This window comes from Sorex fumeus, unplaced genomic scaffold, assembly GCF_029834395.1.
Source record: "Sorex fumeus unplaced genomic scaffold, SorFum_2.1 ptg000109l, whole genome shotgun sequence".
Classification (NCBI taxonomy): domain Eukaryota; kingdom Metazoa; phylum Chordata; class Mammalia; order Eulipotyphla; family Soricidae; genus Sorex; species Sorex fumeus.
In genome coordinates, this window is record NW_026606166.1 from 1,548,639 (window position 1) to 1,689,421 (window position 140,783).

At 57.4% G+C, this 140,783-nt stretch overlaps 1 protein-coding gene across 2 annotated transcripts; it reads left to right on the forward strand.

Moving 5' to 3' along the window:
* The first annotated feature begins 26,906 nt into the window (after nucleotides 1-26,906).
* LOC130042766 (LIM homeobox transcription factor 1-beta) lies at nucleotides 26,907-98,704 on the forward strand. Of its 2 annotated transcripts, none has more exons than XM_056134958.1 (8): nucleotides 26,907-27,130; nucleotides 27,729-27,915; nucleotides 92,812-93,044; nucleotides 95,922-96,103; nucleotides 96,252-96,329; nucleotides 96,637-96,703; nucleotides 98,110-98,274; nucleotides 98,547-98,704. In XM_056134958.1, the coding sequence occupies exons 1-8, from the start codon at nucleotides 26,992-26,994 to the stop codon at nucleotides 98,702-98,704; spliced, it is 1,209 nt and encodes a 402-aa protein (XP_055990933.1). In that variant the 5' UTR covers nucleotides 26,907-26,991. The 2 variants fall into 2 exon arrangements, with proteins under 2 accessions (XP_055990933.1, XP_055990934.1); XM_056134959.1 differs by having other exon boundaries at nucleotides 98,110-98,253.
* The last annotated feature ends 42,079 nt before the right edge of the window (nucleotides 98,705-140,783 follow it).

A 140,783-nucleotide genomic window follows, 5' to 3' on the forward strand; every position in this document is an offset into this window, starting at 1 on the left:
AGAGCCCAGGCAGTAGCTGAGAGAGCAGGAGAAGGAGTTCTGGCTCCGAATGCAGCATCCCAGCACCACTCAGTCGCCAGGCACTGCTGGGAGTGACCCCCAAGCACCCAGCCGGGAGCAGCCCCCACACCAAAAAATAAATACAGGACAACACAACACAGTAGAACAAGCCAACGCTTGCAATCAACAAAAGTTCCCTAAAGGGAGGAAGGAGAAGAGGCAGCAAGAGAAGGCGAAATATTCAACCCCCTTCCATGATTTGGAGAAGATGAACTATGGCACATGCTCCATGTGCTCATAAGACAGTGTTGAACGTGTGGAAAAAGGAATCCTGGCCAGAGAGAGAGAGAGAAAGAGAGAGAGAGAGAGAGAGAGAAAGAGAGAGAGAGAGTACAGCAGTGGGTAAGGCACTTGACTTGCATGTGCCAACCCCAGTTCAATCCCCAGCACCACATGTTCCCCTGAGCACCATCAGGAATGATCCCTAAGCACAGAGGAGGAAGAAGTTCCTGAGTACTCCAGTGTGCACCCCCCCCCCCGTCCCCTGCCAAAAACGAAAAGGAAATAGGGATCAGAGAGCTAGTACAGTGGGTAAGGTGCTTGCCTAGCAGGCAGCTGACCTGGGTTCGATCCCCAGCATCCCATATGACCCCCTGAACACCACCAGGAGTGATTCCTGAGTAAGTCCTGAGCATAGCCAGATATGGCCCAACATCCAAAAAAGAAAAAAAAAACCCAACTATTAAAGGCAAAAATCAACCAACACCAACGGGTATATAGCAAGCTAATGACAAGCATATGAGCTCACTCCTAGTGACTTGTCAGCAGACTGCTCCTGTAAGAAAAAAGTCTGGGGATGATGTTGGTTGTGGTTCGTTTGGTGTTCTCCCAGGGATGGCAGCTAGAGCCTGCCTAGAACGGGAATGGAGCTGGGGCTGGGGCTAGGGAAGGACAGAGAGCCCGAGAGCAAGGACACACCCCTGTATATTCATGAGGCCACATAAAAATTTTCATCCCTTGTTTGGAGGATCCTCCCAGGAGGGGAGATGCATGTCGAAAGTAGACTATGGACTGAACATGTTTGCCACTCAATGCCTCTTTTGAAGACCACAACACCCAAAAGGAGAGAGAGAACACAGGGGATTGCCCTGCCACAGAGACAGGGGGGATGGGGGGATGGGGGTGGGAGGGATATTATCCATGGTGGTGGAAAATGGGCACTGGTGGAGGGATGATCATTGTATAATTGAAACCAAAACACAAAAAATTGTAAATCCACAACTGTAAAAAAAAAATAAAATAAAATAAAGGGAAAAAAAATTTTCATCCTGAACTTGAATCCAAAGGGTCCAACCCCAGGCCTTTGTCTGCTGATCTGAGACTGGCAGGCAGCAGGCAGAAGTGGTAGATGGAGCAGTAACTTTGGTTCTTCAAGACGACAAAAGCTAACACCATTGCAATCATGCGACCCAAACTGCAAAATATAATGGAAGCCAGAGTGATAGGACAGCAAGGAGGGCATTAACCTTGAACTCGGCCGAGCCAGGTTCAATCCCCGGCATCCCATATAGTCCCCTGAGCGCCTCAGAAGTAATTCCTGAGTACAGAGTCAGGAGTAATGCCTGAGCATCGCTGGGAATGGCTCAAAAACCAAAAACAAAAATTAAATAATTTAAAAAAATAAACAAAAAAAAAACAATAAGCACAATACATTCGGGGGAAAATTAGGAATATCACTATGAGCCCTTTAAGACTTTATTTTTGCAATAAAATTTATTTTGTGTGCATTTTTAGGGTTACAGAGAAAACTGAGCAAAAGTCTGGAGTTCCCACCTCCTCCCTGCTTCCCCTGTGAGTCACATGCAGCATTCTGCAGGGGTCCATTGTGACTACGGATGAGGCAGCGTTGCTACACGATGATGGAGTCGTTCACATTCTGTCAGTCTGCACGAGAGAAACATGACATGCACCTTCATTAGAGCATCGTACATCACACTTGGCCCATAGTCCTTCTGCTCTGGTCAACAGAGGAAATCTACTCACTGCTGGAGAACGGCTGAACTTCCATGAGCTAAATGAAAGAGGAGCTTCCCTTGGATTCTGGAAGTCCAGCTCATTCAGGCCCAGCTCAGGTTTGGGAGGTTGCTTCCAGACAGCCACAGGCAGGACAACCACGAGAACAGGTTGGTTTCTGGGTGATTATAAAAGTTATGGGTCTGGAGCGATAGCACAGCGGGCAGGGCATTTGTCTTGCACGTGGCCAACCTGGGTTTGATTCCCAGCATCCCATATGGTCCCCTGAGCACTGCCAGGAGTAATTCCTGAATGCATGAGCCAGGAGTAACCTCTGTGTATCGCCGGGTGTGACCCAAAATAAATAAACAAACAAAAAACTAAATAAATAAAAATAAAAGTTATGTTGAGGAGCTGGAGCAATAGCACGGAGGGTAGAGCGGCACGCGGCTGACCCGGGTTTGATTCCCAGTATCCCATATGGTCCCATATGGTCCCCTGAGCACCGCCAGGAGTAATTCCTGAGTGCAGAGCCAGGAGTAACCCCTGTGCATCACCAGGTGTGAGCAAAAAAGCAAATAATAAATAAATAAATAAATAAATAAAAGTCATATTGAGCCTAGTGTGGGTGTCTTGGGCATGTGGTAGCATTATATACAAAAAAAAAAAAAAACCCAACAATTCCCACACCTTAATTTCACAGTATTTTGTTTTTGCTTTGTGTTGGAGTGCTCAGGGCTTACTTCTGGCTCTATGCTCAGGCGTTAGTCCTGGTGGGGCTCAGGGAACCACAAGGGGTGCTGGGAACAAATTCTGGGTCAAATGCCTTACCCACTGTCCTCTCTCCACCCCCCCCCCATAAGGATTTATTACTGAAAACAGCTAAACTCCATCTGAGCCATGATCTTTATGGTGGCAGAGGTCAGTGAACGGGGCTGAAGGGTGGGGTGACTGGAAATGAGACCCTAGAGCAGTAGTCCAGTGGGGAGGGCGCTCGCTTGCCTTATACATGGCTGACCTGGATTTAATCCCCAGCATCCTACATGGTGCCCTAAGCCTGCCAGGAGTGATTCCTGAGCACAGAGCCAAGAGTAATTCCTGAGCACAGCCAGGTTTGACCCCTGTACAGAGACCATGGAGAAAGCTGCCTCTCCCAGGTACAGTTCCTCTCAGGAAAGATTTCTCTGTAGCACTTGCAACGAACCCACAGTAAAACTGGTTTGGTTTGGTTTGGGCATGCGCCCAGCTTTGCTCAGGGCTTCCTCCTGGCTCTGCACTCAGAGATCACTCTTGGCGATGCTCAGGGAATCATATGGGATGCCAGGGATTTAAATTAAGTCAGCCACCTACAAGGCAAGCACCTTCCCTGCTGTACTGTTGCTCCAGCCCCCACAGGACTGTCCAAATTGAGGTGCCCACTGGGTCTGGAGCGATAGCACAGCAGGTAGAGTGTTTGCCTAGCATGCGGCCAACCAGGCTCATTTCCTGGCACCCCCTCTGGTTCCCTGAGACTTCCAGGAGTGACTGCTGGGTGTGGCCCCCAAACAAAGCAAAACAAATTGTGGCGTCTGCCCTCTCAAGCCTGCCATGGGGTTATCGATGACGCCATACTCCAAATCCTTTGTTATTTCAACTGATTTCATGGCAGCTTCCCCAGGACCAGACTACATTTGCTCACCTGTAGAAACAAACCATCCATCCTGGAAAGCTTTTGCCTGAGAAGGCTACAACTGGGCCACATCAAGCTCCACTTCTACTCCTCCTTTCCCTGCTATTTCCACATCTGTGCTGGCTTCCTTCACGGAGGTCTGAACCCCTCTAAGTCATCCAAAAAAATTGGAGCCAACTTCTTCCAAAATCTTGCTAATACTGTTCTCTTGACTTCCACCCATGAATTGGAAGCTTTCTCCCCTAGCATCCATAGCCCCGGGATTCTCCCTTAATGTAGGCTATAGAGATAGTCCAGCAAGTAGGGAGCTTGTCTTGTATGCAACTGACCAGGGTTCGATACCTGGCATCCCATATGGTCCTTTGACCACCACCAGGAATGATTTCTAAGTGCAGAGCCAAGAGGAAGCCCCGAGTATCACCAGTGTGGCCCCCAAACAATACAAATAACAATAATAATAATAATGAAGCACTGGAAGCACTGTCCTCCCGTTCATGTATTTGCTCGAGCGGGCACCAGTAACGTCTCCATTGTGAGACTTGTTTTACTGTTTTTGGCATATCAAATACGTCACGGGTAGCTTGTCAGGCTCTGCTGTGTGGGTGGGATACTCTCGGTAGCTTGCCAGGCTCTCCAAGAGGGGCGGAGTAATTGAACCCAGGTCAGCTGCGTGCAAGGCAAATGCCCTACTCATTGTGCTATCACTCCAGCTCATAATAATAATAATAATAATAATAATAATAATAATAACAATAATAATAATAAAAGAATTGTGAATCCCATTTCTGTGTTCATTTGCAGCACTATTCATAATAGCCAGAATCTGGAAACAACCTGAGTGCCTGAGAACAGATGATGACTGGATAAAGAAACTATGGTACATCTACACAATGGAATACTACACAGCTGTTATGAAAAATGAGGTAAAGAAATTTACCTATACATTGATGACCTTGGAGAGTATCATGCTGAGTGAAATGAGTCAGAAGGAGGACAAATATAGAAGGACTGCATATTTTTTATGAAACACTAAAAAAACAGTATGAAACTAATATTGAAGACCAGGGAAAACAGTCCAGGAGGACTGGTCAATGGTTGGAAATTGCTATAAGGGTGTGGGTGGTGGAGGGTGGTTAAGATAGAGGAGGGTCCATTATGACAACATTAGTTAGAAATGATCACTCTGGACAAGAACTGAGTGTTGAAAGTAAGTAAAGGGATATACATGATAACCTTTCAGCATCTGTATTGCACACCATGATGTGTAAATGAGACAGAGAGAGAGAGAGAGAGAGAGAGAGAGAGAGAGAGAGAGAGAGAAGAGAGGTGCCTGCCATAGATGCAGGCAGGGTTGGGGGGGGGTTGGAGGGATGGGAGGGAAACTTGGGACACTGGTGCTGGGAAATTACACTGGTGGAGGGATGGGCATTGGAACATTATATGACTGAAACCCAATCATGAACAGCTTTGTAATGCTCTATCTCACAGTGATTTGATAAAATTAAAAATTAGGGGGTGGGGGGAAAGAGAATGGTGAATCCTTTCTAGAAGGTTCGTAATGGACTTTTCCCAGGTTCACTGGTGACTGACTATCTATGACAATGATCGCCTACAAAATGAATTTCTCTAATAGCAAGCAGCTTAATACAACTCCTTTATCCAAGGGTTGCAGAATAGAGCTTGGGTTAGCAGGTATGAAAATCCTGTTAGGGCTGGAGTGATAATACAGTGGGTAGGGCATTTGCCTGCTCGTGGCCAACCCAAGTTTGACCTCTAGCACCCTATACGGTTCCCTGAGCCCTCCTGGAGTGATCCCTGCATACAGAGACAGGACTAAACCCTGAGCACAGCCAGGTGTGCCCCTGTCCACCCCAAAATAGACCTAAAAATAAGAAACCGTGCTAATCTCTCTGTATACCCCCATCAGAACTCCTTGTGACCTCATGTTCTATCAATGAGCAATAATAGTTTGAAATATAAAAACTAAAGGGAAGTTTTTTCTGAGTAGCAGTTCTCAAATACAATCTGGTTGACCTCTTGCAAACCCTCAGTTCCCTGCAGGGCTGTCACCATGTTTCCAGAGCACAGGCCCAGTCAGTCAGCCCCGCCCTCAGAGCCCTGGAATTTCCAGAATGGTCAGTGAGCAACAGTCATAGACACGATGGACCTCAGAGCACCATCGGCATGGGCCCTGGCAGGAGTCCGCCTGTGCTCTGCCCATTCTGGGGTCTCCCTGGCATTTGCCCCCAGCAGGCGGCTGTCCCGTGGGGCTGGAGCCCTGTTTGTAGAACCGTCCTCCTCAGTGCCCTAGAGAACCCGCTGTGCACAGTCAGGGAGACGCTCCTCTCCTCTGCCCTCCTGGCCACCTCAGTCTGCTCCGTCTTCTCTCGGGATGCTTACTCTCTCAGCCTGCAGAGAACTGAGGAGAGGCAGAGCCTCACCCTGGCCCAGGCTTTGGCCTCAGGGCCAGCTGCGGCAGGTCTGGGCTTCCATCCATATCAGCCGTGAGGATGCCTCACCTCCTCTAGGTGCGCTCCCTCGAGAAGCCCTTTCTGTTGCCTTCTAGAATGTTCCCTTCGCAGTCACCACTTGGCTGGCCATTTTTTCAGATTTGCGACCTGCCTTCCTCACTCAGTTTCTCCATTCCTAGCTTTGGGTGAGCGGGACATGAAGGAGAGATGAGGGGCTCTTCACGGGGGTCAGTCATTGGCCCAGTTTCCCGCTGCTGCATGTCAGGAGAGACGGGGACAGACACGGGCCAGGGGGTCAGGGAGCCCGACACAGCTGAGGGCAGGAACGCAGTGCTGTGTGATTATGGGGCCCACGATGGCCAGAGTGACACCAGAGGAGGTGCCTGACCACAGACAGGGATGGGAAATACTACACCAGTTGCCAAAGATGAAAAAAACGGCTACTGCCAGGGACAGGGCGCCACAGACATGCTCACACTCGGCATCCCCATGCCTTCAACTTGCCAAGACACTTGTTGAGAAGGCCTTTGGAAACACTGTGCGCCTATAAATGAAGGACGGTAGAATTAGAACATCACTCTGCAGTCCCCGCAGGAAGGCTGACTCTAGGTGATGACCTTGGTGACGACCAACCTGAGGACAAGCATGCCCAGAGGACAGCGTGTGCCCCTGGCCAGCAGGACGCCTGCCCTGGGGAGTACGGTGACCCAGATCAAACCTGAATCTGATTGAGCCTCCAGTCAGATCCCAGAGCTGCAGATGGGCACAAGTTGCACGATGCCGACCTGGGGAGAGACCAAGCGTCAAGTCCTCCCCCAGGTGACAGGTAAGCAGGGAGTACCTGTAAGAGAAACATGCAGTCATTTTGCTAAGGGACAAAACATAGCAGGAGGACTGGAGACCCCAATTTGAGCCCAGCACCTCATGTGGTCCCCCAAGCACTACCAGGGGTCACTTCTGGGCACAGAGCCAGGAGTAGGCCTAAGAGCCCCAGGTGTGAAGCCAGAGCAATAATACAATGGGGAGGGCACTTGCCTGGCATGCAGCTGACCTGGATTGGATCCCCAGCACCCCATATGGTCCCCCAAACCCCACCAGGAGTGATCCCTGAGTGGAGAACCAGGAGTAAGTCCTGAGCACTGCTGGGTGTGACCCAAAACCAAACCAAACAAAACAGCACCCCAGGTGTAGTCCAAAAATTAAAGAAAAATAGAAGTACCAGGAGGATGGTTAGGAAAACAGCAACTTGCCCAGCTGTGCCGTGTGCATGGCTAGTTTGGCCCTTTCCCTTCTCTTTGCTGTTACTGCAATGACCCGGGTTAGACACACACATTCTGCACACACACTGGCTGGGTCTCACTTGTCTGCAGGGCTCATGCACGTACAGTATAAGGTGCTTGCCAGCTAACTCGCGTGCTAGCTCTAAGCCACAGTGCTCACACACTGAGCTGAGGGCTCACGCACTTTATTTTTTCTTTTTGGGTCACACCTGGCGATGCACAGGGGTTACTCCTGGCTCTGAACTCAGGAATTACTCCTGGCAGTGCTTAGGGGACTGTATGGGATGCTGGGGATTGAACTCGGGTTGGCCACATGCAAGGCAAATGCCCTACCTGCTGTGCTATCACTCCAGCCCCTCACACACTTCCATGACAGTGCTCGCCCACACCTGCCTGTGGCACTTCTGACACCGCACGCTCTTATGGGGGGGGGTCCCAGATAATGGAGTCCCAGGGACCCCACTTGGCATATAAGGGTGGTGAAGGGATGAACCCTGGGCCTTGTGCATGCAAGGCAGGTGCCTCTGGCCTCTGAGACCAATCTGGCCAGATGTCTGATTTCCATACAGGACTAGGTCAGCTACAGAGAGATTGGTAGTTCTGGCGGATGGAGGAAGCAGCCACAGATGCCCTCTGTGACCAGGGTACCAAGGTCACACTCATAAGATTTGCTAATCTGGGGATGGAGAGAGAACTCAAGGGCCCAGAGCACAGGCTTTGCAGGTTCGGTCCCCAATATCACACGGTTCCCCAAGTACCAAATCAACTGTGAGTAGCTTTTGAGCACTGCTAGGTTTGGGCCAAAAAATAAAACTAAAACAAAAACAAAACAAAACAAAACAAAGGGGTTGGAGAAGATTTCCTGACTTTTTAGAAATATATAACAAAATGAGGGTTGGGGAGATAGTTCAGAGGGCAAGGTGCTCACCGGGCATGCAGCTCACCTGGGTATCACTTGGTCCCCCGGACATCACTAGGTGCAGCACTGGAGGTTTCCAAACACCACCAGGGTGGTCTGGGAAATCCTCAGAACCCCCAAGCACCCTCCCCCACATCCACGGTCCCACTGCCAGCCCAGTTGCTGGGAGAAGCACCTGCGCGGCCCTTCCCTTTTGGCAACCGGCCTCCCCAGCCTCCCCCCAAGAAGGAAGAGAAACCCAAATAATTATGGATAAAATATGAGTGTCTGGGATTTGCTTCCAGATAACCAACTGGAACAGAAGAAGTGGGGCAGGTCGTAGATACCTCAAGGTTGGACAGGAAGCTGGATGGCGGCCACCGTCTGTGACATCTGTGAAAGTTTCCATAAAAATAAATAAATAAATAAATAAATCACAAAAAAAAAGTCAAAGCCCCCTTTACCAAATGCGGCAAGAACCCGGGGTCTCTTAGGCTTCTGCTCTGTCCAAGTGGCCTGAGTAGGACTCTTCTTCCCAATATTCCTTCTTTCCTCCAGCTACTTCTCGTGGCCCTGACCAAACCACACACCACCCCCCCCACGCCCGACCTCCCTGCCTGACACACCAGCCTGCATCTGATGAAGGACCGTCAGGCCCCAGGCAGGGGGAACCCCGTTTGGGGCTACACCCTGGCACCACAGCCAGCTTTGGGGGCTTGAGGTGAGAGCACTCCACACCCTCCCTGCGGCAGTGTGAGAGAGTGGGGAGGGGGCTCCTATCTGGCTCACTCTCGTGGCTGGCACAAGCCAGACGGGACATAAGCAGAACCTGGCTCTGAGAGACGCAGGTTCGAGCCTCAGTTCTCCTAGTATATGTGTTCGTTTCCCTGAGCTTCAGTCTTCCCACCTGTGGATCGGGGGCACAAGCCCCTTCCTCTTTGTTGTGTGTGAAGCACAGTGCCAGGCTGCAGTGGGGTCTCCCCACGTGGTTATTTCTGGGGCTGCTTCCTCCATCCTCCAGAATGCAGAGAGGACTTCTTCCTGCAGAGCACTTCCAAGAGAGGCTCTGGTGATGGTATATCATCTCCTGGGGCACGTTCTCCAGGATTTTTTTTTTGCTTTTGTTTGTTTGTTTGCCTGCTTGCTTGCTTTTTTGGATCACACCCCGCGATGCACAGGGGTTACTCCTGGCTCTGCACTCAGGAAATACTCCTGGTGGTGCTCAGGGGACCATATGGGATGCTGGGAATTGAACCCAGGTTGGCCGTGTGCATGGCAAATGCCCTACCCGCTGTGCTATCTCTTCAGCCCCCAGGATTTCATTTTGACCCACAGAACACTGGTGGGGAAGATGCATTCGCCTGTGATGACCTCAAGAGGTGATTCTCTGGCAGCCTGACAAATTGAAAGGCAGGGGAAGCCTTAGAATTTCTTCTGGGAGGGGCTGGAGTGATAGCACAGTGGGTAGGGTGTTTGCCTTGCACAGGCCAACCTGGGTTCGATCCCCTACATCCTATATGGTCCCCCAAGCACTGCCAGGAGTAATTCCTGAACAAAGAGCCAGGAGTAACCCCTGAGCATCGCTGGGTATGGCCCAAAAAGCAAAAAAAAAAAAAAAAAAGAAAAAGAAATTCTTCTGGAAGTATGGTCTCACATAGGCGGGAACTGGTCCCAAACAAGTCTTTACTCTAAAGAAGCAGCTGTGGGCCTGGAGTGATGGTTCAGTGGGGAGGTGTTTACCTTGTGTGGCTGACCTGGGTTCCATCCCTGGTATCCCAGAGGGTCCCTCCAAGCACTTCCAGGAGTAATTCCTGAGTAAAGAGCCACAAATACTCCCTTGGCATCACCCAATGTAACCCAAATACAAAAAAAAAAAAGAAAGAGAGAGAGAGAGAAATAGAGATGTGCAGACCATCTATGAAAAGAGATTTAAGTAACTTTTGGTTAAATTTGGTTAAATTTGGTTAAATTTGGTTAAATTTGGTTAAATTGGGCTGGAGCGATAGCACAGCGGGTAGGGCGTTCGCCTTACACGCGGCCAACATGGCCGACCCGAGTTCGATTCCTCCGCCCCTCTCGGAGAGCCCGGCAAGCTACCGAGAGTATTCGATATGCCAAACAAGTAACAACAAAGTCTCCAATGGAGACGTTACTGGGCCCGCTCGAGCAAATCGACGATCAACGGGAGGGCCTTTACCTTTACCTTTTACCTTGGTAAAAAAGGCTGGAACGATAGCACAGCGGTAGGGCGTTTGCCTTGCACGCAGCCGACCTGGCCGAGCCAGGTTTGATTCCTCCGCCCGTCTCAGAGAGCCCAGCAAGCTACCGAGAGTATCTCACCTGCACGGCAAAGCCTGGCAAGCTACCTGTGACATATTCGATATGCCAAACACAGTAACAACAAGTCTCACAATGGAGACATTACTGGGCCTGCTCGAGCAAATCGATGAACAATGGGAGGACAGTGCTAGACAGTGCTTGGTAAAAAATGTATTCCGCGCCAGGCTGTTTCCCCTTGGGGTGCCCCAGAGGACACATCATGGGACACTTCCTACCCGTTGTCCATAATTACCACACCCTGTTTGGTGGAGTTCAGACAGTAGGCAACAGATCATAGAGTGCCTGGCAAGCTACCAAGAGTATCCCGCCCACAGGGGCAGAGCCTGGCAAGCTACCTATGCGTATTCGATATGCCAAAACCAGTAACTATAACAGGTCTCATTCCCCTGACCCTGAAAAAGCCTCTAATTGTTGGGAAAGACGAGTAAGGAGAGACGGCTAAAATCTCAGGGCTGGGATGAATAGAGACATTACTAGCACCCGCTCGAGTAAATTGATGAACAATGGGATGACAGTGATACAGTGATTGGTAAAGTAAAAAGTAAAGTAAAGGCCCTCCCGTTGATCGTCGATTTGCTCGAGCGGGCCCAGTAACATCTCCATTGGAGACTTTGTTGTTACTGTGTCTGGCATATCGAATACTCTCGGTAGCTTGCCGGGCTCTCCGAGAGGGGCGGAGGAATCGAACTCGGGTCGGCCATGTTGGCTGCGTGCAAGGCAGATGCCCTACCCGCTGTGCTATCGCTCCAGCCCTAAGTTGGGATTGGAGTGATAGCACAGGACACAATTATCACAGGAAACTGGAAAGTAGGGTGTTTGCCTTGTACGCAGCTGACCCGGGTTTGATTCCCAGCGTCCCATATGGTCCCCCGAGCACCGCCAGGAGTAATTCCTGAGTGCATGAGCCAGGAATAACCCCTGTGCATCACCGTGTATGACCCAAAAAGCAAAAAATAAATAAATAAATAAGTTGGTGGAGATCTTGCCAGCACCATCCCCGACTCTGTGTGAGATGCAGCAGAACGGGACACAGGACCGGGGCGAGAGCACAGAGCACTGCAGCACCGGGTTAAGCCCCAGTGGTGCCACACGGTCGCCAGAGCACAGAGTCAGGAGCAGTCTCCAACACCGCCAGGTGTGACCCAGAAACAAAGGGAAAAAAGGAAGCAAAACAAAATGAAACGGAGCTGACTCTCGGTGGGGGGGGCCGGGGGGGAGCGGCTGGACCCTTGCAAAGGGGGTAATGTCAAGTGACACAGATTCAAAGCCGCAGGTGAAATGGGCAACAAAAGACAAACCAGATACACAGGGCTGCAAAATCAGAAACTTCTGGGCACCGAGGGACACAAAGAACGGGATGAAAAGGCACCCTGCCGAGTGGGAGAAAATATTTGCGAATCAGATATGTGATAAGGGATGAATGCCCAGAAAACAGAAAGAGCTCCACGACTCCACAACCCAAAGCAAACACGGGGACTTGAATGGCTGCTTCTCCCAAGCACACGCACAGATGGCCAATAAGCACATGAAAAGATGTTCAGCTCATCATCGGGAATGCAAATGAAAGCCACAAGGAGATGCCACCCCAGCCACAGTAGACCATGGCTGTCAAAAGCCCAGGGGCTGGGGCTGCAAAGACAGTGCAGAGGGTTAGGCGCTTGCCTCACACACCCCTGACCTGGGTTCGATCCCTGGCACGGCAAATGAGCAGTGCCAGGAGTGAGTCCTAGGTGCAGAGTTGGAGTGAGTCCTGAGCGCAGAGCCAGAAGTGAGCCTGAGTCCAGAGTCAGGAGTAAGCCCCGAGCACAGGACCAGGAGTGAGCCCTGAGCCTAAAGCTGAGGATGAGTCCTGAGCGCAGAGTCAGGAGCGAGAGCCCTGAGCACAGAGCCAGGGGTAAGCCCTGAGCACAGCCAGGTATGACCTCCCCCATCCCACCCCAAGAAGCAACAAGAAACCCAAGGGCTGGTGAGTGAGCTTGTAGGACTAGACTAGCACAGGACTTGCCTGCTGGGAGCCTGGGTTAGAGCTCCAAGCATGGGAGCGGTCCCTCAAGCACCATCAGGAGTGACCCCTGAGCACAGTGGCAGAAGTGGCCCTTGGGCACTGCTGTGCATGTGTGGCCCCCCAAAAAACAAACAACCCTGAGAACTAGGAGGAATTGGAATCCTGGTACCCTGCCTGTGGGAATCAGAAAGGACACTATTATCATATAGAAAACTGGAAAGTGAGGCCTTAAAAATTAGAAATAGACTAGCCCTAAGATCCAGCCAGTCTACCTGCAGGTGTATTTCTGGGAGAATAAAGGCAGGGATGATGGGCAGCATCAGTGTGCCCATGCCAGCAGCAGTATTCACCAGTGCCCCAAACAAAACAAACAGAAAAGATAATACAAATAAAGCTAAATAAAGGAATTTCTTTCCATTCTTTTTATGGGTGCTCAAGCGGGCCCAGTAACGTCTCCATTGGAGACTTTGTTGTTACTGTGTCTGGCATATGGAGCGATAGCACAGCGGTAGGGCGTTCGCCTTACAAGTGGCCAACATGGCCGACCTGAGTTCGATTCCTCCGCCCCTCTTGGAGAGCCCGGCAAGCTACCGAGAGTATTTGATATGCCAGACACAGTAACAACAAAGTCTCCAATGGAGACGTTACTGGGCCCGCTCGAGCAAATCGACGATCAACGGGAGGGCCTTTACCTTTTACCTTTACCTTTTTAGGGGTATAGAGGGATTTGGGCCACACCCACGAGTGCTCAGAGCTTACTCCTGGCTCTGCGCTCAGGGATCACTCCTGGAAGGCTCGGGGAACCATATGGGGTTCTGGGGACTGAACCAGGGTTGGCTGTGTGCAAGCGCTTTGCCTGCTGTGTTCTTTCTCTGAACCCTCTTTTGAGTTTTGTTTAAATGCTGTAGATGTGTATGATGGCACCAGTTAACCCTAAGGATGCTAAGGGAAATAATCCTGTCACAAATGGACTACTGAGGGGCCAGTGGGGTAGAGCCTTGAGCATTGCTGGCGTGGCCCTAAAAAACAAACAGAACCAAAAATCCCAAATGAACCAATGAGATCTGTCCCATGGAAGGTTCCTAAAGACAGAGTAAGCATTCACGGGGGTTCACAATTTCAGTTTTACAAGGTGAAATGTTTGGGGGTCAGAGATGGAGTGACAGTCAAACCACCACATGAATGGACTTGAGACCACAGAACTGCATCCTCAGGAAAGGGAGTTATGGCAAAGCAGATGTATTTCACCATCATTAGGAGAACCATCTGAGAGCCACGAAGAGTGCAGAGAAGGAACTTGCCGCTGCTGACAGTGGTACAAATCCTGGCACTACATAAGGTCTGGGCTCAATGGGGTAGCTCTCCAAAATAAAAGACAATGGTATAAAGAGAGGAACATGGCTGAACATTTTCAGAGGAGAACGCTCGGCAGTGCTCGGAGCTTACTCCCAGCTCTGCACTCGGGAATCACTCGTGGTGGTATTTGGGGGAACCCTATGGGATGCCAGGGATCGAACCCTGGTCCGCTGCATGCCAGGTAAATGCCCTCCCCTCTCCACTGTACTTCGCTCATGGCTGAATGCTTTGATTGAAATGGTCGCAGAAGCTGCAAAAAATAAAAATATTTAGGGGCTGGAGCAATAGCAAAATCGGTAAGGTGTTTGCCTTGCATGCGGCTGACTCGGGTTTGATTCCCAGCATCTCGTATGGTTCACCCAGCACCAACGGGAGTAATTCCTGAGTGCAGAGCCAGGAGTAACCCCTGAGCATCACTGGGTGCGACCCCCCCAAAAAAATTAGATTTATGAATTCTTTTTCCCCAACATGTTATGGCTGTCCATCTGAAATGATGACTGAGACAGTGGTTGTAGTGTGGCAGGTGACGCCCAGCTCAGACACTCCTGGTCTGAGGTCAGTATGGGTCTGTGTCCTCGCCTTGAGCTGACACCCTCAGGGTGGCCGGAACCACTCTCGGGGGATAGTATCAGGAGGAAGTTCCACCCCGCCCTGCATGTTGAGGCCCCCACAGAGCATCTCCCTCCCGCCCCTCATCCACCGGGGGCTCCCCATGAACCCGACCCCTCAGACAACCCCGCACTGTCCCAGGCTCCAGGACAGTCCAGAGCCCAGAGCCCCTGTCCCACTGCGCCTGCCCCCTCCCTGTGAATGTTCCATCGCCAGTGAGAAATGGGCTGGCCCAGACCAGGATGCACACATCTGCGTCAGCACCACAAAACTCTTTCTACGGAGGGTCCCTCAGGCAACCACTGGCTCATGAATGTGAGTTTCCCGCCCCCAAGGGACGCTGGTCTCCAACCCAGTGGCCATCAGGGGCTTCAGGCAGAAGGGTGGACTCGTGCCGGCCCCACCAGCTTGATACTGATGACGACCGAGACACCGTCACAGCAGCCTCAGCAGTCACCTCTAGCACAGCGCCTGGAGGTCCCGGGGAACCGCCTCTCAGGCCCTTGGCCACTCCCTGGCCACTGCATCTCCACCCCCAAAATCCAGGTGCCCACCCCTGGCCACTTCACTAGCCAGGCTGAATGGCCCCAGAATCTTCCTCCCCCTCCTGGGGGGGAAGTAAGGAAGAAAAGGGAGGGATGAAGAAGAAGAGAGGGACTGATGATTCAGAAATGGGCAATCAGGAGCCTGGAGAGAGAGAGAGAGAGAGAGAGAGAGAGAGAGAGAGAGAGAGAGAGAGAGTACAGCGGGTGAAGTGTTTGTTCTGCATGTGGCTGACCTGGTTCTGTCCCCAGCACCCAGATGGTCCCTGACACCACCAGCCGTATATTCCTGAATGCAGAGCTGGAAGAAAGCCCTGAGCACTGCCAGTATGACACCCATTTGGAAAGGAAAGAAAGAAAGAAAGAAAGAAAGAAAGAAAGAAAGAAAGAAAGGAGGGAGGGAGGGAGGGAGGGAGGGAGGGAGGGAGGGAGGGAGGAAGGAAGGAAGGAAGGAAGGAAGGAAGGAAGGAAGGAAGGGGGAGGGAGGCAGAAAGAGAAGAAACAAAGGAAAGAAAGAGAGAGAGAAAGAAAGAAAGAAAGAAAGAGAGAGAGAGAAGGAGGGAGGGAGGGAGGGAGGGAAGGAAGGAAGGAAGGAAGGAAGGAAGGAAGGAAGGAAGGAAGGAAGGAGCAGTCATTGGGTCAGAGAGAGAGAACAGCAGACAGGGTGCTTGCCTTTGCATGCCACTGACCCGGGTTCAATGCCCAGTCTCCTGACTGGTCCCCCCTGGCCCCCAGGAGTGATCCCAGGAGTAAGCCCTGAGCACCATTGGGTGTGACCAAAAAAAAAAAAACCCAAAACAAAAACTAGCAATCAGACTCGTCTCAGACAGGGAGCAGTCACTTGGAGCCACGCCCACCGGCTGGAGCAGTGAGGCCCAGCTTAGATTCCAAGGGTACAGAAGCCCCCCTGACTTGGAGACCCCCTGCCCTCCCTATGACCCTGAAGGGTCCCTCCCCACTACTCCTTCCTGCTCCTGCTCCCTGATGGCTGGGATTCTCGCTGCAACTGCAAGGGACAGGGGTGGCCGAAGACAGGAACTCCTGGTTGCCACAAGCAGGGAAAGCCCAGGTGTCTGAAGAGGAAGGAGGCAGAGCTAAGCTCTCTTAGGAGGTGAAGGCGGGCTTCCTGGAGGCGGTGACATATACACGGAGTGAGAAAGAATGGCCAGGAGTGAGCTGGGAAGAGTTCAGAGGGATCCTTCCCGGCAAGTGGGAGAGAGGGCAGGATTGCTCCAAGGCTGCTGGAGAGGCTGAACGCGGGCCAGTGTGCTTGGCAGGGTGTGCAGCGACGGGGAAGGCGGCCCCGGGCCAGGAGGCCTTCCAACCCTCCAACCGCGCGGAGGCTTCTAGACTCCGAGGCTTTTTCTGGCTCTGGAAAAGTCTGAATTCCCGAACTCTTCCAGGGAGAAGCACCCTGCCGGGCAGATCCTGTGGCCTGAGGCCTGGGGGAGAGGCAGAGGTGGGGACGGAATATTCTGGCTTTTCTGTGCACGTGGAACAATGGCCAAGCTGTCCATGGAGGACCACAGCACCCCGCTTCCCGACCCCCCTCCCCACTGCAGCTGCCCCCCACCACCCACAGGTACAGCTGACCAGCCATACACGCTGGCCCGGCTCTGCTGCCGTCACCCTGGGCCACGCACTTCCCCGCTCAGAGCCTCAGTTTCCTCATCTTTGCAGTGGGTATGTGAGATCTGGGCATTGCAGGGCCGGGAGGGGGAATGGCGGCAGGAGGGGTCATGAGGCCAGGCTCAAGGGTGCCCCCTGCCTGGTCTACGCTGCGGCTGGCCTGCAGCCCATCTGGCTCCCCGGCTCCAACCCGAGGCCAGACTGTTCCGGGACAGACGCTAGTCAGCCCCTCAGCCCGGCGCTGACCGCCCTCCTTTCCACAGCAATGTGCATCTCGCCTTCGGAAGAGCCCCTCCTTCCAGCGAGGGTCCGGCAGGGTTGCTCGGGGGACACATTCCAGAAAGAATAACTCTGTGTAACATGAAACCCTGGATCTGGAAACACAACCTCGATGGGAAATGAGGGGATAAGGGGCTGCTCTGCAGACGGCCCAACCTCACAGCACACAAAAGGGATATTGAGACCCCCCCTGGCCTCCCACCTCGGGTCTTGGCCCTCTCTCCCCTCGGCCAGGGATCTTCAATAGCTCACAATGCACCCGGGGCATTATCCCAGATCAGCCCTCCCCTGGCCCCCCCACCCCCCGCCCTTGGGTTCAAGTCCAGATGCCTCAGCAGGACCACCCTCCAGCCCCTGCTTACACTTGCGTGTCATCCTAGTGCAGCCCCAACTGATTAAGTGCTTTCCTGCCTCAGGACCTTTGCATGTCCGGCAGCCCTCTTGCCCCTCTAGCAGGCCACTGTCCACCCTTCCCAATCCAAAAGCCCACAGAGCTGGCTGAAACTCCAAGCATAAAGCAGAGTTGAGAGATCATGCCCACTTTGCAGGGAAGGAAACTGAGGCCTGTTGAACCATGTGGTGGGGTCCCAAGCCAGGCCAGACAGCCTGCAGCATCTCTGAGCCCCCAGAGAAAGGGACTAGCTGCACCCCCACCTGAACGGGGGCAGGACCTGCTCAGACACGAGGGCTGAGAAAAAGTGGGGATACTTTCTCTGAATGTCCGAGACTCTGGGTTCTACCCCGAAGTCAAGAAGAGTGGGGGGCTGGAGCAATAGCACAGCAGGGAGGGTGTTTGCCTTGCACAAGGCTGACCTGGATTCGAGCCCTGGCAACCCACAGGGTCCCCCAAGCATCTCCAGGAGTGATTCCCGAGTGCAGGGCCAAGAGTAACCCTTGAGCATCACTGTGTGTGCCATGCCCACCCCCCAAAAAAAGGAAGAGGAAGAAGGAGGAGGGGGAGGAGGAGGAGGAGCAGGAGGAGGAAGAGGAGAGGAGAAGGAAAAAGAGGAGAAAAGAGGAAAGGAGGCAATGAGGGGTACAGCAGATTCGCTGAAGCCACAGCCATATGACCCCCCATGCCTTGCGTGGCCCCTCCTGCAGATCCAAGCAAGACCACAGGCCTCTGTTTTCTCCTCCAGAAAGTGGACTGAACAATTCTCCTTCATAGGCACATTGTAGCAATACAGGTGAGGCCCAGCCTGGGGGTGGCATGGTGCCCCCTCCTGTCCTTGCTCTGTGTCTGGGGAGCCTACACCACCCCCCTCCATCCTAGCGGGCTTGCATCCCAAGAGGTTAGGCTGCTGGGGCCTGGGAACCCTCTACGCCTGTTTTTTAAGTGAGGCTTCTGTCTCCCAGCATCCCCTCTGGGCAAAGGCCGGCCTCCGCTCTGCTGGGAAGGGGCAGGAGGCCAGGGACTCAGGTCCGGCGAGCCCAGAGGCCCAGGCTTACAAAGCTGGAGACTGAGGAAGGGATTCCGGAAGATAACTGTGCCTCGCCACTCTCGAAGGGGCCGCTTCTTTCCCTGCTTGGGGGCCTGAAGGTTTCCCCTCTAGGGGGCTGTGAGACAGGAGGGGTGAAGATGGAGGGGGGGGGCAGAGGGGAAAGCTACAGATTTGTGGCGGGCGTGGCCGACACTAGTACTCCCTGGCCCCGTGAGTGGGGTTAGCAGGCAGGGGGCCGGGCAAAGGGCAGCTTCGGGTGACCAATATCCCGTGGGAACGAGGGGACAAGGTGTCCCGCGCCCCTTCCATGCCGAGTCTCATGATGGAGTTGTAATGAGGACGGTCTAATCTCTGGTACCGTTTATATCAAGTTGGGGAGGAGAGAATACAGTGGGTAGGACCCTTTCCTTGTGTGCGGCTGACCCAGGTTCCATCTCCAATACCATGTATGCCCCCCTGAGCTGCTCCAGGAGTAATCCCTGAGCACAGAGCCAGGAATAACCTCTGTGCCACACCCCAGCAAAAAAAAAAAAGCCAAAAATAACCCAAAAGTCAAGCTGGGGCTGGAGAGATAGTTAAGACATTTGCCCTGTGGGGGCTGGAGCAATAGCACAGTGGGTAGGGCGTCTGCCTTGCACGCGGCCAACCCAGGTTCGATTCCCAGCATCTCATATGGTCCCCTGAGCACTGCCAGCGGTGATTCCTGAGTGCAGAGACAGGAGTAACCCCTGTGTGTCGCCAGGTGTGACCCAAAAAGCCGCCCCCCCCCCCAAAAAAGACATTTGCCCTGCATGCTACAACCCACGATCTATTCCAGGCACCACATACGGTGCCCTGAGTCCCCCAGGAGTGACCCCTGAGCACAGAATCAGCAATTATCCCTCAGCAGGGCCAAGTTGGCCCAAGCACCCCCACCCCAAATTTTAAAAAATTAAATTAGAAAATATAAAGAGCAGGGGCTGGAGTGATAGCACAGCGGGTAGGGCATTTGCCTTGCACATAGCCAACCCAGGTTCGATTCCCAGCATCCCATATGGTCCCTCGAGCACCGCCAGGAGTAATTCCTGAGTGCAGAGCCAAGAGGAATCCCTGTGCATCACCGGGTGTAACCCAAAAAGCAATATATACGTGTGTGTATATATATATATATATATATATATATATATATATATTTGGAGAGCCCGGCAAGCTACCGAGAGTATTTGATATGCCAAACACAGTAACAACAAAGTCTCCAATGGAGACGTTACTGGGCCCGCTCGAGCAAATATATATATATATGAGAGAGAGAGAGAGAGAGAGAGAGAGAGAGAGAGAGAGAGAGAGAAAGTTAGTGCAAGGGATAAAGTATCACCAAGAACCGTCACTGACACCCCATGGTCCCCTGGACCTCGTTGGGGTGGCCATGTGATGCCTAGCACTGTGTCCTTGGACAATCACGTCGAGCCATTGGTCTGGGCAACTGAGAAGCATGTGGGGCCCCGTGTCTCCAGAGCACCACTCAGGAGAGGCTGAAGGTAATGCTAAGACTCAGGCCGGCTATACACACCTGCCGACGACCTTCTAGAGGAGCTGGGGAGCAGTTGGGAGGGAAGATTCTTCCTTGATCTGGACACACGGATGTCCCCTTTGTCACTGCACCTCGTGCCTTCCCTATAGGCAGCGCACTTCAAGAAAAATGCTAGGAGGGATGCAGACACTGGTGGTAGGGTTGATATTGAAATATTATACACGGGGGCTGAAGCGATAGATAGCACAGCAGGGAGGGCATTGCCTGAGGCTGACCCGCGTTCTAGTCCCAGCATCCCATATGGTCCCCCTGAGCATTGCCAGGTGTGACCCAAAAAGCCAAAAACAAATAAATAAATAAAAGAAAAAGAAATATTACATGCCTAGAACTTATCAAGAACTTTGCAAATCACAATTCTTTCATTAAACTTTGAAAATTATAAAAAAAAATGCTAACATAACTGAAGGACAAACAAACCTAGCATGCAATGCTGGGGGAGAAATTCCAGGCAGGGGCCACGTCACCTGCATTGCCTGGTGGCATCCTGGGTGCCAGCAAGACGGCAAGTGCTCTGGGTCCTGAGTGCTCCTCATTCGAGATGGGGGTTCACCCCTGCTCCCCAAGGGCAGGGGAAAGGCCCAGTCAGCCTCTTCCTGGCAGCTGTGCACCCCTACAAATACCCCCCCCCCACACACACAGGCGAATCACATATTTTTGTTGTTCAGCTGCAGAATGTGGATCATTTCATTTATTTATTTATTGCTTTTTGGGTTACACCCAGTGATACTCCAGGGTTACTCCTGGCTCTGTGCTCAGGAATTACTCCTGGCAGTGTTCGGGGGACCATAAGGGATGCCGGGGATCAAACCCAGGCTGGCTGTGTGCAAGGCAAATGCCCTCCCTGCTGTACTATGGCTCTGGTTCCACATTTTTTTCTTTTTAATTTTTTTAGTTTTGGGGTGATACCTGGCAAGACTCAGGGGTTTCTCCTGGCTCTCCACTCAGGAATCATTCCTGGAGATATGCAGAGGATCCTATGGGATGTCCGGGATCGAACCTGCATCAGCTACATGCAAGGCAAGTGCCCTCCTTGCTGTGCTGTCTCTGGCCCTGGGAATTCCATTTCTGATCAAACTGTTCCTCACCAGATTTTCTGCAGAGTTCAGACACCAGAGAATCAGGCAGACCTGGCAGTCCCCAAAGCACCCTTATTGATGATTCATTTCATTTCCCCGAGAATACCCTGAAGATGACCGTCCAAGGGCAGGCAGAAGCTGTCACTAGAAACTGCTTTCCACCAGGCCTGCAACCACGGTCAGTAAGATGGTGGTGAGTGGGGCAGCGGTCTGCTCTGGGACCGGCCCCACTCTGCCCCTCGGGCTGCCCCCAACCTCCCGCTTTTCTTTTCCTTTTCCCTTTTACTCTCCTCTCTCCAAGCACCAGCAGAAGCACCCGCCTTCTATATCGAGGGAAACGCTCCCAACAAATGCACACCGAATGCATTTATGTGCACAGACACTCATAAAAACTTTACTAGACACCAAATCATTGCAGGAAGGGGCGAGCCTCCAACGCCACGGGTCCCCGGGGTTTGGAAGTAGATTGAAGATAAAGATCAAATAGGGTTGGCGCTGGCCCCCACATCACACCTGGCCCCATGGCCCCCCAAGGACTTTCGGGGTGGAGGCCCATGAGTGCTCCTGCATTCGTGGATGTGTCTAGTTCCGGTTCATTCTGCCCGTTGCTCGGGCGTCGCCATGGGGCTGCTCTGGCCGCACACATGGTCCTTGGCCTTCTCCTTCTGGCTCGGTTCAGTTGATCGGGGAAGCCGCTGACTCCAGACGGGCTGCTGACATAGCCCAGCGCAGCCGTTTGGCAAGAAGTGCAAGGATGCTTGAGGAAAAACTATTTTTCAAAAACAAACATACCAGGGGCCCAGGAGAACAAAGTGCTTGCTTGGACTCCCCTTACCAAGGCAAGGGTCGGGCGCTTGCCTTGAATGCAGATGACTCAGGTTTGATCCCCAGAACCCCTTGTGGTTCCCAGTGCATTGCTGGACTTGCCACCCCCCCAAACCCACCCCCCCCCCCGCCCCATATACACACACAAAGTCTTAATGCTCCTCATTCTGCTGCCAGAGCCAGGGTAAGGGGAGGAGGGGCTGCCCAGGGGGCCGGGGCTGGGGGGTTGGACTGGGGGGTCCTGGACTCAGCCCGAAGCAGCCTGAAGCAGTCATGGAGGAAGAGAGGGAGGGAGAGTCTCGGAGTGTGTCTGACTCCAGCTCCGCTGGGGCTGAGGATCTCAGGGTATCCCAGCCGTCCTTCCAGCCTTCCCGGTATTTACAGAGTCCTGTCTGTGCAGGAACTGGGGTGGGGGCCATCTGGTGCCCCCCACGCCCCAAGTGGGGTAATGCCACTGTACAGACGAGGAAGCTGAGGCCAGGCTTCCCTGAGGCCTGGCACGCCCTGTTACCTTGTCACCATCCCTAGGGCAGTGAAACACTGCAGCCTCTGGGTCTGAGTGAGTGAGTGAGCTACGGCATCTCTGGCCCCACCCTGCAGGGCCCCAGGGCGGGCGGGGGGGGGGGGGGGGGTGGAGTGGTACTCCAGTGACCAATGACGGAGACCCTTTGCCTGGGTCTGTGTCCAGAGATCCTAGTCTAGGGTGGAGGACGGAGGGACTTGGCAGGGGCTCCCCCCAGACTCAACCCTGCCTCCAAGCCACACAGCAACCACCTCTGCAAACACAGTGCAAACCAGGACCTAGAGATGAGAATCTGCTCAACCCACCCCACCCCACCCCCAGTGGGAGGGGAGGCACCAGTCTGGACTTCTGCCCCCACCCCCGGCAGCTCTGGGGTGAGGGTCTCCATGAGGCCCTGCAGATACTGTAGCACTCAGTTGAGGAGGGGCTTGAGCCTTGGGGGAGGTCAAGTCTAAGGGGAGTGAGTGTCAAGCCCACAGGAGGGCCATGTGGTCCTGGCTGGCTCTGCCCTCTGCCTTCCGCTGGGGCTTGCGGATGGAGCATCACCTGCCCAGTGGCCAGCCCAGCGCCCCCCCCCCCCAACCCCGCACCTGGGAACTGTTTGATGCGGCCCTCAGGGTTCCCAGGGAAGCACTGGCTTTCCCCCCTGCCCGCCTGGATCTGAAGGTGGCTATGGCCCTGCCCAGGGACAGGCAGGGCTGGGGGTGGAGGGATGCAGAGTGAGGATCTCCCAGCTGGGGAAGAAGCACAGGAAGTAGAACAGGAGAGGTGGAGGGTAGGAGCTCAGGGGCCAGGGAGATGGTAGCTTTCCTTCTTGGGTAGGGTCCCTGTTCCTGAGTGCAGAACCAGGAATAATTCCTGATCATCACAGGCTGGCCCAAAAGCAAATGAACCAAATAAATAAATACACAAATAAATTTTAAAAATTGGATAAATGTATGTTTGGGAGAGGAGAGTCGCCTAGAGCCTAGAGAGGGGAGGAAGCTGGGAGGGAGCTCCTGGGATGTGGGGAATCAGAGGGTGAGGGGCGTCCAGACGCCCCACCCCTGCTCCGGAGTCCGGCCCAGCTCCCCAGCTCCCTCACAAACGTTTGAGCCCAAGTCCAGATCCCGGATCAGCCGGAGTGCTGCGACAGGGCACCGGGCAACACAGGGACCCACCACACCACCTCGGGGCGCCGCTGCAGCAGAGTCCGGGTTCGTCCCCACCCTCTCCACCCGCTCTGCGGTCCAGTGTCCAGCTGGGCTCTTCTCCCGAGCAGGGGCGGCAGGAGCATAGCGTCTAGTGCGGGACCACGCTCTCTGCCTAGGTGTATGAGGCCCGCAGTGGTGGGGACAAAGGCCGAGGAGCAGAAGATGGATGGGGATGGAAATGGGGGGCTGGGGCGTGGAGAGGGGAGGGGCGGGGGGTCTCCGGTTTGGGTTTGTGTCCTGGCTAGTCCTTGAGCGAGTGGGGCCCTCCTGGCCTCCTCCGAATCCGGGGTGGGGTGTCCTGGCAGGAAAGTGCAGGGGCGCAGGGTGACTCCCCGCCACACATGGAGGCGCCTAGGTCTTGCCGGTGCACCCGCAAAACGGCCCACATGTCCTCCTGCCCCAGACACAGCCTGGGCAGGCAGCCTTGGGCTCTGGCGCCTGGAGACCGGGACTTAGGCAGCCCCAGCTACTGGGGACCCCGTTCCCCAGGAAAGTGCGTGGAGAGGTGGGGAGCCAGAGACCGGGAAAGGGGGTGGAGAGCGGCTTGGGGGCGGTGGGGCAGGGCCTGTGACCCGTAGGATTCCAAAGCAAGTACTGCAGGGGAGGGCGAGGGTCGGGGCAGGCACCCTGGAGCCTACAGGCTGTCCCCGACCACGGGTGCAAACATGTCCCGCTGCCAGCAGAGGGCAGGATGCGCCCGGCCCGTCTGCCCGCCTGTCCGGCTCTGCACCTCGGGGCTGTGCGCGCTGATGCCCACGGCCCAGTTTCCAGCCTCAGCGCCCGCGCCCAGATGCCCGAGGAGACACCTGGGTGAACCTCGGGAGCTCAAGGCCTGAGTTTCCAGGCTCGTCTGGGGCAAGGGCACCAGGGGCACATGAGGGCAACTCTATTGCCACTCGTACACCCTTCTGGCTTACACACAAAGACGCCCAGAAATACAAGCAGACACAAAAGCCACTCACAGCCTCCCTCTCCAAGGCCCCCAAACTCTGAGCGACCCGCCAGCACACAGAACCCTTCAGAAACTTGGAGAGACTCCTATAGAAAGGTGACACACAGACAGAAAAAGGAGCCCAGACACAATACAGAGGCCGAGAGACACACAAAGACGGACGCACCGGCCGGGAGTGACAGACACAGGGACACACAAAGACCGACAAAAGCTGAAGCCACCGAGGCGTGGGAGGACGACGCGCCTGGTGACTATTGGACGCACGCCGGCAGGATGCGGGGATGGAGACCCAGGCTCCCTGGGAGCCCAGAAAGTCGCAGAGACGCGGGAATGTCGTGTGTGCCCAGGGACACGGGGACACACGCCCGCAAAAGCCCAGGAGGTGGGCTCGTGGTCACGCACGGACACGCACGGGTGCCCCCGCCACGCACACAGGTACTCGGCCGGGGCGGGAGCCGCTAATCCCCCCTCGAAGCCGGGCCCCTCCGCGGGGCCCCGCGGCACAGGGGGCCACTTCTGACCGAGCCCCCTGCCGCCTCCAAATCCGATCCGCCCTTTCGCCTCCAGCGGGGTCAGGGGACCCGCCTCCCGTGCCCTCCACCCCCGCCCGGCTCCGCGCCACTGCCCAGCGCCGGGAGGGGCTGCGGCCGCCCCGCCGCGCCTGCCCCGCGGCCGCAGCGACCCCCGCCCCCCGCTCTCGGGCCTCCGTGGGGACCCGGGGACCCCGCCCCAGAGCCTGCCGGGACCGAGCTCCTCGCGCCCCGACGCAGCGGCTTGCGCAACACCGCGCGCCAGTGCCAGGCCAGGTGGGCGCCAGGCCCGGCGGGGTCTGAAAAGTGGCCGATCCGCATCGCGAAGCCGGGGAGCGCCCCCGCCCCGGACCAAGGCCCACTTCGCCTCGGGGGTGCTGCCCCTGCCCGGCGCGGCCTCCCGACCCCGAGCCTTCGATGGCCAAAATCGACTTCGATGACCGAAAAAAGTCTCCCGTCCTAGAGGGCGATCGGGTCTCCTCGGAGCTGTCGGACGCAGCCCGTCCCGGGGCTCGGCGGCCTCCGACCGACCGGGGGGCCTCCACGCCCTGCGCGCGCTCCTCACCACCCCGAGCCCCGTGGAGTCAGATCGCCCCCGGCACCCCGAGCCCCGCCCGGGGACCCCTTTCCTTACACTCCCCGTGGCCTGTCCTTCCTCGCCGCGGCCGCGCGGCTCCCATCCTCGCCCGGCACCGCTCCGGGATCCTCGCTCCCCGCCTCCAGCCGAGCTCAGCCAGGCCTGACGTGGTCCCGGGTCCCTCCCTTCCAGGCCGGGGCCCACACCCCCTCTCCTGGGGCCGCGGCCGGTGGCGGTGGGAGGGCGCACGGAGAGTGCGGGGCCAGCAGCCCGCCCCTCCGGCCGCCCCGTCTCCATCCCTCCATCCCCGCGGACCACCGAGCCGGGGAGCGGGGCGTCGGGGCGGGAGGCTTGGCAGCGCCGCCGGGCGGGGGGGCGCCCCGCGGCTGGCCCGCGCGACCTACCTCGGCCGCCAGTCGGGGGTCCCCGGGGCCGCCGTCCGCGCCGCGCGGCGGCTGGACACGATACTGATCCACGAGCGGGCACGGAAGGGGATCGCCAGCTCGGTGCCCCGCGCCCCGGCGCGGGCTGCGCGGGCTGCGCGGGGCCGGGCGGCGGGCTGCCGCTCGCGGGCCGCCCCCGAACTTGGGCGGCTGGCCGGCGGGGGCTGCCGGGCCGGGGGCGCGGGGAGCGCTCCCGCGGGGGGCGGGGGGGCGGCCGCCGCACTATTTGACGCGGCGCCGCCGGCTCATCCCGGCGCAGGGATACGAGGCGCGCCAATGAGTTCAAATGTCAGGAAGTTTGAGGAGGGGTGAGGCGGCTCCCGGCCGGAGTATCCCTCCGCCGCCCGCCCCGGCTCTAAACCCGGCGGCTCCCGGGGCGCACCATGGCACTGGAGTAGCGCGGGGAGCGCGCCCGGAGCCCCGCGGCCCGCTGCGCCCCGCCCGGGACCCCGCCGCGCCGCCCGCGCGCGCCCTGCCCCCCCACCCGCCGCCCGCGGGGCCGCCCCTGCACCCCCGCCCCCTCCCCGCGCCGCCGCCGCCGCCGCCGCCGCCGCCGCCGCCGCCCCGCGGCTCCGCCGGCCGCGCCGCCCGGGCTCGGGGCTGACAAGCAGGTGACAGAGGCGCGAGCGGCCGGCCGAGCGCCGCGCCGGGGCCCGGGGTCCGCGCGCCGCCGCTCCCCGCGCGCCCCGGCCGCACCGCATCCCCGGCGGGCGGGCGGGCGGCGGCCGAGCACCCTGGCCGGCGGGGCCCGCGGCGCGCCCCGCGCCCCATGGATATAGCAACAGGTCCCGAGGCGCTGGAGAGGTGCTTCCCCCGCGCCCAGACGGACTGCGCCAAGATGCTGGACGGCATCAAGATGGAGGAGCACGCCCTGCGCCCCGGGCCCGCCACGCTCGGGGTGCTGCTGGGTGAGCGCGGGCCCGGGCCGGGGGTGCGGGGCGCGGGGGCGCGGCGGGGAGGAGGACGCACGCCGGCCCCCCGGGGTGGTCAGCGGCGGGCGCGGGCACCCCCGACACCCGAGCCCTCGGAGGGGACCAGGGGCTCCCGCTGGGAGGACGGGGCCAGGACGGATCCCGGTCAAGCTCACCGTCCTCCTCGGACCTCGGGCAGACCGAGGGAGGCGGCGGCGCGCGGACCCAGGGCCCCAGCGGTCACCTTGTCAGGCTCCTTAGCCAGGTCACTGGGGGCTGTGGGGGGGAAGGAAGCTTCCAAGAGAAAAAAATTTGTCCCCGGGCTCCCCCGAACCCCAGATTTGGGGGAGACTGGGCTAGAAGACCTCGGAGGCCTCCGCGGGGCGTGACAGCGAGCCCGCGCCCCAGCCGCCCCGCGCGCCCCGGGCATCCGCGCCGAGCGCCCCGGCGCCGGGTCGCCCCCAGCCCCGCCGGGGAGAGCGCCGCGCAGGCCCGCCGCCGCTCCGCGGGCCGGCTGGGGCGGGGGCGCGCGGCCGTCGGACCCCCGGGCCGGCCGCACGGGCGCTGACAGCGGGTCTCGCCCCGTGCGCCGCAGGCTCCGACTGCCCGCATCCCGCGGTGTGCGAGGGCTGCCAGCGACCCATCTCCGACCGCTTCCTGATGCGAGTCAACGAGTCCTCCTGGCACGAGGAGTGTTTGCAGTGCGCGGCGTGTCAGCAAGCCCTCACCACCAGCTGCTACTTCCGGGATCGGAAACTCTACTGCAAACAAGACTACCAACAGTAAGCCCCGCGCCCGGCCCCGCGCCCGGCCCCGCGCCCCGCTGCCAGCGCCGCCGCCGCCGCTGCCGCCGCCGTAGCCGCCGCCGCCGCCGCCGCGCGTCCGCTCCGCGCGCTCCGACGCCCGCCGGCTGCGCGCCAGCCGCTCCCGGCCGGGGCGAACCGACCCTGGTGGGGTGCCCCGACCTGCCGCGCTCAACCGGGCGCGGGGTCGCCGATTGAGGGGGCGGGGGCGGGAGGAGGTGTGTGCGTCTAAGGCCGGCCAGGCACTGGGGTCGCAGAGGCAGGGCCTGACCCCAGGGGAGGAGGCCTGCAATGGAACCAGAGATTTGATTTTGAAGGGCAGGCAGGGCTTTCCGTGGGCCCAGGCCCTGCTTGGCGTGTGCTTTTCCAGGTGGGTTTGGGGGGACAGCTTGGGGTCCTCCTGGGAGCCAGGAGGCAGAGTGTGACACCCCTTCCTGCCAGGATCGCGGTGTCACTCCAGTTCCCGTGCAGAGACAAGGGAGCCCACCGGGGGTACAACATGCTATGGGAGAATGTGGCCCTTCCAGCTTTTGTGGCTGGAGATGCTGTTCATTCAGGAAGAGGACCCCGAGAGATGGCAGACCAGTGTGGGACCCCCCTGGGCTGGGAGCCAAGCCAGCCTTCTCCAGGCCTCTCTCTCTCTGTGTTAGTTAGGATGGGGGTGGCCTGCTGAGCCCCACGGCTCTTCTTTTTTCGGGCCTAGTTCAGAGCTCCTGGGTCCTGGCTGGCAAGGGCCTGGGACAGAGGAAAGTCGATAGAGGCTTTTTCCTTTCACCCTCTGCGTTCAGGGCTTGTCCGGGAGGTGCCTGGCGGGACTTGTGGTGGAGGGTCTTGAGAGTGGCATTTCCGAGACAAGCGGTGCCTGTGAGAACTTTCTGGCTAGGCTCTTGGATGGGGGTGGAGGGACTGGGGTCTGCTTAGAGAACTCGGGGAAGCTGGCATGGCCAGACGCCTTGGTGGTGGTGCCTGTGGCTCTGCTCTGCTCAGGACCCTCAACCCAGGTCCACCGCCCTGGCAGGATGCAGAGCCGCCGTGGGGGTGTCCTGTGGCCACCCTTCCACTTGGCTGAGGCCTGGAAGTGGTGGGCTGTAGAGCAGAGCCCCAGAGAGGGTCTGGGCTGAGCCCCTCACTAGCACCGAGCCTGGCAGGGCAGGCGCTGCTCTTTGCTGGCCCCATGGCGCGTCCACCTCTGTCTGGAGCCTCCCTGAGGCCTGTTGCCAGGAGCCGGGTTGGTGGGGTGCCCTGGACTAAAGTGACTCCTGTGGGCGGAGAAGGTGAGGCCCAGTCCCCTTCCCCGAAGGCTGGGGCAGAGTTGCACAAAGCAAGCGGGGAAGGAAGTTTGGGGTACGTGGGGCTGCGGATTGGGGGCAAGCCTGCCAGCAAACCGCAGGCAGGGCTCCTACATCTCAGAAGAGTCGTACCCCTCACCTTGCTTACCTCCGGGACAGAGCTCAGTGCTCACAGCACCCACCTGCACTCAACTCATCCCCTGGCCCGTCCCACTCATCCTTTGGGGACAGGAGGCCCTGAATGCGGGAAGAGGGGCCTCCATGTCTGCGCACAAGGGTGAGGGAATTTTTTTCTTCTTTTAAACGTATCGGGATGACTTTTTTCCAGCCTCTCACCAGTGCTGGTTCTCCCCCTCCACCCGGCAATGGTTTTGGGGCATCTCCGTAAACCGTGGAGAATGCCCTGGGTCCTTCAAAGCCCGGAGACTGGGAAGGAACCTCCAAACGTGAACAGGAGGTTCCTTCAGAGCAGAGAGGCCAACCCCCTCATTTTACAGAGAACAATGAAACGTTAGGGGTGGTTTTGTGGAAAGTGGATTTGCCTTACAAAGAAGTCTCTCTTGGAGAGCCGGCTTCTTCACACCACCGGGGGGCCGTTTGCAGTCGATTTTGGAGCTGGCGAGGGCCAAATCTCTGGGTGCTCTTCCCCGAATCTGGGGCGGCTGCTGCCGGCGGCATTATTCAGGCCACTCCCGCGCCCTCCTCCTCTGACACCCCTTTTTTCCCCCTACCACACCAATTAACTGTCCTCGCTCCCCTCGTTGGGGCATGGGGGCGGCTGGGGGCTGAGGCGGGGTTGTGGAGACAATCCTGGAAGCAAATACCCCGCTGGCTGGACGGCACCGTTTCTAAGGAAGCGCCCTCCGGCACAGCCAGGCTGGCGGGGGGCTCCGGGGGGGAAAGCGATGATCTTTTGCACAATAAAAAATATATTCCACGATTTATTTTTTTTCTTTGAAGATCGCAAATGCATATTTATTGCATCTGTGCCTAAATGCTTTTCAGACGAGAATCCAGGCGAGAGGGCGCGGAAACGTGCCTTCTAGATTTTGCGGAGTCTGCATCCGCGGTTTTGGGGAAAGAACAGTCTCCCCCCCGCCCCTTTCGCAGCCCTCCAGCCCCCCGCCCCTCCACACACTCCCTTTAACTTTTGAAAAACGTGCTCTTTCGCACCGGGAATGGACTCGGGCCTTGGAAAGCGGTCCCTCTTTAAATTCAGGGTCTCTTCCTCCTTCCCACTGGGTCTCTAAGATCACCCAGACACCCAGAAGCTCGAGGTTGCTCTACGCACCACAGGGGTGATTCATGGCCATCTGGGGTGGGTGTGGGGAATCGTGTTGGATCAAGTCAGTCCGCACTTCCCGGAAGGGCCAAGACAGGGGCCGGGGCCACCGGGTATTTTCACGTGTCTTTTGAAAAAACGAAAAGCCTTTGCCCTTCCCCGCCCTCGGGTGGGAGGGGGGGACGACTTCTTATTCAAAAAACAAATAAAAACAAAGGCCCTCGTCACTCTCCCTGCCGAGCCCCGCGGCAGCCGAGCGCCTTCTACGGGGTTAGACTCCCACGGGGCAGACTGGAGCCCCCAAGGCCCGGATCTCTTCCCCTCTTCCCCAGGAACCAAGGGGGGAGTTTGATGGCATCACGCAATCTTCGTTTTCTGCCGTCCCCACCGGCGAATCGGGACCGTGGAATTATGTAACTCTTGCCTGCCGTCCGTCTCTCTCGCTCGCTTGTCTGGAAGGGGTTTCTCTCCTGGAGGGGGCTCCCGAAGGTGTTGAGGGCTGGTGGGGGCGCCCCCAAATGTCGCAAAATGGTGTCCTGTAGCCTGTGAGACCGCTCCGGGCTGCCCATCGACTGTCCTCAGGGTGCAGGGAGGCTGCCGCCCGCCCGAGACCGGCTGGCGCCCCCCTCCCCCCTCGCCAGTCGGCCTGGCCTGTAGAACTAGGAGCTGCCCAGGGTCCCCTTGGGCTGCCAGCCCCCGTCAGTGCCCTCACCTCCAGGAGCCACGGGAAGCCAAGTTCTGCATTTCTGGCTGTCTTTGGCGTGGATTTTTTAAAAAAATAATTGTTGTTGTTTGTTTCGAATTTACTCCATCTGGCAAAAGCTTCTGGGAGACCCAAGGCCGCTTCCCGACATGTTCTCTTCCTGGGGCATGGTCCCTCAGAGGTCTTCCTGGGAGCTTCCTCTCTGGGGTCCGGGCCACCCCCAGGAGCAAGGGTGGGTGGGAGGCCTGGAACCTCCTGTCCCGGGTTTTCTCCCTTCTCCGGGGGATCTGTGGCAGCAGCACCCCTCCACCCAGGGGCACCCCAGCCTTCCAGCTAATGCAGAGCTGCTCATGCCCCGGCCAGTGGCCTGCCTAGGAAGGAAGGGCACTGCCCGGGCGGTGGACACTCAGCCCGTGACTAGGCCGCAGGCAGCCTCTCCCCAGGGACGAGGGTGAAGGGCTCACTCTGCCAGCCCAGGGTTGGGGACCACGTGCCCCCCAGGAGGGCACTCCTCCATTTAACCCCAGCACCTCGGCTGCGGCGGAAGGGTAAGCCGGGGCCTTCCTGAAGCCGCGTCCGTCCGCCTCTGAACGGAGCCATTATTCACAGCTGACTCCTGGCTCACCCTCTATTCCCCAGGCTCCAGGCTGCTGGAGCCTAATTTGTTTGCTGGGTTTTTCTCCAGTGGGGGAAGCCGCGCGCGGATCTGCACCGGGGCGAGGTGAATGGCTACTCTCAGCTCCCGCCCGCCGACCGCCGGGGAGCCGGGCAAGGAGGACGCAGTAGCCGGGTGCCTCCCTCCCGGCATCTCCCCTGCGAGAAAGGAGGGCACCCCACCTGGGGGAAGGTATCCGTACAGAGCTGTGGATAATGGGCCCTGAGCACCTGGCACTCTGCCTGGCGAGCTGTTAATAATCTGGAGATGATGGTTGACACTGCTCCCCACATCAGCGTGGCAAGGAATGCCTTGTTCCCGAGCACACGCCAGGCCCAGGGGTTCCATGCTGGCATGCTGGGCTGGCTCCGAGCCCCCCGCCCGCCTCCCCCACCGCCAGTGCAGGGATGGTGAGAGGCACCCCCGTTCTCTCTGCTAGAGGGGGACTCCTGCCCTGCCCTGCTTGGAGAAGGAAAGAGCTTTAGGCTCAAAGCGGGTCTATCTTTGCCCCCTCCCCGCTGCCCCAAAGGCCCCCCTCCCCCAGTTCTAGAGGCTGCTTCTCTCTGCACCCAGGTTCTTTGTCAGCAAACAGGGGGATGGAGTGGGCTCTGTAAGGATTCCACGGGCACCTGGTGGGTTTCCTATACGTGTCCCCTTCTCCACGGGGTCCACCAGCCTCTCCCCCACCCTGAGACACTCAGACCCTCATGATTATTTCAGTGGAAACAGATGCCCACTTTGGGTCATCAGGAAAGCAGCCCTGCAGGTGGGTCCAGGGTAGCTAGTGCCCTGTGTCCCCTTGGGGGGCGCTGGGGCATGGAGGGGGTTCAGAGCAAAGAGCATCCCACTGGAGAACCGTTGACATCCTGGCAGGGCAGAGTTTAATAAAGTGGCCACCATAATCCTCATGTCCTGTCTGCAAGCCATGGGTGCGGATTGTTTTGGGGATTTGGACAGGCAGTGGGGATGAGGGGGTGGGTGGAGGAGAAAGCTGAGATTCGGAGGTGGAGCAGTTAGCATGGCCAGCTCCCCTCTGAGAGGGGCTGGTGCTCATGGCCAGGCGACTGAGGGGGTTTTAAAGGAGAAAAAAATCAGTCCAGTGCGACTTTGACTTTGGTGTCAAAGGGCTGAGGAGCTGGGCAGCGGAGGACCTGCCCAGGGACTTGAGTGACGACTGCGCCCATGGCCAGCCCGACCCCAGCATTGAGGCAGGGCCAGTCTTCCTCTCCAGGGAGCCCCCAAGCGCTGTCAGTCGGGGGGGGGGGGGGGGAGGGGGAGGTGACCCTGTCCTCTCCATCCTGCGGCCCCAGAGTCCAGGGAAGCCGAGAACAAAACCAGAGTTCTCTGCGCTAAGGGAGGCTAAGGGAGCCGGAGAGAGGAGGTGGCAGTGTCGAGGGGAGGGAGAGGCTGAAGCCGCGTTTGAGAAAGTCCATTCACAGAGGCCAAGGAAGCCAAGTGGCGGGCAGGCGACGGGTCCTGCCATCAGCGGGGTGATCTCCATTCATGTCCTAACTGTCTCCTGTCATTTGAAGCCAAGAGCAACACGATTGGGCTCCCTGGTGGCCTATAGGGTTTTTCTCCCTTTCTCTGCCTTTTCCCCCCTTCGCAGTAAATGTTTATTTGTTAATGATATACTTTAAATAGCCTAGCCTTGACCTCGAGCCTCCTGAAGCATCCATCTTCTCTCAGAAAAGCCCTTCAGAGTTTGTGTAATTTGGGGGGGAAGGTGTAAGTGACGGGCACTGAAGGTTCTGTGTTTGCTTTAACTACTGCGGAGTTGGGAGTGGTGGGTTGGAGAGGGCCACTGCGCCCCACGGCAACTTTCTGGGGTTTCCGGCCCGGCTGACAGCACTTCCTCGGGGCCTTTTACCTTTGCTTCCCTTGATCAGTACAAATAAATGTCTGCGCAGGCCCTTCCTTTGTTTTTCCCGGGGCAGTATCGTATCCATTTCTGTCTGTTGGCTTGAGTGGCAGCTGCAGGGGCCCAGGGCCCTGGCGGGGGTCCCGGGGGTCTAGGGCCCTGAGGATGTGTATGCACTTTTTTTCTTGGGTGGGGTGCGGGAGGGGGGGCGAGCATGTTCCTAACAGAACACCTGGCAGGTCTGCCATCAGTGAACAGAGGAAAACCCCGGTCCTGGAGGCTGGTTCCAGAAGAAACAAAGATCTCTGCCTGCTGGCCAGCGGCACAGGGGGAGGTTTTCTCCGGGAAGCTGGGCAGTGGTTTGTGGGCAGTGGGAGGGGTGGGGAGGGCGTTCAGAGATGCTCAGAGCAGCATGGTGCCCCCCCCTCCACCCACTCTAAGGGCTGATACAAGAAGATGGGGGAGCAGGGGAGCAGATGGAGGGGCACAGGGGGCCATGGGGGGTCCTGAGTGCTGCAGCATCCAGAACATGAGGTGGTGGGGCTCCTGGCAGGAGGGGGGGGACAGGCTGGGTGACAGAATCTCGTAACTCCCTCCCGCCCTGTCACAGGCAAGAAGCCTTCACCCCTCTCAGTGGGGCTTCCTGGGTGGGGCATGCATGCCCAAGGAGAAGTGTCCTCCTGTCTGTCCCTCTCCGGACCCTTCCCGAGCCCCTCTCTGGGAAGACTTGCTGGGTTGTGAGGAGGATGGAGAGACGCAACAACCCCACAGTTAAGGGGCTACACACTTAGGCACGTGCCTCCAGCCAGCCCCTCTCCCTCCTTCCCCCCTTCCCTCCTTCCCTCCTTCCCTGCTCCCCCAGCCCCTCCCCTGCACCCCCATGGGCAGGAATACATTGTCTGCCCAACCTGGGCATCCCCCGAGAGAGAGAGCCCCTGCCAAACAGGTCACCCTCTGCACCTCACCCAGGGGGACCCTGGGCTTTGAGTGCCCCCCAGAGAGAAGGGGGCAGGGATCTGGCCAGCAGGAACTGGGAGCCATCCAGGCCAGGGACAGTTTTTTCCCAGCAACCTCTTGAATCTGGTCAGTGAGGAAATGAACACCCCAGCCCCCCACCCCCCTCCCGCTGTCCCCCTCCCCCCCACGGGGAGAGCCTGGGGTGGGGGGGCCGAGCAGTGCTGTTGCTGGCGTCGTTCAGTCATTCAGCTCTGGGGCCAGTGAGGCCAGGCAGTCACTTCACCCCTCCAGGTGCAGAGGTATTCCGTAGCGGAGATTGGGGATTGGGGGGGGATGTGTTTCCAGCTTTCCAGAGCGGATAGAGGAGATGCCTCTATCCAGAGTGGATAGAGGAGAGTCCTCAGGCCCCAATCTTCTCAGGGTCTCAGATTAGGGTTCTCCCCAGACCCCCCCCTCCCCCCCGCCTGGAAGAGTGCAGGGACTGGCAGAGGTGTAGAGTGACAGTCACTGCCCAACACAGCCCACCTCTGCAGGCGGCCCTTGATGAGGAAGGACAGGCTGGAATCACTGCATCCCGGGGCGGGAAGGCGCGTGGGTGCCCCGGGCTCTGGGTGAGCTCTACCCAAGCCCCTGCCTGCCGCTGCAACCCAGAGTGGGGCAGCGTGGTGGTGAGGCTCTGCCTGGCCTGTGGGGGTTGATGAATTTCAGTGTCACCAGGGGTTTAGCCGGGATTTGGGAACCCCAAACGCTAATGCTCACAGGCGGCCCTGCCCTTGCTGAAGCGCAGCCTTTTCACCTAGCTGCTGATTTATGGAGGAATCCGATCCCAGGGCACAGAACTGGGGCCCCACCGAGCCGGGCTGTGGCCGCAGCCGTTACAACTTGGCGCTCCCTCGGCGGCGGCCCTCCTGGCTGCGAGTGGAGCCACTTAAACCTGCGGGAGGAGAGAGACGCAGGCAGGGAGCTCCCATTTTTGTTTGGAATTCACTCAATCTCCCGGTGCCGGTGCCGAGAAGAGTCCTTCTCTGCCGGGCCCCTTGGGCAGGCCCCGAAGAAGTGAGTCCGGGAGAGTTGCTGATGGGAGGAGAAAAAAAAATAGAAAAGTGAGTCTAAGATCCTTTTTCTGGTGGAGAACTGTGCAGAAGCCCCTCACTCCTGGAGATGGCCAGCCCCCCCTCCCCACCCCTCCCAAAAAAAAAACAACACTGAGTTCCTGGCAGGGAAGCTGGGGCAGACCCCAGCCCCGCCTTCCCTGCACCCCCGCAGCCCGGCGGGAGGGCGGAATTTTTTCAGATTTGGTTTGCAGGGGGGAAATGTGGTTGTATCAATCCACAAATATTTACTCTTAACAGACTTGTATCTGTGGAGATTTCGAACAAAGACAGTTTAGGGGGATTACAAAAACCCTAAACCCCGTTTTTCTCCCGGACTTGGTGCTTTAAATGCCAATTACAGGCCAGCCATATCCAACAGCAACGGGGGGAGGTGGCCAGGGTCCACGGGGTGGAGGGGGGGGGTGGCTGTCCAGCCATTAAATGTAACTTTTCATTATGAAAAGGATCTTGCTGGTTTTATCTTCTAATAAGATTATGTCACGAACACAAGTACCTAGGACAGTGCTGAGTGACAGGGCTCGGTGGTTTAATCACAGCCCGGGCTCCCCAGACTCCAGGCCCTTTGTCCCCTGAGCCAGGGACGGAAACTTGGCATCCTAATCCCCTTATTCATGTCCAGCAGAGAAAAGAAGCGGGGCACCTTACAACCCTGTCCCCTCCACCCCTTCCGAGGGCCCGGGGGTGTGGGAGGGGAGGGCTTAAGCACTGCCCCCCACCCACCCGCCTGCCTTTAGTTTCCCAGCGGCCTGGGGTCTCTGAGCCGACCATGCGTGGTGGCAGGGTGGGGGGCGGCTTTTTGAGAGCCTCAATAGTGAGCTTCGGGGAAATGGGGGCAACGGATGCAGGTCGGGAAGAGGGATCTGGGGACCCTCTGCTAGCCGGGAACCACGGCCACGGCCTCCTCAAGGAAAGGTGGCACCGAGGGCTACTGCCACGCAGCACACCCCCACGAAAGGGATTGATTGAGGTGCAGCCCGGGGCCCCGGGGCTGTGCCAGGCGGGGAAGCCTCTGCGGGGTGGATTTCGTTGGCTCCCAGACTGGCCCGTTCTTCATCTCCTCATCTCTGCGGTTGCCCGCCTCTAGCTGTGTGCTCTCAGCCCCTTCTTCCGAGGGCGAATTCCTTTGTCCGACCCCCACGGAAACCGGCTTCTCATTCTGCTCCTCCTCGGGCCGTGATGCCTTTATCCTTGCCGCCACCGACGCCACCCCATGCCAGCTTGGAGCTCTTCCCTGGGGCGCCCCCGGCCATGCAGTCCCCAGCCGGGGCGCACACGCTGGGCCAGAGCCCTCGATGTGGCCGCTCACCGGCAGAGCCCCAAGCCACCAGCCCGGTCACCACAACTCCCGGGCGCTATGGACGCCGCCGCCGCCGCCACCACCACCACCGTCGCCAACCCAACACCGAGGAGCAGGAGCGATGGAGGATTTCAGCCGCCAGAGCTCCCGGGGGCACAGTGGGAAGTGGCGGGTGCAGAGTGTGGCCGGCTGTTCCTAGCCCCTGGGTCACCACGCTGCCGAAAACGAAAAGCAAAGCCAGCACCCTGCAGAGAAGATGGGCGTGCAACGGGAGGGGTGTCCCATGCACCCCGGCTGCCTGCCGCAGGGCTTTGGGGGGATGGACTGTGGAGGAATTTGCCTCCGGTACCCCAGGCTCCTAGACTGCTCCTGGCCACCTCCCGGGCCCCGTGGAAGCCCTGAGTGAGCCCGCTCTCCTTCCTTCACAGTCGGGGCACCGGGAGGATGGCCCGAGAGAGAGCCGAGAGCCGGTGTCACCTCATAAAAGCGACAGGCAGGGGCTGTTTTATGGGGAGGGAGAAGGAGCAGGAAGTGATGCTTCCCTCCTGGAAAGAGAGACGGAGCTGGTAGGAGGGCGCGGGTACGAGGAGTGGAGGGACGGAGGGACGGTGGCCGCGGGACGGGGCGCTGGTGCTTCCCTGGCCGTCAGCTCTGCAGTGCGGGCGCCGCCGGCAGCCCCAGCCCGTCCACCCAGACCCTGCCAGCGGGCCGGCGGGCGGGCGGGGGAGACTTTCTCCCTCCAAACACTTGATACCAACTTTGTTTTTTTGGCAAGAAAAATAAGCCTTGTTTGGAAAGGGGCTGGTGGCGGGGCGGGCAAGCAGGGAAGGAGTGCGGCGGCAGAGCAAACTTTGCGGATTGGGTTTCAGCGCCTGCGCCCCACCCCCAGCCCTGCCGCGGTGATTTGTGTGCGGGGGTCTGTGACCCGGCGAGGCATCAAACGGCCCGCGGGAACCGGCGAGTTCACAGGGACAGTGGGCAGAGGGGCGCCCTAAGACAACGCAGATGGTTCCTATCAGCCGGGCCGGGCAGAGCCCTGGGCGCACAGCGGCTGCCCGCCGACCGGCCCGGCCTCCCCGCCAGGGACGAAGCCTGGGTCTCCGGAGGAGGCCAGCGGCCAAGGGGCCTTGGGAGGGGGCAGGGGCAGATCACAGCCGGGGATGCCCGGTGGGCCAGGTGACCAGTGACACGGTGGCCGCCAGGTGGTCTGGGCCCCATGGGGGCTGCAAAGGAAGCTGCCCGCCCTGGGCCCCTGGCCCGGGGCAGCTTCTGAGCTGGGATGCACCAGTAAGGTTGAGCACCCCCCCCCAGCCCTGCCCCCAGGCAGCTGAGGCTTCTCCAGGTCAGAGAGCCCCTCCCCCAGGAACCTGGAGGGGGCTTTCTCCTGTGGGACAGAGACACCTGACCAGGTGCTATCAAGAACACCGTCCCCCCACACCCACCAGTCGGCCTGCTCCCCCTGAGGTAGAATGCCTTCCCTCCAGTTTCCCCATCTGAGTCTCTCTGTCTGTCTGTCTGTCTGTCTGTCTGTCTGGCCTGGGCCCATTGGGGAGGAGGGAGGGGAGACTTTTCTCCCTTATAGTCCCCAGGAGACTCAGAGCCTTGCTTTGGGGTGCAGGGGGGTGGGGAAGCTCTTTCCCCACTGCTCCTCTGAGCCTGCTGCCCTCTGCCCCCACCCCCAGGTGCTCCTCACAGCCTGACCTGGTTCTCTTGCCCGCTGGGGGTCTCCTGCAGGCAAGCAAGGGGCCAGGAGGGAACCTCTGGCTGTTCCAGAGTGTCCTAGCCCGGAGCTCACCCCCAATCCCAGAAGAGAAGGGGACACTGGGGCCGGCAGTGGGAACTGGCCGCAGAGGCCCCCAGTGAAGGTGGGCATCCCACAGTGACCAGCACCAGGTGAGGGGGCTCTGGGGCCGCACCATACTTCTGTTCCAGAATCTTCTTCAAGTGTCTGGCTTTCTGGCTTGCCCACCCGCCCTCCTGCCTGCCCTGAGCTGAGGTCACTGGGAGGGGAAGACCCTTCAGTGCCACTTGCCAGGAGTGCCCCCTTGGAGGGAAAGATTTTGGGAGGGGATCTGAATAACCACGTGGGTTGGGGGCTTTTGCTTTCCACACGACTTGGGGTGGGGAAGAGGCAGGTGAGTCCTGAGCCTGTCCCTTCATCCTCCATCTCCTGATGGTTTGCACACAGACACTCCTGGAGCATAGCGGGTCACAGGGAGGCCAGGAGCCTGAGTAGGGCCACCGAGGGCCAGCGGGCTGCCTGGATCCCTCCGGGCCCTGGCTCCCAGGGTGCTTTCCTCAAGGGAGCGGCCGGCTGGGTCATCTGCGCTCAGAAGACACATCTGCCCTCCACATGTTAGAGGCTCAGCAGAGGACATGTGGCTGGGGACGTGTTATCTTAATCATATTTATCGGCCAATCCCAAAATTAAAAAAAAAAAAAGAATCTGAAATCCTCATGACCCGGGAAAAGATCTCCCAAGCCCACAGCAGCATTCAAGAGAGGCCCGTGCCTGCGGGAGCGGTGTCTCCCGGCCCGCCTGGGGCAAGGCTTCAAGGTTCTCGGGGCCCTGCTAGCGAGCGAGCCAGCGGACTCGGGCTGTGAAACACTTGCTGCTTTCATTTTCCCAAGCAGAGATCTGAAGCAAAATTAATTACCCCGCCTTGACTGATAGTTGCTCTGTCGGAGTATGGTTCTAATCCTTATTAACATTCTCTAAAGTCAGCCATGAAATATGACTTTTACACCACACTCCTTGGCATATGTTTTTCTTTTCCAGGATATTTTTCAGGCTATCTCCGAGCCTCACTGCTGTTCATTATCCCCCCCCCCCCCCCCCACGATAGGTCTAAACTTGCCAGCCCCAAAGCCAGTCCCAGCCCGAGCAGGAGAGCCACGGGGCCGGGGAGGCAGTGACAACAGTTCTGCTCGCCACACAAATTGCTGGCGATGATGGAGCTTTGAATGTTTCCCTCCATCGTGTTTTTATTACAAGCTCCAGCATAGTTGTGCTCGATGGTGTCTTCAATTAGGTTAAAAAAAAAAAAGGCGAGGGTTCCCCTTTCTAGAGCAGCATGTAAAGAAAATGCTTGTTATGACCGCAGAATTATCGTCCAAACCTGGTTCTAGTAAAGCCGGCCCTGCTTTGACGAGCCCAGCAGGCTGGGAGCTTGCTCTGACTTTTCAGCCGCTGGGGAAACAGGGAGGAAGCACCTGGAGGCCTCCCTCCTGTGGGTACTGGGTGCTGCGTGCTGGGTGCTACCCCACTCCAGACCTCGGGCTGCGGAGGGCCCGGGTGGCACAGAAAGCACGGGAGGAGGGGAGGGGGGGCGCTCGGGGCTTGTCGAGCACTGCCTCCGGCTCCGCTTGGTGTTGGTCTAAGCACGTGGTCTTTATTAATGACAAGGCGGTACAGGTGCTGTTGTGATTGTTTTCTGCAGCGGGTAAAACCACCCTGCTGGAACAGAGAGGTGTAGTCACTTGCCCGAAGTCACACAGAGAATGACTGGAGCTGAGACTGAAGCCCAATAATTCTGGTGTGGGGAACTTTCCAGAAATTCTCGAGGAGGGTCGATTTCCACCCTTCCCTGGAGGCTGGACGCGGTGGGGAGGAGGGGGCTCCCCGGACTCCCAGCCCCATCCTCCCCAGGTCCAGAACTCCGCTCCCGATTGAATGAATGTCTCAAGTGAAGGCTCATGAAGAATTGTGCTGCTTGCCTTTGGTCACCGAATCTTCACCACCAGGGGTGGGGGGACATGAGGGATTACTAATATCAGTTCCCACTTTGCAGCATTGCAGCCGGACCAGAGAGATGCAGTGGCTCCCCCAGGTCACACAGCACTGGAAGTCCCAGGCTGCCGTCTGCCAGCACTCGTTTTGTCTAGGTTCACAGCTGGGTCCCCCAGATCCTGATGAGTTTCCCCCCACATTTACTCAGATTCCTGGGGATAGACTGGGGTTCAGAGAGGGATAGATACACACTTCGGATCACACAGCTTGGAGCCGGCACCCTCAGCTGCCAGGACTGGTTCTCTTGACCTCTCCTTGGCCTTGGGGGGGTCCCGAGGCTGGGGGAGCCCCCGGGAGCCTTCTTGGTGGGTCTCCTTGGGCTGAACAGTCCTGCCCGTAGGAGGCAGCACAGATGTTGTGCCAGAAATGGTGGCGGGCACCCAGGAGTGGGTGGGGCTGGTGTGTCCGTGCCCTGCACCATGCCAGCCGGGCATGGCATCATCCTGGCCCAGCCCCGCTTCACAGAGGGAAAATCAAGGCTCCGGGAAATGGCAGGCGTGTGCCTCGAGGCCCACAGCTATGGAGCAAGCTGGTGACACTCATGCTCAGGTTCTCTGGCTTTGGGGCCGATCAAGCCCCAGCTTTCCTGGGCAGCTTTTAACATGAAAAAAATCTATCAATTATTATTTATTCATTTGGTTTTTGGACCCGACCTGGAAATTCCTTTTTAAATATTTGCAATCTCTTTTTTAAACATTTGTAAATTATTATTACTATTATTATTACTATTATTGGGCTGGAGCAATAGCACAGCGGGTAGGGTGTTTGCCTTGCATGTGGCCGACCCGGGTTCAATTCCTCCACCCCTCTTGGAGAGCCCGGCAAGCTCCCAAGAGTATCCCACCCGCACGGCAGAGCCCGGCAAGCTCCCTGTGGCGTATTTGATATGCCAAAAACAGTAACGGCAAGTCTCACAATGGAGACATTGCTGGTGCCCGCTCGAGCAAATCGATGAACAACGGGATGACAGTGCTACAGTGCTATTATTATTATTTTAGTTTGAGGACCACAGCCAGTGATGCTCAGGGCTTACTCCTGGCCCTGCTCTCAGGAATCACTCCTGGCAGGGCTTTGGAGTGTGAGGGATTAAACCCAGGTTGACCACATTTATAAGGCAAGTGCCCTCCCCTTTGTACCATTGCTCTGCCACCATCCTTTTTCATTTGTTGGTCTCTTCATTTGGGGTTCGGTGTTGCCCTGGGGCCCCTCCTAGCTCTGTGCTCAGGGAACACACACAGTGCTAGGGACTGAGCTGTCACCAGCTGTGTGCAGGTGACAGGCCCTGACGGCCAAGCCAGCTCTCCTGCTCCTCTCCTTGGCAGCTTCCTGCTTATGGTTCCCTGACAAGGGGTCCAGAGAGGACAAATGCTTTGTTCAGGGCTGCACAGCAATCTGGGGCCAGCAGGACATGCCTTCCTGGTCAGGGTGGGGGACAGGGGAGCTGTCCCCGTGGACGGGATTCAGCTAATCCTAGCAGGGCCCTTTCACCCCGCCTGCCCGGCTCGGGCCGCCCCACTCGTTTGCCGTCTGCCCTTTGAAGGGGACAGCCACCAAGCGTGCCACTGTGAACTGTCAGGGCCTGGGGTTCAGCCCCCTCGGCAGGGCCCTGGAGAGGCAGAGCTGTGTCCCCAGCGCCCCCTCAGTCTGATGAGCAAGTGGCACAGAGCCTGGAGAAGTGGGTGGCCGCTCCCGGCCAGCTGTAAGCAGGAGATCAGGCCAGACACAGGTCCTGCTGCAGAGGTGCGGCTGGGGGCTGGGGGTGGGGAACCGGTCAGGGAGGGAACCACCCGGGGATGCCTAGGTCCTAAATCAAGAGTCCTGATTCTTGGTCATCCAACAGCTCGGAAGAGGCCTCCTGCTGTGGGGCTCTTAAAGTGAGGGGTGCCCTAGCTAGAGGGATCCCACCCCCTCGAGGGCAGGGACCCCCTGCTAAGCCAGGCCTGGGCAGGGCCGGTGGGGCCCAGCGGAGTGAGACGGAGACCCTCACATTCCTACCCTCATCTGAAAGTGTCAGCTGCTTCTCTGCTCTCCTAATTCCAATTTAGCCAGATTCTTCGCCAGAGACGCAGGGAAGATCCCAGGCTGCAGGCCCTGCCAGCAACTGACTGTGACCTTGGCTTCGCCCTGCTGTCCCTCAGTCCCCTCAGAGCCTTCTGAGGCCCAGGCATGTGGCTGGTGAGGGCTGGCCGGCTCTCCGGCACATTTCCTCGCGCGGGACCTGAGCTGCTGGGGTTCCTGAGCCAGGAATCTCGGTGCTGGGGGTCCCTGAGTGGCCTCTGCGGGCCCAGACAATCTCCATCCACGGTAGGTCCTGACTTAGTACCAGAAGAACATCTGGAGGGGCTCAGGGGCCAGCCTGCTGGGCTCCAGCCTGTGACCAGTTGCTGTCCTCAGCCTCTGGGGCTCACAGGGACAGTGGGGAGGAGCAGAGAAGCTGATTTCTAGGGTCGGGCGAGGAGGCAACGCCTGCCAGTGGGGGTAAGGGCCGTGTCCGGGAAGGGCCCGTGGACAGCCTGACCCGGCCAGAGGTGAGAGGGCCGTGTCGGGGAAGGGCCCACTGAGTTCTGGTGACCCTGGGCACATGCCCAGAGCTGGGAGGCTGGAGCCATGGGTTCTTGCAGGGGGCGGGACGGGAGGGTAACCTGTCATTCCAGGTATGGGCGCTGGTGACTGGGGTGTGCTGAGGGGACAGGGAAGGGCCGAGAAAGCTTGGCCTGATGGGACTGTGGAGAGAAGGGCAGGGGTGTGACAGGCTTGGCCGGCACTTTATGGACATGGCATATGTGTGTGTGTGTGTGTGTGTGTGTGTGTGTGTGTGTGTGTGTGTGATGGGGGCTGGAGGCTATGATGGGTATGGGGGGCAGTGGAGGGCAGGAGATCACGACTATGGTGAATGTACGTGGGTTGGGGGCCTGGAGGCTGGCAGGAGGCAGCGAATGCCACTTGGAGGCCTGGGAAGGGGAGGGTGGGAGGGTCAGACCAGCTGGAGGAGTTGATGTGGGAAGGGGAGACCCAGAGGGACAGCTAGAGAGGTTGGTCGGCCTGGCTGAGGCCTGGGGTTCCGGGCACCTGAGCAGGTCCCCTGAGCGTGGGGGCACCCTTGACTGGGGCCTTGATGGGCCCAGGGTCCTGGCCACATGGTCCAAGCGGACTTCCCCCCAACCACCACCACCCCCCGTCCTGAGGGGCTTCTCTCACTTGCAGGCCAGCGTATGTGCTTTCAGTTTGCTGCCGGGCCTCGGCCTGGCCTCTGGCTCGGACGCTGGGAGGTGGGAGGTAGCTTGAGCAGGACCCAATCTCTGGTATCGAGGTGCCCCCACCCCCTACCTGAGACTCATTCCCTCTTGACTTCTCCCCTGTCTGGGCCAGGCCCCCTTCCTCTGGCTTAGCTTCTGCTCTTCTTACAGAACTTTGGTCGTTTGGTTTGGGGGGCGGGGCATAGCCGGTGGTACACAGGGCTTTCTCCTGGGTCTGCACTCCAGGATCACTCCTGGTGGAGTTCAATCCTTAGGGGGCAGGGATCGAACCCTGGTCAGCTGCGTGCAAGGCAGGTTGGCACCATCTTATTGGCCCTCCAGCTCTTGCTGAGGCTGTAGCTTAGGTTGTCAGGATGTGTCACCTTTCTTCTGGACTGGTCCTTTCCTCTGGGAAGCCAGGCAACAGTGTCACCATCCCACGCCCTGACCCTGGACGCTCCTGTCCCTCACCTCAGGCCTGTCCTGCCCTGCTTGTTAATTCTCGGTCCAGGGCAGGACCCGAGCCCCTGGGGCAGCCCCCGGGGGCCTGAATTCCTCCCCCATCCCCCAATAGCCGAGGCCTGAGAACCTCTGTCCCAGGCCACCAGCAGGCACAGAACCTCAGACTTGCAGATGTGTCGTGCCCACGTGCTGAGTGAAAGAGGGCGCATGCGGCCGCCCGGTAGGCATGAGGCTGTGGGATGTTGCAGGGGCTGCTATGAGCCAAGTGGGAGTGCATGTGTGTGTGCATGTGCATGTGTGTGCATGTGTGCATTCATGTGTGTGTACATGCACGCATGTGTGTGCATGCGTATGTGTACACTGTGTGTGCATGTGTGTGTGAAAGTGTGTGTGTGTGTGTGTGAAAGTGTGGCGCTGTGCGGTTCTGAGTCACTCTTGTCTAGTTAAATTACAAGACCATGAGGTGGGCTGCTGTCCCCTACCTGAGCCCCCACAGCCAAGGCCCTGCGGGGAATCGACTCTCCAAGGTCCCAGCTTACTTGGCTGCTGCACCTCGGGGGCTAAAGTGTCTCTTGTGGGGTTCTAGGAAGCACCTAGCCCAGGGAGGTGCTCAGGCTGTTCTGGAGGAGGAGGATGCAGGGAGAAGGAGCCTAACCCACCAGTCCAGGGGCGCCCATATGCCTAGGGGTGGGGTCTGCTGGGGCTGGGGGCTCCTTGGGGGGAGGGGTGCAGCCATGCTCCAGCAGAGCGCCAGCTTCACCCACCCCCCAGTGGTCAGGGCCAGGATCCGGTGGGGCTGACCCGGGGGCCAGCCTGTCCCTGTCCTCAGCCACCCACCTGCCCCCCCACCCCAGTCCCTGTCGAGTGCTGGACTGTGTCCTCACCTGCACATCGGGGGAGCACAAAGCTCAGCACTCAGACACAAGCACTCAAGAGATCGCTCAGGGCCAAGGCGCTTGCCTGTATCCTATGGTCCTGGGTTCGAATCTCCAGTACCACATAGGGTCCCCCTGACCTTGCCAGGAATAGCCCCGGAGTACAGGGGGTGGGTGGGTGGGTGGTAGCAGGGGTGCTGCCCAACACCCCCTTCCCTAAGTAGGGAAAGAAATATGTCATCCCCCCCCCCCCAAGCACATATACACTCACCACTGGCTTGTCATGACCGTGAGAATCAGTAACAACTGGGACCACCTGCCCCTTGGAGGCACTGATGCTGGGGGCGCCCACCCAGACAGGAACCGGACAGGTGGGGAGCCAGCCTTGGGAGGAGACAGACGGGAGAGACTCTGGAAGCTGTGCTGGGGGTGGATGGGGAGAGGGAGGTGGGGGTCACGGCAGCTGGGGGGGTCACGGCAGCTGGGGGGGGTCACGGCAGCTGGGGGGGTCACGGCAGCTGGGGAGGGCTCCCACAAAGGCGTTGCTCACTCTGTCCACTGGCCTCTGCAGCCCCAGTGCGGCCCTGGTGCCCAGTGAAAGAACGTGCGTCTCAAAGCCGGAGATGGGCACCTCCTGCCCTCCAGCTGCGGCCTGACCCGAGCGCTCAGATTAGGGGCCTCATCCTAAAGGGCTGAGGAGACTCGGCCCCCAGCACTCAGCCGGGAGTGACCCTTAGTGTGTGGCCAGGACTATAACCCCCTGAGTACCACTGGGTGCAGCCTCCCCCAGACCAGTAATGATGACGATGGTGCTGATAAGAACAACTGTTGTCTTTAAAGTCTCAGAATTGGGCCTGAGTGTCAGCACAGCAGGTGGCACTTGCCCTGCACAAGGCTGACCCAGGTTGGATCCCCGAGCCTGCAGAGCCAGGAGTGACCCCCGAGCACTGGGGAGGGAGGGAAGGAAGGCAGGAAGGGAAGGGAGGAAGGATTAAGGCAGGCACCACCTGTAGATCCAGCCTGACCGCCTGGCCCCGCAGTGGCCCAGGAGGGGGCACAGTGAACAGTGACCGCCTCTTCCCACAGAGGGAATCCGGAGGCCCGCACAGCCCACCCAGCCCTCCTGTCTGCTTCCGCCTCCGCTCGGAGGGGGACTCTCCCCCTGGCATTTGCTGAGAGGCTACTCTGTGCCCTGTCCCAGGGGCTGAGGACACAGGACACACACAGCTCTGGTCCCCTGTAGCCCACTGTTGACAGGGAAGGATAGCATCCTTCCCTGTGTACGGAGGGCTTCCTGGAGGAGGACTTGCTGGAGCAGGGGGTAGTCAGGACTGAGGTGGATGTGTACCCAGCCAAAGAAGGTGTGCCCGGGGGCACCTGAAAATGGGGGTTGGCTGGGGGAGGTCTTTGGGGGAGTTGGGCTTGGGGTGTGTCTGCGGGGTGGAGGAGTGAGGGTCCGAGGCCCGAGCAGTGCAGGGGCAGGTGCGGCCTGGCCGTGCGGGGGCTGTCAGGATCAGTGTTGCTCGTAGGGTCGGCTGTGTGCGGGCACAGTTGGCGCTGCGGGGTGTTGTGCCCTGAGCGCCGCTCTCCTATCTGCAGGCCTGCCAGGGCTCCTGGGGGACCCAGCTCGGTGCTGTCCTTGGGGAGGCCCTCTGAGCAGCAGAGGGTCAAGGGCAGCCCGCCCGGGTGTCTGCAGGCGTCTCTGCTCATGGGGAGGGTGTGTGGGGAGTGGGGCGATAAGGATGGTGGTCCCCCACATCCCTCCCTCTTCCTCTCTCCCCACCTGCCCTCCCGCTTTCTCCCCTGCCCTCTCCCCTCATCTCCCAGCCCTTCCCTCCTCCCATTCCCTCTCTCCCCCTCTCCCCTTCCCTTTTTTCTCCTCTCCCCTTCCTTCTCTCCTCTCCTGTTCCCTCTTTCCTCCTCTCTCCTCTCCCCTTCCTTCTCTCCTCTCCCCTTCCTTCTCTCCTCCTCTCTCCTCTCCCCTTCCTTCTCTCCTCTCCCCTTCCTTCTCTCCTCCTTTCCCCTCTCTCCTCTCCCCTTCCTTCTCTCCTCCTCTCCCCTTCCCTCTCTCCTCCTTTTCCCTTCCCTCTCTCCTCCTCTCCCCTCTCTCCTCCTCTCCCCTTCCCTCTCTCCTCCTCTCCCCCTTCCCTCTCTCCTCCTCTCCCCCTTCCCTCCTCCCCTGCACTCCCCCCTTCCCTCCTCACCTCCCTTTCCCTCCTCTCTTTCTCTAGGGGCCTGTAGGGGACAGGGAATCTAGGTTCGGTTCTAGGGCCAGACTTGCGTGACCACCCAGGCTACCCTCCCCTAGGTGGGGCCCAGGAGGGAGGGGCAGGGCCGTGGGCGCGCAGGTTGGCTGGGGTCTGGGCAGCAGGTGGATGGGGACAGGGGACGGGGGACGGACAGGTGTGCCCCGGCGGGCGCGCCCTCCCTGCACGTGCGCCCCAGCCCCCAACAGGTGTGCGGGCACCGTGGTGGGCGGAGCCAGCGGCGGGCGGGGACCAGCCCGGAGGGCGGGCACGGGGCCTCCCGCCCGCGCCCTCCCGCCACCTCCGCGGCCCTGCCCGGGGGGCGCCGACCCCGACCCGCGGGCCCCCACGCCCCGGCTCAGGGCCTCACAAAGGGAGCGGAGGGAAGAGAAAAATCGCAGAGATTTGTCTTGTCTCGGGCTGACAGCGGCGCGAGTGATTGCCAGGCCCGCCTGGCAGTTTTTAATCATTTTATCTCGGCCGCGGGCTCTCGGGGGAGCCGGCGGTGCTTAGCAGTCTGCTCGGGAAGACCTCGGGGCGCGCGGCGGCGGCGGCGCCGGCTCCGTTATTAGCTGTGCGCTTCGGAGCGCGCGCGGCTCCCGGGGGAGCCGGTGAAAAATTAACAGGGGCCGGCGGCGCGGGCGCCCGTGTAACTGTAATTACTCCATTGATATTCCTCGCACAATGGCGCTGTCATCAGTCATTTACATAAACTTGCTCTCGGAAGGCGGGCGGAGGGCCCTAATCCTATTGGGTGCTTCCAGCGCATGCATTATACATGGGGGGCGGGAGGGGACCGGGGTGTCCGCGGGAGTCGGGGGAAGGCGGAGAGCGGCCGCGGCGGGCAGGGCCGGGAGAGCAGAGTAATTGGAAGAGAAATGGGGAGAAGGAGCAGCCGGCGAGGGGGCGAGGGAAGGGTCAGCCCGGGCGGTTGCGCAGCCGGCGGTCACCCGCCCGGCCCCGGCCCCGGGGTGGCCAGCCCGAGCCCCCTCCGCGCGCGGCGCCCGGCTGCCAGGGGCAGGTGAGCCCGGCCTTGGGGACTTGGGGACCGCCCCCTCCCCCCGCGCCCCACCCCCAGGCCCCTCTGGGATCTGGCTGGAGGCTCTTCAGCTGCTAAGGAGTTAAACCCTCCCTGGAAATTACCCTGTAATGACCTAATTAAAGACTTCAGGGTGAAAGCTAATAACACCCGCCCAACAATAATAATCCGGGGGCTCCCCCCCCCCCCCCGCACTGCTGCGGCCAGCACCCCCTGACGGCCTCCTGCCAGCTTGGGGGGCGCGGGGGAGGGCAGGGCAGGGCGCAGGAGGGGAGCGAGGGGAGGGCCCGTAGTCAAATTCCCGTTGTTGAATATTTAATGAGGCCGGTCCTTGGGCGGACCTGTCGATTTTTATTCTTCTGTCAATAGCTTCTCATACGCGGGCGCTGATCTTTAGCGGCGTCTCCAGGGACTGCTGCCACTAAATGCAATTACGGATTTTATTCCTCAATGTGTTTGATATTTCCACTGATCTAATTTGCAGCCTGGTAGTTTATTGTTTGGCATTTTAATGGCGTTCAAATGCTATGGGAAATTTGATTTCTTTTTATAATTCCTTCTTAACGCGGTTAATGCGGGTGGCGGGGTGGCCCAGATTTTAGAGCCCAATGTATAGGAGGAGAAGGGGGGTGGGGCTGGGCACACCCCCTCTTCCTGGGGTTGAGGATGTGTCTGTTGAAAGGGGGGCGTCCACTTGGGAGCCGGGACCCAGGTGTCTGCCAGCCTCCAGGTTGGGGGTATCTGGGCGACTGAGGTGAGGGGAAGTGGACAGTGAGGCCCAGGGTCCAGGTTGAGGGGCCAGGACAGGCCTCTCCCACGAGCGCCTAGCCTGGCCCTGTGTCCAGCAGTCCCAGAATCTCCCCCTGCCCTCTCCCACTCCCTGACCCAGGGACCTGCCTGCTGGGAGAGGGTCATACCAGCCTGGCCGGCAGATGAGTGTCTGTATGACACGCCTGTCACCTGTGACAAGTCCTGGGGGGCTGGGGGTCAGCCACATTCCCCAGGTGTGTTCACCCCTGTCTTGTGCGGGGCTGTTCCCCACTCCTGCCCAGGGCCTGGGGCACCCACACTGACTTCTTGGGGTCCCACCAGGCCGGACCAGTGCCAAGAGAGGCACCCCTACCCCACCCCCGACTCTGGCCCAGCTCCCCATCTGAGCTGACCTCCCTCCTCAGACTGGAGCCAGCTGGCACCCTCCTGCCACCCCACCAGCCACAACGATGGCTGCGGGTCCCAGATGCCCAAGGATTGGGGACTGAGGTCACAGGGGCAGGGAGAGAGGCCTGAGGGGTGAAGGGACGCCAGCCACGTCCTCCTGGTCCCACCTGCAGTTCCGGGACAGCTCAGCCTTGGGTGTGTGTGGGGAGGGTCGGGGATCCAGGCTCCCATGCCAGGATCCTGCAGGCTGTGCGCCCCTGCTCCGCTGCCAGTCCACGAAGTGGGCGCACCGGTCTGCTGGGCCCTACATGCTGCAAGACACCTGCCCATGGGGTGGCTGATGGCGACCAGGAAGGGGCTGAGGCCTCTCAGCTGCTGACAGGAGAGCTCAGGCCGGGCAGACACATCTCCTGGCTCTCTCTCCCTCCTCCCTTCCCCTCCTCTCAGCCTCATCCCTGTTCTGTTCCTCCTCCTTCCTCCTCCCTTCTCTAGACCTATCCATGCTCTTCCTTCCTCACCCCGTTCCTCTTCCCCTCTTCCTCCTTCCCCCTTCCCCTCCCCCTCCCCTTCTCTTCCTCTCCTCCTCATCCCTATTCCTCTTTCTCCCCCCCATTCCTCCTCCCTCTCCCTTTCCCTCCTTCCCTCCCCTCCTCCCTCTCTCTCCCCCTCAGCTTCAGCAGTGACCAGGTTTCTATGCCAGTGGACAGGGGCTCAGCCATCCTTCCCACCCTGCAGGGGAATCTGGTCTGGCCCTGCCAGTTCAGGCCCAGCCCCTGCATCCCCTTCTTGCCTAGTGGGAGACAGGCAAGGGTGACACTTGCCCCATGCAGCCTTACCCAGGCCAGCATCCGCGTCTCCCTTAACTCCGGGGATGGCCATGGACACCCCCGGCAGAGGCACAGAGAGGCCACTCCCTGCCAGGGACTTTGGAAGCCTGAAGATGTCCCCTGTCATCCCTTACCTGAGCGGGCCGGCCCAGCATTTCTCAGCCCTGCACACTCTGGGTCCCTCTTGTACCTTGTCCCCAGGGGTCCCTGGCTGGCCAGAGCCTGGGCAGGGCAGGCTGGCTCTGTCCTGCTTACATGGACACAGCCCGTGGCCAGGGAGCCCAGGAGCCAGTGGAAGAACTCCCAGTCCCTTCAGCCTCCAGAGTGCTCCCGGCCTGCAGGGTGGGGCTCCCTTTCCCCTAAACCCAGCCCCAGCCCCCCTCATGCCCACCACCCAGCTCTTCCTCTCATTCTCCCTTTCACAGTCATGCCCCTCTCTTTCCTAGTTCCTCTTACCCACAACACCTCTGTCCCTCACACCATCCCTTGTCCCTACCACCACACGAACACTGTCCCCTCACCATCCCTCGCCATCCCCTCACCGTAACCTCACCACCCCTCACCACCCCTCACCATCCTTCACCAACCCCTCAACACCCATCTCCATCCTCTCCCACCTCCTCACCATCCCCCACCACCCCCTCACCACCCCACTCTGTCCACTCACCACCCCTCACCATCCCCCATTACCCTCAGCACCCCCTCAGCACCCCTCACCATCCCTCACCACCCTTCATCATCCCCTCACCATCCCTCATCACCTTGTCACTGTCCCCACAACCCCTCAGTACCCCTCAGCATCTCTTACAGTTCACCCCTCAGCACCCCCTCCCCATTTCTCCCCACCCCAGCACACCTGTCCCACTGAGAGCCCTTCCTCCCCTGCCCAGGCAGACCCTGCGCTGCTGCCCTGCAGGCTGCTCCTGCCTCCTCGAGGTGTTGCCTGGCCCTGGGCCGTGACTTAGCTCCCCACCCCTGCCCTGGCACCACTTGGCTGTCCCCCACTTTCCCCCTTACCGCCTGGTCCTGGGCAGCAGGTGAGGCATCTCTTGGGTGTGGGAGGGGGGAACGCAGCTCTCAGGGAGCAGGTCTGGGTGTTCGTGGGTGCCCCGGCCACGCGCTCGCCCCAAGCAGCCATGAAGCCAGACCCATGCCCTGTGTCCACTCGGGAAGGGGTGTGGGAGCCTCGGGGTCCTCGGCTGGGAGCAGCCTGGCATCAGCCCGTTGTGCTCCTGCCGCCACGCCTGTTCGGCCATCCTGACGCCACGGCAGCCCGGGCCCTCCAGCTCCAGGGCAAGGGCGGCTGGGCCTCTGCGGATCTCAGGCCCCCGTCAGCCGGACCCTCACTTTTGGGGGGTGTGGGAGGGCCACACCGGCTGTGCTCAGTGCTTCCTCCTGGGCACTTGGTGAGCCCCTCGGAAAGTCACACGCTCTCTCTGAAGCAAGTTTCTGCCACTCACAGGGCATGTACACACACCACACATACACACCTCACATACACACCACACACACCACACACACACTACATACACCACACACAGTACACACACCATACCCCACACACCACACACAGACACCACACACACTACACATACACAGTACACACACCGTACCATATACCATACCACACACAGAACACTATATAGCACACACACACACACACACACACACACTACACACCATTGCACACATAGACACTTGCACACACACACACACACACACATACCCTCCCTGCACATGCTCTGGGGGATGAGGTCCTCTTGGCCCCTGAGCATCCTGGCCAACCAGCCGTGGTACTCACTGTCCCCATGGGGGCATGTCAGAGCGAAAGGGGGCCATGCTGCCCTCCGGGGGCTTTCTCACTGTGAAGAACAAATGTGTGCCGTGCTGTGACTTTCCCTGAAAGGCTGCAGAGTCATCACACAGCAGAGACTGGGGGGTCTGGGCCACACGATGCTGGGTGCCCACTGGCCATGCTCCCCCCAGGGTCCCAGAAAGAGAGCAGCTGCAGTTGCTGGGGAGCAACGGGGAGGCGCGATGGGGTTCCTTACAGAGAGGCCTATGAAGTAGACCCCATTTTTGTGTTTGGTTTTCTAGGGGACACCTGGCGTTGCTCAGGGCTTCCTTCTTGCTTTGTGCTCGGGATCACTCCTGGTGGTGCTCAGGGTGCCATATGGGATGCTGGAGACCAAACTCGGGATCAAACTCAAGGCAAGCGCCCGGCCCGCTGTACTCTGGCCCCTAGAATCCACTTTAGTTCCCACTTTACAGACAGGGAAACTGAGGCTCAGCGGGATCGAGTGACTTGCCAAGTACGTGTGGCTAGGAGGCAGCAGAGCAGGCCCCTGGTTTGGGGGCCTTCCCACCGTCCCCCGGCCGGGGCACCCGCTTCTCCACGGGGCGGGCAGGCAGGCCAGGCTGGCGCCGAGCAGAGGAAGCCGGGTTGATAAGGGGCCATCTGGAGGCCAGGTGGGTCTCCTCACTCCCTGCCAGGTAACCAGCCCACCGGGCTGGGGCCTGCCTGTGCCCCCCACCCTCAGGTCCTGCGCACCCCAGCGAGGCACCTGCGGAAGTGTCCTCCCTGCCTGCCAGCCCCCACCCCGCCCCACCAGGCTCAGCAGCTGTCAGGAGTAGAGAATGAGATGCGCAGAAATCCATAACCTCGGGGCTGGAAACCCTGTTTGGTGGGGGAGCTATTGATCGGCAGCGAGGCTCCTCCCTAGCCACCACTTACACTGAAGGGCCAGTGGAGGCTGGGGGTCAGGTGCAGAGAAGGGGCCGGAGAAGGCTTCTCGCCCTGGGTGCTAGCTCGGGGCGCTTGGTGGGGCCCCAGGCGGGAGCAGCTGGACGGCTGTCCTGGCCGTCCCTGAAGGGTACCTCTCTGTGCCGCCCCTCCTTCCCTGCCCGGACCTCCTGGGCGGTGAGTGCCCCTCCCTGCCCCTCAGCTTGCTCGCCCACCCTGAACTGTGAGGCCACTTGCAGGGTGAAGCAGGCGGGGCTGGGTGGGGGCCGTTCCCACGTCCGTGCCGCTGAGGGAGACGGCACGTCCGCGCACACGTCTCTGGGGTGGGGGGAGGCTCTGCCGCAGCCAGACGGGCCCCTCAGCGAGGATGTGGAGTTCCTCTGAATCCCTGCCAAGAGCTGACAGGGACGGGGCTCCCCCGGGGCGCTGCCTGCCCCCCCAGCCCACCTGCTGTCAATCTCCCCCCTCCCACCTGGCCCAGTGGCAGCCCGCGCCCCGCATCTGCCCCATGGGTGCTTGGCGGGCGGCAGCCCCCAGCCAGGCCCCCAAGAACGAGGATGGGGAGCCCCACCCAGTCAGAGCAGGAGGATGCCTGGTCCAGGGCTCAGCTCTCGGGCCCTGGAGGGGAGCGGGGGGAGGCAGGGGGCTGGCATGGGCTGTGCTTGGGGAGCCCCCAGTCTGTCAAGGAGCCAGGTGAGTGTTCCCGGGGCCCAGGGTTCCCGCCAGGGAGCGGAAGGTCCCCAGGTCCCTCCTGGAGTAAGGCCGAGCCTGGTCTCAGGCCAGCCCCCTCAGCCCTCTGGAGAGCTTATGTTCAACAGGGCATCCTGGGCAAGGGATGGGCCAGGGAAATGACCAGTAGCCCCATGCGTTAGAGGGGCGGGGCACAGGGCCTGGACAGAGCACACACGGCCGGTGTCAGCTGGGGAACGTCCCGAGTGGGTGGGGAGAGGCGCGAGAGAGGACGCGGGCATGTTCTGCGTTCGCTCAGGATTTGTGTTTGAGCACTTGAGCCAACCCAAGCCTCAGAGGGAGCCGCACTGGCTTCCCACGCAGGCCCCCAGCTGTGTGTGTGCGGGCGTGGGTGAGGAGAAGCTGTGAGGAAGGAGGCTGGTGACCGCCCCTGGTGCCCATGGTGGAGGGACAGTGAGGGACAGTGAGGGCAGGCCTGCCCGCCGTGGTCAGCCTGGCACCAGGGGCCACTTGGTAACTGAGTTGTGAGTGGGTTATATGCCCGGGGGTAAGAGTTAGAATCTTTCTTTGGAGGGGATGGGGGGTGGGGGGGCGCAGCCGATGGTGCTCGGGGGCTCTGTGCTCAGGTGACTCCTGCCACAGGAGTCTGGCTGCCCTCAGGTACGGTGAACGTGCCATGGTGCCGGGCGTGAAGAGACAGATGGGCCCTCGGGTGACTGGAGGCCAGGCTGGCAGCACGTGTGTGAGATTCCCCCTTGGCTTCTGGGTCTGGTTCGAGGGAGAGTGTGTTCCTGGGACAGGTGCTGGGCGCAGTCCCCATCCTTCTGGAGGTCCTTCCCTCACGCCAAAGCCTGCTGCCCCTGGGAGCACGTACTCTGGACCTCATGCTGCCTCTGTGTTGCCAAGGTGGGTGGAGCCCAGTCAAGGAGGGGGAGACGCAGTGTGGCAGGTGCCCTGGTGGCTCCCTGCTCCAGGTGCCAGGCATTGCTGCAGGGGGGATATCCACATTTTGCCTGGGCAGGTAGGAAAGGTCGTCGGGAAGAGAAAACCAATTCTCCCCTCTGGACCAGTATCGTTCATTAATTACTATTGCCAGAGCATTACTGACCTGGAGAAGGTGCAGGATGTGTAGACTCTGACGGGGCCGAGGGCGTTGGGGGGGTGGGCGCCAGAGGGGACCTCTGGAAGGTGGCTTCCTCCAGGTGCTGCTAGCAGACTCATGCTACTGGGGGCAGGATGTGCCGTGAGACCCTCACGGGATGCGCCATGAAACCCACGTGGGATGCACTGTGAGACCCTCGCGGGATGCACCGTGAAACCCTCGTGGGGTGTGCAGTGAGACCCTTGCAGGATGTGCCGTGAGACCCTCACGGGATGCGCCGTGAGACCCTTGCAGGGTGTGCTCTGACGACACATGCTTTTGGCAGCTCATGTTTTCTCAAAGGGCCGTTTCCTGTGCTCTGGCCCTCAGCTCCTGCCCACTGGCCCCGTGTCCATCCGCCCACCCTGTTGGAGGACAGAGACGGTGCCTCTGAAGAGCCGTGCTGCGGTGGGGCGGGGTTGGGATATGGTGCGTACCCAGGGTGCCCAAGGTCTGGGGAACGCCCAGTAGGCGGGCGCACGTGGTGTGAGTCCAGAATGTTCTATACTTGAGGGGATTCCAGGCCCTGGCTGGTGCTTTTGGAGGGCGTAGCAGGAGGAGACCTGGAGCTCAGGGGCACTGAGGCACCTGAGGAGTCCCGCAGCCAGGAGCGGGGCAGCCAGCCCACATGTGGCCCGCCTCTAAAACAGGAGTGACTTTTGTTTTCCCAGCATGTTGTGAATTCATAACAGCCGATAATGACTTCCTCAAGGACTGGGTAGAGAGACAGAAAGGGGGGAAGGGAGAGAGAGAGAGAGAGAGAGAGAGAGAGAGAGAGAGAGAGAGGGAACAGGAAAAAGTGAAAGAGAGAGAGCTCAAGAGAGAGAGAAAGAGAAGGCCCTTGAAGAAAAATGAACAGCGCTGGGCGTGGACTCCATTTGTAACAATATGGAAATTGATTGTTGAGTCGGAGGAATATTTTGTAGTTTGCTTAGCTGTGCTCGGCTAATAGCCAGGAACATTAGCCACCCCAGGAATGAGTTATGTGCACATTAGGCGCCTCCAGGTTCCCGAGCCCCCTGGAAGGCAAGGCCCAGCCCCGGGAGCCCGCCCGCCCCTGCCATGGGCTCTGCAGACCCTTGGAAAGTCGGGGGGGGGGGGGGGGGGGCTCTGTAGCTCTATAGCTGGAGGAACCGAGGTGCCCTAGGGGGTGTGGGGGCAGGGGCAGGCCGGCTCTGTTCAAGCCTCAACCCCTCCCTTTTGTTGGCCCGGCCACTGGCAGGCACCTTCTCTGCCTCTTGGCCTTGTTCTCTAAGGGAGATGCATGCCAGATGCAACCCGCCCCCCGCTGGAGGAAAGTGGGCACACGTGTGGGTGGGAGACCGTCCAGGCGAGGAGCTTGGCTGCAATCAGGGCCACCCGCTAGAGGCAGTGGGCGGGCGTGAGGGTCCACGCAGCGGAGGCCACGAGGCCCACTGGCACCTCAAGGCTCTGACTGTGGGGCCCCACGGGGGTCACGTGACCGGGTGGAGGGTGGCAGTGACTTCCGGGCCCACCGCTGCACCTGACGAGGAAGCCGGTACTGAGACCCCACTGAGCCGGAACCCCGCCTGGAAGGCCCTCCCGTGGATGGGACACCTCATTCCCTCTGCCCCCGCTGCTGCTGCTTCCTGCTGGCCAGACCCCTCTTCAGCCTCCCTGACCTTCCCCTGCACCAGTCCCCGCCACTGCCTGCGGCTGCAGGTCAGACTCAAATTTTCTTTCCAGCATGGCGATCTGGGAGCCGGGGTGATAGCACAGCGGGGAGGGCGTTTGCCTTGCACACAGCCAGTCTGGGTTTGATCCTCACCATCCCATATGGTCTCCTGAGCACCATCAGGAATAAACCCTGAGTGCAGAGCCAGGAGTAACCCCTGAGCATCACCGCATGTGGCACACCCAGCCCCACCCCAGAAAGTCATTCTGAGGGCCAGAGAGATAGGCCGGGGCTAAGGCGCTTGCCTCGCATGCAGCTGACTGGGGTTCCATCTGCAGCGCCACATACCGACCCCCAGGCATTCCCAGGAGTGATCCCTGAGCACTGCTGAGCGTGCCCTCCCCCCCTCCGAGAAGCCCTGCGGAAACCGGGACTGAGGCCTGAGAATTCGCACGTCTGTGGGAATCACATCCACTGAGGGGTGGCAGCCCGGGAGAAGCCGTGTTCTGGAGGCAGCAAGGATCCCAGAGCGGCCCAGAGCCTGCATTCTCCGTCACGTGGTTTGGATGTCATGGTTGCGGCTGGCCTGGCCCTCAGCTGTGTTGTAGGGAATGTTAGAATGGCGGTGGGGGTGCCCGTGCTCCCCGGGGACCCAGTTGAGGGTTATTGGAGAACCTCGATGTGGGCATGGGGTTGGTGCCCACATCTCAGCCACGCACCCTGCCTCTAGAGCATCTCCCCCCCCCCCCCGCTGCCCCATGCAGGGGTATCCCTGCCCTTCCCCCTCTCAGCCCGGGGAGCCCCTGACCTAGCAGAGGCCCACCAGGACACCGCCCCCCCACCTTCCCCACCTGCTGCCACCCCACTGGGAGCTCACACCCATCACCAGAACCTCCACACCCAGCGCTGCTCCCTGTATCCTCCCCCACCCGCCACCCCCTGGCAGCCCCGGGTCCTACCGGCCACTTGTGGGGACCCAGGCCCAGGTCAGCCCTCGCGGAGGCCTCTGGGAAGGACGGGGCAGAGGCGGTCAGCTGAAAGCAGGTGGGGCAGCCCAGTGTTTTGTTTTAATCACCAGCGAGATGCTGACACGGGCCTCCCTGGGGACTGTGAGGGGGAGCTCGGGACCCGGGCGGGCGCTTCTGCAAACAGCGCGGAAAGCCCCGGTCAGCACAGCCGCGCTCCTGGGAAGAGTCTTCATTAGCCAGCACCACCCGGCCACCTCCTTCTCCTGCTGCTGGCCCTGGGCCCGCCCCTGCTCGGCCTGGCCCCCGCGCCCTTGGGGGACCGCAGGGACCTCAGGGCCTGCACACGGATCCGGAGCTGCGCCGGGCAAGTTGTCGGCCGCAGCAAAACTTGCCAGGCCTCCCTGCCGTGGGTGCCCTGGGCGGCCCTGGGCGGCCAGGAAACTGCTCACCATACCTATTTTAAACACCAGTGTAATGGTTTATGGCCCATCGAGGGATAATTACGGAGTGCAGAACCCGGCTTTTATGGCCCCTCCTCCCCGGGGCACACTTAGAGAACAGTATGTGTCATGTAGCCAATTTAGATAATGATTCTGATAAAGATAAACGGAATTGTTTATTATAAGTAATTGGGTCTGCTCAGGCCCAGATGAGGCAGTGATGGGGAAGGATGCAGTGGCAAGTGGGGAGTAGGGACAGGGGCCGGATGGGGCTGGGGGTAGACAGGCTGACTCTCCCGCTCTCCTCTCCCCGGCTTCTCTCTCCCTCCCTCCCTGTCTTCCCATCTCCTTCCCTCTCCCTTTCCTTCCCTTCCTCTCTCTTGCTCCCCCTTCCTATCTCCCCTTCATTCTGCCCTCTCTCCCTCCCCCTTCCTCCTTACCTCCCTCCCACCTCCTTCTCTCACCTCTTCCCTTTCTTCCTCTCCTTCCCTTCTCTGGCTCTTCCCTCCTTCCCTCTCCCCCTCTCTCCCTTTTCCTCCTTCCCTCTCTCCCTCACCCCTTCTTTTCTTTTCCCCGCCCCCTCTCCTCTCCCCCTCTTTCTCTAGTCCTCTCCCTGTCTTCCTCCCTCTCTCCCTCTTTTCTCTCCTTCTCTCCCTTCCTCTCCCCTCTCCCCTGCCTCTTCTCCCCCCTCACCCCTCCCTTCCTCTCCCCTCTCCTGTCCCCCTCTCCCCTCCCCGCCCCCCCCCTCCCTGGGGAGATGGACTCCTCCTCCATCTGCATCCTGGGCAGAGGCAGCTCCTGAGTATAAATAAATCATGGGGTTTTCTGTCGAGTCAGCTGAGCGGGGGAGGCACCTGGAAACCGCTGGGAGGGGCGAGAGGGGGGTTCCCACTGGCCCCAGCCCCGCCTCCTCTGGGGAAAGCCAGCCTATAAGGCCACAGGCCGCTCAGCCCCGGGGCTGATCCTGGGGTGCAGCTGGCAGGTGCCAGAGCTGGGGGCAGCCGTGTCTGGGGGGGGGTGGCCCCCAATAGGGGGTCTTTGTGAAGGACAAACAAAGCCCACCCCACTGCACACACACCTGAGACCGCTAATTAGGCCCGAGCCTGAGGCGGTCCTGGAGGTCTGGGCCGTGGGAACTGGCCCTTTCACCTGCCTGGCGACCCTGCACCCAGTGGGCCTAGCACCCCACAGCTCTGGGACAAGAGCCCAGAAGGATCCCCAGGAAACTAGAGCTCAGTAACAGGGGGCGGGGGTCCTGCAAATGCATCAGCAGGGGGCTCAGGGCAGGGGGTGTGGGGACGCCACATCCGACAGCCAGGGTCTCAAGGATGAACGGGGGACCCCAATGCTAAGACAAAAAGGCAACTTCCAGTCAGGGTGCAGGGCGCCCGCACCTCCAAGGTGGGGTCCTGACAGCAGAGGCCCCCACTGGCCCAGCAGGTCCAGGTGTAGCGGGGCCCCCCCCCTCCACTGCCGGAGGCGGCAGCGCCCCCGCTTGAAACCTAAACCGGAGGAACGGGGCTGTCAGCGTGCCTGTGATCCCAGGCGTGATTGAGAGGGGCTTCGGGCCCCCAGGCAGCCCCAGCTCAGAGCGGCCCAGCGGGAGGTTGAGGAGGAGAAAGAACCCGGATTTTCTCTTTCTTCCCTGGGCTGCTTATCTGATCACCCGGCCGGCCCCCTTCAAAGACGGCCTTATCAGCTGGAGTTTGTTTGGGGCTGCTCACTGCACCTGGCGGAGAAGGGCTAAGCGGGCCTGCAGGTGGTGGTGGTGGGGGTCTCTGCGCTGGGAATGCACAGGCTTTCCTGCACTGGCCCCACATGTGTGTGCAGGGGGGGGGGGTCTGTGGGCTCCAAGTGTCCAAGTGGCCACAGATCATCCCTAGGACTGGGGCGAGAGACGTTTGAGTCATCCCAGGTTGCTCGGCAGTGGGGAGGTGGTGGGACCCCTTCGGGACTCAGTCCTGGTCTGGGGTTGTTGATGGGGAAGAAGCAGCAAAATTAGGGGAGCGTGAGCTGGGGCAGGCAGGCCTTGCTGGGGTGGGGCTGGCGCAGGACCTTTGTGCGCAGAGTGGACTTAGCGAGAGCCATCCTCCTTCAGCTCCTCCAGCCTCCACCACGAGCACTTCTGCAGCTGCCAAACAGCAGCCAGCCCTGATTCTAGTGAATTGGAGGCATTGCATTTTCAGTAGATCCTGAAACCCACCTGATTAGATGGATCCACTTAAATGGGACTCATCCTGGGCTGGAGCGAAAGTTCAGCGGGGAGGGCGTTTGCCTTGCATGCGGCCGACCCGGGTTCGATCCCCAGCATCCCATGTGGTTCCCTTAAGCACCGCCAGGAGTAATTCCTGAGAGCAGAGCCAGGAGCAACCCCTGAACATCGCTGGGAGTGGCCCAAGAAGCAAAATAAATAAAAATAAATGGGATTCATCCTGAACCCCCCACCCCGAACCTGTGCCCTCCTTTCAGAATAGATGCTTTTCAGTTCGACCTTTCAAACTCGAGAAAATGCTGGGTTCCCGGGAAAAGGAGCTCCGTGTCCTGTACCCTGGTCCCTGGCTCTGCAGCTCCGGGGTGCAGTGTCTCGATGCGGCCCAGTCTGCAGTGCGCGGACCCCGCCTCTGTGCCAGCCTGCCCTGTGTGCCCCTGTCCATGCGTGGCCCGTGTGCGTGCACGGCCCCATGTGCGTGTCTCAGTCTTTGTGCGTGACTCCTGTGCATGTGTCCTCATGCGTGCGCGGCCTCTGTGCGTGCGTCCATCTTCGTGCATGGCTACAGTGCGTGCGTCTGTCTCCGTGACTCCTGTGAGTGCGTCCTTGTGCGTGCTCCTGTGCGTGTGTGGCCCTTGTGCATATGGTCCCTGGACGTGTGCGTGCTTCTTCGTGCATGCGTGGCCCCTGTGCATGTATGGCCCCTGTGCGTGCGTGCATGCATCTTTGTTCCGTGCGTGCGTCCTTGTTTGTGCGTGGCCCCCGTGTGTGCGTCCTCATGCATGTGTTGCCCCCTGTGCATGCGTGGCTGCTGTGCGTGTGTGACCCCTGTGCATGTGTGGCCCTCGTGCGTGCACGGCCCCCGTGCATGGGAGCAGAGCTGTGCCAGGGATAACGCCCCACCTTTTTCTGTACCCCCCACAGCCCAGGCTCAAAATTATCATCGCCCCCCGCGACCATGACAATCTCTCCAGCCCCTCTTCACAGCACCCCCCCCCCGAGTCCTCCTCAGGCTGGTTGTGTTTGGCCCCGGGCAGTGGCACCCTAACTGCCAGGCTTCACAGCTGTCTTAGTCCCCTGTCCCTCCTTTCTTCCAACGCTCCCGGGAGTGAGCAAGGCCTGGCATTCTCCATCGCTGCCCATTGCCCTAATGAATTTTGCGGCTTCCTCTCCATTCTCCCGTCCTCACCGAACAACCCCCCCAACCGACGGGGTCCCCCTTCTCAGAAGCAGCATCCGCCCACATCACTGCTACGCGGCCCCAGCATGCCGCATCCCTCTGTCAGGCCAGCGCCCCCTCAGCCCCCATCATTTCACCAAAATACCTGCAGGACCCCACCTGCCAGTTCAGTGCCGGATGGTACCCCAGCAGGAAGGTGGGGGCAGTGTGCGGGTTTCCCCAGTCCTGTACCCCGTGCCCCAGCCCTGTATTGTTAGGTTGTTTACCAGCCCCGTCTTCCCCCAGACGACAAATAACAGGGAGGCAGAGACTGTGGCTGTGTGTGTGTGTGTGTGTGTGTGTGTGTGTGTGTGGTGGTTGTGGTGGAGGGGGAACAGGCAGCCCTCAACCCTTTTGTGAACGCGGTACGGGCTGCATGGGCCAGCTGTAGGTCTGTGGGTTGGCCTGGCTGCCCCAGGAGGGACCATTTGCTTCCTTCTGCCCAGCTACCACAAGTCCCAGAAGGGGGCCCGTCCCCTGTGGCCGGGAGCAGGAGATAAAGGAATGGTGGCAGAACGCCTCCTGAGTGCCACAGGGACGGACGGGCACCAGAACACTCAGCCAGCCTGTGCTTGACCTTGCTCACCTCCCCAAGGCCTGTGTGCCTGCTGAGGTCATTGTGGGCAAGACGGCAAAAACGCCAGGCTTGTCCACGGGGGCGGTAATTCCACTCTAACCCCAGAATGCCCCAGTGGGAGTCATCGAGAGAAGGGTGTCCCCAACCTCTGGCGGTGCCCCTGTGATGACGGTCTGAGTCCCTCTTCCAAACTGTTCTTTCAGAGGACCAGGAGATGGGACGTAGTGGTCAGAAGTGGGTGGACCCGAGGGTGTTGGAGGTGGGCAGCCAGTGACCCAACTGTCCCAGATCTGGGGCTATAGCGATAGCACAGTGGGGAGGGCATTAGCCTTGTACGCAGCCGACCCAGTTCGATCCCTGGCACCCCAGATGGTCCTCCAAGCACCACCAGGAGTAAATCCTGAGCATCGCCAGGTGTGACCCTAAGACTAAATAAGATCCTGTCCCAGACATAAGGGGGTGGCCAACCTATGAGCCCCACATCACAGGTGGCTTGTGGCAGGGAGCCTGGACCCTGGTGGAAGGAGTCAACTACTCAGGGGCAAACCGCTTCCCTTCATGGAGTGTGCGAGGGAAGTGAGGAGACCACATGTTGTCCTGTCTGGGAAGTTACAGGAGTCCAAGTAACATGACAGCCCCTCCCCCCACCCCTCTACCCGCCTAGCTCCGGATGGGGCAGCTCCCGGCTCCTGCCCGCGGGCACTCTCTGCTTCCCATGACATTTGTGCTGCAGGGCAAGGCCTATGACTTAACAGGCTGGCTGCACAGAGGCTTTGGGGATGCAGTGGGCAGAGAAGGTGCCTGCCCACAGGCCCCGAGCTGCCAGGGGACCAGGCCCCATTCACTGTCTCCAGTGAGCCGTGGCAGGAGACTGTATCCCTCTCCCGAGGCCTGGATGCCGCAGGTGTCTTCAGGAGGGGAATTGGGTGGGCGTCAGCCCTGAGCTCTGCCTGGTGCTGCTCATCATTGCCTCAATGGAAGCGTCTCCCCCGGCGTTTGGTTCCAGCCCTGAGGGGCTCCGTGATGGCCTGGGAAAAGGCATTTCGGGGTGTGGAAGGGCACAGCCACAGGGGACTGGGGACTGTGACTTAGGAGCTTTGTGCTGTGGGTGGTGGCCCCCCGCCCTGTCTGACCCTTGGTCCTCTCCGTTTATTCCCCAGCTCAGTGGCCCTCGTGCCAGTCATCCTGGTAGGACAGCCCACGGCACCCCCTTCTCCCCACACCCCTCACTAGTGATGGACCCAGAACCCTACATGTGGGGGGACACTTGGGCCCTGCTCAGTACCAACACCCCCAAACCGCTCTTCTCCCTGAGTCCAGCTGTTGCCCATGCCCCGATGGGGGGAATGTCACGTCCTTTTGAGGTGGCACTTGCCTCCCTCGAGTCCTCTCCTGACCCCAGTATCTGTCCCTTTCCAAGCAACCCATGTGCAACTTTTTTTTTTCTTTTTGGGTCACACCCAGCGATGCACAGGCATTACTCCTGAGCTCTACACTCAAGAATTACACCTGGCTGTGCTCAGGGGACTACATGGGATGCTGGGAATCGAACCGGGTCAACCACATGCAAGGCAAACACCCTACCTGCTGTGCTACCGCTCCAACCCCTGTGTGCAGCTTTTTTTTTTCTTTTTGCGTCACACCTGGTGATTCACAGGAGTTACTGGCTCATGCACTCAGGAATCACTCCTGCCGGTGCTCAGGGGACCATATGGGATGCTGGGAATTGAACCTGGGTCGGCCGCCACGTGCAACGTAAATACCCCACTGTGCTATTGCTCCAGCCCCTGTGTGCAGCTTTTTAAGAACATGTTTCACCTGATTTTGTTCTGAGCTTGTGAAAAAGTGAGGAGCGTGGGATGCAGATCCAGGAAGAGTCAGTGCTCCAGCAGCAGGGGGGGAGGGAGGGGCGGGCAGAAAGATAGCACAGTGGGTAGAGCGCTTGCCTTGCTGACTGGAGTTCAGTCCCCAGCACCCTATATCATGGTCTGTGAGTGTAGCGACAAAAGTGAGCTCTGAGCCCCACCAGGCATGTCCCCCAAACAAAACAGAATGCAACAACAGGCCAAGACTTGACAGGGAGGAAGATGAACTGGGAACCAGGAGCGAGCTGGGTGCTGAGGGTGCTGCAGAGAGGCGGGGTTTGCAGGGGTGGGAGATGCAGTGCAGAGTGGGGAGAAGTGAGGCCTTTTTGTCCCAGAACCTCCTTCCCCAAGGAAGGGTCATAAGTCCTTGCACTCCCCCAGGCCAGCAACTTTGGGGCCAGGGTTTTGCAAATGGGTCTCAATGTGTTCCTATTTTATCCGCAAGGAGCCCACTAAGCAGTTCTTGGATCTGTGCTGTGTGCTCCCTACTGCACTGGGTATAAGACCTACAAAGATAAACCCAGGAACCTGGGGGCGGGGTTGGGGTGGTGCCTTGGTGCTGGTGAGTGCACCTCAGGCTGTCCTTGTACTGTTGTGCCGGCTGTTCACTGAACAATAACCTCCGGCCACAGGTTAGTAAGAGACGGAAATGCACCCAATTCAGGGCTCTGGCCAGAGGAAGGGGTGCCTGGTTCACTGAGCTTCAAGAGCCAGAATGGGTAAAGGGATGAGTCAGGCTTCCCTGGAGGAAATAGCGTTGGGTTGGGAGAAATCTCAGAAATTTTGGCAAGTGTGCGGTTCGGGGATGTGAGCGGGGACAGCAGAGCTGGGGGCTCCGCGCCCTGAAGAGCAGACAGGGCATCCTTGGGGGGCTTGCCCAGTGCAGCAGGTGTGAGTCGGGGTGGGGGGGGGGGAGGCCAAAAGACTGCAAAAGCCCCCAAGGCCAGGCGTGGGGGTTGGGAGGAGGGAGAAGCAGAACGGGTGAGTTGGGGAGAGACTCGTCAGCGCTGGAGTATGCTGGCCAGGGCAGAAAGTGGACCAGGAGTCAGCGGGGGGCCCCTCACTGGGCCCTGCCCTCCCCCAGGCAGCCCGGCCTCTGGGGCCGAGGGCACCGTGGCCCCTGACCCTCTGCCCTCCTTACTGCCTGCAAGCCCCTCCCTCCGGTCCTGATTCCCACCTCCTGATTCGATTTGGGAAGAACTAATTAGATATAATTCATTATCCTCCAAAATGAGATCAGAAATCAGGAGCTCTCCTCAGAAGAAGGTGGCCTCGCCCCTCATCCATCATGCCTCTAAGTAACCAATTTAAAGGCAGGCGGACGCACGCAGCAGCATTATTACCTTGTCATAAATAGTTAGGGGGAGGCGCCCGAACGAGGCCGCCTTATAAATGGTTTTTATCACATTAGTTTGCAGTTATTTGTCATCCACTTTGCTTAAGATAAATGCCGAACAAATAATCAAATTATCAAACCCAAACCTTGGAAGATCATTTGCATTAATTAGAGCCGGGGAGGCCAGGCGTCCGGAGGCCGAGCGCCCCTGCCCGGCTCCAGCCAGGTTTGGCGGATGAGGAGGGAGGACTTTCTGTCAAGGCCGGGGTGATGGTGGTGGGGGTTTGGGCAGGGCAGTACTGGAGTGGGGGAGCAAGAGCATTTGGGGGGGGGCTAGACGCTGTGTTCCCCGTGGTTAAGGACAGGGCCAGGGGGCTGTGGGGCCTGCTGGGACCGCCTCTTGCTCACATACACGGAGACACCCTCAGGCGCTGCGTACCCAGACGCACGCACAGACTCGCAGACACCCCGGCTCTGTTGCTGGGAGCCGGTGCCTTTTGTCTGGCCCCGAGAGGGCCCTGTCTCAGGCCTGAATGGACCCCCTGCCCCCACCGAGCATGACAGCTCCAGGCAGCTCGTGCTCCGGGCCTGTCTGGTTCCTGTCCCGGCCACCAGTGCTGGGCAGGTGGTAAGGAGGGTCCCGGGCCAGGGAGGAACATGTCCGGAGGCGCCAGTTGACCCTCTCCAAGCTGGGCCCAGAAGGCTTCCTCCCGCAGCCGCCCCGCAGCAGAGAATAGCGATTTCACGCTGGCCCCGGGAGGCCCTCTGTGGCCCAGCTGGGCAGGGCTGGGCGGGCCGCAGGCGCTCGCTCCCCCCTCACCCAGCAGGGCCGACTCGGGCCCATCCAGTCTCCTCCACAATCAGGCCGGGACAGGGACCCTGCTCACTCTCTCGGCTGCCACCCGGCCTCAAAGATGCCCTGGGAGAGATCCTATACACTGGCCTCACAAATGTCCTGAGAGAGATTGTCTACACGTTCATGAGGGGTTGTCTACACTGGCCTCAGAGGTGGTTCTGTGAGGGGTTGTCTACACTGGCCTCAGAAATGGTTCTGTGAAGGGTTGTCTATACGGGACTCAGAATTGGTCCTCTGAGGGGTTGTCTCAGAGGTGGTTCTGTGAGGAGTTATCTACACTGGCCTCATGGTGCTGTGAGGGGTTGTCTATACGGGCTTTGGGAGTGGTTCTGTAAGTAATTGTCCACACCGGCCTCAGAGATGTCCTTTGAGGAGTTGTCTTCACTGGCCCCAGAGATGTCCTATGAGGGCTTGTCTACTTGCCCTCAGAGGTAGTCCGGCTTATGGGTCTATGCACTGGCTTTAAAGGTTATCTGATGAGGTGAAGAAAACACAAGCCTTCTGTGGTTAGTCTAGGATTCTCACAACTGCCCAGGAAGTGATTTCTGAAGCCACTGTAAACAGTATGGCCATGAATTTGGGGCCTGATGGCCTACATCAGACCCCAGCTTAGTTGCACTAAGAATTTGGCTGAGTCACTTAACCTCTCTGTGCCTGTTTTCTGACCTGTTTTTCTTTGGTTGATTTTTTAGGTTGGTTTGGTTTGATTCTCAGTATTCAGAGCTTTCTCCCATCTTTGTGCTCTAGGATCACTCCTAGCTGCACTCAGGGGATTACATGGGTGCCAGGGATCAAACCCAGATTAGCTGTATGCAAAGCAAGGGCCTCACTATCTGTTCTGTCTGGTCCCGTTTTCTCATATGTAATGGGTGATAACAACACCCAACTGCACAGGTTACAGTGAGGGTTAATGGAGGCAATATTATGAAACATTTGTTCTTGATTCTGGAGCACAGTAAGCACTATGGCAGGGCTTGGAATACCACAGGCCAGAATTTGCGTTTGCCAGGCATGTGTGAACCCTTTGGCCCATCTCTGGTAAATTGATATCTATTTTTCCTTCCCTTCCTTTCACTAACTAGTGTTTCCTTAGTGCCTGCTGTGGGCTGTAGCACCAGCTACAGATTACATCAGCTGTGGTTCCCTGACTGAACTGAGGACAGAGTATGACAGAGGACAGGCGTGTGGTAGATGCTATGAGAGAGACACATCTCAGCTGAGGGGATCGAGGCAGGAGCTCTTTTGAGGGCCTAATGGAAGGTGTCCCTGAAGAAGCAACAACTACGCGTAGATTTTGAATGGAAAAGAGGTAGACTTGGGGAGGAAGGATGGGAAATGTCCTCACATAGGATAATGATGCCTGAGGGCAGTGCAGACCCCTCACAGGACCCTCTACCAGACACCCTCACAGGACACCCCCCACAGAACAATGTCTGAGGGCAGAGCAGACCCCTCAGAGGAGTCCCTCACAAGACACCCCGGCAGGACGATGTCTGAGGGCAGTGCAGACTCCTCACAGGACCCTCTTATAGGACACCCTCACAGGACACCCCCCACAAAACAATATCTGAGGGCAGTGTGGACCCCTCACAGGACATCCCCCCAGTTATGATGTCTGAGGCAGCGCAAACCCCTCCTAGGACACCCCCACCAGACAATGTCTGAGGATAGTGCAGGCTCCACACAGAACTCCCTCATAAGACATCTCATAGGACGATGACTGAGGACAGTGTGGGCTCCTCACAGGATGATGTTTAAGGGTATGTGAACCCCTCCCATGACCCCTTCACAGACCCTCCATACAGGACCATGTCTGAGGGCACTGTGGCCCCCTCACAGGACCTCCCCTTACAGGACACCCTCACAGAACCCCTCAGAGGGCAGTGACTGAGGGCAGTATGGGCCTCTCACAGGACACTGTCTGAGGGCAGTGCAGATCCCGCACAGGACCCCCTTATGGGACACCCTCACAGGACACCCCCACAGGACAATTTCTGAGGGCAGTGCCGACCCCTGACAGGAAAGTTTCTAGGGCGGGGCAGACCATCAAGGAGGGCAGCCAGGCAGGGCCAGAGGCAGGCAGACCTCTCTGGGGACAGGACTGGCATGTGGGGGCGCCGAAGCTGAGCCACGACACATGGTTACTGTCTGTGCAGAGGACAGGGGAGCAGATTGAATGGTCCAGCCCTGGGGCCATCGACCAGGGAGCCCCCCTCCCTCCCGCCCTAACTACCCAGCTCAGCTGGGCCAGCGGGAGCCCGGGGCTCTGTCTGCCCCTCCTGGGCCAGGAATGCCAGGCCTTGGGAGATAGCAGGGGTGCGTTGCCCCCCCTTCTGCCACCCAGTGTCCACTCAAGGTGTGGCCCGAAGCCGGGAGGAAGGACACCTGGCCTGTGCGACCTTTGCCCCCGCCTGGGGAGGTCTGAAGCCCCCCCGCCCCCCGCCAGCCCCCAGCCTCTCCCAACACTCATCTCCCCACCCTCTCTCCAGCCGGTGCTTCCAGGGAAATGACCTCATGAATCAACAATGCGGGGATTGTGGGGGTGGATGGCGCCGGAACGGGTCCTGCTCTCAGCTCCAGACCCACCGGGGCAGCCCGGGCACCTCCAGGGTGGCAGACGCGTCCCACCAGCACCCTGCACGGTGGAGGAATCCCGAGGCACGCCGCTTCCAAGCTGCCTCTTCTCATCCAGACCGAGGGGGTTAACGCAGCACCTTGAAGCTGTGCCGACCGGGAACACCGGCCCACGCTCAGGCCAGGCTCCAGTGCTCGGCCCATGCCAGCCCACTGCTCCAGAGGTGTTATCTTCGTCGTCATCATCACTCTCCCTGCCCAGGAGACGCATCTAGAAGCCCTAGTGAGTCTTGCCAGGGCCGTCCCCGTGCGAGGGAGTGGTGCGGGACCCAAGGGTCCCCGCTCATGTGTGGCATCCATCCCGGTCCCGGCCTCTGGAGACCGCCTGGCCGCCAGCCCTGGGAGCCGAGACCTGGGAATTCTGCAGAACCAGTTGCCTGGCCTGGCCCCGTGCGACTCCCACGCCCAGGCCCTGGGGCATGGGCCCCTGCTCAGGGTGGGCACACAGGCCTGTGGAGTCCGGGCGGAAGTGTGTGGGGCTGGGGCTGGGCTGGGAGCCGGTGGGCGGCCTGTTGGAGCAGGCCCCACACTGGGCACAGAGGGCTCATTGTTGCCGCCCCGCCAGGCCAGGCCCTTGAGCGTGGCCACCACTGCCGAGTTTCGAAAAGCGTCTAGACGGGGCAGCCTCAGGCCCTGGCCTCGTCTTCCTCTGGGAGAGGCTGTGCCACAAGGGGCCAGGCGGGGAGGCTGGTGTCCTCGGCGTGGCCAGACCGAAGAGGCTGGCTGGGGGCGGGGCAACCAAGCGGGAAGAATGAACTGGCCGGTGCCAGAAGGTGTTGGGGAAGAGCACCCAGATGCTGGCTCACCCAGGAGCCCGAGGGCCCACGGGTTCGAATCCTGACTGTTGCTGTGTGGCCTGCAGCAAGTGAATGCCCTTCTCTGCACCTTGCTGGTCTCAAGAGACCTGGGTTCAAATCTTGGCCCTGTCATTTTCTACGGCTTGCATGACCTGGAGGTTGGTGCGTCCGTGAGCTTCAGTTGTGTCATCTGTAAAGTGGGGATAATAATCCTTTATCTTTGGGGGGATGGCGGTTGGGACCACACCCAGCGGTGCTCTGGGGCTACTCCAGGCTCTGTGCTCAGAAGTGACCCCTGGCACCGCTCAGGGGACCATATATGGTGCTGAGGATGGAGCTGGGGTTTACTGTGTTTGAGCTAAATGCCCTATCTGCTGTGCTATCACCCTGCCCTTCTCCCCGCCTTTATTTTGTGTGTTTGTGTTTTTTTGTTGTTGTTGTTCTGCTTTTTGGATCACACCCGGCGATGCTCAGAGGTTACTCCTGACTCTGCACTCAGGAATTACCCCTGGCGGTGCTCAGGGGACCATATGGGATGCTGGGATTCGAACCCGGGTCGGCCGCGTGCAAGGCAAATACCCTACCCGCTGTGCTATTGCTCCAGCCCCGTATGTTTGTGTTTTGGGTCACACCCAACAGTGCTTAGGGGCTACTGCTGGCTCTACATTCAGGAATCACTCCTGGTGGTGCTCCAGGGACCCTATAGGATGCCGGGGATCAAATCCTGGGCCATGTGCGAGGCAAACGCCCTTGCACTATGGCTCTGGCCCACCTTCCTCCCTTGTGAGGTGAGACTCGCACCCAGGCCAGGTAGAACAGGGCCCAGAGTGAGTGGGCGCAAGCAGGGTCATTAAGCAGGCCACTCCAACTGCCACACGCCCACCAGGCCCTGGCTGGCTCTGAGCCCAGAGGGCCTTTTCCAAGAGAGCGCTCCAGGCCTCATGTGCCACTCTCTGCCTCAGTTTCCCTGTCTGGGAAGTGGGCTCCACCCCAGTGGGCCCCCCACGGCGCAGGGGCAGTGGGCCAGCATGTCTGGGGAATCCCCGCCTGGCAGCCGGCTCCCAGCACAGGGCTATTTTTAGCCGGGGTTGGTGGGAGGTGGCTGCATCTGCCTGTGTTTCCGCGCCTGCCCGCAGAGCCTGCCCCAGCCTCTACCTGGGGGCCGGGGGTCTGTCCTGCCACCCGCCCATAGCTGGCTCAGGACTGGGGCGAGGGGTCGCACATCTGTAACAGGGGGCGTATCTTCCCCGACCTCCTGCACTGTGCGTTTCCATGGCAGCAAGCAGAGGCGCTTCACCCGGGAGTCTTGTTTATTCTCCCCTGTTAACTCAGGAGACGAGGTTCAGTCTGGGGCACAGGGAGATGGGTGACCCCCACTGTGTCCCTGAGCAGGGGACAGCTGCCACCTCCTCTGGGCCAGGCCGAGGTGCCATGGACGGGACAGTGCCCCTGTTGGATGCCACCCTCAGCCTCCAGCTTCATGTCCTTTGTTTTGGGAACTCGAATAAGCCCCAGCAGGCCCCCAGCAGGGGGTGGCCACATGGGGGGGGGGAGGGAGGTCTTCACCAATAGTTGCACTGGGCAAGACCTTTCCAACCCCCCTCCCCCACTCTGGCTGTGGCCTCCTGCACCTGTGGACCTGGGGTCACCCCTCCTGCGGTCCTTCTCACCAGGATTCCCCAGGCTCCGCGACCCCCACTGCCCACTGCCCCCCCAGCCTGGCCTGGGGGGAGGAGCGGCAGGGCCCATTGTGGGGGCGCCCCTCGGAACTGGGGTGGGCGGGGGCGGGACCGCCAGCTGTGTGGTGACATTCCGCAGCCGTGCTCACCGCCCTCCTGGCTCTGGTGGCCAGTGAGGTCCCGCTCCTTCCCGGCACTATTTATTGCCTCAGCTCAGTGCGGAGTATTTGCTGAGTGCCGGGAAAGGGCCAGTGGCTGTCTGGAGGGGGCCGGAGGGGGGGCTCTTTTGCACAGAGACAAAGGCCCCCACCCGCCACGGCTCCCCATGCGAGTCTCCAAGCCCTGAGTCCCTCCCCCCAGCCCTCTTCCCTGGGCTGTGTGTGTTCAGGAAGGAGCTGCGGGCGTGGGGGGAGGGGGGGCTTCCTGACAACCCCCGTGGCCACCACCCACCAGCGTGGAGAATCGCGGCCTTTGAACGAGCAGGCACCAGCTGCCCCCCGCCAGCCCTCGGTAGCCGCTTCCCTGCAGGGCCCGCCTGTGCCAGCCCAGGGCTTCTCAGCTGTGTCCCCTGCCCCCCACCTTCTCACCCCCAGGAAGGAGGCCAGGACCCTCCCTGAGGGCTGCACCATTGTCTCCAGGGTTAATGCAGGGTTGACACCAAAGCTGGAGAGGTGCTGTGCCCTGGATGGATGGACGGATGGATGGATGGGACTGTCCTCAGTGGCCCTGTCTAGTGGGGCAGCCTTCAGGGAGCCCTGGGCTTCTGGACCCCCACCTGCAGGGGCTCCAGGGGTGAGGGCGGACACAGGAGGCTTCTGGGTCCCCACCTCCAGGGCGCCAGGCACGAGGGTGGACATAGGAGGGTTCTGGGCCCCTGGAGGGGCAGCAGAGGCACAGAGTGGAGAGGACGTCCAGCCCGCATTCCCAAGGCAAGGGTGCGTTGAAGGGAGCAGAGCCAGACCAGGAAGCAGGGCTGAGTGATGCTGAGCTGCCCATCCCTGTCTAGAGAGAGAGAGAGAAATGGGGTGGGGGACCCCAAAGAAAGCATGAGGAAGAGGGCGAGAAATGCTCTCACTCGCACCCCTGCCCAGTCCCCACGTGGGCTGCTGACGGGGTGGGCCTGCCAGCCCCAGCTTGTGCCAAGTGGGGACACTCCTGACGGGGTGACGTTTGGTGTCCGTCCCCAAGAGTCAGGCAGAGGACAGAGGGGACAGTCAGCCCCCAGAAGGCCCAGCAGGTGTGGACATGGCCAGGCCACAGGGACAGGACCAGCGCTCACGGAAGTGCTCTCCGGGCTATCCGCGGACCGAGGAGTGGGGACCAGGCCCTTTTCAGGCCCAGGGACCCGAGCAGTGCCACCTCCACGGATCCGGTCCAGAGGAGCTCAGCGTGGGGGGTGCAGAGAGCGACACATTGGCTGGGGGCATTGCTTTTCCTTTCTCTTTTTCTTTTCTTTTCTTTTTTTTTTAAATTTCTGGTGTTGGGACCGCGCCCAGCCATGCTCAGGAGTTACTCCAGGCTCTGCACCCAGGGATTGCTTCTGGCAGGCTTGGGGGTACCATCTAGGATGCTGAGGGTAAAACCTGTGGTGGGGGGCGTGCTATGTGCCATCCGATGGCTCCGGCTCCTTCTCTCTCCCTCTTCCCTCCCTTCCAGTCCTTTCTTTCCCTTCTGATATCCTGAGTCATTGCGACTTCGCGCTTTGGGGCCCCTCCGGGCTCTGTACGCTTGGAAGTGCTCCGAGGTCTGAAAAAATTTCAGACGAAGCAGCTTTAAGTCAAGCAAAACGAGGTCATCTTCAGCCCCAGAATGGCTAGCTCTACCGGTGCGCCCACCCGCTCGCCAGCCCTCCTGGGCACTGCCAGCGGTCCTTCGCGGGAGCAATGCTAAGGACACCTGCCCACATGGGCCCCCCAGGGGGCGCCCCCCACCAGGAGCGGCCCGGGGACTGGGTGAGCTTTGATTTATGAGCCCCTCCTCGCTGCCCCCGACCGCTCTCTGGGCCACTGCCAGCACGTCCCTGCGGCTGACACAAAGCACCAGCGGACATCCCAGCCCATAGATCTTGGTGCACATGTGCCCTCGTGTCGGACCCGGCATGGATCACAGCGGGCCGTGCCTCAGGGCTGGGCCCGGGGAGGCGGGGTGAGGGGGCCGGACAGAGGGGCTTTGCTGCAGAGCTGGGGGCTCCAGGGCTTTTGGCTTCAGAGTCCTGGGGAGGGGGTATTGGGGAGCAGCTGGAGAAGCTGCTCAGAGACAAGAGCACGTGCACCATCATTTCCCGGGGAACAATGACGGTGGCCTGGGGCCGAGGAGGACTTGTGTGAGCAGCCCCGGGTGAGGGGACGGGGAGGAGACCCAGGCACTCCCATTGCGGCCCTGACAAAGGTTTACATCCCAGCGCCAAGCACAGAGCCAGGAGCTGGCCCCCAACCATAGAGGCAGCAGTGGCCCCCAAGTGGCCCCTGAGCACTGAGCAGGGTCGGACACAGATTAGCTGCTCTGTGGATAGTAGCAGGTCACGGGAACAAGTGGAGGAATAGATAAATACAGCCCCAGGATCCAGCAGGCATACGTGCATGCATGTGTTTGTGTCTGTGTGTGCATGTATTTGTGTGTGTACATGTGCGCGCACATGCATGTGACTGGGCATGTTTGTGTATGCATGTGTGCGCGCATGTGTGTGCATGTGTGTGCATGTGTGTGCATGTGTGCATACGTGTGTGCACGCGTGTGCATGTATGCACATATGTGTGTGCGTGCATGTGCTTGTGTGCCAAGCTTCTCCAGGGACCTCAGTCTCAGGGCGCCTTGCCATCACTTCCTGAGCACTGTCCCCGCCTCTTGGCATCTCCTGAGCCCACCAGGCATTGCAACCCTCCCATGGGTCCATGGAGCAGGTGACAAAGCTGAGACAATTCCGTGTCGTCCAGCACCCCACATACACACTGATCCCCCAGAACCCTCCAGTGCTCAGCACAGATGGATACAGCAGCAGGGAGCAGACCCCCCCCCAACTGTTCCTTCAGCTCATGGGGGCAAAGTATTTGCATTTCCACAGCCCAGGAGGTGGCAGAAAGGGTGGGAGCCAGGATCTGCTGTTGGAGTCCTGCATTCATGCCTAAGACCTGGGTTCAATCCTCAGAACTGCCTCCCCGCTCAAAAAAAAAAAAAAGGCTGGAGGGAAGGACAGCAGGTAGGGTTTTTGGTCCCCAGAATCTCATATTGTCCCCAAGCACCACCAGGAGTCATTCCTGACACATGAGCCAGGAATAACCACTGAGCATCACTGGGTATGGCCCCTGCACCAAAATAAATGAATGTGACTTGGGGCCAGGAGGATAATACAGTAGGTAGAGCATTTGCCTTGCACACGCTAACCCTGGGCACCCCGTATGGTGCCCTGAACCCCGTACCCAGTGTCATCCCTGAATGCAGCGCTAGAAGTAAGTCCTGAGAACAGCTGGGTGTGATCCCAAAACAGAACTATATTTTAAACAGGGTCAGAGCAATAGCACAGCGGGTAGGGTTCTTGCCCTGCCTGGATCCCCAGCATCCCATGTGGTCCCCAGAGCCTGCCAGAAGCAATCAAGTCAGAGACAGGAATAAGCCCTGAGCATCGCTGGGTGTGGCCCCAGCCCCCCCCAACAAAATTAAGAAAATAAAGAACAAAGCAACCCCCTTCGATGCTTTCTGTGTGTAAGAAGCATTCAGAGAAATTCACTGTTGAGAAGGGAGGCCGAGACTCTGGGGGTTGGAGCTCCCTCCCTGAGGTTCTCCAGGCTACAGCTGCCCGCCTGGCCTGGGGGAGCATGAAGGTGGGGGAGGGGAAGAGCGTGGCTGGGTGGGTGGAGATGGGGAATGGGCAGAATTGGCAGCACGGAGGGGCAGGGCCAGGTCCAGGGTTTGAGAGGGGAGGAGAGGAGACCTAGAGCCGTGCTGAGCCCAAGGGCAGAGACCAATGATGGGACTGGAGGGTGGGGAGGGGGTTAGCTGGGTGCAGGGCCTGGGCACTCCCAGTCTGCCTGGGCCTCCCCGCACAACCGCTCACACTCAGCCAGTCACCACCTTCAGTCAAACCAAACCTTCTGGGTCGGAGTGATAGTCCAGCGGGCAGGGTGCTCGCTTGACCTGCTTCAGTCCCCGGCACCCCAAGCAATCCCCTGAGCCCCACCAGGAGTGTCCCCTGTGCAACAGAGCCAGGAGTCAGCCCTGAGCTCTGCTGCGAGTGGCCCCCAAACAAAGCAAAACAGATCCCCAAACCTTCTAGACATTTCTTCCGAAAAGAAGTTTGATTCAGGCCCACATTGTGTCTGTGTGCATATGTGTTTGTGTGTGCACATGCGCACCTGTGGGGTTGTGTGTGCTTACACGCGAGTGTGCGTCCATGCGCGTGTGCACATGTATGTTCACAGTGGGTGTGCGTGCAGATGTTTGCGGCTGTGTGCTTGCATTGCTGTCTCTCCAGGCCCCTGTGTGGACCTCAGTGTCTGTCCCCACATGACTGTCCCGAGTGTCCGGCAGTGCCCTGGTCCCCGTGAGAGTGTGGCAGTGCCCATCCCTCGCTGCCAAGCTTAGCGGCCAGTGCTGGGCCAGGGCACCTGTGTCAAAGGAGGCAGACCTCAGGTCCTGGGCAGTTCTCCTGCTCCCGCCCCTGCCCTCAGGGTTACCCCCAGCAGTCCTCAACCATGGTGGGGAGAGGTAGATGGACGGACCCTTCCAGGGACTCCTGCGAGTGGGGCAGGCCAGACCCCCAGCCTGGCAGCCCTGGGCCTGGCTGGCCTCCCCAGGGGCACAGTCTCCCTTCATCTCCCAGAGGGCTGGCAGCAGGACCGTGGCCCATGGAGCAGCCCTGGGCATGGGGCAGACTCCATCACACACCTGCATGTATGTGTACGTATGAAGTGACAGTGATGGTTCGTGTACACAAGGAGCAGTGCCCGCCAGCTGTCCCTGCACCCTCCTGAGCAAGGGCGCTTTGGGTGTGCACTGGAGCATCCGGGAGCGGCTGTCGGGATCGGGGGTGCGTCCGGGGGGGTCCCCCCCCCCGCGGTCTGGAACAGCTCTCCTGCCAGCCAGAGGGCGCAGAGCCAAGAGGCGCCTGTTCAAGGGTGCAGAAATGCTCAGAACGCCCAGCCGGACCCTCCGCAGGTCCCATCAGCAGCCTCAGCCCTTGCTATTGCAGGATGCCCCACACCTAGGAGCCCCTGGGGGGGGGAACGGGTCGCTGCCTCGGATACCTGCTGCAAAGCACGCTCAGGCCTCCTCGGTGTCGTCTCCCCATTGGTTCTAAAAGCAAAATCGTCCCCAGTGGCTTCTTTTGGTGAGTGACACCCTTTGGGGGCATATGGAGGCGTTTGTAAAAGCCAAGTGCGGGGATACGTTTCCCAGGGCCAGCGGCTGCCTGGAGTGGCCGCCCCTGCAGGCAGCGGCTAGATGGAAACCAGCGGCCTGGGGCACGGAGGTAGGAGGCATGGGGGTGTCCATGGTGCACATCCAGGGATAGGCGGCCCATGGACAGGACCGGGGGCAGGCCCCAGAGTTGCCTCCTCTCCGCCTGGCTGGCTGCTACAGCCGAGATTGGCTGCTCGCTCGTGGACAGACGGACAGACTCACAACTAAGGGGCAGAGTGGAGCCAGGGAAGCCCTAAATCAGGCACCTCCAAACTCACCCAGCCTGCAGCACCCATCTCCCCCGTGCCATGAGCAAGAGTCATCCCACTGTAACCCCTCCATGCCCCCACCCTCTCTCCTGTCTCGGCCTTCAAGCCACGAGCTGGAGGCTAGGAACCCCACTCAGAAATGGACCATGAATTTCTCGAGATGCTGTATTATTTTTTTTAAAAGTCCCACATTGATGCTTTGTGTTGCAAAAACCCACAAATGCGGGCTAAATGGGGTACTCCTACTGAAGGTCTGGCCGGCCCTCTGCATTCTCCCCCTGGCAGCTGGGTCCGGGCTCAGCTGGGGCCCCTGGCCAGGTCAGCGGGGCTGAGCGGTCCCATTTTTGTTCCGAGTGAGCGGGGCTCAGACTGCCGAGTGGCTGTGTAAATAGTCGCCGCCGTAATCGCGGGCTGATTCCAACTAATTAAACCCCGTGCCAAGAGCCCACTCTCGCTAGCATCCCAAGGGGCCGGGAAAACACAGACGCCCCAGACGGGGCTTTGCTCCGGGTCGGGGCTGCCGCTCTAATCCCGTATCTTTTGAAAGATAGGCGCGTCCCGGGATGAGGGGTCAGCCGGCCTGCCCTGCGCTGCGCGGTGGAATTTTTCAATAACCGGCAGCTGGGTCACCAGGCACACAAAGGCAGTGCAATATCCTGTGGCTTACGAGAGAGTGAGGGCCGCGCGGAGCCAGCTCACGCCAGGCCCCCCTGCGGCCTGGGCCCCCCGGCGGCCGCCCCCAGAGGCCACTGGCCCCGGCCTCCAGTCCTGCCCCCCAACCCTAACAGAGAGTCCAGGGGGAGCCTGGGGGCCACCTCGGAATCCTCCCTCCTCCCCAAGTCGCAGTCCAGATACATTCATCTTTGTTATTAAAAACCAGCTTGGATGTTCTCTGCTTCCTGAGGCCCCTGGGGACCTGCCCCGGCCAGGGCTGTGGGGACGGGCCCTCCTCAGGGCGGCCAACTCCAGCCCCAGAGGCCTTGGGGGCACGTTTCTAGAGCCCCAACGGCCATCACCACTGCAGATGGTGGCACGGCCAAGGCCACTCAAGGGCCACTGACCTTGAACCAGGCGCCCCCTGACCCCCTGGTGGAGAGAGGGCCTCTCTGTCAGCATGTCGTTATTGGGGCAATGGAATGAGAGCCTGGTCTGGCAGGAAATGGGACGGGGTGGGAGGGGGGACCGAGATGAGTCGGATGTGGTATGGAGCCCCCACCCCACCCCGGCCTCAGTTTCTTCCACTGGAGTTCCGGGTTGGGAGGTCGCATAGACCCTGGGGAGAAGCGGGGCGTGTGCCCGAGGGCTGTCCCGGGCGCCACACATGTGAGAGTGATTAGATGCTGCCGGGGCCCGGTCGATTTTATTTTATTTTATTTCTTCCCGGAGAAACAATAGTTGCCCCTCTCCGTGGTCTGGAATGCTTTACACCGGGGTCTGGGACCCCTCATTTAAATTGGCTTCGAAGGGACAGGCGCTGCGGTCCCGGGGGGAGGTTGTTAGGGATGGAAAAACCGGGGCCCAGGAATTTACAATCCGTGACTTGAGAGGGGCCTCCCGTCCCCCGCCAGGCCCAGCACGTGCCCGAAGGTGTCACGAGTGGGTTCCTCTGAGCTGAGCAGGACCCGGCAGCAGTGTTGCCCTGGCAGCTGGAAGGGCTCCCCTGACCCCCTCCTGGGCAGGACACAGCAGAAGTGTCAGTCCTGGCTTGGCCCTGCAACTCAGCCCTCTGAGGACCCACCAGAGGCTCTTATGTCTGTGACCAAGTCCCCAAGACCCTTCCCCCGGCTCTGTGACAACTTGGCATCCTGAAACATGTGGCCCCCGGTACATGCCACTCTAAACCTCAGTCTTCTCCTCTGTATAGTGGGTCCATCTTGGCTCAGACACAGAGCCAGGCAGACAGCAGCGGGGACTGGGATGGTGGGAGCCCAGGTCAGAGAGGGGCCCCTTCACTACAGTGGGAGTAGGGGGAGGGTTGCCCTGTGTCTGGGGGAGGAGCCGCCAACAGAGGAAGTGAAGGATGAGGGTGAGACCCTGCTGGTAGCCAGCTCTGGTGAAGTGTGGTACTGGTGTAGAGGGAAGAGACAGTGACATCAGGGAGGTAGAGTTAGAGGAAGAGGCAGAGTGTGGACACTAGTCTGCGAAGGTCACTTCCAGATTCTGGAAAGCCGCCCAGGGAGCCTGAGGGATGGTAGGAGGTGCTGACCCCGGACCCCCATGGGCACCTGGCACTGGGGGGCGAGCTCTGTGCTCCCTGAGCCTCCCCCGGCCTGGTGCTAGCGGTCCACTGGGCTGGTCCACTGGCACCATCACAGAATCCTGAGATGTCTGCCCCCCCCCCCCCCGCCCGCCCCTGTCCTCCTCCAAGCCAGAGCCCTGAGCAAGGACATTCCTGGGCTCAGCAAGGAGCACGGAGGAATCTTCCGGGCTGCGGGACTGGGAGGAGCCGGTGGAGGGCGCGTCCCCACCAGGAGCGCTGGGAGACGGGGCGACTGTGGCAGCGTGGGGGAGGGCAGAGCAAACAGCCGGCCAGGTACACAGGCCTGTTTGGACAGCTGCCTCGTCTGTCCGTCTGCTGGGGAGATGCCGGCTGATAGGGGGGCTGGGCGGGCGGTTAACCCCTCACTGCCTGCAGAGCCCCGGGCTCAGCGGACTTCTTCCTGGGGGAGGAGGGAACCAGAGGGTGGGCGCCCTCCCCGAGGGGACACTGGGTCAGGGATAGCGGGGGTGTGCGGGGGTGGGGGGGAGTGTTGAGGACATGGATGGTCCGCAGGCTGCTCCTGCCGGGAGCCCGGAGCAGAAGCGGAGGTCTCCCCAGAGGTGGCCAGGGGCAGGATAGGGCCCTCCCTGTCGACAGCGCCCCTGCCCTCTACTTGCTGGCCCGAGGGAGCCGCCTTTAGGTTGTGGAACGCAGTTGCCCTGGACCTCCCGGCTGGCCCAGTCAGCCTGGCGTGGGGAGAAAGCGGGACCCCAGCTGCCCCCACCCCCCTGTTTCGGGTTTAGCAGTGCTCAGGGCTTGCTCCTGACTCTGCACTCAAGGGTGACTCCTGGCTGGACTCGCGGACCACAAGGGGAGTCGGGATGGAATTAGGATCTCCTGCAAGGCAAGCAAATGCCTTGCCCGCTGGACCAGCGCTTCTGGCCCCTCCCTGTGCCCCTGCTCCCAGTGCTGAGGACTGAATGTGGGGGCTCATCCAGGCAGGGTACCCCCACCTGGGGGGCATGAGGCCCAGCTTCAGAGTGTTGGGGGCTGGACGCGGCTGAAGGAGCCCGCCCAGTGCCAGCTCTCAGGCGCGAGGAAGCGGGTCCACTCCAGCACCACAACACCGCGGGTGTTGCCCCCCACAAAACGGGGGTCCCGACCCGTGTCCAAGCCGGTGCTGGCTGGGTGACCGGGCTCCTCACGGCCCCCCCACCACACCCCCATCCTCCTTGAGACCCCACCTCAGTCTGGGCATGTCCGTCTCCTGTCACCCCTGCCCGGTCCCCTTCGCTCCCCACGTCTCTCTGGGCTGAGCCCTCCACCCCTTCCCGCACCCCCAGTGGTTCTTTGAAAATGGAAATTACTCAGGCCACTCCCCGCTTGCCAGGTTTCTACGGTTCCTCAGAGCTCTTAAGATTAAGACCAAAAAAAAAAAAAAATCCTTTTAGTTGGCGGCACCGGTCAGGTAAATTAGGGCTTGCAGGGGCAGCATGTGGGGGTCCCCCAGGTACGGCCGGGAGGGGTATTGGGGAACACAGCGTGTACATTAACGTTTGCGTAAAAGGGAGAAAGCGGGACAAACCTCCCCCAGCAGCCGGAGAACGGGAGACGCCGCAGGTTCCCCTGTCCTGGCCGGCCCGGGTCTCGGACAGCGGGTGCGACCCCTTCCCGGGCTGCCTCTGGAGAGGGACCTGGGTGCGGGGGCGGGGGCGCGCAGCTGCCGCCGATCCCGTTTGTACATTTGCGCGCGCACCGCGCACCCTCCTCGAGCGAAATGTGGTGGTTTGTAAAACTACCCATTTCCCTAGCGGGGACCGAGACTCTCCCACCCCCCGCACGCCTCCTCTGCACTTTGCCTCGGTTTCCCCTCCTGTCGAGCCACAAATGTTTGGCCCGGCTGGGGCTCCCTCCCCCTCTAGTCCATCTCCAAACTGCCAGTTCAGCCAGGCAGCTTCGCCCCCAGCGTGCGCGGACCCCGTTCCTCTGCCCGCTGCCCCTCTTCCCCCAGCATCACTGCGCCCCCAGCCCCAAAGGAAGGCCCAGTCCATGGAGGGGGGGGCAGGGAAAGACCCAGGGAATTCCAAGGAGGAGCTGTCGTGTAGAGGTAGGGGGTATCTCCCTAGCCTTGAAGGCCCCCAGGTTTTGCCAGACGCGAAGAGGCTCCAAGCAGGGCACCCTGGTCGCCGCACCCCGCGCCCTGCTCCTACTGTGAATGGGGGGGGGGGACATTCCCTCCTCCGGTCTGTCTGTCCCTACGACCAAGGGGAAACGTGGGCAGGTTCCTGGAAGGCCACTTTTCCTTGTTCGTTTTGGGGGCCACACCCGGCGGTGCTCAGGGGTTCAGTCTGTCCCTGCACTCAGGAATCATTCTCGGCAGGGCTCAGAGGTTCTTGGGGAGATGCCGGAGATCGAACCCCGGTCGGCCACGGGCAAGGCAAGCGCCGCGCCCGCCACGCTCCCTCCAGACCCTGGATGCCACGGGGAAGGTGTGTAAACCCTGGGCACCCACTTGGTGCTCGGCACTGCTCGGCCCCGGGAAAGGGTTAAAGCCGGGCGCTTTTTAATTGTCAAATGACTGCGGGCGATTAGCGCTGGCAGCTTCCTCAATAATCGCTCTTCTCTGTACCTGCTGGGAGCTTAATTAAAAAACAAAGAGGCTCAATTTAAAGGCCATTACTATGCTAATGCGGCCGGGCGGCGGTGATTAAGCGGCTCGGGCGGGCTGCGGGCGGCTGGGGCGGGGCGCGGGGCGATCAGTTACCCACTAAACGGGCAGCCTGGGGAGGGGGGCTCCGAGCTGCCGCCCGCCCGCACCGACCCCAGCGCCCGAGACCCAGGGAGCTGGTCCTTGCTCCCTAGGACAGGGCCCTCCCGCTGCCGTCTCCCACAGAAGACCCCCCTCCCACACCCACTCCTCAGTCCAGGACACTTTCACTCAGGCACACGGCCGGAAACCAGCCAGCCACACTCTGGCTACAGATTGGCGTGCCAAGCCGACCAGGGATGGACAGACTCACCAGCTGGGGGTACTGCCAGGAAGGAGTACTCCTGCATGTGTTTTGAGAGAAGGGGGTGACATGCTCCAGATCACTTGGCAAGAGACTAGGCACTGGAGTCTTCGGAAACTGGGCCAACAAAGTTAGTGGCATCATGTGGCTGCATCATGAGAAGTATAGGGTTTGAAAGTGAGGAGGGGGAAGTCGCGTCTCCTTTTGAGAACTCTTTTGGCCAGGTACCCATGCATGAAGCACCACTTGGACACACTCAGACTTGAGTTAGAGATGGGGCGGGGGGAGGGAGGGATGAAGGGGCAGAAGCAGGATGGAGGAGGAGAGAGAGAGGGAGCAGGAGAGAGGTTCAGGGCTTTGAATGTCTGAAGGGCAAGAAACGGCGAAATCCATGGTCCATGGGGTCGCAGATGAAGCTGCACCTTAGCACCTAGCCTGTGACGTCCTGTGGCACCCACACGTGGTTTTGACCCCCGTCCGTGTTTTCGTGGGCTACTGGGGAAGTTTGAACATTGGGACCACGGAACGCCACCCTCTCAGCCTGGAGGGAAATTGACATGGTAAATTAACCAGCAGTAAATGCTGCCAGCGCAACAGTGGAAGGCCCTGGGTGAGAGTGAAATGCATCACTGGCTCCAAACGAACCGAGTCCGCCCGCTCATCAGTCAGGGGTAATCGGAGCACCAAGCTGAGGATCCTGCAAACCTTTATTGAAATTTCCTTATGGAAAATAATTTATCTCAATGAAAATAATGTTAGTAAAATAAAAATGAAAATGGGAAAAGTTGTAAATTATTTAACTGCACTAGAAAGAAAATTGATCAAAAAATTAAATTGCCTTAATGGAGTTTGTTCCAGAAAAACACTTGCTCCGAGGAAGTTTATCAATGTTGTTATAACCCTAATTAAAATATTGTGGTCTGTGTACAGAGGGAGCTGGAAATGCACGGGGTCAGAACGGTGAGGTCAGAGCTGTGAGACTCTCCAGTGCCCTCTGAATGTCTCCTGAGCCCCCCTTTCCCCCGGAAACCCCGTCTTCAGGGGCTCTCTGGAGAGAAATACCCCGCGTTTTAGCCCCACCGGCCCCGGCTGTGCTGGGAGCTGAGGTAATTTGAGTCTTAGAGCAAAAGGCTTGAAGAGGATGTTTCTGGGTTTGGGTTTTGGTTTTTGTGTGTTGGGAAGCACTCAGCTCTGCGCTCAGAAATCACTCTGGCGGCGTCCGGGGTGAGGGGAGGGATCACAGGGCATGTCAGGGCTCCAACCCGGGTCGAAAGCATGCCAGCCAAGCTCCAGGGCCCGGGAGACACTGTAAAGGCGGGCTTGGCATGTTTGACAGAGAAGGTGCCCAGGAAGGGGCTGGCTGGCTGGGTCGGGGGTTGGGGGCATGTTTGTGTGGGTAGGTGCATGGTCCAGAGGCCCATCACACCTGGAGGGCTGCGTATGTGCATGGATGACCGAGCGTGTTCACGTGTGTGTGTGGGGGTGGGGGGGAGGGTTCAACATGGATGGGTGGGAACTGAATTGCAGCCCTCTTTGCCTGGGATTCAGGGCCTGTAGCCCAGTCCCCGCCTTCCTCACCTGTCCTCAACCTCACCACCCAACTGTCTCTACCCTGCAAAGGGGCCTCCGTTTTTCTTTATTTGGGGCTGGGTTGTTAATATGTGGTGCCGGGATTCAAACCAGGGTCGGACTAAACCCATGGACTGTCTCTCAGCCATTTTCTTATATCTTACTTAAAAAAAAATTTTTTTTTTTTTTGTTTCTCAGAGTTCTCTGCTGATTTGGCCCCAGGCAGAGCCCAGATTCTGAACTCAGATGCCCCCTGGACTCCTCCCAGTTCAAGGAGTTGCCCCCTTTCTGCTTTTCTGCTCTGTAGCTGCCTCCTCCAGGAAGTCTTCCCTCATATGCAAGCCCCAGCCACCCCCTTATCTCCTGAGTATAAGGTTCTGGGCTTCTCAGGGACTCCAAAGGTGGGGGGAGGCCACACCCACACCGCCCCCCCTCCTGAGATCCCTGTGAGCTGGGGGGCGGTGCGGGTGTGGGTGGGCACATGGGGTGACTCGAGGCTCGAGGGGACTTCAGGAGACCTTCAGTGAACCCAGTAGGAATGACCTCGCGGGTGCAGCAGGAGAGGGTGGCTGGGTGTGTGTGTAGGAATGGAAGGGCCCTCAGGGTCAGCCCCTGGGCTGAGATCAGGTGAGTCAGTTTGCCCCCCACCTGGTGAGGGGCCAGAAAGCAGGACCCGGAGGGTTAAGAAAGCCTGCCCAGAGCCCCTCAGAGGGACAGCCTGGCTCTCCTGCCTGTCCCTTGTCACCAGGGAGGTCCACTCCCAGGGAGGGCTCTGCACTGCACCCCCTAATCCGGGAGGCCCAGGGGCAGGCTCCCTCACCAGGGTGGGTGTATGCCTATGGGGTATCCCCACCTCCGCTGGGTACCCCCCTCCCCAGGGCTTCGGCAGGCAGTGGGGGAGGAGATCGGGGCGCTGGCCTTTGGCCCTCACACACCTTGCAGCTCCCTCCTTCCAGTGGTTCCGGGCCCAGATCTAGGGCTCCCCAGCCCCGCCTTCCCTTCAGAACACCCAGGACCTAGGGGATGGCTCAGGACCCCAACCTGAGGCCACTGCACCCTTGGCTGGAATCTGGGGGTGGGGAAGGGGGGAGGCGGGGAGCCCCCACCCTCGTGGCCCTCGCCCAGCAACCCTCATCCGCAGGGTGGGCACCCCTGCCCCGCGTCTCAGCGCCCTTCCAGCCCTTGCCACATCCCCCACGGCCTTGGGCCACGAGCAGCGCTGGCCACCGTGGGAGCGAGCGCGGAATGCGGCCCCGGGCTCCCGCCTGCGCGCCGCGCTGCCCGGCCCGGCCCGTGACCTTCAGCCCCGGCCCGGGGGCTCCCAGCAGCGCCCCCGGCCCGGATCAAAGGGCGGCGGAGCGGGGCCCGCGCGGCCGCAGGAAACGGGGAGGCCCGGGCAGGCGCGCGCCGCTGGCCCCGGGTCCGAGCGCCCGGCCGCGCCGCGCATTCCAGCCGCGTGATTGACGCGCGCCCCGGGCCCCCGCCTGCGGCCCGCCCGCCGCCGCCGCCGCCGCATCAAAGCAGATGTTTGCAGCTGGTTTGAGTTGGAGCCCCATCAACAGGCCTCTTTTTGTCTCAAAATAAAAAACAGCTACGCCCGGAATGATAAGGACGCGGCAGGCACGTGGGGGAGATGTCAGCGAGCCGGGCCGGCGGCGAGGGCGGCCCTGCAGCGCCACAACCCCGACTGCCATCCTCCCTGGGCCTCCACCTGCCCCAGGACTCTGTCACCTACGGGAGGGCCGGGGTCTCAGGTTCAGACAGTGCGGGTGACCCTGGAACTCAGGCCTGCCTTCTCCTTCCCTCTGTCCTGCACCTCCTAGTTGAGACCTGAGCCCCCTCAACCCCTATGGGTGTCTGGTGGATCCCCCCAGGAAGAGAGGGGCTGCAGCTCCCCAAGCTGGCCTCAGAGGTTATATGGGGGGGGGGGGAGAAGACAGTGGGACCTTGGCCCTGGCTGGCCCCTAGAGCCTTCCTGGTCTGTAGGGAGGCAGAGGAGGCTTCTGTCCACCCTCCTTCACAGGATAGGCAATGGACATCGGGGTGCTGGCAAGGGGGAGGGGAGGAAGCCAAGAGGGCTGCCCCAGGATGTTGTGCGGGAGGCGGGCGGGTGGGCACACACCTGCCAAGACCAGGGGCTGGACCTTCTTCGACCTGGAACCATTTCTCAGGTTCCCCACGTCAGTGAGGGAGAGGTGAGCCCCCATTTTACAGAAAAGAAAACCAAGGCCCCTGGGGCCCGGCGGGGGGCGGGGAGTGTGGAACCCTCACCACCATCTCTGAGGATGTGGGGGTTGGGGACTGTCCTCCTGAGGGCAGGGAGAGATGGGTGACATGTGGGGCTCAGGCAGGACTCAGATACAAATCCCTGGGCCTGTGGGCATGGGGAGGGCTGCATGGAAGAGGCAGCCCTCCAGCCAGTGTGAGAGCAGTGCTTCTCAGAGCAAGTGACATGGCACGGGGGGCGGGGGGGGTGAGGGGGCGGGCAGGTCCAGGAGGCCCTGGGGTGCAGCTGGGGTTGCCTTCTGCTTGTCCACTGAAAGAAGGCAGAATTCCAAGGAGGCTCTGAGCCAGTTTCATTTTTCCAAATTAACACACACACACACACACACACACACACACACACACACAGAATGGTGGGAATGGGGCACACCAGGCGATGCTCAGGGATCACTCCTGACTCTGCACTTAGGGATCATGACTGACAGTGCTCTGGGGAGCACAGGGGTGCCAGGGATTGAGCTAAGGTCTACTACATAAAAGGTAAGCACCCTACCTCCTGTAGTATTGCTCCGGCCCCTTGATTTGATTTTAGTTACTGTAACGTCCTTTGTTCTGTTTGGTTTGGAGGCCACACCTTGCAGTGCCCAGGGATCACTCCTGGCTCCCTACGCAGGGATCACTTCTGGTGGGGCTTGGGGGGACCATATGGGTGCCAGGGATCAAACCTAGCCCCACCTGTGTCAGGCAAACGTCTTGCCCTCTGTACGACAGCTCCAGCCCCAGTCACTATGCCTTAGAATTATACGCTTTTGATGGTAGGGTCTTGTGCATACACTACTCCAACGGGACACCCCCCACACCTGTGCCAACTTCCCTCCAGCACTGACCCCTGATCCACCTCAGCCTTCCCCAGAACCCCCCTTCCTACTCCCCCATTTTCATTACTGTGGAAAGCTGTTTCCTAGACCAGCTTTTAGGTTCTGTTACATTGGGTCATCTGCTAGTGTTGTATTTCTTTTGTATTTCTTTGTATCCCATATATGAGAGCTCATTTGGCATCTGTCCTTCTCCTCCTGGTGTGTGGTCTTATCTTTCCTTCTGACTGAGTAATATTCCATTGAGTGTAGGTACCACAGTTCCTTTATCCAGTCATATGTTCTTGGACACTTGAGTTGTTTCCAGGTTGGGGTTTTTGTAAGTAGTGCTGGAATGAGCACAGGAGAGCAAATATCTTTGCTCCATCCCTTGTTTTTTTTTGGGGGGTCACACCCAGCAATGCACAGGGGTTACTCCTGACTCATGCACTCAGGAATTACTCTTGAAGGTGCTCAGGGGACCATATGGGATGCTGGGAATCGAACCCGGGTCGGCCGCATGCAAGGCAAATGCCCTACCCTCTGTGCTATAACTCCAGCCTCTTGTTTTTTTTTTTTTTGAGACCTTTCCAAACTGTTTCCAGAAAGGTTGAACCCATCAACATTTTCATCAGCAGTGGATGAGGGTCCTTCTTCCCATGCCCGTGCCAGCTCTGATGTGTGCCAGTCTCGCTGGAGTGAGGTGCTGTCGCGTTGTTTTGACTTGCGTTTCCTCAAGGACACAGGAGGCAGAGCACTCATATGCCCACTGGCCATCTGTAGTCTTCTTTCTGGAAGCTTCTGTTCATCTCTTCTCTCCATACCAAGTGGCTTGGTTTGGTTTTTCTGAGAAGGAAGCAATAGGGCAAATACGTTTGGAAAGCTCCAGTCTAGAAGGATGAAGAAGAGTTTAGCAACCAGCAAAAGGAGAAGAGCAAGAGAAGGACTGGGAGGTGCCTCAGAGGGCCAGGGAGCCCCCACCCCGGGCACTGCTGCCCCTCGAGGCTGAGGCTGACCTGTCTAGCCGTCCGGCTCTCACCAGGAATGGCCACTGGGACCCCTGAGCCCAGCTGGGGAGCTGTTCCCCCTTGGCTGGAGCGATCACACAGCAGGGAGGGCGCTTGCCCTGCATACAGCCCATCCGGGTTGACCCCCGCCAGGAGTGACCCCTGAGCGCAGAGCCAGGTGTAGGCCCTGAGCACCACCCGGTGTGGCCTCCAAACAAAAATAAAAGCAGGGAGAGGAGAGAAGATGGCACTGAGGCAGGTGAACCCTGGGTGCCGAGGAGCCAGCAGGGGCAGCGGGAAGCTGGCACCAGCCCGGTGCTGGGACTCGGACTTGTCACTCCTCCTGAAAGCATGGGGTGACCCTGGGGGTGCAAACCCGACAGGTGGCTGGGGAAACCATCACAGGAGCCAATGGGGAACGGAATGCAGCGCTGTGAGCAGGACGCTGAGGATTCCCCGAGCAGCACAGAGGCACGTGGGGCCGGGTGGGGCGCCGGGCAAGGGGGCACCAATGGGGAGCCCCCCAACCCCGCTCGGGGGCCAGTGGCCCCATTGGATAGAGAGGAACACTGAGGCTCAGAGAAAAGGACGTGGATGATGTCTCGGACTTGGAGGGGTGGGAAAGAGCTAGGAGTCCAGGTGAATATACTATGGACGTCAGGATGGGGGATGAAAGGGGGGAGGGGAGGCTGTGACCCTCCCTCCCCAACACAACCCAGGAGGACGATGTTGTTGGAGAGAACAGGACCATCCACACTGCCTGTGTCAGTGGTTTAAGAGAAACTGATGCGTTCAGTTGGCCATTCCTATCCCCCTGGTCCAGAAAAACAAAATTATTTGGTTGGTTAGTTTGGGGGATACACCCGATAGTGCTCAGGGCTTACCCCAGGCTCCGTGCTCAGGGCTCACACGTGGCAGCTCTTGGTGGAGGCCACATGTGGTACTGGGAATCCATCCCGGGCTGGCCTCATGCATGCCAACGCCTCCCCAGATGCACTGTCTCTAGCTCCCAGGGAGAAAGCGAGTTTCTGAGAACTTTGCTTACTCACATACAAGCTTAGCAAATTGAGTGTTCAGCAGACAAACCAGTGAAGGCCTGGCGGAGTCGGATTCATAGTTGACAGGTTTCAGGGTAGCACCGGCCCTCAGAGGGGTCCCGGGAGTGGCTGCTCAGGGGTCACTCCTGGCTTCAGTGTGAGCGGGTCTTGGCTGTGGCACCCCAACATTTAGGCGTCATGGTCCCTGGGGGCCACGCCCCAGGGATGCCCAGACCTGCACCCAGCAGGCTGGTGCTTCACCTACCACGGGGCCCCAGAGGGCTTCGGAAAAGCCCACATGCTTGGCCAAGCTTCTGGGGTTCTGCTGAGCCCTGAGAACTCAGCCTGTCGCAACCCTGCCCAAGGTGCACGGACAGATTTGAGATTTAGCACTGGGAGAGCTGCCGGGGGCAGAAAGAACTTTGGTGACATTGGGGTGGGGGGTCTTCCCTGATATCTGAGCTGCTGCATGTGACCTTGAGCTGTCCTGTCTCTGCATCCGTGTGTCCTTCTGTTGACCTGTGGGTTTCTGGGAGCATTTTGTGACGTCAGGCTGACTCGGTCGGGGCTTAATCATGTGAACGAGAGATGAGAGAATCGGGCTGGGGGTGCTCTGCCAGGCAGAAGCAAGCACCCCTTTCTCAGGGGAAAAATGTCATGTGGCGCCCCCTGGAAGTCTGCCTTCTAGAAGGGAACACACAGAGCACCCCTCGGCCGTTCCTGCCCTCCCCCAACACCAGGAGGAGTGGGTGGGGGGAAACTCAGGCTCAGATTGCTGGTGATGCATCAGGCCCTGGACTTGCAGCCCCATCCCCCAGAGAAGCAGGAGGGGATGCCGAGCCCATTATACAGACGAGTAAACTGAGGCTTGGGAAGGCAGTGACTCGCTACCAACCAGCACGTGGTGGAACCGGGCCTGGAATTCACACCCCATCATCCCTGGAGGAGCTCACTTCTTGGTGCTGGTTCCAGGCCCTGCATGGTGGGAGGGACTGGCAGCGGGAAGTGGGACCCTTCTGGCCCCCAGCCCCTCCCATGCATGCCCTTAGTAGCTCTCACCCCAGCAAGTAGACAAAGGCAGCCCCGTAATTGGGAGCGAGTATTTCATGCATTCCCCCCCCCCCCCCCCCGATGTTTTATTGGGTGGGGAGATGCTTGGAGGCTCAGCGGATGGCACATTCCGTTTATAAAGTGCGCGCGGCTTGTTTTATTTCCCGAGTTTTTGCAATCTAGATAACAGATGAGGCCCCGAGTGGCTGGCGCTGCCTCTGTAATGGCGGCTCAGCGCCTTCGGAGAAGTATTAATAATAGATTGTGTTGATGAGTTTGGAGAAAGTAGCAATCGACCCCCTGCTGCCAAGGCATTAGCACGGCTGTTCCAAAGGCGGCCCTGGCCCTGTGCTGGGGCTGCGCTGGCAACTGTGAATGCAGGTCACCCGCCTCTCCCCAGCGTGCCCTGTGCCCTGCCCTGCTGACCCAGACACGTCCAGTGCCCAGGGTAGAGCGCTGACCGGGGCGGGGACAGTGGGGACTGTCTTGGGTCCGAGCAGCAGGTCCATAAGCCGGGCTCCTTTCCGGGCCCAGCTGCAGTGGCTGCACGGTCCAGGGACCTCCGGTGAGGCTCCTGCATTCGGGGTGGGGGGGAGTCCTCCGAGCCAGCGTCCAATCCCAGCGCCCACTGGGAGCCCCTGCAGGGGGCCTGCCACCCCTGTACCTTCATTCACCTGCACTCAGAGGGCCAGGGAGGGAGCAGGTCCTACCTGGGAAGCCCCGGAGGGCCAGGTGCTCACAGGAGCACACTTTGTCACTCCCTTGTACTCCCTTGTGACCCTCCCCGAGTGACACGCTAGGTCTCACGGAGGCCTGGCAGCAGCCCTTTGTGGCAGGGCCTCGGGGCATCTGTTCTATAGTAGAGAAAGGAGTTGAGACCAGAAGGAAGCTCAGGGGAACATCGAGAAGGGGTTTCCAGGAAGGCTGCCCAGAGGAGGTAGTGTCCGAGTTGGGCGTTGTAGGATGAATAGGAGCCTGCTGGAGGGAATGGAGAGGGGTGGCAAGAGTGACTGGAGAAGGCCCCACCGGAGTGCCCCCGGCCAGTGTCCAAGCAGCAGACAGCTCTGCCTGGCCCCTGTCCACCGGTGCCCCGCCAGCCCTCCGTGGGCGGCGCTGATGGCAGCCCCGGGAAGGGAGGCAGGCCTGGCATTTATGGCCGAGTCTGTTCCAGAACCGATTAGTGGAGAATTGCAGCTGTAATCTGTGCCGTGATGGCGGGCGGGCCATAAAGAGGGATGGGATGTGTGCGGCGCTCCCAAGGTGGCGCCCGCAGACGTGGCCCGGGGACGCGGGGAATGAAAAATGGTTTTAATTCCCTCCCAGCAGCAATGATTTGATTCTTCATAAATTTTTCCATCAAAGTGTGGTTGAGGCGAGTTCCCACAGAGCCGGGCACGTGACAAGGAGGAGGGCGGGAGGGGCGGTCAGTAGGTGCGGGCAGAGGCGGGGCCAGGCTGGACCGAGGTGGGGGACCCCCTCCCCCCCAGACTTGTCTCCCGCCGTGGAGGGTGACCCACTTTCCACGGAGGGGCGGAGCAGCCGGGCTCAGCCGACCTTCCTGCGCCGAGGCCTGGCTCACCCACCTCAGTGTCCTTGTCTCTACAGTAGGCATCGGGTGCCCCCATGCGCTGGCTTGCTGTGGGCTCAGAGCCCAGATGAAGACCAGGGGCTGGCCCAGGGCACATGCCTGGAAATGCTGCAGGGAGAGGCCCATGCGGTGGGGCCGGGAAATGGGCGATGGTGACGGCCAGGCAAAGAAGGCCAAGGGCACGGAGCCAGGGGCCGGCACTGGGCAGCCCAGGGGGCCTGGCTTGGGGGCACAGAGCTGGTGAGAGAAGAAGGTGGGTCCCAGAGGGCCAGGAGGGCAGGAGTGCGGTGTCCTCCAAAGGGACCACAGGGCTCCAGAGAAGCACCAGGTGTGTGTTTTGTTTGCCCTGTTGGGGGGAGGTCCCCAGGCTGTGGGGACTAGGTGCTAGGTCTGATGACGGCTACTCTGGGACAGAGGTGCTCAGGGAGCACCAAAGAACCTGGCAGTGCTTGGGGGTGTGCAGTTTGGGAGCTCAAACTCAGGGCTCCGTGCATGCCAGGATGTGTGCCAGTGCTCTGAGACATGGCTTGTGGTTTAGACGAGCCCTTCAGGGGTCAGGCACTTGCTCTGCCTGTGGCTGCATCAGCTACAACCCTGGTTCGAATCCCCAGCACCATCCAGCGTTCCCTGAGCACTGCCAGGGCTCACTCCTGAGCACAGAGCCAGGAGTAGTCCTGAGCCCTGTTGGATATGGCACAATACACACACACACACACACACACACACACACACACACGCAAGCAAAAATCAAACAAGAAAAACTCCGACTCATTCTGGAGGGGATGTTGAAGAGCTGAGGGGTCCTGGGGCCCTGGAAGGGAACTGGGGGGTCCCTGAGGCCGAGAGGAGGGGCCCTGCCAGGTGGAGGGTTGGTTATGAGGATGTGGGAGCTCAGGACCTGGGCGCTGTCCGCTGGGCACTGTGTCTCAGCCTGCCTTGCTCGGAGCTAACCCACCCTGTGGTACAATGCCCGGTGCCCAGTCCGGGACGTGCCCACTCTCCGGGCTCCCGGGGGGAGGGAGAGCCGAGTGCGGGGAGCAGGGACCTCCACAGGGGCCTGAGCCCAGCCCTGTACCTGTCTGTGCCCGCAGGCTGTTCGCGGCCAAGTGCAGTGGCTGCATGGAGAAGATCGCGCCCACCGAGTTCGTGATGCGGGCGCTGGAGTGCGTGTACCACCTGGGCTGCTTCTGCTGCTGCGTGTGCGAGCGGCAGCTGCGCAAGGGTGACGAGTTCGTGCTCAAGGAGGGCCAGCTGCTGTGCAAGGGCGACTACGAGAAGGAGAAGGACCTGCTCAGCTCCGTCAGCCCCGACGAGTCCGACTCGGGTGAGCTGGGTCCCACCCCTGAGCTCTCCCACCCCCGGGCACACGGGCCAGCCCCCCCTGCCCAGAGCAGGTACCCCTGGGTCAGGCCCCGCATGTCTGTGCCCAGGCAGACCGGAGCCCACAGCCGGCCCCTATGCCGGGTACCCATCACCCATACACACAGCCCTACAGGACCCGCGTGCCCTGGCCTTGGCCTATATGTGCCCCCATGCATCCGCGCTCCCCTTCCAGCCCTGCCCTTGGGGGTCTCTGCCCGTCCCAGCCTGCTACCATTGTCTCAGTGTCGGGAAGGGGCCCTGACGTGGCCTCTGACCTCTTCCGGTCCAGCACCCAGAGCCCTGGGCCGCAGGCGCAGAGGCCTGCGCGGTTCCGTGTCTGGGTGCCCGTCTGCCCTGCATGCCTGCTTTTCTGTTCATGCTTTGTTTGGGGGTCACACCCAGCAGTGCTCTGGGGCTGCTCCCTGCTCTGGGCTTTGGGGGGGGTGGTGCTCCTGCTGGTGCTCGGGGCCAGGTGGGGCCTGGGACTGCACTCTGGCCTCCTGCATGTGGAGCACGTACACCAGCCCATCTCTTGGTGGCCCCTTTATGTCTTGGCCCTTTGGGTTTGGAGAAAGGGAAGCTCGGGGCGGCTGGCCGGGGCCCTCCAGAGGTCAAGTCCAGGGCTATAGCAGCACTTTGCACAGGGCAGTAGGAGGCCAGACTGGAGCAGGAAGAGACAGGCTGCTGGACCTTGGCAACCCAGAACCCCCTCGGGACAGACTTTGTCACTGCTGGTGCCCTTGGAGGTGGCAAGGAGCTCCCCACTGTCCAATCCTGCTGTCCAGCCCTGCTATTGGGTCCCTGGCTACCTGGCCTGCGGGCCAATGATTTGAGGTTCCCAGAGCCTGTGCACGCCAGGCCTGGGGGTCCCAGGGAGGAAAGCAGCCCTTCTGAGAAATAGGCTGCAGAAGGCCCTGGGGCCACTTTGGGGGTCAGAAAGGCACACTGGGGGTGGGGGATCAATATAGGACCTGCTCCCAGGCCTGGAAGTGCCATGTGTGCATGGTGGGTAGAGTAGGTCTGGGGTACACACGCTTCTACAGCACAGATGTGTGCCTGTTCAGATGCACCCTTGCTTGCCCAGTCCCACCTGTGTGCTCGCCAGAGTGCCTGTGTGTGCACACCTATGAGCTGCATGTGTGTACGCCTGTGAGCTGTGGGTGCATGCCTGTGATCTGTGCCTGTACATGCCTGTGAGCTGTGGGTACATACCTGTGAACTGCACCTGTACATGCCTGTGAGTTGTGCCTCTACATGCCTATGAGTTGTGGGCACATGCCTGTGTGCTGCACTTGTACATGCCTGTGAGTTGAACCTGTACATGCCTGTGAGCTGCACCTTTACATGCCTGTGAGCTGTGGATGCATTCCTGTGAGTTACACATTTACATTCCTGTGAGTTACACATTTACATGCCTGTGAGCTGCGCCTGTACATGCCTGTGGGCTGTGGGTACATGCCTATGTGCTATGCCTGTACATGCCTTGAATTGCGCCTGTACATGCCTGTGAGCTACACATTTACATGCCTGTGAGCTGCGACTGTACATGCCTATGAGCTGCACCTGTACATGCCTGTGAGCTGTGAATAAATGTCTGTGAGCTGCACCTGTGCATGACTGTGAGCTGTGAATAAATGTCTGTGAGCTGCATGTGCACTTGTGTGAGCTGTGTTTGTTCATGTCTGTGATCTGTGTGTGCAAGTTAGTGAGCTGTACATATGCACTCCTGTGAGCTGCGTGTGCATGTCTCTGAGCTGTGTGTGTGTGTGTCTCTCTCTCTCTGAGCTGTGTATGCACTCCTTTGAGTTGTGCATGTGCATATCTGATCTGTGCATGTGTAGGTCTGTGAGTTGCATGTGCATGCCTGTGAGTTGTGTGTGCATGTGTGTGAGCTGCATGTGCAGGTCTGTGAGCTGCATATGCATGTCTGTGAGCTGTACATGTGCATGGCTGAGCTGCACAGGTGCAGTCCCTGGGGCCCCCCTGCAGCCTGAGGTAGTGGAAGGTGTACTTATCTGTACCAGGTGTGTACACACAGACCTCCCAGGTCACTGGCACTTCTGGGTAACATGTCAGGGTGTGTCTTAGTCTGGGACATTTCAAGAAAGAAGGGGTTCTTCTTGGGATCTTCCCTGGGCCCGTTTGGCTGGGGTGAGAGTGGTGGGAATTGGGATTGGTATTTTTGGGATCCTCACCCGGTGGATCTGGGGATTCATTCTCAGGGGTGCCCGAGCCGCCGTGGTGCTGGAGGTCGAGCCCAAGCCTCTTGCTTGCAGAGCATGTGCTCACTTCTGGTGAGCTCAGGGACCATATGGGGCACTTGGGATCAAACCTAGGTCAGATGAAGGCAAGACAAGTGTCCTATTTGCTGTTCTACTGCTTCCTCCCCAGACTGAGTCTCCCCCCCGCAAAGGTTGATTCTGGGCTGCAATCCCCAGCATGCCAGGGTCCAGCAGGAGCAGGTGGTTTCCCTGACAAGGAAAGGGCTTGGGGGAGGCTGAGGCCAGAACAAGCCTCTCACTGAATGGCCCATGTCCAGGTTGGTCATGGTCTCATAAGAGAGCATCACAATGTCTGTGCATGCTTGGGGGCCTTCACAGACCATGTGTGGGCACCCCGTACTATCTGTGGCTTCTGGATCCGTTCCCACATGGGCCCCACTGGACATGTGTGTCCGTCCATTGGCAGGAGCACAGATGCGGGTGTCAGGGCTGGGGGACAGACAAGGCAGGGCCTGCAGACCAAGGAGAGGAGGGCAGTGGGGAGCTGGTCTGAGGGTTCAAGGCCGGGACAGGCATTGCCCCTGGAATCCTGACAGGCCTGGCCATGTCCTCCACAGTAAAGAGCGAGGATGAGGACGGGGACATGAAGCCGGCCAAGGGGCAGGGAGGCCAGAGCAAGGGCAGCGGGGACGACGGGAAGGACCCCCGGAGGCCCAAGCGACCCCGGACAATCCTCACCACGCAGCAGCGAAGAGCGTTCAAGGCCTCTTTCGAAGTCTCCTCCAAGCCCTGCCGGAAGGTGAGGGTGCCCTCCTACACGCCGGCCCCTCCCTCTTGCCGGGGCCTGGGCCTTCCCCCACCTGCCCGCCTTTCCTGCAGTGCCTCCTGCCAGTCCCACTGGGCTGCTGCTGCCCCCCAGGCTGACCCGTCTCCCCCTTTCTGGGCAGGTCCGAGAGACGCTGGCAGCGGAAACGGGGCTCAGCGTGCGTGTGGTCCAGGTCTGGTTCCAGAACCAAAGAGCGAAGGTGAGCCCGGGAGAAACAGGGGTAGACCTGGGTCAGGTAGGGCCTGGGGGGTGTGCGTGTGTGGGAATCCGGGAGTTCAGTGGGCGGGGCCTGTGAGAGGGCGGGACACATAGGGAGGGGTCTTGGGGTGGGGCCAGCATGAGGGGGCGGGGCATTGTGGGGCAGGGCCAGTGGGTGGAGCCAGCGTGGTGGGTGTGGCCTTGTGGTGAGTGGGGTAGGTGGGCGGGGCTTCATAGTGGGTGGTGTCGGTGGGCGGGCCGGGATGGACTGCAGAGGTAGGGACCAGCACCAACTGGGTCTCCTGTAGATGAAGAAGTTGGCGCGAAGGCACCAGCAGCAGCAGGAGCAGCAGAACTCCCAGCGGCTGGGCCAAGGTAAGCTGGAGCCAGGGCGAGGATCGGGATCAGAAGTGGAGTTCAGGGTACCTGAGACCTGTGCCCGGCCAGTGTGGGCAACCCAGAGGAGGGGAGAGACGCAGGGACTTGGATACTCTTCTTTTATTGGACACCCGATCAGCTTGTCCCGCACGAAGGACACTGCCTCTTCCATTCCCTAGATGGGGAAACTGAGGCACTGGGGAGCCATAAGAAAAGTCTAGAGGGGCTGGAGGATAGCACAGCGGGGAGGGCGTTTGCCTTGCATGCGGTTGACCTGGGTTCGAGTCCCAGCATCTCATATGGTCCCCCGAGCACCACCAGGAGTAATTCCTGAGTGCAGAGCCAGGAGAAACACCTGTACATCGCCGGGTGTGACCCCAAAAGAAAAAAAAAATAAAAGGAAAATTCTAGAGAGTGGGTGGGGCTGCGGAAGGGGGTTGGTCAGTCACAGGCAGTCCACACAGGGCTTTGTCAGAATGCTGTTACTGTGGCCCAGGGCTGGTCTCCCAGGGCCCTTGGGGTGTCGAGTTCTGGGGGTCTTGAAGGGAGAGCATGGGGGTGGGACCGACTCTCTAGGACTGCTGACGTGGTGGAGGTCCCCGAGTGTCTGCTCCTAAGGGCAGTCTGGATTCGGGACTCTGGGGCGGGAGGTGAAGGTGCTGTTTTAAACCCGGAGCTCCCTTCCCCGGGATTGGCTGAAGTCTCAGCTTTTGGGGTGCATTTCTGCCAGCATTTGGGTTCTGGGGATTGACTTCCTTCCCCGTTCTTCTCCACACGCACACATCTGCGCGTCAGGTGGGGGCATCCCCTCACCTAGAGCTGGGCTCACCTCTGATCCTCCCCCCTGTGCCCACTCGTACCCCTAGTTCCTCCCACCAGCCCAGAGGAGGATCCCCCAGCCTCCCCACATAAGATGCTCCTGGCTTCAGACAGCCTGGGGGGGACCGTCCTTCTGCCAGGACCTGCTCCAGCCTAGCTCAGACCTTAAAGTGGCTCGGGGTGGAAAGGATCCTTCCTCCAGGAAGTCTTCCTGGGCTGCTCTGAACCAAAATGATGTCCCACTTCAATGCTTTCAGACAGGAATACCTGCTGTTCCCACAGGCTGACTCGAGTGTCTCCTGCCTGAGATACGGAACCCAGAGGGTGGAGGAGGGGGAGAGTGGGGAGCTGGGACGGGGGGTTGGGGGGGGGAGGCAGGAGTCAGTGGGGAGGGGGCCAGGCAGGGTAGACAGGGGACAGTGGGGAGGGAAGGGGGAGGCAGGGGTGAGTGCGGAGGAAGCCGGGGTGGAGGGCAATGGGGAGGTCCCAGGGTGGGGCGGGGAGGAATCAGCTCTCAGGCAGTGTCAGAGGCGGAGGTGCCCCGGCAGGCCCTGGGTGGGCGGTGACGCGCGCTGTGCCCCCAGAGGTGCTGTCCAGCCGGATGGAGGGTATGATGGCCTCGTACACGCCGCTGGCGCCCCCGCAGCAGCAGATCGTGGCTATGGAGCAGAGCCCATATGGCAGCAGCGACCCTTTCCAGCAGGGCCTCACGCCACCCCAAATGCCAGGTGACCACATGAACCCCTATGGTAAGCCGCCCCGCCCCTGCCCCCACCCGGCCCAGCTGGCAGGGAGGGGAGGGACCCCCTCGTGATGGCCACCTCCTGTCCTGGGGCCCACGCAGGTCCCCCCGCCCAGCCCAGCGGCCTCCTCTGGACGGGACAGGGGTGTCCTCCCCGGCTCCCCGCCCCGCCCCAGGAACCCAACCCAGGACTTTCAGCCTCAGACACAACCCCCCCCCCCCCGACTGCCCACCCCTCACCCTCGCCTCGTGGCCTGCTGACCGCCTTCTGCCCCGCAGGGAGCGACTCCATCTTCCACGACATCGACAGCGACACCTCCCTCACCAGCCTCAGCGACTGTTTCCTGGGCTCCTCGGACGTGGGCTCCCTGCAGGCCCGCGTGGGGAACCCCATCGACCGGCTCTACTCCATGCAAAGTTCCTACTTCGCCTCCTGAGGGCCGGCCGGGCCGCTTGGACGCTGGGACGGGGGTCCTGGGCGGCGCTGGGCGGGGAACCCGCGGCCTCCAGCTAGCTGCCCCCCGCCCCGCCCACCAGCCGCACAGACTGCAGACAGCCATACGGTGCCCTCCCGCTGCGGGGGTCCACGCTGGACAGGACCGGGCAGGGGCTCGGCTCCCCCGGGGATCCGGAGTCCTGGGACAGCCACCAGCCGCCCAGCCCTGCCGGGGGCCTCCATCACCTCCTCCTCCCGCCCTCTCTCTTTTTTGGGAAGTGTAAATTCTCTCTATTTTTTTAAACGCCTTCTCTGTGTCCGGCACCCCCATGGCCTGGGCCCAGGTCACAGCAGGGCCCCCCGTGCCTGTCCCCCTGCCCAGGCCCCAAGCCCGGGGCAAGCCTGCAGTAGCCCCTTCCTGCTCCAGCCCAGGCCAGCTCAGAAGGGACATGGTACACCCGCCTATAGCCCCCCCGGACATCCACGCCATGGGCAGCCCTGCCCTCTCGGGAAGGGGCAGGCAGGAAGCTTGGGGGGAAGCCGGAAGCTCCTAGGGGCCCGGGCTGAGGCACCCCCACCCACTCGGGGGCAGGATCCGACGCCCCGGCCCACAGCCTTCCCCTCCCCGTGTGGAGAGGGACCTCGAGGTCTGTTCTCACACCCCTCCTGGGATGGGGAGACCCCTCCGGTCCCAGCACTCCCACTGGTCAGCAGCTCCTTCCTGTCCATTCCGCCTCGGCGGTGGGTGGGCATTGCATTTCTCCCGCTCTTCTTCCCGCAGCTGTCCCCTGCGCCGGGCTCCAGCTTTGCCCTCTGAGGCTGGAAAGCTAACTCAGCCCCACTGACATCAGCCAGCCCTCGGGAGCCAGCCCATCACCTCCCCTCTTTTAGGCCCCCTGCCTCTCTTAATGTGACCTGTCAGCCGGCGAGTGCTTCCGGTCACAGCAACAGGAGACCCGCCCTGCCCAACTGCGACAGAGCCCGCTGCCCCCGGGACCGGTCCACACAGCCGCCAACTCTCACCTCTCTTCTGTGTGTTGGGGGAGGCGGAAGGGGTCTTGGTGCCAGCAGGGTGGGGATGATTTATTGTTTCGACCCGTGAAGCACCCGCTTTGCGATCTCACTTTGTTTCCTCGTCCCTGGCCCCGGGAGTTCTCTGCACCCCAGTTCCGTGACCACTGGTTCGCTCTTCCTCCTGGGTGCACCTGCGTGACACCAGTGGCATGTGAATCAGACCCTGCCCCTCGCGGGGTGCCCGTGTCCCCTGCCTGCCCTCATGGGAACGCAGTCTGTGGGGGGACGGCGCTGCCTACTCAGCCCCCGCTGTGCAAGTGCTCACAGGGGCACCCCAGATGAAGCTGAGCCCAAAGCGACCCCCTGCCCTGGTACATACGGGAGCTCTGCCCACCTGAGGCCCCTCATCTGCCCAAGGGGACAACAAGGCCCTCCCCACCGGGACTCCGCGCCAACCACCAGGCCACACCACCAGCTCCCCTCTGGGCCCCTGCCCCAGCCAGGCGCTTCTTGTCCCCAACAGAACTCCTGATCTAGGGGCCCCCTCACTTTTGTGGCTTCTCCCCCTGCCCCTGAGCCTCGGGTACCCCTGCCCCTTGGGTCTCACTAGCTTTTGAAGGGGCCAGCCCCACCCCCCACCTTTTTGAGCTGGAGGCCACCCCAAGTTGTGCTGTGGGAAGCCTGGCCAGGAGGGGACCCCGCACTCACCTGCTCGTGTCTCCAGCAGTGACCCTCTCAGTGCCCGGGGCCCCGCAGGGGGACAGCCTGGCAGTTTGGGGCCTCACCACCTCCTGAATCCCTGCCCCCGGCTGGGAGCTGGCAGCGCCTGTACACGGTGGTGAGTCCCAGGCACTGCCCACTGACTTTGGCCCTGACCCGGATATGGGGACACAGGATGAGGGGCTCTCGCTGCCCGCCCTTGCCTTGCGGGGGTCCCGGTCCTCAATTGAGGAAACAGAAGCTTTGAAGGGGTCTGGCCTACACAGCGGGGCTGCCCCAAGAGGGTGGGGGAGGGGTATGCTGGGGACACACAAGGAGAGGCAGAGGTGGGGCCTGCGGGAAGAAGGGGCCAAGGAGGGACGCACAGGGGTCTCTGCAGAGCCCCCGAGAGGAGCCGGTGCTGGACAGAGGCAGGGGAGGGTCCCGTGTATAGACCAGCGAGGCCGCGGGCCCCGTTCTGGTCCTTGGCACCATCCTGGGAGCCCTGGGCATCTCCCCAGGCCCTCACCTGGACGCAAACCCACACAGGGGTCGGGAGGGGGCAAGAAGGACCCCCCTTTGGCCCCGGGGAGACACCCCTGTGCTGGTGCCCCTCCTTGGCATGGGGTCCCCCGGGCCTGCCCGGCCCCGCCTCTGTTTCCTTGTACAGATGCACTACCCGCCGCCATCCCAGACACATTTTATTTAATAACTTGTCATTGTTAAATTATTTATTAGCGTTTGCCACATGCCCACCCGCCCCGTCCTCCACACTCGCCTTCCGCCTCTCCCCACAGAAGCAGAAAGTGGAAGCCACAAAGACGTCGGTATATTTGTAAATAAACCAGCCTGTACCCGCCGCTGCCTCTCTTTGGGGGGCGGGGGGTGGTCAAGGCCAGTCCTGGCCGGAGGATGGACTTCCTAGTGGCCACTGGAACCAACATTGAGAAGAGGGGGAGATGGGCCCCCCCAGCTGTCCAGCCCTGACCCAAGGCACTGGGGATGGCACTTGCCTTGCCCAGAGCGACTCCAGCTCAGTGCTCAGCACCCACAGGGCTCCCGGGTCCCGCCAGGAGTGACCCCCGAGCACAGGGTCAGGAGTATGTCCTGAGCACTGCTGGGTGTGGTCTTGGGCCGGGAGTCGGTGTCAGAGCAGCCGTGCCTTCTGTGGCTGGGACCAGAGCAGGCCACGCATGTGTTCAGTGGCCCTGCTGTTCGGGACCTCCCACCCCCCATCACCAGAAATGTGCAGTTTCGTGTTGTGTGTGAGCCCCACAGCTGGAGTGGGAGTTTGATGACCACAGCGGCCAGGAGGGGCCAGTGCCCTCACCCCCACCGCCACTTCCAGCAGCCCTGGGTTCCCTCACTCCACAGACCATGAGGAAGTACCTTCAAGAGGTGCAGGAGCCTGGTGAAGGGACCCCCTCCATGGAGGCTTCCTGGAGGAAGGGGCATGAGACGTGAGCTGGAAAGAGAGTGCTATGGCGAAGGTCTTGACTGGCGCGTGGCCGACCCGGGTTTGATCCCCAGCATCCCGTATGGTCCCCTGAGCACCACCAGGAGTAGTTCCTGAGTGCAGAGCCAGGAGGAACCCCTGAGCACCACCAGGTGTCACCCAGAAAGAAAAGCAAAGCTGCGACCTGAAGTTTTGGGGTCTGAACGGAGTGATATCCGGAATGTGCTGGGCCCGTGGGAAACTTCTGGGCATCTCATTTGGAGGCTGGAAGGAGCAGGCTGGAAGCAGGGGCATACATCTGGGAGCTCGGGGTGGGGTGGCAGGGAGGTCACTGGCTGCCAAAAGAGAGGGAACATTGGCTTTGGGGGGGGTAGTGGGTTCCAGCAGCGGTGAGGGTCCTGGGCATGACCTGGGCAGGGTTCAAAGGTCCCCAGGGCTGCACAGCCTGGTGGATGGTGCCGTCCTGCAGAAAAGAGAACTGGGGTGGGTTGGGGGAATTGGCGCCAACCCCTGGGATGCTGGGAGGAACTAGGGAACCTGCAGAGACACAAAGGGACTTGGTTCTCAAAGGGTGTTCCTCGATGCCTGAAGGTTCCTCACAGAACCTGGGTGAGTACATGTGTCTGTGTGCGCGTGTGCGTGCACGGGTGTGCGTGTGTATATGTGCTCACGTGTACGTGTGTGAATGTGTGCATGTGTGGGCGTGAGTACATGTGTGTGCGTGTGTGCATGAACATGTTCTGTGAGTGCGTGTGTGCACATGCGAATACATGTTCATGTGTGTGTGTGTGTGCGTGTGCATGCATGTGTGTGCGTGTTTGTGAGTGGCTCCTTGGCTCCTTCTGACAGATGCACGGGGCTTGGGCGTGTGCTCTGAGGGCCTTGGTGACGCCACGCGTGGGGCGAAGCGTGTGTCGCGCACGTCTGTGCAGGGTCCTGGGGTCCTGCTGCGCCGCCCGTTTCCCACCCGCACCTCCTGGCAGCCTCTGGGCTTCTCCCTCCGCTCTGGGCACTGGTGCCCCCTAGGGGCAGCGCGCCCCGCACCTCTGCGGCCCGCGCCCTGCACCCCGCGACCTCCTCGGAGGGGGGCGCGGCGGCTGTGTGCGCGCCCCCGCCGGGCTCCGAGAGAGCCCCCTCCCCACCCCAGCGCTCTCGCCTGCAGCAACCCTTGAAAGCCCTGTCACTAAAAAATGTGGGGGTGGAGGGACGCGCTGCGCTAATCCACGCCCCGAGTCTTCTCTGCAGCCCGCAAGGCGAAACCGGGGAGGGGGGCGGAGGGAGCGGGTCCCCCCGGCCGCCCTCGGGCCGGACGGACAGCGGCCCGGAGCCTGCCCCTGCCTGCCACGGGAGTGGGGGCGCCGACCCTGGGCGCAGCGCCTGGCCCCGCGGCAGAGGCGAGTGCAGAGCTGCGGCCCCCGCGCGCGCCCGGCGGGTCGGCGGGGGTCCCGCCCGCCTCGACCCCTCCCGGTCCTGCCGGCGCCCAGCCCATCCCCGCGGTTTCGCTGAGAGTGGTTCCGGCCACGGCACCGCGAAAGGGTTCGGCTGGCGCCGCCCGCGAAGCGCTGGGGGCCGGGGGAGCTCCGGGACCCGAAGCGCCGTCCCCGCGAGCACCGCAGCCCGCTCCCCCACCCCGGGGTGCAGCAGCCACCCAGCGGCCCAGGGAAGCGGGAGGAGGGATAGCTAGCTGATAGCACGGCACCCGTCCGAAGAGGAGGCGCGGGAAGCGTCAGGCAGGGCAGGATGCGCAGGGCCGCGCTGGCCCCTGACTTGAGCGCTGCCCCTGGGCTTGCCGCGCGGGGTCCGGGAGGCACCAGGCTGTGCGCGAGCCTCTGGGTCTTGTCTCCAGGCACCCCGGGGCCCAGGGCTGGGCGGAGACCCCCTGAGAGAGATGGTCCCATCCCGGCCCACTGCCCCACCCTGTGCCAGGCCAACCTTAACCCCAAGTACTGAAGGAGGGGCACCAGTGCTCGATTTTCATTTTAATTTCAGAACCCCCACCCCACCCTGGGGCCCGACTGGCCAATGGTGGTGGGCCTCATTTGTTCCTTCCTGTTGCTCTCCACCCCCTGCTTGGTAGGCAGTGCCCCCCCTCCTCCCCCAGACAGTGCTCTCGGGAAGGGCATAGGAAGGAACTACGCAGACGGTGGGGTGGGGGTGGGGGCTGGGAAATCAGGAAAAGCCTCCAGGAAGAAGGAGCTTTGGGGTGAGCCCCGCAGGAAGGACCAGTGTGGGGAAGACGGGAAGGAACTCAGGAAGAAGGGCCAGCCAGAACCGCAGTGCTTAGAGGTGCAGAGCTGGTGGTGTGTGTGTGTGTGTGTGTGTGTGTGTGAGTGTGTGCGCGCGTGTGTACGCGTGCGTGTGCGTGTGTGCATGTGTGTGCGTGCGTGTGTGCATGTGTGTGAGTATATGTGTGTGTGCATGTGCATGTGCTTGTGCACGCGTGTGTTTGCATGTGTGCGTGTGTGTGTGCGCGCGCGCGTGTGTACGCGTGCGTGTGCTTGTGTGCATGTGTGTGCGTGCGTGTGTGCATGTGTGAGTATATGTGTGTGCATGTGCACGCGTGTGTTTGCATGTGTGCGTGTGTGTGCATGTGCGCGTGCAGGAGCCAGGAAGCAGGATGCACCCAGACTGAGTTGGGGTCCCAAGTCGCTGAATGACAGACAGATCGGGTCACAGGTGTTGCTAGTGGTCCTGGTGGTCAGCAGAAGGCGCTGGACACAGCCCTAAAGAATAAAACCTCAAAAACCCTGGCTTCCACACCGAGAGTAAAGAAAATGTGCATTTCAGGAAGAATGCCGGGACCGACCCTCGGTGGCCCTACTCTAATCCCAGACGCCTCTATATATATCCCCAGACTCTGATCCAGGGCAGAGCTAACTCGACCCCCAAAACGCCGGGGAGCTCCAGCACACAATCTAGCAGGAATGGATTCAGTGGCAAATGATTCTTGCTGCCCTCAGCCAGTGGCGAAACACCCGCCTACTCTCTCTGGGCGACACCCCAGCCTCCCCTCTTACGCCAAGCCTGAGTGCTTGGCGAACCGAATCCCCAGCAAAAGTCAGTTCGGATTTTGCTCTGAACCTGCAGTCTCCTGTCAGGCCACGAGGTGGCGATCGGGAGTCAGGCAGGTGGGCGCCTGAGGCCGGAGGGCTGGGCCCATGCTGGGCTGGGTGGAGGCCAGAGGCCGGGAGAGGGAAGAGGCTTCTGTGCGCGTGACCAGGAGGGGGCAGTTTGCAGGGAAGAGTCTCACCTCCCTCACCCGCCACCCGCACCCCCTCCCCACGAGAAACTGTTAAGAACAGTCCCATTTTACAGAACAGGAAAGGGGCTCAGAGAAGTTAATCAACCTGCCTGAGGTCACACAGCCAAGGAGCCTGCAAAAATGGGGTGGGGAACAGGAGGAGGGAGCTGAAGGCTGGTGTCTTGCTTCTGTGCTCCCGGCTCGCTTGTTCCTCCCACTGACCTCAGTGGTGGCAGTTGTCACACGCCTAGTTCACTGATAAGGAAAGTGGGGGGCTGTCCGGGAAGGTCCCAAGCCTTGGGGGGAAGCTGGCTATCCTCAGCACTCTGGCTCCTGGGACATCAGTTCTCCTGGGGCAGGACCACACAGAGGAGAGGGGTCGCCCGCCCCCAACACACAGCCCAGCCTCCTCCCAACCTCTTCAGGGCAGGGGGGCAGGCCAGGGACACACGACTGCTACCCCACCAGAACAAGACCTGAGTCCACGCCAGAGAGAGCTGCCCTGTCGAGGGTCTCCAGCACCGAGACCCGCCTTGTCCAGGGCCAGCGTTTTGTTTTGACGATTTCAGTCCTTGGGACTGATGGACGTGTGTGTCGGTGGGTAACTGGGGAGGGCCTGGGTTCTGGGTTCGGGGATGACTCGGTCATGGCGAAGTCCCAGTCTGCCACCCATGGCCGCGTGACAGGGCCAAGTCCCCTAACCACTCAGGCAGCTGCTTCCTGACAGTCCCAGGGACCAGCACAGTGCCACGAGGGGAGGAGATAGTTCAGCCCGTCCTAGATGTCGAAAACAAGCTGGGGAGGGGGGTGGAACTATAGTCCCCGGGGGGAGGGGGAAAGAGGGGGAGCCGGTATTTGCCTTGCACGTGGCTGACCCGGGTTTGATTTCTGGCACCCCATACGGTCTCCCGAGCATGACAAGAGTGACCCCTTAGCACAGAGACAGGAGTCAGCCCTGAGCACAGTCAAGTGTGGCCCCCAAAACAAAAAATAAGTAAATGGAGGGTGATAGCACAGTGGGCAAGGCATTACCGTTGCAAGGAGCCCACCCCGGTTCAATCCCCGACACCCCATATGGTCCCCTGAGCCCACCAAGAGTGATTCCTGATCATAGAACGAGGAGTCAGCCGTGAGCACTGCTGAGCACTGAGGGGTGTGGTCCAGAAACAAAAAGACTGAGGTGCTCCAGACGTGCCCCTGACTTCATCTACCCGGGAAGCTCAGTCTCAGCCTGAAACACGGAACCTACAGGGGCCCATGGGCCATCCTTGGCCTCAGCAATTACCACCCACACCCCTTGGATCTGGGAATCTTCCAGAAACTGTCTCCTGGCACACCAGCCTTTTCTGCCTCGTGCTCTGAGGCTGGCACGCACTCTGGCCTCCTTGATGCCAGGGCCAGGCCAGAGGAGGCTCTGAGGCACAGATGGTGGGGGCTGGTCCCTGCCAGACTCCTGGTGGGTGGTCCCAGGCTTAACCCCCAGGTGCCAGCATTGTTACGGGTGTGCTGGCAACCCTGCTCCTGACCACCAGGGGGGGCCCTAGAGGTGGAGGCGCCCCCGGGGTGACCAGGAAAAAGGAGGAGGAAGCCTCATGTTTACCGATGTTTGGGGGCCACACGTGGTGGTGCTCAGGGATCACTCCTGAAGGGCTTGGAGACCATCTGGGACACCGGGCATTGTGCCCTTCCCGCTGTACTATGGCTCGGGTCCCACCCCGGGCTTGGCTTTAAGGGGCTGTTGGACAGGGCAAGGATCAAAGTAGCCTTTGATCAGAACCATCTCAGGTGGTGATGGAGGACGAAGAGAGCAAGTTTCTGGCCTCAAAATCAGTGCTCGGAAAAGAAAAGGATCACGGAGCATCTCGGCAGAGCCAGCACAGCCCATGGCAGCCCCCACCTCGCCCGGATTCCGGCTGGCGACACCCCTCGTGCACTTGGGGCTGAGCCCGTGTGTCAGGGGGACTCCTTCGGGTGAGGGGTGTTCGTGCTGCAGCGTCTGCTCTGCCAGCGTCGGGAGCTGATGGGCAGCCTGGTGCTGGCCTGAGCCCAGGGCAGAGGGGGCATTCCTGCTCTGCGAGCACTGTCTGGGGGGCCCTCAGCCCATACCCCTATGGAGATGGGACTCCCGTTCACATGCTGTGCCTCAGGCCAGGCAGGGCGACTTCACTGACAAGAGGTGGACAGGCAAAGTGAATGCCCGGCCCGAGTTTTTAAGGAGCCCCTAATCAAGCCATCACAAGTGGCCGCAGTGACCGTCGGGGCAGGAAGCTGTTGTTGCATCTGCACCCCCAGGTGTGGCAGAGACTCTGGAAGCAAGTGTCTCCCTGGGCTGACCTTTGACCCCGCTGAGGGGCCTGGGCTGATGATGACAACAGGTTTCAGTGCAAGAGGCCCTGAGTTCACCCCTGGACCCTTGGAACGTCCCCAGCACACCAAGAGCAACGCCCTGGCCCTGAGCACTCAGGGTGGGGTCCAGAAATGGGGGGGTTGATGATGCTGGAGCAACAGGATAGCAGGGAGGGCACTCGCCTTGCACGCAGCTGACTGAGCTCCGATTCTCAGCATCCCATAGGCTCCCCCAAGCCCCACCAGGGGTGATCCCTGAGTGCAGAGCCAGGGGTGAACCCTGAGCATCACCAGGTGTGACCCAGAAATAAAAACAGACCAAAAAAAAAAAGCAACAAAGGAAGCAAGAGAAGAAAGGAGGAGGGGGTGGTAGAGAGGGAGAGGAAGGGAGGGAGGGAGGGAGGGAGAGAAAGAGCGAGCGAGCGAGCAAGAGAGAGAGAGAGAGAGAGAGAGGATGAGCGAGAAAGAGAGAGAAAGGGAGAGAGAGAGACAGAATGCCCCCTGATACCTCGGGGCAGTGCCATCTTCCTCCCTCTGAGTCTCCCCCTCACTGGGCACTGTGCCCCTTGGCAGATGGACACTCCAAGGCCCCGAGGGGCAGGTGGCTTGGTGGAGGTGACAAGCAGAGTTCCTGAGCAGGAGATGCAGCCAGCAGGTTAGCAGCATTCACAGCTCTGCCTGGGAGCACGGCCAGGCCACCCAGGAGAAGCCTGGGTCCTTGGCAGCCTTCCCTGCCTGGGGGCGGGGGTGGGGGTGGCCAGGCCAGGCCCCCAGGAGGAGCGCCTGGGAACGGGAGACCTCTGCTCAGGGGAACCCAGAGCGTTCTCAGCGCAGGATGCAGGGGTGGGGCCGGCTGGGTGCTGGGCGCTGGCCAGCGCGGCTCTGGGGCTTGGCGTGCCGGGACAGGAGCCTGCGACTGACAGCACAAAGGCCCGCCTGTGCCTGCTGCAGGGGACTGGCCACGCTCGGAGCGGTCAGCTGGGAAGGTGGGGGCAAAGAAGAGAGGAGGGAGGGTCAGAGATGAGCAGCTGACTCATCATGGGGACCCCAGGGAAGCACTCTTGTAGGTTAGGGGCTGGGAGGGACACTCAGGCAGGAGGAACTGGGTGTCATGCCTGGGAGGGCGGCGGGGGCACTAGCTGGCCTGGGCCTGGGGCTCTGGCTGAGGCTGCATGGGACCCCAGGACCTGGGCATACTCTGAGCCCTTTTAATCACTGTATCACAGTGACCTCTCCAGGCTGGGGTGGTGATGGGGTGTGGGCCTGCAAACACACACACACACACACACACACACACACACACACACACACACACACACTCACCAGGCTCTGAGCAGGAACAGAGCTCACGCAAACGCCGTTTTCCCTGGAGCTTCAGTCCTGTGTAGTCAGACGCTTTGCTGCTTGGTACAAGCGTTATAACTGCCTCGTTTCCTCCAGGGGATGTGTCTCTCGGGATTAAATTGCGTCCTCTCTGTCTTGCTTAATGCATCGGGTCTTAACTTCCACTCTGATAATAATATTCATACTCCTGCATTCTGTTTTGCCTGCCCTTCCCTTTTCTATTCGTCTTGGCCCAGCTATTTATTTCACATCATTCTCTCTCCTTTTTTAGTTGTCTGGGTTATTTGTCACTGTTGTTTTCTTTGGACCTTACCAGGCATTGTGCAGGACCTACTCCTGGCTTTGAGCTCAGGGATCACCTCTGGCAAGGTACGGGGGGCCACTGGGGTGCCGGGAATCGAATCCAGGTCAGCCACTGCAAGGCAAGTGCCTTACCCGCTATACTATCACTCCAGCCCTGATTTTTTTTAAATTTGCTTTTGTTTTGTCTTGGGGCCATACGCAGCTGACTCCTGGCTCTGCACTCAGGGATCACTCCTGGCAGAGTCTGGGGGGGGCATATAAGATGCCAGGGATTGAAGCCAGATGGGCTGCTTGCAAAGCGAGCGCCTTACCTGCTATACTCCAGATATGCTCCAGCCCCCCCCAATATTTTTTAAGCATATAATTTCAGTTCATTTTCATTTTTATTATTTTATATTTGACACACACATAAAGCATATGAACACATAACTAAGTTATAAAGCAGAAGAAACTGAGCAGCTACACAATATATTTTTTTCTGTACTCCTGAAATACTTTATGGACCAGAGATAGTGTAGAGGTTCAAGTGTTTGCTTGCATGTGGCTGACCTGAGATATTACCCCAGATGTCACATACGGTTCCCTGTGCACCATCAGGAGTGATCCCTGAGCACAGAGTCAGGAGGGGTCCAAAATTGAACAAACAAAAGTGCACTGAAGAGCTGACAGTCCATTCAGAGAAATGCAGTGTCCTGCCACAACCATCATGGAGGAATGCAGTTCCAATAAGCCAACAGTGTCCACTGAACCCGAGACTGTGTGGAAAAGCCAATCATTCTGCTGTTGACACCAGCAGCCTGGAGGTGGGGAGCCGCTGTTCTAGCCTCTTTGGGTCACTGTTGTATGTGGGTCACCAAAGACAATGGCCAAGACTAATTTTCCTCTCGCAGCATCTGAGTGTTTACTGTTTCACTAGAATGAATAGTGCTGCCAAGGTGTGCATCTCGTTTCTGCAGAATACTGCCTGTCGGGGTGCCAGAGTAGGACAGAGTGGCTTGGAAAAGTCTGTTCTCCAAAGTGCTTTGAGTGTAGGCACCAGGAATCAGTAAGCGTTGGAAGCTTGCCACAAGTGGTGACAGGTGAGGTCAGTTAGGATAGGGAAGGGACCACTACAACAAGGATAGTTGGAAATGATCTCTGGACAAGAACTGAGCGCTGAAAGTAGGTAAATGACAAACATGTTAACCTTTCGGTACCTGGATTGCAAACCATAATGCCAAAAGGAGAGAGAGAGAGAGAGAGAGAGAGAAGAAAAGTATCTGCCATAGAGCATAGAGGCAGACTGGGGGGGGGGGGAGGAGGGAAATTGGGGACATTGGTGGCGGGAAATGTGCACTGGTGAAGGGATGGGTGTTGGAATATTGTATGATTGAAACCCACGAACAACTTTGTAACTGTATATCTCACGGTGATTTAACAATTGAAAAATCAAAAATAAAAATTAAAAATAAAGAAAGAATATAACTGTGAAAAAAAAAGAATGTCCTTCCATTCCCCACCTTCCTCTGGCCCTTCCATCTCGACCTGCCCCAGATAATCTTCATCTGCTGCCACCTTTGTTTTAATGAGATGAAACATCTTTTCAAATAGACCCACCTGCCTTTTTACTTTTGCAAAGTGCCTATTTATGTCCTGGATTTAATTGGGGGGAATGGGTCTCTTATTCTAGGGTTTTACAATATATATTCTCTATCCAAATATTTTGTTGGTTATTACAAATAATTCCCATACTCCTTAGGCTATTCCAAGGTGAAAAGAGCATCGCGGGGTGCAGAGGGGCTATGATATAACAGTAGGGGGCCAGGCAGTAGGACAAGGGGTGGCCAAGAAAGGAAATGAGGTCAGTAGGGACCACAGTGATCGGCACTGGTGAATGGGTCATCTCTCATGCTTAATGCTTCAGTGCTTTGCTTCTGGGTCTTTTACAAACTCTCTCCCTGCCAAGTCACATGGTGATTCTCTTATGCGTTTCCTGCACATTCTAAAGCTCTGACGTTCCCAGTGAAATATCTAATTCCTGAGAATTGATTCTGGGGACCAGGTGAGGGTTGCATTTCATGCTCTTCAGTGTGTGTTCACCCTGGGAGTGCTGGATCATCCTTCCCATGGCTGCAGGGCCAGTTCCTGTCAGCCTGAGCCTGGGAATGCTCCTTACTGCTCCAGCTCCAACTCCTTCTTGCTCCTGCATCTGCCCCCCCCCCCCAATGCTGCAGTCACATACAGTCACTTACAGAGCAAGGCTGGTACTGTTTCTTCTCTCCCCACCACAGCCCACCTTCAACTTCAGGTCTCCCTCAGAGATTTTAGAATCCACTTATGAAGGACTTCTAAAAATCCTGCTGTGACAGGAGCCATAGCACCTCAGGGAGGGTGTTTGCCTGGCATGTGGCCAACCTAGGTTTGACCTCCAGCATCCCATATGGTCCCTCAAGCACCATCAGGAGTGATCCCTGAGTGCAGAGCCAGGAGTAAACCCTGAGCATTGGTAGGTGTGGTCCCAAAACAACAAAAAAGTTAAAAATTCTGTTGGGATTTTGATTGGAATGAATCAACATGGGGAGAACTGAGGAAATGCAGATAATGAGACTGTCCCCCTTGAATAGATAAATTTTTCCTGCTTATTTGGGTCTTCTTTAATGTCTTTCAATAACATTGTGTCATTATATTTGCATCAGGCCTTGTACATCTTTTATTAGATTTATTTTTAGATTCCTTACTTTGCTCTCCTAAATACTCTCATTCTCTGAATTGCTTTATAAGGAAGTGTAGAGCAGAGAAATTTAGTTGTGAATATTATATCCTGCCACCTTGATAAACTCTTATTAATTCTAATAATCACAGCATATTATTTTGTCTTTGGTCTTTGGTAGATAATCATATCATCTGGGAATGATAGTTTTGTTTCTTTTTCATCATTAAACCTTCCTTCTTTTTCTTCTCCCTCTACTTCAAACACTTTGACTAGAACTTCCAATAAAATGTTGATTAGAAAGATATTGTTTTGTTAAGAAGAAGGCTTTTAGTTTTTCACTACTGTGACTTTCTTAAACTTCACAAGAATATCCCTTTTTTATGCCCAGTAAGAATCTTAATGAAGAAATCATTGGTTTTGAGGAAGTGCTTTTATGAATATCCTCCTCTAATCTCTGAATGCCCCATCTGTATTTACTAATTAGTAACATTTTGCAATATATATGTAGTAAATAACAGATCACACACAGGAAATATCATATATAATTATTATCTATAAAAAGTCACAATAGTGTTGATAACACTATACTAACATATATACATGTGAAACTGTCCTTGCATCCATGCCATCAACCCAGTTTGGTCCAATTTATTTATTTTGGTCACACCCTGTGGTGCTCAGGGGTCACTCCTGATGGTGCTCAGGGGATGAGTAGTGCCAGGGATTAGACTGGGTTTGACTGCATGCAGAGCAAGTACTTTAGCCCCTGTACTATCTCGCCAGTCCCTGGTCATGATTTAAATTTTTTTTCTTGGCACAGAGACTGGCACACATCAAAAAGAACAAGAACTACCAATGCTGGCTCAGATGCGGGAGAAAGGGACTTACATTCACTGCTGGTGGGAATGCTAACTGGTCCAGCCTTTGTGGAAAACAATATGGACATTCCTCAAAAAACTAGAAACTGAGCTTCCATATGACCCAGCAGTGTGGCAGTCCTCAAAAACACAATGTAGAAAAGCCATCTGCACTCTTATGTTCATTGTAGCACTATTCACAATAGCTAGAATCTGGAAACAACCCAAGTGCCCAAGAACAGAGAGTGGATAAAGAAACTATGGTACATTTACAAAATGGAATACTATGTAGCTGTTAGAAAAACAAAGTCAGGGCTGGAGCGATAGCACAGTCAGTAGGGTGTTTGCCTTGCATGTGGCTGACCCGAGTTTAATTCCCAGCATCCCATATGATCCCCTGAGCACCACCAGGAGTAACTCCTGAGTGCAGATCCAGGAGTAACCCCTGTGCATCGCCAGGTGTGACCCAAAAAGAAAAATACCCCCCCAAAAAAACAAAGTCATGAAATTTGCTTATACATGAATGGACCTGGAGAGTATCATGCTGAGTGAAATGAGTGAGAGGGAGAGGGGCAGACATAGAATGACCACACTCATTTGCGGGCTATTAAAAAAATAGAATGAGAAAAATACCCAAAGAGACTAATTGATCCATGGTAGGAAGCTTGCCACAAAGAGAAGGGGAGAGGGCAGGACAGAGAAGGAACCACTATGACAACGATAGCTGGAAATGAACACTCTGGACAAGAACTGAGTTCTGAGAAAAGGTAAAGTGATATGCATAATAGCATGAAAACCTCTCAGCAACAGTATTGCAAACTACTGTGCCTAAAAGGAAGAGGGAGAGAGAGGAAGAGAGAGAGAGAGAGAGAGAGAGAGAGAGAGAGAGAGAGAGAGAGAGAGGAGAAAAGTATCTGCCATAGAGGCAGAGGTAGCGGGTGGGAGGGAAACTAGGGACACAGGTGGAAAGAAATGTAGAACAGCGAAGTAGTGAAGGGATGAGTGTTGGAGCATTGTATGACTGAAATGCAGTCATGAACAACTTTGTAACTGTGTCTAACAGTGATGCAATTTTCAAAAAAAAAGTTGGGTTTGGTTTTCCACAATGCTTTCTTGATTTTTTTTGGTTTAGTTTTGTTTGGGGATCCTGAGTTTAGGGATCACTCCTAGTGGTGCTCAGGGGACCCCCCAACGGTGCCAGAAACTGGATTAGGTTAGCCACATCAAGGCAAGTGACTTGCCCTTTCGCTCTCTTTGTAACCTTACAGACCTTTATTGTCATTGATGCCCTTTTATACAAGCCTGGCTCAGACTGGCCTATGTTTCCTACTTTGTGTGTGTACATGTGGGCCATCAGGGGACTGAATCCAAGACCTCACACATGAGATGCACATCCGACCTTCTGAGTCTCTGCCCGACTGGAACCAAGCTTACCCACCATGTCTTCAGCATATTAAAAGCATCTTCATGGGGCTGGAGCAATAGCACAGTGGGTCGGGCATTTGCCTTGCATGTAGCTGACCCGGGCTCGATTCCCAGCATCCCATATGGTCCCCTGAGCACCACCAGGAGTATGCATGAGCCAGGAGTAACTCCTGTGCATTGTCGGCTGTGATCCAAAAAACAAAAAGAAAAAAAAAAAGAAGGGTCTTCATTTACAAAAGTGCAAATCTGCTGGTGAATTCTCTCCATTTAGCTCTTTTTTGGGGTTGAGGGGCCAGAGAGATAGTACAGTGGGTAAGGCACTTGCCTGGCACAAAGCCAACTGGGGTTCAATCTCCAGCATACCATATGGTCCTCTGAACACCGCCAGGAGTAATTCCCTGAGAGCAGAGGCAGGAGTAACACCTGTGCAAAAAAAATATGGGGGTGGGGACTGAATTTTTTTTTCTTTTTGGGTCACATCCGGTAGTGCACAGGGGTTATTCCTGGTTCATGCACTCAGGAATTACTCCTGGCAGTGCTCAAGGGACCATATGGATATGGGATGCTGGGAACGGAACCCAGGTCGGCCGCGTGCAAGGCAAACACCCTACCCAGTGTGCTATCACTTCGGCCACCGGTGGGGTCTGAATTTTGTTGTTCAGAAAAAATTTATACTGAGCATGAAAATTAAGGCAGAGGATGATTTTGTGTCAGCCCATAGATGTTTACACGCAACTTTTCCTGTTTGGCCTTTGAGCCCCACCTGGCTGTGCTCAGGGGTATAAGTTCAGGCGGGGGAAACCAGGCAGAGCTGGAATGGAGCCAGGGATTTCTGTGTGCAAAGCTGGACTCAGCCCTCTGTGCCAACTCCTTGCCCTCTACTTTCCTGCTTCTCCATCGTGGCTGTTGGCACGTCTGCTACTGGTCTCTCTTGCCGTTGATTTGCTCCTCTCCTTGGGACGCTTTTGTGATCTTCACTATTTCTGGTCTTCTGGGAGCCGAGAAAGCGTGCCCAGCTGGTGGTTGGTGTCTGACATTCTCAGCCACTGTTGCTTAAATGCCACCCCCCCTGCTCCTCCCTTGGACCCCCTCTAACCTGCCCTCCCTCCTTCCTTAGAGCTTTCCCGTTTTAGGCTCTCCTTTCCTCCCTGAGCTGAATTGGTCTCCCACCGCACACTTACCTCATCAGAGGCCTCCAATCTGCTCTTTAATCCCTCCCAGAAGATTCTCGCGTCACCAAGAATCCTTTTCCTCTCCACAAATCTTCTCTGGTTTGCCTTCCAATCTGCCTGGTGGCTGGCGCTTGGTTTTCAGTTTGGGGCTGTGATGGCTTCCTGTTGCCGCTCCCTGGTTTGTTTCTTGTCTGTGTTGGAGGCTTGCGGTCCTGTCCGTGTGGTCGTGATGCTGAACTGAGTCTCCGAGGCCCCTTTCTGTCTCATTTGGGGGACCACCAGCCACGAGCTCCCCATAGACGGCTCTAATTCTGGGGATGCTGAGGCTGAGATCGGGGTGCATTCCCACCCAGGGCCCCTGGGTCACGACAGCTGTTTAGGCTCTCTCGCCTCTGCTCCCCGCATCCTCCGCTGCCCTCCCCTCTCCCCCGTGTTCCTCTCCACCCCTGTCTGACCTTCTTGCTTTGCTGTCAGTTTTCTAGCTTTGGTTTCTGCTCCCCATTGTCTCATGGTTTCCTCTGTTACTGTTACAGACGGGGGTGTCACACCAGGTGGTACTTAGGGGATGCCCCCAGCTCAGTGCTCAGGCGTTACTCCTGCTAGTGCTCATGCAGTGCAGGGTTGGAACTCGGGGCTCTCTCAGGCTCAGCCCTTCGAGCCATTCTCCCTCCCCTGTCGTGTGGTGCTTTTGGAGGCCAGAGATGTTGAGTCCTTGAAAATTCCCCTTCTAATCTAACAAGCCCAGCAGTGCATTGAAAATCATGGTGCGGGCTAGAGAGAGAGTGGAGGGGGCAGAGCACATGCCTTGCACGCGACTGAGCCTGGTTCTATTCCCCACACCCTGTATGGTCCCCCAAGCACCATCAGGAGTGATCCCAGAGCACAGAGCCAGGAGTAAGCCCTGAGCACTGCTGGGTGTGACTCAAAAACTAAACACAGGAAAAAAAAAAGAAAAAGATAAAAGCTAGTGAGTGATTGGTCCTATTTTGAAATCTAGGCAGAATCTAATCATATTTTTAATTAATTTTTTTTCATTTGGGGATGACATACAGCAGTGTTCAGGGTTTACTCCTAACTCTATGCTCAGGAATCACTCCTGGTGGTGTTTGGGGGACCATATGCAGAGGTGGGGATCAAGCTGAGTGCAAAGCAAGTATTCTATCCCTCCCTCCAGCCCCTCATGGTATTTTTATTCAGAGGGTTTCAGCCCCTGGCCCCAAATAGAAATTCTTAGGAGCCCCTATTATTCCCATTTTACAGATGGGGAAATGGAAGCTCAGAAAATCAAATATTTGGGAGCTGGAGAGAAAGAATAGTCAGTAAGGTGCTGTCTTACATCCCTGTCACCCCATATGGTTCCCCCGACCCTTGTCAGAAATGGTCCCTGAGTGCAGAGCCAGGAGTAAGTCCTGAGTACCTCTGAGTGTGACCCCCAAAACACCAAAACAGGAGCCAGAGTGATGGTATGGCGGGTTGGGCATTTGTCTTGCAGGCAGCTGACCCAGGTTCGGTCCCCGCAATCCATATGGTGTCCTGAGCCAGCAAGGAGTGATTCCTGAACTCAGAGCCAGGAGTAAGCCCTGGCAACTCCGGGTGTCACCCAAAGGCAAACAAGGGGAAAAAACCTATAAAAATGGGGGGAAAGAAGGAAGGGAGAGAGAGAGAGAGAGAGAGAGAGAGAGAGAGAGAGAGAGAGAGATCAGACATTTTGACCACTCACATGGTTGAACCAGAGGGAGGTGCCCCCTTGGTGCCTGGGGTGCTTCAGGCCGGGTCAACATTCTGGGTGCAACCACAGGGAGGACTGTGGGTACCGAGTGGGGCTAGCAGGGGTAGCCCCCTCTATTCAGTCAGGTTCCCTCTGAGCCTGGCTCAGTGGAGCCCACACAGGACTTCCGCCCAGGAAGGGGTGGGGGTAGGCGGGGAGTGGGCAGGCTCTGAAAGCACCAGGTTTCCATGACAACCAGTCACCCTCTGTGAGAAGATGCAAAAGCCACCAGGGGCCAGTGGAAGGTTCAGGAATCTGGAGGCCCCTTACAGGTAGGTCTCTTGCAGCCTCATGGGCAGTGTGAGGGCAGCTCAGAGGAGAGACACAGGGGGCATGGGGCAGGGCTGATGGTCCCACAGTACCACTCTCCATCCCTCCTTCCACACCCCAGGAACTTTGCTCTCGAGCCCAGGATGGAGGGGAAAAGGAGGGAGGTGCTCCATCCCAAACCATCCAGGGTTCCAGCATCTAACCCCCACCCAGTCACCCTCCCCCAGCACCTCTGATCAATGAGGGTCCCGCCCCCCAGGAGACCCAGACAGCCCCCTGACAGCCAGTCTGACAAGGCCATGGAACTCGGGAGTGGGGGTCCCTCTGGGATGATGAGCCAGGGCCGAGTCGGCCCCTACTTATGTCCCTGCAGCCTGGCAGAGAAGGGAGGGCACCTTGGGCATAGGCTTGGCACCATGAGTGAGGTGACATCGCCGGGGCCAGAGGTGGCCGCAGGGGCAGCTGGCCAGAGGGTGCCTAGGAGGCAATACTGGGCTCTGGCTTTCCCAGAGGAAGGTAATGGGGTCAGTGTGCCCTGACTCCCAGCCCCCATAGTTGGAGTAGGGTGTGGGAGGGTCACACAAGCAGGTGCTGGCCAAGGGGGTGGGGACAGAGGAGGGAGAAGACTGAGAGAGGCTCCTGGGTCAGAGGAGTCACCCCAGGACAGATACGAGGCCAGTCGGTAGGGGACAGAAGCCATGCCCAGGAAGTGACGTTGAGGTCGGGGGTGGGGTAGTATAGGGGGACATTGCTGGCTCACAGGATGGAGACCAATCGTCCTCTAAAGAGGCAGGGGGCACCCTGGGGTGACTTCCCCAAAATCAACCCATGGAGGAGAAGAACATTTTCCTGCTGCAGCTGAGCCCCATGCCCAGTTCTCCTCCAAAGGGGAGGAGTGGTCACCCACAACCTCTGAACAGGACAATCCAGGAAGTGGGGGGGTCACCTCCCAAGCATGGGGAGCCCAGTATGTGCTTTAAACAAGTTTCCTTCTTGGGGGGCTGGAGTGTGTGATCCGGCTGTTAGTGGGGTCACTGGGAGAGGGGTGTGGAGGAAAATAGGGAGCCGAGAGGCAGAAAGAAAGGGGCCCAATTGGGTTAAACTCAAAGCACTATGTGCCTCCAGGCAGTGCCCCCCATGCCGATCTGAACCCCAGATAGAGGTCAGTGCCCCCCCATGCTGGCCTGGGCCCCAAGACAGAGGTCTCTGCTTTACCGCAGCACCTGGTGGGGGTCCCCTTGGCCACTGCTGAGAGACCACCTCTCCCATTGTCACGTCCAGCTCCCCGTCTGACAGGTGCTCCCTGGACAGTACCCTTGACCCTGTGGGGAATCGGGTCACCACCGGCTCCCAGGAGACGTTGGCAAGCAGGGCCGCTGGCAAGGCGCTGGGGTCTACGGCTGGTTTCCATTTCTGCTCCTCTTATTCCCTCCCTCACAGCCCCCCATGCCCCAATACTCCCCGAGGGGGAAAGGGACTCTGGGAAGCCAACCCCACCCTCTGGGCCCGGACCCCTCTAGAGTGAGGGCGGGCTGGGCACCCGCAGAACCCGGGCGCCCCACGTCTGACCCGTGCCGGGCCTGGGGGGCCACGTCGGCTGGGAGGTTCCCGCTTCCTCCCCGGGCGGGGCCGCCGGCCGCAATCCCAGCGCCGTAAAATTTAAAGAGGTGCGAGAGACACTCGGCAGAGCCCGGCAGCGCGGGGAAATGAAATAAGGCCCTTCGGGGCGCCCCCGCCTGCGCTGTGGGGCACCCCCGGGGGTCCAGGTGCGCGCCCTGCTCTCGCCAACCCCTCCCCAGAGCGGAGCGGGGGGTTGACACGGTCCCCCACCCAGCGTGGGAGAGCCAGGCTGGGGACCCCCCCCCCCGGGACTGGACACCTGCCCGCGCGCGGCCCCTTCTGGCAGAGGGAGGCCTCTCCCCCATCTGGAAAGGGGCCGGGAAATGCCCCCCACCTCGTTCTGCCGCCTTTGCGGACGTCCAAGGGTGCTCTGCCTCCTGCCTCCTGCCTCCCCCTCCCTCTTTGCACCGCGGAGACCCCCCGGGAGAGCTCCCCCCCACCAGCTCTCCTGAGTGATGGATGGAGCCTTCAGGGAGCCGGCGCGGGCGGGCGGAAATGAAGAGGATAAGATCTGCGGGCGCGCAGACCGCACCCGCCGCAGACCGTGATGGATGGAGCGCCCCGACCCGTCCGCAGCCTCCAGCCCGCCCCCGACCCGCCCGCAGGCCCCCAGCCCTCGCCCTGCACCAGCCCGCAGCCCCCAGCCCGCGCCCCTGCCTGGGACCCACCCGAAGTCCCTCCCATGCCCACCCCACTCCTCGCCCCTCCCCCAACCACAAGCATTCTGTCTCTCGAATGCGACACTGCACCCCAACTCCCCCAAATCGCACTATGGCCACACACACACTCATGCCCCCAAGCCCCACTCCTCTGAATCTGGTGACAGAAAGCACGGCACTCAAATCAAGCTGTCCTTGGCACAAACCACACCCATTTCACCGTCAGACGGACACTTGCCAGCACCCCTATACACACACACATACACACACACGGGCACACAGAGCCCCAACCAGCATAGTATTCCCAGGGCCCCAGGAGCAACCTGGAAAGAGGGCGTGACCCCTGTGGAGCACAGCCCGGGCTGGGGGGATGGGGTGTGTCTTGGGGCAGGCAGAGACCACAGTGACCACTTGCCCTGGGCAGGCATGAGGTCAGGTTGGGCATGGCTGGAAAGCGGGCAGCGCGAGACTTTCCAAATAGGTCTCGCCAGCCGTGTTGCCATGGTTACCCTCTTCCCAGCACCATCACCCCATCCCGTTGCTATGGTTACGGGCCCCGCAGCCCCCTCATGCATCACTACCTTTTGCTTGCCATCTTCATTACCATTCCTTCACTCACTCATTCCCTCGTTCTGCTCACAGGGGAGGCCGTTAGTGCACACCTTTAGGGACAGCCAGCAGAAGGGAGGGGGAAATCCCTGAGGCGCACCGCATGGCCCTGGAGAGCGGTCAGGCCCCTGGCAGCCTCACTGCCTTGGCGCTTGGGATGGTCCTTAGCCCCAGCGTGCAGGGAGGAAAGGAAATGGGTTGCACCTGGGAAGATGCTTAAACCACCCCGGAGGCCTCACGACGTGGCCCTGGGGACCGGAGCCGACCTGGGGGTGTGTCCTGACTTCGCCTCTCCCGGGAGGAGGGCCTTAGCACACATTTCTGCACCGTCGCTGTGGCGGTCACAGTTTTTATCGTTGCTGTTTTTTAACCCACGGGTGAAGGAACTTGGGCAAATCACCCCACGTTAACACGTCTGGCCTGTAGGGGGAGCCCGAGTTCCTCTCCTCCCGAACCTGCCTTCAACTGCCATGCCCCGGGTGGGTGACCAGGGCCAGGGTACCCCTGGAAGAGGGAGTTTGGAAGCGGAGTTTTCCTGAAGAACCGTCTCCCTCTGCACGTCTCTCCTTGGACACGACCGTCTCTGAGACGGAAGAAGCCACTGCACAGGTTCATGCAAGGTAGATGAAAATTTGCACCAGCTCAACTGCCACAGAGGTTCCATCCTGCTTTGCATCCTAGGCTGGAAATGACAGTGAGAGAGAGAGAGAGAGAATTTCCCAGGCCTTTGGATGGCGGCGGGTTTGGGGGGAAACGTGAACACCTCAGAAATTCTGATACTGACATTATGGGTATGAGTCCTGAGAACATCTCCCTGGTTAGTTTCCTAAAGCTGTCAACGGCTTGTACCTCTCCCTGGGAAAAGCACCTTCCCAAGGGCATCTTTGGTTCTGTCTAGGCCGTGTTGCTCCATCTCAGGGGCATCATCCATCCCAGCCCCAGCCCTTGGCTTTTCACTGCCTGTGGAGTGAACATGCCCCGCTTTTCCTGGACTCTGTTGATTGCTCTGCAAAGAGGCAACCGAGCCAGGCTTGACCAATAGCAATCCTTCCCTGGAATTTTAGAATGTTTTAGAAATTCTTTTGTTTGTTTTGTTTTGGGAACCATACCTCCCACGGGTGCTCAGGGCTTAGTCCGGACTCTGTGCTCAGGGATCACTCCTGGCAGTGCTCCGGGGACCTTCTGGGCTGTGGAAGATCAGGCCCGCTGAGTGGCAAGGCAAGCGCCTTACCTGTGGTGCTATCTCTCTGGCTGGAAAGTTTTAGAAATTCCTTTGTTCAAGATTTAAATACAAAATATCTCACACAGTTGGAAGACTAGAGTAATATGATTCTATAAAAAAATCCTCCTTTCATCACACGTTTGGCAACCATTAACATTTTGCCATATTCTCTTTGATTTTGCCTTCTTTCCTATAGCAATTCACTAGTTGCTTCACTACAGTTCTCCAAGGCAACCAGCTTCCTTCCTTCCTTCCTTCCTTCCCTCCTTTTCTTCTTCTCTTCCAGCCCTTTGAGCATTCTCCCCAATCTCAGTTGGTGTGTATCCCCCTTCTACCTATGTAGATAACCACAAAAATATAGTAATATTTTGTTTTGTTTTGGTTTTGCTTTTTGGGTCACACCCAGCAATTCACAGGGGTTACTCCTGGCTCTGCACTCAGGAATGACTCCTGGCGGTGCTCAGGGGACCATATGGGATGCTGGGAATCAAACCTGGGTCGGCTGTGTGCAAGGCAAACACCCTACCTGCTGTGCTATCGCTCCAACCCAGTATTATTTTGTTTTTAATATTAAATTGTCATGTATCATTATGAAAATATATTTACATGACTGATATCATTGTCTCACTCACTATTATTTTTCAGGATTTTCTCAGGCTCATGCTGTAAACTGATTCCCATATTGTACTTGCAAAGGAGCAGCCTGTTATGGGAGACTACCATGAGTTCTCTCTTGACTCTGCTACAGATCGAAAAGCAGAATGTTTTCTGATTCTGTTACAATTGCCAGTGATGACTCTGCACTGAGCACCTTTGTGTGTGTCTTTTTGTGTCTAAGAGCAAAAGGTCTTTGATGCATGAACCAAGCAGTGGGATTGCCGGGCCCGGGTGTGTTCTGCTAAGTCGGACTTCTAAACCACTCCCCAAAGCTGTGGTGCTAATCTGCCTCCCCACCACCCTCTGTCAAAGACTTCATTTCCTCACATCTTTATTAACACCTGGCACTCCCAAACCTTACCTGTTCTGCCAGTGCTTTTGCCAATTTGTTTGATGTGCTGTGGTTGATCTTATTTTTCACTGTTTTGCTTCCTGAATTGAGCATCTTTCCCTTTGTAATGGGAAATTTCACTTTCCCCGTTGTAGTTCACATTCTTTGTCCACTTTTCTTCTATGGTTTGCCTTTACCTCATTGGATGGAAGTTCTGTATGTAAACTGTTTATGTTGTGGTTTTGCGGGGGCTGGGGGGGGCTGTTATTGGGCCATACCTGGCTATGCTTAAGGCTTACTCCTGGCTCTGTGCTCAAGGATCACTCCTGGTGGTGTTTGAGGGACCATACGCAGTGACAGTGATCAAACCCCAAGTGGCTGCTGCAAGGCAAATGCTTTACCTGCTCTACTATTGTTAAACCCAGGACTATGGGTTCCCAAGCGGTGAGATGAACAGAAACATGAACTTGATCATGCAAAAGCAGTAGGAGTTTTATTCCAGTATACTGGGGTGAACTATCTCACCCACAGAGTTGTCTCTTGATAGTGACCCTGACTTCAGGCAGCAAGCAGTTTATATAGGGTTTGATTACATAAGCAGTACATACCTTATTGTTTCAAAAAGAAGTTTACTTAGTTACCAAACAAAGGTGTTTTGGCAAGTGTCTTAGGGTAACAGTAGTCACGCAATAGTTAAACAATAGTTTCCACTCGCAGTTTATGGTTACATATGCTACTAATTCTTTTAGGGTTAACAAAAGGCAATTTCTGGGGGATTTTGACTGGGGCATAGTGATTGATTGAGCCCACTTGCTGGGCCCAGGAACTTTCCAGGTGGGTTCAGGTTGGTGAGTTACACATTGGTTTCATTGCTGGGAAACTGAAATTTTTTTAGTTCCTTAAGGGAACCTGAGGCCTAGCTGATTTTGCTGATTTCTGCCACCTGTCATAGCATCAGTTTTGCTTTTACACTATCTATCCAGCCCTCTTATTTGTCTAATTTATTTTGTCTTTATGGGCTGGAGCGATAGCACAGCGGTAGGGCATTCGCCTTACAAGGGGCCAGCATGGCCGACCCGAGTTCAACTCCTCCGCCCCTCTCGAAGAGCCTGGCAAGCTACCGAGAGTGTTCGATATGCCAAACACAGTAACAACAAAGTCTCCAATGGAGACGTTACTGGGCCCGCTCGAGCAAATTTTGTCTTTATATAATCTGAACAGCCATCCTTTATAATTTTGACATGATTTTCTCTCACTTCTGTTAAGATTATATGAGGGGGGTTTTCTTTTTTGTTTGTTTGTTTTTTTGTCTTTTGGGGCCATACTCGGCATGCTCATGGGTTACTCCTGGCTCTGTGCTCAGGAATTACTCCTGGCAGTGCTCAGGGATATTATGAAATGCTGGGGATCAAACCCAGGTGGGTCACATGCAAGGCAAATGTTCTACCTGCTGTACTTGTGTCTGTTTTGTTTTTTAAGGATGCATATAGTAGAATAGTAGATTGACAAAGGGATAGGCAATAATGGAGCAGCAGAAAGGACACAAAATGCATCAGTCTTTCCCCTCATGAATCCTTCACTTCCTCTCATCCTCTCTTCCCTTTCTTTCTCTCTCTTCCATTCCTTCTTTTGCTCTTAACCTTCCCTTAATCCATCTCTTCATCTTTCTCTCCAACTTTTTTGTTTTTGCTTTTGTTTTGGGTCACACCTAGTGATGCTCAGGGATTACTCCTGGCTCTACATTCAGGAATCACTCCTGGTGATGCTCAAGGGACCCTATGGGATACTGGGGATTGAGTCCAGTTGGCTGTATGCAAGGCAACTGCCCTGCTACTGAACTATCTCTCTGGCCCCTCTTGCATGTTTAGAAATGTTACCAAGAGCCAGTCCCACACCAAATAGACAGTTCCCAAGCGCCCCTCTCTCCAAGGAACTGAGAACAAATTCAATGTCCATTCTCTGCCCAACCACAAGGACTACAATGGCAATGGTGAAGAGACACAGGGGGTTGGGTGGGGGTTGAGGCCACTGCAAAGCAGGAAGGAGTGTAGGTGAGAAGAAGGAACATACAGTCCAGCCCAGGTCACAAAGGAAGGCTAATGGGCCACTGTCTGCATGGGCGTCCTCCCCAGTCAGCGTGACCATCCCCAGGTGGGCAGCCTGTTCAATGTGTGGCTCCCTCTTTGGGCTGATGGCAGTGCCTTCCCGGCTCAGCCTTCCCTCTGCACCAGAGGTAGCTATGAAACTATCTGGTATCTCCAGGGCGCCATTGGCAGTGAGGAAGGCCAGCCCTCCAGTGCCCAGGCAGCCTGATCACCAAGAGAAGTCCTAGATAGTCACCTCCAAGCTGACCTCGTTTTTTTTAATTTTTTTTCCCCACTGGCTGGCAGCCTAGAACACTCATACCACATTGGAATCTGTCTTGTACTCTCTGTCACTTGTTTTTTCCTGCTCTGACTCCATAGAACTGTGGTGGAATCAGGCAGTCCTCCTGGGATCACGCATCCCTCCTAGAATCAGAAGGTATTGTTCTCCCTGTCTCATGGGGACCAGCGGGTGGAGAGACGCTTCTGCCGCCTCACAGCTCAGAAACCAGACAATCCACCTGAGAGCATCTTCTCCCCACACGCTCGAGCCCCAGCAGAGTTCCAGGGAAAATTTATTTCTGCTGCCTTGTGCAAAGCATGATTGTTTTACTTTCTGTTGGGGGCAGTGACTGGGAGGAGAGAGAAAGAAATGTTCATGATGGGGCTGGAACAATATTATGATGGGGAAGGGCTTGCATGCAGCTGACCTGGGTTCAATCCCCGGCATCCCATGTGGTCCCTGAGCATCACTAGGAATAATTCCTAAGTGCAGAGCCAGGCATAACCCCTGAACATTGCCAGGTGTGGCCCCCACACAAAAACAACCCCCCAAAAAGAAACTTTCAGCAAGACCATAGGACATTTGCTAATATTAGTTTCTAATTATTTCCAAATCTTTGCACCGTAAATTCTGGCCAATGATGTGAATGGAATCCCTGTGAACCATTTCTAGCATTCCTTATGAATGAACCCATAGCCTGACCCAATACTTTCCTCTTCTCCTAGATTTTTGCAAATAAGCAAGGTGGCCTTGCAAGATGGGTGCCAGGAAGAGAAAGAGTCCAGGTCGACGGATAACTGTCAGGATGAGGGGCGAGCCACAGACTGGGAATCTTTATGGGGACTTTTCCCAGCCAGCGACAGACTTGGGTTACACTGTGTTTGTTCCAGTAGGGAGTGTTGCTGATGCAGGACAGATAAGGTGCTCCGTGCCCCCTTTCTGAAGTGATCTAAATGATCTTGGCTAAGAAGAAAAGGCAGAATTGTGCAGGTCACGGCAACTTGGATAGAACTGGAGGTCTCAGGTTAAGCAAAATAAGCCAGAGGGAAGATAAAACAGGATGATCTCACTCATCTGTGATCTGTGGTCTAGAGAGAAACCAAAGCAGGGACTGTGTCATATGACCACAACCCCTTGGCTCTGGATTACGGAACTGAGGTTACCAAGTGGGGGAGGAAGTTGGGGAGGTGGGCCGGAAGTAACATTAGGGCATTGGTGGGTCCCCTAGGCACTTTAGTGAGGTACATCAAGCCCATAAGTTAACACTTTTGTAAACACCTAACTTAAACTATAATGATTACATTTTAAAAATAAAGCAGAGAAAACAAAACAAAACAAAACAAAACATATTGGCCCTGCTCTCCATGGGAATTTAAACATCACTAATTCGAAATTTCATTTTAGGTTTTTTTTTTTTGGTCATACTGGCGATGCACAGGGGTTACTCCTGGCTCATTCACTCAGGAATTACTTCTGGCGGTGCTCAGGGGACTATATAGGATGCTGGGAATCAAACCTGGGTCAGTTGTGTGCAAGGCAAATGCCCTACCCACTGCGCTATTGCTCCAGCCCCTTAGGGTTTTTTTTTTTAGGGCCACACCTGGTGGTCTTGGAACTACTACTGGCTCTGTGTTCAGGGATCACTCCTGAAGGTGCTTAGGGGACTATATGTGGTGGCAGGGATGAAACCTGGGTTGGTTGTGTGCAAGCAAGAGCCTTAACCTCTGAACTATCTCTCCAGCCCCTATTGTTTGGAGGCCACACCTGGTAATGCTCAGGGCTTACTCCTGGCTCTGCACTCAGGACTTACTCCTGGTGATGCTCAGAGGACCATTTGCGATGCCGGGGATTGAACCTGGGTCAGCTGCATGCAAGAAGGCAAGTGTCCTCCCCACTGTACTGTCATTCCAACCCCATCAAATGTATTCTTTCCTTTCCTATCTTTATTCCGTGCATTTCTTTTCTTTTAAAGGTAGTATTTGTGGAGGGGAAGGAATAGCTCCATGGGCTGGAGGACAGGCTTCCATCCCTGGCACCACTGACCCTATGAGTGACCCCCGACATGAGCCCCCAACAAAGAACAGGGAGTAGTTCCTGAGCACCATCAGCTGTGACCTAAACTGCCCAAATAATAAAATTACTAGAACGAAGACACTACTTTTTATAAGAGCAGCTTGAAATTCACTCAAAATCAAAGGTCAGTACAGAACTTTATATTGGGGTCAGGAACCTGATCAGAAGGTAAATCCTGGGTTCCATTCCTGGTACCACATGGCCCCTGGGCACTGCCTGGGCTGGGACCAGACTAAAATGCAGGTTTTTTTTTTCAGTTGCAGCAGACTAAAATGTGGGTGTTTTTCTTTGAGGGGGTGGCGGAGAGGAAAACATCCAGTGATGCTCAGAGATTGCTCCTGGTGGCATTAAGGGGTACATGTGGTGTTGGGGATCAAACAGGGGCATTTTGTATGGGCTCCAGCCTGTCAAGTTCTCTCTGTGGCCACAGTATTGACTCGAGGTATATTGAATTATTTTTAGAAATATGCACTTCAGAGTCCCCTATGCTTTGGGGTTTTTGTTTTAGGCTTTTGGCTTTTTTTTTTCCTGGTCATATCTGGCGATGCTCAGGGGTATTCCTGGCAGTGCTTAGGGGACCATAGGGGATGCTGGAGGTTGAACCTGGGTCAGTCGGATGCAAGGCAATGCCCTCCCCACTGTCCTATCACTCTGGCCCCAAGTCCCCTATGTTTCGGCTTGGCTTGGTAGTCTATTTCTTTTAGCAATGACCAATGTTCCGTTGAGTGACCTACCACTTCCAGTTCAACAACCGAGGTTGTTTTCTATTTGGGCCTTGTGAATAGAGTTGCCGTGAACATCTTGAGACCCAGGGTTTTGTGCGGATGAGAGTTTTCCACTCCTTTGAGTAAAGAGTGATGAGTGTGAGAGCTGGGTCCCCTGGCAAGAGTATGGGAAGAGTTTGTAAGAAACCATAGAACCATCACTGACAGCCTCGGTACCACTTTGCATCACCACCAGCAGTGAACACGAGCCCCTGATGCTCTACCTCTTCCTGGCCTTGGTGACTTCACTTCCTCTTTGGGCCTCCACTGCAGCTGTGTGGTGGGATCTCATTTCCCCCTTCCTGTCCCTTTCTTGTGTGGTTGCACACGTGCTTATGGTGACTCACACCTCTGGATTGTGGTGCTTGCCCACTTAGGGTGTGATGTGCTCCTGGTGCATGCTTGGTCGTAGTGCTGGGGATGTCAGTGCCACAGGATGACACTCAGTGATGTGGGCAGACCTGGGACTCAGATCCTGAGCCTTGTGCTGACGAGGCAGGTGCCCGACCACAAGCCCTTCTCCTTATTGATTGCATCTTCCTGACGACGTGTAACCTAGGTCATACACCATTCCTTCTTTTCTTTTTTCTGGTTTTGGGGCCACACCCAGTGGTGCTGAAGACGGACTCCTGCTTTGGAGCTCAGGGATCACTCTGGGAAGTACTCAGAGGGTCAAATCAGAGTCATCCCCAAGGAAGGGAAGTGCCTGACCCCCATCCCCCATACCCTTTCTCTGTCCCTGTATACCTTCTTTGGTCAGTCGTGTGTTTGTGTGTGCTCCTCCTTGCCCCGTGCATGTTTTTTTTGGTGCTGGGAATTGAACACAGTGACTCATACATGCAAGGCAAGTAATCTACTGCTCACTGCCCGCATGCCCAGTCCATGTGTTTCACTCATTTCTGGAGTGATGGGGATGTTTGGGCCACAGACGGAGGTTGCTCAGAGGCTACTCCTGGTTGTGCGTTCAGGGGACCATGTGGGGTGCCAGAGATCAAATCAAATTTAGCTGCAGAATCACTTACCAATGTATGATCTCTCCGGGCCAGCATTTTGCCCATTTTAAAATCAGGTCACTTCCTTATTTTTCACGGTGAGAGTCCTTTATATGTTTGTCATAACAGTCCTCAATCAGATATGTCTTTTGTAAACATTCCCCCCTCTGGTGGCTTATCCCTTTTATACAGTCCTCTGAAAAGCAGTTTTCCATTTAATTAAGTCCAGCTTATCAATATTTCTTTTTTGGGAGATATCTTTGGTGTGGCACAGCTTTCTAAGCTTAATGATTTTATGTTTATTTCAAATGATTTGTTTGCATTGATTATGATTAAAATGATTTTATTTGTAATGAATTCATTTAAGGAATCACACAGAGAGATTCACAAATGTTAAAACAATCCTTGTTTTCACGGCATGAATTTTAGTTAGACTTGGTTTGTTTTGAGCATAAAATTGAGGAATCATGTTGCCAATATTTGAAAAGTAACTTCACATAGATTGTTCATAAATGAGAGTTGTGTGCCATTTTTGTTTCTTCTACTGTTTTTTTTTTCCAATTCTGAGGTCAAGGTTATCCTAGTCATTAGAAAGGAGGTGGAAGAGAAGATTTTTTTTTCCTTTCCCATTCAGGAAAAAGTCTGAGTAAGAAAACAGGTTTTCAGTCATATAATGAAATTATATGACTAATTATATGAAAAAAATTTGCAAAAAAATTAAAATTAAAAAAAGCAGTTTTGTTTTGTCTTCAGTAAAACAACAAAACATCTAAGTACTGACACTTTCATTGTTGGTCAAATTCTTGGGTTGTTATAAACCTATTTGAGTATTTTGTTTTTTTATTCAACTAATATTGATCTTGTCTTTTTCCAGACTTCTGATAACAAAGCCTATTTTATGCAAGTGTCCAGGTGTATTGGCAGAGCCTTATGGAACATTCCCCATGTTCCTTTCCCTCTCTCCAAATGTACTTAGGTCCTTGAAAAATGTTGCAACTCTTGTTTTTCCTCCATTGACCTTGCCAGAAAATTGTCTATATCCTAGTTTACTTTTTTTTGAGGTGCACTGGGGGCACTGGACATACCCAGCTATACACAGGACTTACTCCTGACTTAGTGCTCAGGGATCACGCCTGGCACTGGGGCAAGACCGTATGTGGTGCCAGGGATTAAACCAGGCTGTCTGCATATAAGGCAAGCTCCCTGCCTGCTGTATCACTGCTCCAGACCTAAAGGTCACACCTGACAATGCTCAGGGATGACTCCTGGCTCTGTACTCAGCAATTATTCCTGGCAGTGCTCGGGGGATCATATGGGATGCTGGGGATCGAACCTGGGCCGGCCATGTGCAAGACAAATGCCCTCCTCGCTGTGCTATCACTCTGGTCCCTCAGCCTAACTTCTTAAACTATGGATTATCACCCTATATAAAGTTGTGAACATTTTATTTTGCTACCAATACTTTCATTTTTTGTTTTAAAAATTGTATTCAAGCACCATGATTTACAAAGTTATTCATAATTGAGTCAACTTCCCGCCACCAGTGTTCCAGGTTCCCTTCCGTATCTGACCCCTCCAGCCAGCTCTCTTGACAGGTACCCTCCTACGTTTGATGGTCTCTTGATTTCAGTGTTGTTGATTCGGTGGTTTGAGATTTGGCTCTGTCATCCCAGACACCTTTGTATCTGCCTCCCCTCACTTGACCCCCCATTGCTCTTCATCTGTCTCTTCTCTCCCTCCCGTTCACTCTTTCCTTCTTCCTCCCTACACTCAGGGGCTGAAGGCAACCCCCTTTAAAACATTACATTCCCTCATCCAGTCTTGTAACATTAAAAACCTGGTTTTAAAATCAATTTTAAAAAATAATTTATTATCAGTAAATGTTAATGGGCTGGAGCGACAGCACAGCGGTAGGGCGCTTGCCTTGCACGGAGCCAACATGGCCGACCCGAGTTCGATTCCTCCGCCCCTCTCGGAGAGCCCGGCAAGCTACCGAGAGTATCTCGCCCGCACGGCAGAGCCTGGCAAGCTCCCTGTGACGTATTCGATATGCCAAACACAGTAACAACAAAGTCTCCAATGGAGACGTTACTGGGCCCGCTCGAGCAAATCGATGAACAACGGGAGGGCCTTTACCTTTACCTTTACCTTATCAGTAAATGTTTGATTTGTGACCTATGTGATGGACCTACCTATCTACCCAGGATCACTGAAAATTTCTCAGGCAAAAAGGGGGTCATGCACTCTAGTGATGGGTGTGTAGCTAGGCTGATGTCTTGATGTATGTGTAAAAAGTATAACTAACTAACTGTTGTAAATCATGGTGGTGCCAGGGATTAAACCACAATAAAAAAGTTAAAAAAAAAAAAAAGAACAACCACCAAAATAAAATTCACAAATTTCACTTTAAAAAGGAAGGGACTTATATTGCAAATATTTAAGAAACCTGATCTACATTACTCATTTTTTTTCAAAAAACTTGATTTTTCTTAATGATTTCCTGTTATTTCTTGGTTTTCTAATTCAGTTTTCTATCTTCTTCAATCAGAAATTTGGTTCAATTCTTTTCAGTCATTTTCCCTAATAAATGTATTTTAGGGCCATAATTTTCTCTCCAATTTCCTTTTTTGTTTATTTGTTTGCTTTTTGGGTTACACCCTGCGGTGCTCAGGGCTTACTCCTGACTCTGTTCAGGGATCACTCCTACTGGGGCTCAGGGGACCGCACGGGATGCCGGTGATTGAATACGGGTCGGTGATGTGTGAGGGAAGCACCCCATCTGCTACACTATCTCTCAGCCCCTTTCCGAGTTCCACTTTGTCAGTAACCTACAAATCTTGACATATAAATTATTTAGTTATAAATATGTGTAATTGATATCATAATCGCTTTTTAATTCATTGGTTATTTAGCGTTATTAACCCATTAGTTAGTGATTAGAGATTTGACTGTGTGATGATCCTTTCATTATTAAATTCTGATTTATGAAGCCTGTATGATAATGCGTCTCTGTCATTTTTTGGGTCTTCTTTTATCTGCTAGAATGGGTCAATACTTGAACATCTGCATGATGAGAACAGATATTCTTCATTTGCTATATTCAGAATTATACGAGCAGCTAAATTAAGCTTGTCAACTTTGTTGCTAAGTTTTCTATGTTTTCTTTATCCTCGCTTCTTTTTTCCCTATTCTACTTGAGATGTGTTAAAAATCTCCCAATATTCATATGAGTTTGCCAATTTTTAATGCTGTCAGGATAAAAATATTATTTGTTGTTATATTTTGTTGGGAAGTTATTCTCCCATTATTTATTTTTCTCACCCACTTTTCCTAATACTGGTTTCCCCCTACACTTTATTTTGTTTAGAATTAACATCACTTAATCACTTAACTTCCCGTTAGTCGTCGATTTGCTCGAGCGGGCGCCAGTAACGTCTCCATTTGTCCCTGTCGCGTGCTAGTGTAGCCCAATGGCATCTCTTCGCTCCGGGAACATGGAGGGCCTCAAACCGATCGTTCATGATCTTGACAAAGAAGTCTGACCATCTGGTAGGTGGGCGGCCACGCGGTCTCTTGACATCCCGTGGGATCCAATCAGTAACAGCTCTAGTCCAACGGTCGTCTTTAAATCTCATTACGTGACCAGCCCATCTGATTTTCGACACCTTGGCATAAGAACCAGTAACTACAACTGGTCTCATTCACCTGACCCTGAAGAATTAACATAATAGTATTCTTTCACGAAGGACTGCATTTAGTATATCTTATAGGTGACTCTACTAGCAATGAATTTCCTCAGTTTTTATTCATGTGGAAATGTCTTAGTTTCTTCGAGACATTTTTTAGTGGGGAGTGGGTGCTGTTTGAGCAACACGGTGTTACTCAGGGTTTAATCCTAGCTCTGTTCCCAGGGATCACGCTCGGTGGTGCCAGGATTTGAACCAGTGTCGGCCGCATGTAAAGTGAGCACTTTACTCCCAATATTATCTCTCCAGTCCTCTTCCCCACTTTTGAATGATAAGTTTGCTGGATACAAAATTCCTGTCTCATTTCTTTCTTGACTTCTGCCATCTCACTAGCTTCTGACTACTATAGTTTCTGACGAAGTCAGCTTTTATTTATTTGGGGAGTTCCAGAGATCAAACTTAGGTTTCCATATGGCTGGCATATGCTCCACCACATCTTGGTCCCTCAGACTTTAATTTCTACTTTTTTCCCCTCTGTTTTTGGGCCATAACTGCAATACTCAGAGCTTAATTCTGGTTTTGCACTCAGGGATCAGTTCTGGCAGGCTCAGAGGACTATATGGGGTGGGAGGGATTGAACCCAGGTTGATCATGTGCAAGGCAAATGCATTTAATTTCTTTATAGTTCCCTTTGATGCGAAGTCACTTTGAAAGCATCACTTGATGCTTTCAAGATTCTTGGCTCTTCTCTCTGTGATGTCTCTGTGTGGATCATTTTGAATTGATTCTACTTGGAGTTCATTAAGTCTCTTAGGCATGTGAATTAATATTTTTCACCAAACTTGGAAAGTTTGAAGCCATTTTTATTTTTTATTTTTTGCTTTTTGGGTCACACCCGGCGATGCACAGGGGTTACTCCTGGCTGTGCACTCATGAATTACTCCTGGTGGTGCTCAGGGGACCATAAGGGATGCTGGGAATGGAACCCAGGTCGGCCATGTGCAAGGCAAACGCCCTACTTGCTGTGCTATCTATCGCTCCAGCCCTGAAGCCATATTTATTTATTTATTTATTTGCTTTTTGGGTCATATCCGGCAATGCACAGGGGTTAATCCTGGCTTTACACTCAGGAATCACCCCTGGCAGTGCTCAGGGGACCATATGGGATTCTGGGAATTGAACCCGGGTTGGCCGCTTGCAAGGCAAATGCCCTACCAGCTGTGCTATTGCTCCAGCCCCTGAAGACATTTTTAAAATTAGTATTTATCTCCCTTTATTTCACCTCTCCTCATTTCCCTCTGCCCATTTTCTTGATGATGTCTCCAAGGTGTCTAAGGCCATGCCTTTCTGCTTTTTATTTCCCAGAAATTATCATCCCAGGGGCCTTCTATCTAAGTCCATTGATTCTTCCTTCCACGTGTTCAAACCTGCCTCTGTACCCTCTTTCCTTTGGTGAATTCATTGACTGAAATGTCTTTACTTTTCAACTTCACCATTCTTGTTTGACTCTTTTCTATAAGTTTTCAGGTGTCTTGGAGCCAGACCGATGGTACAGTGGGCATTTGCCTTGCACACAGCCAACTGAGGTTCGATCCCCAGCATTCCATATGGTCCCCTGAGCACTACCAGGAGTAATTTGTGAGTGCAGAGCCAGGAGGAGACCCTCAGCATTGCCAAGTATGACCAAAAAAGAAACAACAATAACAAAAGACCCAAATTTTGATAGAGAAAAGTTAGGGCCACTTGAGAGGCTACCCTTGGCTTTGTGCCTGGACATGATGTCTGGTAGTGCTCTGAGGACCTTGTGGCACTAAGGATTAAACCAGGAATTATTCACATGCAAAGCGAGCAGCTTAACCCCAGTACCACCTCTCTGATCTGACATCTTTATTTATAAGGCAGTATTCTTATTTACTGGCTCTTTCAGGGTCAGGGGAATGAGACCCATTGTATTTACTGGTTTTGGCATATTGAATACGCCACAGATAGCTTACCAGGTTCTGCCGTGCGGGCGGGATATTCTTGGTAGCTTGCCAGGCTCTCCGAGAGAAATAGGGGCTTTAGGGCGGCCTCTAATCGTCCTTGCAGATGTTCCCATGGTTCAAACCATATTTGAACCCTATCAAATATGGTGTGGTAATCTTGTATTAAGTGTTTATATGATGTGTCATAGGCAAAAGCAGCCACGCAGTCCGGAAAGCATCTTGGAGTGTGGCAGCAGCTGGGTAGTGGAGGTAGTGGAGGTAGTGGAGGTAGTGGAGGTCTGCTGATAAGGTATTTATCTAGTACCAGTAGGGTGGGTCTTCTGTGTGTAATCCCTGGGTTGGTGGAAGCAGATAGGGCAGGGTAGGGTGGGGCTTCTGGTTTTAATCCCTTGGTTGCTGGAGATTGGTGGTAGTGGGCAGAGGATCCCTGTTCCCAGGTCCATTGAGCCTGGAGTCCAAGGTCATAGAGTTCAGCTTACCTGGTTCTGTGGGGCTTCACTTGTGCGTGAGTCTCAGCCTGAGCATCCAGAAAGCACCCTGGAGTGTGACGGCAGCTAGGTAGTGGAGGTATTGGAAAACTCTCAAGCTCATTCGCCAACGTGGCTTGGTGCAAGCCTCAGGCAACCTCAAGTGAACGTCTGAGCTCACAAAGCAGTGCAGAGAAGTGATAAAGGAAGACCTCAAAGAGAGAAGAACAGCAGTGTTGGCAGATGAGGCAGAAGCTAGGAAAAGCATTTGCAACACCCACCTATCCTTTGTCAACTACAAGACCAAGATGACTGCCCTCCGATGTCCTGATGGATCTATCACATCTTCCAGAAAGGCAATGGAGAAGATTATCCATGACTTCTACTTGGATCTCTTCATAGCCACGTCCACCTGCCCACATACCAAATTCCGCAGGATGGATATGTCGTTCTCAATGTTCTCCCTTCCAAAATCCAACATGCCATTTCGTCGGTAAAGAAGCAAACAGCACCCAACCCAGACAAGGTCAGACCCAAACACCTGAAGAACCTGCCATCAGTCCTCATCAATACACTGGCTCAGCTCTTCACATGCTACCTGTCTTAATACAAGTTTCCATCCCAGTGGAAAACCAGCAGGACTATACTACTGTACAAGAAGGGAGACATCCATGACATTGGCAGCTATCGCCTGATCTGCCTGTTGTCTGTCATCTACAAGCTGTTCACTTGAGTCATCCTGAATAGGATTGGCAAAACACTAGATGAAGGACAACCATGCAAGCAAGCCAGGTTCCAAAAAGGATTCAGTACCATCAACCATATCCATATGATAACCAAGCTCATTGAGGTTTGTTAGGAATTAAAGATGCCGCTCTGTCTAACATTCATTGATTTAAAGAAGGCCTTTGATTCTGTTGAGACTGAAGTGGTCATCAAAGCCCTAGCCAAACAGGACATTCAAACTCAATACATCAGGATCCTCTGTGAGCTGTATTACAATTCATTACCAGGATCTCACCATTCTACAAGGAAGTGATCATCCATGTCAAGAGAGGGGTTTGGCAGAGTGATTCCATTTCACCGAAACTCTTCAGTGCCACCAGCGAGAATGTCATGCGATGACTGGAATGGAAAGGAATGGGAGTGAAGATAGAAGGTCAGCAACTATACCACCTCTGCTTTGCTGATGACATCATTCTAATAACACCAAACATTAGCCAAGCGGCACAAATGCTGGCCAACTTCAACCATGAGTGTGGAAAGGTCGGACTACAGCTGAATCTCATGAAGACAATGTTTATGAGAAACAGTCTCTTTCCCAATGTTCCATTCGCTCTCAATGGAACAAACATCTCCGAATGCAACAGTTATGTGTACCTAGGTCAAGAAGTCAACATAACGAATGACCTGGCATGTGAGTTACACAGGAGGAAGAGAGCGGCTTGGAACGCCTTCAAGAGCATCGAAGAAATAGCTAAGAGAGTGAAGAACCTCCAGCACCAGGCACATCTTTTCAATTCCACTGTTCTTCCTGCATTAACATATGCCTCAGAGACCTGGGCCCTATGAAAACAGGATGAGAACGCTATTCGGGTCTCCCAAAGAGGAATAGAAAGAGCTATGCTTAGAGTGTCAAGCTTCACTCAAATGAGAGAAGTAATCCGGAGTTCCAACCTCTGTCGATGGTCAAAAATCAGGGACGCTGTCTCGTTTGCCAAGGCGTTGAAAATTAGATGGGCTGGACACGTAATGTGATTTGGAGACAACCGTTGAAATAGAGCCATTACCAACTGGATTCCACAGGATGTCAAAAGATCGCATGGCTGCCCACCTATAAAATGGTCAGATTTCTTCATCAAGACCCTGAACAATCGATTTGAGGCTCTTTGTGTTCCTAGAATGAGCAGATGCCATTGGGCTACACTAGCACGCGACAGGGAGGAATGGAGACATTTCTGGTGCCTGCTCGAGCAAATTGATGAGTAATGGGATGTCAAGTGATCAAGTGATCAAGTGATTCTTATACTTAATTTAGCATCTTAAATGTAGTTTCTTTGAATTCTTCAAATATACTTAAAATAGCTTCTTTAAATCCCTTTTCTCATAAACCCAACGCCTGAGCACCCACAACATAATTTTGATCTTCTGCATTGTTCTGACCACGGGTCACAATTTTGTGTCTATTTGCATGCAAAGTCTCGTGACTTTGTTGAAATGGGACATTTCTGAAAACAAACCATTGGAGACTGTCAATCAGATCTCCTCCCTGCTTTTGCTGTGGTGGTCTTATGCTATTTGTTTACTGAACTTTCTTAATGAATTTTGTCAAGTGTGATTTATTTCTTTATCATGCCTGGCCACTAAGGTCTCTGCTTGATTAGTCTGGGCATCAGCTGATAACTAGATCAAGAAATTTGGGGGCCAGAGAACTAGTACAGCAAATAGGGCATTTACCTTGCACGCAGTTGACCCAGGTTTGATCCCTGACATCTCATAGGTCCCCTGTGCACTGCCAGGAGTAATTCCTAAGTACAGAGCCAGGAGTAACCCCTGAGCATCACTAGATATGAAACTAAAAACAAAAGAAAGAAAGAAATTATCAAATGTTCAGTATTTTTTGATAATTACTAAAATACTAAACATTCAAGTATTTTTGAGGAGTTTTGTGCCAATGCACATATGCACGTATGTTGGGGGTAGTCTTAACCATCCACCTCCTCACACAGAGCTTGGAGGTCAGTGAGAGGTCAGAGAACACGTCTGCCTTCCAGCTGATGTGAGCACAGGCCCAACCCTCAGAGCAGTGGGGTCTGGGAGCCACTCCCTGAAAGGGCTCAGATCTTTTCAAAGCCCACCATGGTCACCTCATCCCTCAAGGTTCCCTTTTAAGCTTTTGGCCAGTCGGTGCTTGCCCCAACTGCCTGGACACCTGGTGTTTGATCATCACCGCTGCATTTTTTGACACATGCCCCAGGGAAAGGCTGCTTGCAATGGGGGATTGCCAGGGATTGCCTGCAAGCGAGATCCGTGACAGAGCCACGAGACAGGGCAAGCATGGAGAATTCTCTGGGGCTGGGAGCGTGGAGGGCATCACCGGTTCCATCTGTCCACGGCAGCCAGGCTGCTGGTCTTTCTCGAATTGCAGCCAAAAGGCTTCGGCAGAGCCAGAGGGGAGATGGCAGAGACAGCACTAGTGAAAGTCAGAATCTCACAGCACTTGCTCTTCTTACGAACATTCCATTCTCTCTCTCTCTCTCTCTCTCTCTCTCTCTCTCTCTCTCTCTCTCTCTCTCTTTCTCTCTCTCTCTTTCTCTCTCTCTCTCTCTCTCTCTCTCTCTCTCTCTCTTTCTTTTTAAACTCAGCGCTCCTTAGATGGCTGCAAACCTTTGGCTAATTTTCAGAGTTCTGGAAATGTTGTTTCTATTTGTGCTCTGGCTTTCATTACTTTGACAAAGGAGGGGATTCCCAGAGATCCTTGCTTTGCCATTTTCACACATGTCAGTCTGCTATTCCTTAATGGTATATAAAATTATAGTGTTTCTTACTATGGATGGCATCTCAGATTTGATAAAATATGGTATGTTTCTGCTGTAAAAATATAACTAATGGGGGGCTGGAGTGATAGCACAGTGGATAGGGCATCTGCCTTGTACGCAGCTGACTGGGTTCGATTCCCAGCATCCCATATGGTCCCCTGAGCACCACCAGGGGTAATTCCTGAGTGCAGAGCCAGGAGCCAGGAGTAACCCCTGTGCTTCGCCAGGTGTGATCCAAAAAGCAAAAAATAAATAAACACATAAGTAAAATAAAAAACAACAAATGGAAGAGTTAAAATAAGATCATTCGGGCCAGAAGGATAGTACAGGGGGTAAGGCACTTGCCTTGCATGAGGCTGACCCTGGTTCAACCTCCAGCACCAATTATGGTCCCAGGAGTGACCTCTCAGCACAGAACCAGGAGTAAGCCCTGAGAACCATAGGGTATGGCCCAGCCCGACCCCTCAAGAAAAATGGGGAAGAAACTAAGACATTTCCATATAAATAAAAAATGAGGAAATTTATTACTAGCAGATTCACCTGGAAGATATACTAAGCAGAGTTGTTCAAGCTGTCTGGAAGAGCACTGAAGGTGATCAGAACCCATGGGGAGAAACAAAGATCTCTGGGGAAGTTGAATACATAGACAAACATAAGTGTCCATGCATTTTTTTTTGAGTTGTAACTCTCTTTTCTCCCAATGATTATACATTGTTGAAAAAGGCAATAATTATGAATCTATGTTTATGGCTATTCAATGTATAAAATCGATAATAATGTATGGCAATAAGAGCTCAAAGAAGGGGAATAGAATCAATATAGAGAATTTTTGAATGCTATTAAAATTATATTGGTATTAAGATACACTAAAAAAGGTAAAGGCCCTCCCGTTGATCGTCGATTTGCTCGAGCGGGCCCAGTAACGTCTCCATTGGAGACTTTGTTGTTACTGTGTCTGGCATATCCAATACTCTCGGTAGCTTGCCGGGCTCTCCGAGAGGGGCTGAGGAATCGAACTTGGGTCGGCCATGTTGGCCGCTTGTAAGGCGAACGCCCTACCCACTGTGCTATCGCTCCAGCCCAGGATACACTAAATTTTTTAAGTTCATATGTTAATTGTATTCTCTACACTGGCTGCTAAGAAAACAACTCAATTAAGTGAAAGAAATGACAAGAGAATTAAAAATGGGGGTCTTTAGGGAGTCTGGCAGATAGTACAGCGGGTGAAGTGCCTGCTTTGCACGTGGCCAACCTGTCAGGGACGCAGGTTCGATCTCTGGCATCCCATACAGTCCTCCATGCACTGTCAGGAGTAACTCCTGAGAGCAGAGCTAGGACTAAGTCTGGAGCATCACTAGATGTGACCCCCAAACTAAAAAAGGACACAAAAGCTGGGGACCTGGGGCTGTTGGCTCAGTGGTACAGAACCTGCTTCGCTGGCATGAGACTTGAGTTTGCTCCCTGGCACTGCCCCTCATGCTGAGTGCAATCCCAGCAGTGCCTCCATTTGGGGACCCCGACATCACCACAAGGTGCGTAAGCTCTGGCACATTGTAACAGCTCTGTGTTAGCCCCATAGCTAAAGTGTGTGGCCCTGGGGAGCAATGCAACCGAGATGTGTGAGCACCACCACTAAAGTGTGTGACCCTGGGGAGGCCGACAGCCTCGTGTGGGTCATCCCCAGTCACCACAACAGCAAGCAAGGAGTAAAAAGAGGAAGGTGGAGGGCAGGGAAAAATGAAAATGGTCCACTAGGGGAAAAAAGGTAACAGAAAAAAACATTCCCAGAGGAGGAGCATAGCAAGGAAGCCATAAGATAAAAGAAATAGCAACAGTGCAGACTTAAATATTATCTTGTCAATAATTACATTAAATGGAAATAAATTTAAAGCTCTCATCAAAAGACAAAGATGGGGAGAATAGAATTAAAAAAAAAAACACAAGATCTAGCTAGATACTTGTCTACGAGAGACAAACTTTTATATTCAAGCACAAAGATATTGAGAGTAAATGAACGGGGAAAAACAGGCCAAACAAAAGGTAACCTGGATCTGGAGTGGCTTGATCAATAAGGTAGGCTTCAAAATTAAAATTGTTACTAGGACAAAGGGCTGGAGCGATAGCATAGTGTGTAGGGTGTTTGCCTTGCACATGGCAGACCCAGCCGACCTGAGTTTAATTATTCCGCCTTCGATTTCTCTGCTCCTCTCAGAGAGCCTGGCAAGCTACCGAGAATATCTCAGCTGTACAGCAAAGCCTGGCAAGATACCTGTGACGTATTTGATATGCCAAACACAGTAACAAGTCTCACAATGTTACTGGGCCTACTCAAGCAAATAGATGAACAACAGAAGGGCAGTGACAGTGACAGTGAATAGGACAAAGGGCCTTTATGGTAATCGAAAGGGAGAATCACACAAGGAGCTACAATGATAGGCAGAGACAAGCCCAGTAACCACTCAAAACACACAAAGCAAAAGTTGGCGACGTTGAAGGGGGAAGTTGAAAATCACCGCTTCATC

Bases quoted from the DNA above. Each gene is read 5' to 3' on its own strand.
- LOC130042766 (XM_056134958.1), top strand. From the start codon at position 26,992: ATGGATATAGCAACAGGTCCCGAGGCGCTGGAGAGGTGCTTCCCCCGC. The intron at 27,916-92,811 runs GTAAGCCCCGCG...CTGTGCCCGCAG, and splicing joins TGCAAACAAGACTACCAACA to GCTGTTCGCGGCCAAGTGCA. The intron at 96,330-96,636 runs GTGAGCCCGGGA...GGTCTCCTGTAG, and splicing joins TCCAGAACCAAAGAGCGAAG to ATGAAGAAGTTGGCGCGAAG.